Here is a 144,179-nt window from a genome sequence, read left to right as displayed (position 1 = left end):
TCAAACAGCATGTAACTGACAACAAGATGTAATGTCCAGTAGGTCCAAAATGCTTAAATACATCTGAAGACGAAGCTCCAAGTGACTATCAAGCATGGGCAAACCAAGTAGCATCCATATCTCACCAAAGCATAAATGCAAGAGGCCTAAATGTCAAGTAGTAACAATAGGCATAAACTGGTCCAAAGCATGCCAACAAAAGCCAAATGCAAGTGAATGACAACAAAGGCGGAGCCTAATCCAAGCTCAAAAGCATTCTGGAACCAAGAAGAAGCATTTGACAATCTCCAAATACATCTGTATGATCATTCAGATCTCCAGTAAGCACCATGTATCCAAGAACTAGTGCATACACCAAGTAAATGAGCTTCAACCCACTGTATTACAGCAGCATATTTACTATCAAATGAATCTCAATCAGTGCCCAAATCAGCTCCAAATCAGTCCCAAACCATAGACATAGCATCCCATAACATCAGGGCATCACCGGGCATCAATAGGCATCAAATGGGCAATGCCAAGAAGCATCAAACAGTAAATGTCAAGTGCTGCCCTGTTTTGACAATCATGGGACTATGTATACAGCAATGGTTGAAGGTGGAAGCACTCGAATTGATCACGGGGAACCAAGAACTAATGCCAGGGAGTCCAAAGATGATCGGGAAGGTTGCCAACAGTGCAAGGAAGCCGGGAAGGAGCAGGAAATGCCAAGAAGAGATCAGCCCAACCCCCTAAAAATGCACTGCATTTTGCGTTGGTTGCTCCTGGGGGCTAGGGGGTCTTCAGTAGTGCTCTGGAGCACTTGGTAATGTTGAGGGGGCTCTGATGCAGCCTTGCAAGGTGCCAATGGAAGGCCGTAAGCTCGAGGAGGAGACAGGAGATCAAAACATACCTGCAAATGAAGGTGCCATGGCTGCCATTGACGCTTGTGTTGAAGCTCTTCAAATTCGGGCTAAAGAGAATGTCGGGGAAGCTTCAATGCCTTTGCTCTGATACCAGTTGAAAGGGAAGTGGAACCCAGGAGGAAGAAGCTTGGCGGTGAGAGCTATGGCGGATGGAGAGCAAGAGCAAAGAGAGAGAGTGAAACTCAAAGTGGGAACTCCAACAACCACAATGTGTGGCCAGGCCTTCCTTTATTCAAACTGTCACTAAAAGAATAAAGAATAAGTGACTGTGACGGGCGCCCGCCACCTGCAGTGTGCAGTGGCAGGTACTGTCAATGTAGTAATACATGGGCGGCTAGGCAGAGGCACCTTTACCCCCAACATTGCTGTTATAGAAATTAAAGAAATTTAGCTCGCTACTGGATGTACTATAGAAATTCAGCTTGTTGTTGTAGGTTAGGAAGAATGCGAGCTATTGTTGCAAGCACAAGAAAAAGGCAAGTTGTTGCTGCAATAATTTTGGTTGTTGCTCTGCAAGAACTTAGAGTCTTGATGTAGGAATTGTTGAAACTTAGGTCCTTGCAAATCATTCTGAATCTTTCTTGATACAGAAAACTATAATGTACTCTTACTACAAGCATCCACCTCATACATAATCAACACTTTCATGCCCAAAAACCAATCAACGTACATAACATCAATCATTCCTATTGTAATATAAATTGCATAGATATCCACTATAGGCACTTGCATATTTCTAGATGCTTCAACTTCAATGATAGATTGATTAGAGTCCTCAAACCTTTAGAAATATAAGTCTGAATTGAAACATCAAGAACCTGATCATTCAATGCATAGAGATCCTCAAGAATAACATCTTGACTTGAAGCATGAAAACAGGCCAAGTGTGTACGCAAATAAGAAATTTCCAGAATAAACTCCTCAAGAGCATTAATGACTTCAAAACAATGAGAAACTTGGAAATCCATTGCATTTTTCACTTGAGAAACCTCTCGCTATAGTAATGTTTTCTCTTCTTGAAGCTGTTTGATAACATACAAATCCTCAATTGATGCAACATTTGCTATATTTCTCTCCTTTTCAAGCTCAATAGAATGCAATGAATTATCTCAGTTGGAAATTGAATCATAGAGTGTACTTCATGTAGAACTTCAAAAAAACTATACAAACTGACTTCGTTCTACAATTCTTTATATATATTCAACCACCTCTTGCAACGGAAATGCTGTGTCAATCTTTCAATCATGCTCTCCATGCAGAGAAATTATAGTGCTAATCTTACAATCCCACAATTCCTATAGTGGAACATTGACTTGTTTTGCAGATTCATCAATGCAATGACCTAAAATGTTATTTTGCATGTTGGAAACCTGGGTATCTTGAATAAATACATCCAAAGATGGTGCATTTTGCATTATGAGTAGTGGCACTTCGTCAAATTCTTATAAAGTTTCTTTACTAAAATCCAACTTAGTAAAGCCATAATCCTCAAACTTATATCTATAATGATATCATCTTCTTGAAGACATAATTGATCTACTTGACCACCAATTTGAGTATCTTCATTGTCGATAATTTCTTGCTTGTTTTCTTCTTGATTAAAGCTAATTGGAGATTGATTATGACAATTTGCAAAATACCAAAATATGAAAATATCTTGAGATTATTGACGCAAAGTGTATGATGATCCATTCTCTCATTAGCAAGCTGCTTTGTTGGGTTTGGGATACTCGAGGATTCTTGGCTTCTTTGGCTCTTATCCTCCCTTGCTCCCTTTACCTCAATCTTTGACAAGTCCATAGGTAAAGAGCACCAATCATCATCATCACTTGAACTTGATTTGAAATTTGAATTTGAAACATCTTCATATCTTTCCTTGGGTTTTTCAACTACTATAAGGAGATTTAATCTCCCAACTTGCTTAACACTTGAACAAGACCCAACTTTCTTACCTTCATGATCATCATGCCATTCATAAGCATCAATAAGAATATCCTTAAAAGGATTCAACTTCTCCCATGCTTTATCCATCTTTGAACTTGAGCCCTTATTTGCTATGCTGATGACAATCTCTTGTTGATACCATCAAACTCATTACATAAATCAAACATGTAGAAATACTTCCAAGATTTTCCTTCTTCGCAGGACCCATGAACATAAGAACAATTCTTTGATGTGTAGAGTCAAAACAAAGATTGCACCTCTTTTTCTTATTATTTGATTCACCTATTGCAATTAATTAAATAAAAAATTTAAACTTCACATTTGAAAATAAAACATAAATTCTCTCTCATTAATCTTGCATAGGCTTATTATAGTAGGCAAAAGATAGTGCTTCCTCTTTCTCACTAGATTTAGTTGGATTTTGTTATAGAAAGAGTATTCCTATAATAGTTCTTACATTTTGAAATATCTTTGTGAGCAATCTAGCTCTATCTTCATCCAGGTTTGAAAACCTTCATGTTTTTCCTCCTACATTCTTCTGAAACTCTTGCTACAGTTGCTTTGCTACAGTTTCTACAATTCCCAAGACTTGCTAAATTGGATAAACTAATAGAGTAATTGTTAGTCATACAAGCAAAAATGTAAAATTAACCTTGTGAACTGTATCATCCCACTTCAGGTAATATATCACTACTTTAAGCAATTTTACTGCTTTAGATTTTGACAAAAAGATTCAAATTTCTAGCATTAAACAAAGGTGTTTTTGGTTAAACTTTGAAATTAGAGATGTAGGGTAAAAATGATGGTGTTTCTGGTTAAACTTTGAAAATAGAGATGTAGGGTAAAAATGATAGAATTGCATTATATCGTTATATGAAATGTATCACTCTTTCATACAAAAAATGCAGCATGAAATGAGGTCATTTTTGCTAGTGTTTTAAAACCAGAGATATAGAGAAACAATGGTAGGGTATGCACATAGAAACCCTTTGAGTTGCATGTTCAAACCAGAGGTTCAAGATGACAATGGCAGAATTACCAAAGTGTTGCATCCCCTAATCTATGCGGAATGCATAATAGGGATTGTAGTGCCTCATACAGGAATACAGTACAGTGTGTAGGAAATATAGAAAACACATAATGATGTATCAGGCAACTCATAGGAAACTCAAAGATAATAACATGGAAACATGAGAATACATCATATAACACTTATAACAGTAAATAAGAGACATGAATAAGAGAATATGTTGAAAATAGATAAATAGAGAAAACCATAGAGCCAATTGTCAGATCTCATGTAATATTAGGGAAATCCACGTCATAATCATCCAAAATAGCAAAACATGAGAGACACCAATAATACCTCTTTAGGCTACGCTTGAAAATTGCCTACATAACTACACTTTGTGAGGCATTTTAAATCTACTTCATATACAAAATAGTAAAGACTAAGGTAATAGATCATGCTAAGGGTAAAGATAATGTGTCAAGTCAATGACTAACAGTTAGGTCTTCTTTGGGTGGACATAGAGAAAGACCATGTCTCCTTCTTTGAAGATTTGCTCCAAGATTTGTGTAGTCCTTTTGGTGATCCTTAGCAGCTTGAATATCTTATCTAATGGCCTTAACTTGTTCATCCATCTCTTCTAGTGTCTACTTGGAGGCTTCTACCTTTAGTGTTGGATCAAATATATTAAGTGGTGTGAGACAATCTTGCCCATACAAGGCCTAGAATGGAGTCATTTGAATGCTTTGGTGGTAAGAGGTGTTGTAAGAAAATTCCACCAAGGGTAGATATTGCATCCACCACTTAGGTTCTTTGCAACAATATACCTTAGGATGTCTTCTATGACTTGATTGAGTCAATGTTTAGCCATTGGTTTATGGGTGATATGCTATACTAAAGCATAATTGTATCCCAATAGCTTCAAATAAACTCTTCTAGAAGCACAGAGGGAATCTCGATAACCAATGATCCTTTTTGTAAAGCCATGAAGCTTAAAGTTCTCTTTGACAAACAACCTTGCATAATGCAATCATTGATCCTTTATGGCCTTTCATGCATTGATAGATGCTAGAAGGAAAAAAAGTTGTGCCTACAACATATAGGAGAGAAATGCCTCCTATAGAAAGTGGGAAAAGCATGATCATGCTTTTCATAACAACATCTAGAAAGACTTCAAAAAGAAAGTTCCAAGTTTCTTTGCACAAAATGCTTCAACAATGACGACCTTCCATGTCAGTTAGTAAAACAAGGCAATATGCTGTCAATAGGGACAGCCATATCTTCAATGTTTGGAGATCGTATATGCTTCTAGGGATGCTCGTATACCTATGTTTTGTTGTTGGATATTTGGAGGATCATATGTCATTGGTTTGAGATACTATTGGAGTGATTTGAGCACTCTTTTAGCTCAGTTTTCTCATAGATATCAATGCTATCATAATAGGGGTGAATGTTATTTGTCTAGAAAATGTCATGCTATGGGCTTATGTGATGCTCCTGGGATGCTCATTTGATGTTGGATACTTGGGGAATGTTTGGCCAATGTATTGGAATACTTTTGGATTGATTTGAGCTCATATTTTGGTAGCGGTTTTGGGGCTGTTTGCAAGTATTACAATAGCCTGTTTGGTCTGTATAGTGCCTCTTTTTCCTACAGTATGGCTAGTCATTCAAATGACAGTGGCATCTTCAACATTAAAAAGTTGGATGGCAACAATTATGGCTATTGGAAGTCCCAAATTTGGCAGGATTTTGTGCATAAATCTCAAATTATGTTGATCAAATGCAAGAGCATTAAGCTTGAAGGTCAAGATCAGGATGTATGGACTAACTTAGATGAGCTTTGCAGGTCCATGATTATCTTGTCCCTTAACAAGCATGTTTATTATAATGTTGTCATAGATGGGCAGTTTGCATGGGATCTTTGGGAGAAAATTTGTAATTGTTATGATAAGCAGAGCCTTGCTTCTTAGATGTATTGGCCAAAGCAGCTTATGGACCTTTGTATGAAGGAAGGTACCAATGTTTCTCAGCATTTAATTGAGTTTCATGCTATCATTGGCTAGTTATCATCATAGGGTATTGACTTTAGGGACAATCTTCCACCTTTGTTCTTGTTGGTCACACTGCTTGAGTCTTGGCACACATTCCATATTACTATGTGTCCAAATGTGCTTGAGAATGGGCTAAATTTATCTGATATAGAGGGTGCACTCCTTGGACAGAGGAGATAAATAGAAATAATTAGGATGCTCCTCATACTTCTTATGCTTTGATTATTCGGGGTCACCATGATGGCAAGAGCGAGAATGACTGCCATGGTAGAGACTCACCGAAGTCTCATTTTAAGTCCCATGGGATAGTCTCACAGTAAGTCCTGTGGACGTAAGTTCGATTTGACATGCTATTATCGTGGGAAAGCTAGACATATCAAGCCACACTGCCATAAAATGTGCGATGACAAGCACAAGGAAAAGGGCAAAGGGAAAGCACATGACAAGTTTGATGATCACAACATTGTCCCTGCTAAGTCCAATGTTAAGATCGAAGAGATCAATGTAGTGCAACAACCTGACTTTGATGATAATTACATACTTGTAGCTTTTTCTTTAGATGAGTCATAGTTGACTAATGCCTCTCTTGGTTTTACTTAGTGTTGGTCGATGGATTCAAGGGCATTCTTTCATGTGACCCCTCATAGAGAGTGGTTCCACTCCTATCACAGTATGACTGGATCTATCTGTTTGGGGAATGACTTGGCATTGTAGATAGTGGGTATTGGTGATATCCAATTGTAGTTTGGTTTAGGCAATATGTTTACTTTGCATAATGTTCAATATGCACCAGCTCTCATGAAGAGTCTTATCTCTATTAGCACATTGAATGATGCGGGTTACTTTGTTTCCTTTGGGGATTCTTCTTGGAAGATCACTCATGGGAATCTTGTTCTGGCATGTGGTGCCAAGTTTGGTACTTCATATCCCTTGGTTGTATATGGATCCATAGATCATGTTTTGTCTATGGGCTGCAATTCCATGTGTATCTCTTTGGTATCATCGCCTTGGACATATGTCCTTAAAGGGAATGAAAATGCTTACTCATTTGTACTATCTTTTGCCCCCCCTTGACTATAAGTGTTTTGAGTCATGAGATCATTGTTTGTATGGTAGGTAGACACATTAGTATGCATAAGAAGTCTAGCACTCTGCACATGGGTGAGTCTTTGGGTGATGTTCATTTTGATGTTTGTGGACCTATGCCCTAATAGTCGTTATGAGGCACGAAGTACTTTGTCACATTCATTGATGATTACTCAAATAAGGTTTGGGCATATCCCATAAAGCTGAAATTTGATGTTTTGGCTACCTTTCAGGGTTGGCTTGCATTGGCTGAGAACCAATCTAGGTATAGGTTGAAATGCCTATGGTCAGATGATGGGGGTGACGATATCTCTCTAAATCCTTTGAGTAGTTTTGTGGTGAGAGGGATATTAAGCATCAGTTGACTACCCCATACACCCCACCCTAGAATGGTGTGGCTGAGTGCATGAATATGATAATATAGGAAAGGGTCCGTAGTATGCTTAGACAAGTAGGCTTGCAATAGCAGTTTTGGGCTAAGACAATGACTACTACCATACACTTGATCAATCAATCTCCTTGCAATACTATTAACTTTCAGGTTGCAGATGAGGTGTGGTCTGAAAAACCTCCCTCGTATACTCATTTGTGTATCTTTGATTGTGAGGCTGTATGTCATGCATCCAGGGACTAGCACACAAAGTTGGATCCTAAGTCCGTGAAATGCATATTTCTTGGTTATGGGGATGCAAGTGAGATGGGCTATCGCTTATGGGATCCACATGCTCAAAAAGTCATATGTAGCCATGATGTAGTTTTCCATGAGAAAAAGATGTATAAGCAGCCTGAGTGGATAGTCGAGATATGTAGAATTATATTTTAGGGGGAGCCTCTTGCTCTCGTACAGCTAGCTAGACAACTTGCAGCAGCAATTGATGCTCTAGTGTCTCATGACTATCATGTTAGATAGAATGTGCAAGCTCCTCAGCCTACCTTGAGATGCTCTGCTAGAGCTAGATGCTTTCTTGAGTAGTTTGAGCCCACCGTTGATTATGTGATGGTGATAGATGCAGGTGAGTCTCTCACTTATAATGAGGCCATTCAATTAGAGTTAGACTCTTTACAGAAAAATCATACATGGGATTTGGTTCCTTTGCCTAATGAAAAGCATGCATTACCATGCAAGTGCATGTACAAGTTGAAGAGTACCCTTGGATGCCCCAAGTTTGGCTATAAGGCTAGATTGATTGGTAAGGGTTTTAAATAAGAGCATGGTGTTGACTATAGTCAAGATGACTACCCTATGCCTGGTACTAGCATTGGTTGCTCAGTTAGATCTGGACCTTTATCAAATGGATGTTAAGGCGACTTTCTTACATGGGGACTTGCATGAGGAGATTTATGTGCAGCAGCCTAAGGGTTTTGAGGAGAAAGGCAAGGAACACTTAGTGTGTAAATTGAGAAAGAACCTTTATAACATTAAGCAAGCACCTAGGGATGGTACCACAAGTTTGATACTTTTATGCATTCATAGGGCTATACACATAGTGATATGGATTCATGTTTATACAAAAGAAGGCTTGTGATGGAAACCTTTTAATTTTGGCACTCTGTAAGATGATACATTCATTGTTGGGAGAGCTCCTGACAAGCTGGATGCTTTGAAAAGTCAGCTCAAGAAGAGCTTTGAGATGAAAGACATGGGACATGCCTCACATATTCTTGGGATGCACATTACACATGACCGCTCTCAAGGGATCCTTTACTTGTCACATAAGGAGTATATCCAAAAGGTCCTTGAGAAGTTTCATATGCAAGATGTTAAGCATATTGGCTATCCTTTGCCTTCTCATGTGAAGGTGAGCCACATCGATTGTCCGCAGTTTGATGAGAAAAAGGCTGAGATGATCAAGATCCCTTATGTATCTATAGTGGACAGTTTGATATATGCCATGATTGCTACTCCTCTTGACATAGCTTTTGCATTGGGAATTGTGGCACGCAAATGACTACACCTACATGTGGCATTGGGATGTCGTCAAGGGTATTATGAGGTACTTGAAGGGCACAATAGATATGTGCATATGTTATGGTGGCCAAGATATAGGAGTCATGGGATACACTTACTCTGATTATGTAGAACATGGAGATAGTAGGAAATCCACCTCTGGCTATGTGTTTACCTTTGCTAGGGGTGTTGTTTCTTGGATGTCCAGGGTGCAAAAATGCATGGCCCTCTCTACAAAGGCCAAGTATGTTGCAATCCCATTGAGTCTTGCAAGGCAACTCTCTAGCTAGTTCGCGTCTCATGGCAGACCTTGGTATGACTGATGTGGTTTCTATACTACATTTTGATTCTATGAGTGCTATCTAGTTAGCCAAGAATCTAGTCTTCCATGTGAATACAATGTACATTGAGGTGTAGTACCATTTTATCAGAAAGGTCATTGAGGACAAGTTTGTTGATTTAGTCAAGATTTCAACTAACCAAAATCTTACAGATCTACTTGCGAAAAGTCTCTCAGCAAAGCGTTTTTCCTTCCTTAGGAAGTTGATGGGCGTTGGATGAGATAACCTCTATTCCTCATTCTATTATACTCTATGTACACATTGTCATTTTTTTCCTTGTTTCACCTTCACTCAAGGCACATTCGCCTTTAAGTGGGAGGTTTTTGGGGTAAAGGCACCTATGCCTAGCCACCCATGTATTGCTACACTGCTAGTACCCGCACCTGCACACTATAGGTGGTGGGGGACCCATCACTATCACTTCATTCTTTATTCTTTTAGTGACATTTGAATAAAGGGAAGGCTGGTCACACATTGTGATTGTTGGAGTTCCCACATCTTGAGTCTCTCTCTCTCTCTCTCTCTCTCTCTCTCTCTCTCTCTCTCTCTCTCTCTCGCTCCATCCGCCATAGCTCACACCTCTCTTGCTTCCACTTTCTCGTGCTTTCACTTGGGCTTCTCCCTTTACTTTTAACTAATTGCCTTAGGGGCAGACATTTGTTACAACCTTTTTGCAATTGGAGTAGCTCTTGGTACTAGCTTGAATTCATGGTCAACTTCTTTTTGAGGTGGAATTTTAGCCAACTCTTTTAGGAAAATGCGTCTGTACTACATCCAAGAAGACTCGTTTGTTGATTCCTTATCTTGATTAGTTTTATTGAGTTTAATTAAGTATATATGTAATTCTTTTCTTGGCCTTGGATTTGTGAATCTTTGACTAATTGGAATTTTGACTTACCAGCTTCATCTTGAGTAGTCACTTGATTTCGTTCTAGGTTTTGGAATGAGACTTATCCTCTTTCATAGTGGATGTGAGCATCATTGGGAATTAGCTAGTCTATTTCTAATATGCACTCATAGACACCCAAGTTCATGACATAGAACTCTATGCTAGTGGGCTCACTGCCTAGATCAAACTTCACATTCTTAGAAAGTTGTGATGATATAACTTCCTTTCCAATTGCTAATTCTACCAAAAGTTTGAATGATAGTGCAATTTCTATGCTAAGTTTTTATGTATACCTTAGAAAAATAAAGGGATGAGTGCTTCCACAATTTATTAATAAAATGAAGGGTTTATCTTGATGGTTTATGGTTTTTGAGCTGTAATGACAAGCGATGCTAACCAGTCCATGTTAGTTAAGTTGAAACTAATAGGGGAAGTGCACCTTTGGTAGAAGCAGTGGTATTGAGATACTAGAATCTTGGAGATTGCTCCTACTTGTTGGGAGCTAATAAAGGAAGCTATGCATGGACGGTATCTTTCACTATCCTATCTTCCCTAAAGATGAACGAGTTCTTCAAATTGCACTAGATAGGGTTGAGCCTAGTCCCTTAAGAAGTACCCCCCGCCAATGGATATTGACTTAAAAAATGGCCAAGTTTGGTTGAGGGTTAAATCCTCCTTTGGATACTCAATTGGACTCTATGCAACCCATAGATCTTTAGGATGCTTTAATAAGAGCTAAACCACTTAGTCTCCAAGTAAACTCAAGGAATGGAAGATATTGGAGTCAAGGAATACCCAATAAAGGATCTTTTGCCTTCATAAAAAGCGCACAAGGGCAACAACAAATTATGCAAGAAAGAAGGACAAGGTTAATACAGCGAATGGTACCTTTGCTATATCAAATCGAAGAAATAATAAAATGTATTTCCATTGCAATGAGCCAAACCACTATAAAAGACAATGTCCCAAGGTAAGCCAACCTTCTCAACAATAGAGCTATAATAGGAAGAGAAAGAGGAAAAGCTTCTACAATGACCCTCTTAAGTGAAGAGGAAGAAGATTCCACAATGGAAGTTGAAAATATTTCTCCCAACAAGAAAGTATTAAATCACCTACCCTTGGTGATTCAAACATGTAGCTTGGATATGGAATGTTCTTGAGTAGATGGTATACATAGATTTCTTATGGATTTGCAGATCACAAGTGCTATTAAGCTTGATGTAGTGCAAGAATATTGCAATAACAACTAAAGGAAGAGATGGACAATAATGATGCATTGCTTTTGGACTTGAAGAAAATGAAGGAGGTTCATGCTAGTGAGATTGATGTTCTCAAAAAGCAACTTGATTAATATGGTTTTATGCTATAGTGTTAATCCTCAAATGAACAAGAAACTCTAAATCAGAAGACAGGGCCAAGGCAAAATTAGAATGGAGAATGAAGGCACGCCAAGAAAAATCAGGAAACATAAGAAGTGTGAAAAAGTCCTAAATCAAGGAGAGACACACAAGAAAAAGTGCAAGTCAATACTTTTGTAAAAGAGCACAAGGCACACCATGATTTATTTTTAGAGCGCCGGCGGGCTCTGGCTTGTGCAAATTGTAAATGTAGATGGGTGGTAGGAAGGAAGCTAGGAAGATAGGAGAATAATGGAAAAAAGGGCCTAGGCTATGGCTAGCCATGTACAAAGGGGATGACTGCCCAAAGGGGATTTAGGGCTTTGTATATAAAGTTCAAAAGATGAATGAGAGATCATTCTTTTGGTGTGTGGCAACAAGAGACTCACCTTCTTCTCTTCTTCTCTCCTCTTTGCTTGCTTGTGTGTGCTTGAGGGAGGGAGTGTGAGAGTGTGAGGGAGTGAGTGTGTGAGGGTGAGGGAAAAAGGAGGTGAAGCTCTCCATCATATCCTCTCTTCTTCTTCTCTCATCTTCTCCTCTTTTCTCTTGTCTTGCATGCAGCTATGGAGGACAGAGTTTGGAGGTGGAGGCTTGAGGATGCTTGAGCTTGCATCAAGAATCGTGGAGCTATCGGAGTGCTTGAGAGAGGAAGCAACTCAATTGGGCATCAAGGTAAGCTCACTACACTTGTAGAGAAGGATAGCACGTCGATTATGTGAGAGGTAGCCATTAGTGCTCGCTTGAAATGCTTGAACAATAAGCGGTCCATGGGTCTTGGTAGTTGAGCTTGTGCTCAACACCTCTACATATAGCAATGCATAGTGTCTTCTAGATTGTTTAAGGAGTGGACAACTAAAACACAATGGGAATTTTAGGGTGAAATTGAAATAGTTGCACAAGATAATGCCTACTTGAGAGCGGAAAGAGTTCTCCTTGTTGATGCTAGACTTCAACCACTCTTGCAAGTTGAAAAAAAAATGCTTCATGATATAGATAAGTTTTGGATGGTTCTATCTTTATACAAGATCATGAAGTCTACAAAACAACATTTATACATGATCAATGGTAGACTATTGCTAACAGAATGTCTCAATTATTGCATGTCCATATGGTCTAATCCCATTGGGATTTGTTTTTGAAGCTCTGGAATCATTGGTCGAGGATAAGAATAAGTTGAAGGAGAGGATGGATCTTTTGAAAAAAGAATATGATAAGGTGCTTATAATGCTTTCTACTTTGTAGTATGCAAAAGGAGTTAATCATAATGATGAAATGCATATTTTAGATATCTCAAAGCTGGATATTGATGAGATTCAATTCGATATTAATTAGTAGGTGAAGATTAGAAGGTTGACTCTAGGATAAATTCATGACATGGATATGCATTTGGTGTCTTTGACTACTAGTGATATATAGCATGAGGAGCAAACTTAAACACATTCTTTTTCAGATTCTCATATATTTCATGAGTAATCTAGCTCATGAATGGGTCTTTCTTTCATTAGCTTTTACTCTCATTGTGATATATCTTTGTCCTTTTGTTTTATGATAGTCTTTAGAGTGGGCTATGAATGCCCTTGAGGGGCTCTATTCATGATTTCTCTTTGTGGCTCATGTTGCAATGGAATTCTTCATATGAGGTAACCATTACTCTTTAGATTGATCTATTTTTGGGTAAGGCATTTAGCTTAGACTAAGAGTTTGGGTTTTGGCTATGGTTAGCCAACCATCAGGCTGTGCTAGGTGTTAGCCTAGGCTTTGGACATGAGCTTTGGATATAATTACTAGTTGTATATACTACCCTTAGCTTTTAAGAGATGTGGAGTGTTTGTTCATGATGGGAAAGGTGGAAGAGTTAAGGGCATGCCTACACTATGCTTCAAGGGTTGAAGACAATATAAGGATAAGGAGAGTTGGCGAATGTTTTGGATTTGTCCCTCAAGTGTGGTTCACTAAGCTAGGATTGATAAGTAGATTTAAAGCTTTTGCAGACCAGCACCATTACTATGGAAGGTAGCCATGTTTAACTACAAAGGAGGTATCTAAATTGGTTTCCTCAAGATTCTTTTGGAGGGTATGGAGCATAGGGTGCCAAATGTGTAAATAACTCCTTGCAATGTGCACACAACAAGTAGAGGAGATGGTCATATTATTAGGTGGAGAGAGAAATTAAGCAATGAAAATAATGAGTGCATTGATCATGCTCATCTATTGCAAGGGAAAATTGTCCACGAGACTATAGTCATCCTTGGTGAGTCCCACATTTTTTGGGTTTCAATAGTTTAATCAAAGAAGACAGGGATTGCCTTCACAATGAAATTACACGAGTTTAAAGCTGCTCATGCCTAGATTCTCTCTATGAGAATCAAACAAGGAGCACTGCATGCCTTGTTTTCATATATATTTTATGCTCATTAGGGTTCTTATATTGGAGCCCTTAATTGATAAATTTATGCATCAAACAACTTTGACAAAGTTAGAGATCACCCAAGCACTATCAGGGTGTCATAATGTTCTTTTTGTGGATAGTGTTTAGGCAATGGTTTATATTTAAAAGTGAAACTAGGTTTGGTGGCTATCATGTGATGTGCCCCACGTTCTGGTTCGGTTGGACTTGTTGATGGATTTTTAAGGGGAATCCTTCACTATATTGTTTTCTATCCTCCTATTTGTGGCCTAAATATTTCTTGGTTATCATAGGCTAATATTTTTGGTTTTATAAGGTACAGAATGCATTCCTCTTAATGAAAATGTAGTATGGAAATAGTTAATATTGCTACAAACCTCAATTGTACATGGTGTTTCAATATAAGTTATGGCTTGGTGGGACAAGATAGTGTCTTCATAATTTTGATGATGACATTTCATTCTAAATGTGGTCGATTCATTGCTTAGTTTTAGGTTGGTGTGTTTGCTCTTGGTAGTAAATGTGCTATTGTTTTAAAAAGTATATTATAAGAACAGTCTATCTTGCATCAAATAATGCACATGATCAATCCATTCCTACCCAGTTTATTATGATGCTCATTCTAGGTTTGCTTGGTCTAAAGTAATCCTGAGTAGCATAACTTGTCTATGAGATTCTTCCTTAATATCGTGCTACTCTTTTAACGAATATAGAAGAAGATGAAATGCTAAGGTGATGAAGAATATTGATTAGACATTGATTGTCACATAGTAAGCAACATAGAAAATCTCCCTAGCACAAATCATGGTTAATTAAGATATGATCAATATCAAAATTGAAATTAGGCATGTTTTTAACATAGTACTACATTGCCTTTATCTATCTAAAAATTGACATGATTGCTCCAATGTTGTATAGGGATTTAATGATTGTATCAAAGAATAGTAATACTAAGCTACTTAAAAAAAATCACGGTCAATAGTTGCTTCTTGAGTCGTGGTAGTAGGCAGTCAAATGCACTAATTATAGGGTGTCCATGCTAGTTGATACTCCCTAAAAATATACTAAATTTGTCGGTTAAAATAGGCCCATAATCACACTATTTGTACTCCCAAAAAAAATGTAGAGCTGTTATCTTAAAGAAAATGTAGCTAGCCTCAAAAGAAGTTATAGAGTTGCTGCATTATAGAATGTTTAAGCCACATGAAATGGTCCTTTATTTGTAGCTCCTAATGCCTTGAGAAGAAAGTTTGATATAGCAATGCTCCATAATCAAGACATGGCTTCCAAATAATCTTTATAGGCATGGAAAATGTTGTGCTATTTAGACTTCACCAAATCCTCAACAAAATGCCCAAACAATGATACTCTATCTCTTATGCTTATTATCATCAATCCTCCTATGCAAGTTAATGCTAGTAAGAGATAAAGATTTGAGAGGAAAATGGATTTGAAAATTGTTATCTTCCCAAAAACTTGAAAAAAGACTTGAAGAAGATGAAGAAAAGCCTATTTTCCATAAAATTAACCGAGATTTTAGTTAATCCCTAATCTTGTAGGCTCCATTTCCATAAAATTAACCGAGATTTTAGTTAATCCCTAATCTTGTAGGCTCCATTTTAACAAAATCACCTTCAAAATGCCTTTAAGATAGCGATGACTCATCAAACATATCCATCTTCCACCATTTTTATAATGTTCTTCTTTAAATGGCACCAACTTTATCCATGGTTAGCTATGTAAGCTTACTAGTTAGAGATATGTCACTGTAACCAATATTATACCTATTGTACCCTTTCCTAATTGGAAATTGGATTGAAAATGGAACTAAACATGGACCAAAGACCATGCTTTGATATCAACTAAAATCAAGCAAACTTCTAATTGAAAAGAAACTATCACTTCAAGCAAAATTGGCAAGATACCATAGGAAACCAGAGCCAATCGTAACATATATTACAATAATGCACATGGCACAATGAATGCTCATGGCATAAGAGAAGCCATAGTTGAAATCAAAGAAAGGTACAAAGAACAAGATGATGGAACTTGAAGAGGCCTACCCTTTTCATGAAACTCACCAAATGTATGGTGGTCGTGAATATGCAACTCCATGAATCGTGGGACAAAGAATCCTCAAGATGTTTGTAATTGGAGAAGCTTACAGTATGTGTTGAAAATGATCAAAGATGTGCACCAAGCCTATGGTTCTACTAAATCCTAATTCCCTAAGTTTAGTATATTTGATATGCCACCCTAAAATAACTTCTTTACATTTAATAATCAAGAGAGAGGCTTTTTGAAGAAGTGAACAAGTGGGATTGGTAAGCACATAATGCTACAATAGGTTTTAAAGTTAGATAAAGATGAAGCCTCATGATTCCCTTTGTGAGTGAAATAGAGACTCAAGCTTGCTTGGAAACATATGTGCACTTTCAAGCTTAATGTCCTACTTTGGAGGGTGGATGTCAAGAAGCTACCTACTAAAGATGTGGGACACATGTTTAGATCTTTCTTTGAGTGGATAAATACATCTAGCATATGCTATGGAGGCATAGGGAGGTGAACTTTGAAGGGTGTAGGGAGGTAAATACACTTTGGAGTAGACTCATCAAGATAAGGAAGAAGCTTAGATTGCACTACATTGGTAGTTGGATGGGACCTTCTAAGGGAACTTATTGTAAGGACATTTTGGCTTTCCACAACTTCAATCCTCTTTGACAGGAGAAGGAAGAAGTGGTTTGGGCTAGCCTAACTATGATGATAGTAGGAAAGTCATAGTTGTTATAAAAGTAGATTCAAATAAAAAAATAGGAATGTTATGGTGGCCTCTAAGTTTCTAAAAAATCTTTTATAAATTATAGTTGCCATGATGTAAACAATCTACACTTTTGATAGTACAATCTAACACATTTTTTAAAGAGAAATAGGTCTACTAATTGATGCAAACTTAAAGTGTAAAGATGGGAGATAGGCATCTTTTGGCCATGTATAATGGAATGGCCTTATGTGAGAAACACACATCCTATGGTGATTTTAGCATTTATGTTTGTTGTAGATTGTTAGAAAAAGTGGCAACATTCTTTTAACTTTATTGAAACTTTGTATTATAAGATATACTAGTAATTGATAAGTACTTTGTGAATAGTTAAGTGTGACCCCTTAACTTTCTTTCAATCCATCACAAAACCACCATATCAAATTGAGAAAGTGAAACCTAGTACATTGTGATAGTTCTTATTGTGTGCTTTTAAAATGCTTATAATAACAAGGTTAATTTACTTTATATCATGACTTTGATTTAAAGATGGTCGAAGTTTTCTTAATCTCACATGAGAGTGTCAAGTAGCCTTAAGAAGCATTTACAAAAAATGCTTAATTCAATTATAATGCAATTGAGCTATGCTAAATTAAGGTTCTTTGGGAAACAATTAAAAATATAGTAGCAATAAAGAGATTGCATCAAAGAAGAATAGCAATAAGAAAATAAGCATAATTCAATACAAATATTTCATTAAAAAAGAGCAACAACTAGGATACTAGGAAAACTATATATAACCACTTTATTTTTCATGGATATAAAACCTTCCATGTTTCCCTTATTTCTAAATCAAGTATTTATTTTGATATAAGAAGTTGCATATAAGGTGCTCTTTGTGAGTGCTTATTGCTTGAGTTGCAACTCAAGCTCTAGATTTGTAATAATACAAAGTTACTACATAAGAGTCACTAGTATGGCATTGTACATCATAGAATCAAGTGACTTAAGGAGAATAGTTGGCCTTTTTTTGAGAATGTAACAATCTATCATATTTTTAGAAAATTAACATTGCATCAAGATATTTAAAGATCTTAAAACTAGATTTTATGAGGCTTACCCTTATATAAGTAAAGGCACAAAGATTACATAAAGTTGCATGAAACACTTTAAGGGTATGGTTCATTCGATCAAAGTGAGGTGGATACCCATAAAGAGCACTTCTATGTCCCAATGGATTAACACCTAATAAAATAAGGGAGGCATCACTTTTCTAAGATCTTCAATGCAATGAAAGTGTCTTCAAGTTTTCTTAATATGTATCGGAACATATGCATAAGGCATGCATTTTAGATGTGTTTAGTTATTATTTTTATTCATGTAATGAGACATTGGCATACTATGTATACTATATTGAAGATAAACTTCAATATCTTGGTACTTTTCTTACTCTATATGATTTTTTGTCATTATAAATTGTAATTTAGCTAATGTGAGAAAGTTGTTCACATATAAAAGGTAAATTATTGTAAGGGGCCCTTGGGGAAGTTACTATATGCATATCCTCTATATCACGTTGTCGCAGCACGTAGGGTTGAAGGTCACCACAGGGGTTTGGCAAGAGAAGAATGTATGGGGGTTCAAGAGCTTAGACTCCAGAGATGGTAGAGATAAGAGAAGGGTTGAAGGTTTCAAGCTAAGTTCTTGAAGATAAGTGACAGCAGTGTGAAGGTGGATTCAAGGAGAGGAGTAGACGGAAGAGAAGGGGTTCGAAGAGATTGAAGATGTAGAAGAATACTTCAAAAAAGAATTAGAAAATATTGAAGAATACTAACAGAGATGAAGCCTGTCAGTTTCTTTCATCATTATGAGAAAATATAACTCTAATAGACAAAAACGTGTACAAAATAATACCTTCCTCTATGCTACTCAGATCGCCAATCTGATCATTCCAATGACTTCGAAAGGGGGGTTGAATAACAGGACACCTGCCCAGAATCCTGCCAGATCACTCCTTCTTCATGCTTTCTTTTACATAAAATCCTCTCAAATTAGCTGAAAGCTACATGCTTTCTTTTACATGTCATCCTAATCTAGAAGTTGTCTATAGTTTTGCAGATTTTTTTACAAGAGATAATATCTAGAATATTAAAAATGAACTAAAATCTAATATTTTTGAGCCATGGACACTAACACTAATGTCTAAAATGGCATTGGCTCTCTAAATCTAAAAGAAAGCCACACTCTAGATTTTTTTTACACGTTGTGCGCGTAGCGTCACGACAATGTGCGTTCAAAGACTATTTATAAATATCCTCATCTATGAATTGTTCTTGAGTAAAACATGACCCTTTTCTATTCAATATGTAAATAATCCCTTTATATTACACCCTTCTGTATGTAAAAAATGTATAAAAATGGTATTTAAAAAATACTTTATTTTGAACCCACATGACGCATACACATATTCATGAGTAACTTACTCGAGAAGTGTGACAAATCAGAGTTGCAGCATTGGAATGTGTGCACAAGAGGAAGGAGAGAGCTCAAAGTACAGGAACAACATCTTGTTTACTAAGTTGCTTACAAGTACAACTTGGGTACACTCTCCTTCATTTGATAGTGACCCATAGGATGTTTATATAGCCTCTGCCAAGCTAGGGTTAGGGTTTCCCTTGCCCTAAGGCTATTCACACCCATCTGCCCTTATGTACCCTTGCTTACAGTGGGTTCCTATGCCTATCTTCTAACACCCCCCCTCAATGCCAGGGTGGCATTGGATTACAAGGCATGTAAGATTTCCCCCCCCCTTTAAACCGTTGAGATGCCTTTATAAATCAGGCTACAAGAGTGTTTTTAGGTAGATGGTTTAAAGACTTAAAAAACTCGATCTTCAGATGAATTGGAGGCATAATTGGCCGCTAGTTCTTTGGGTACATGAGGAGTGTTGGGGCATTTACTAGTGATATGCCCTGTCTTCTTGCATTTGTTACATTTCATTTTCTCGGGATACTTCTTCCAATAGTTGTTTATAAGATGTCATTTTTTCTTACAAAAAGAACATCTAGTGAGAGCTATATGTACCAATACTTGAGCACAGAAAGTTGAAGATGCATGACTGTTGCTGCTTTCTTTATGGTTCCTCTTTTCTTCATCCAAACAAGATTGGATGGTACTTGCCAATGTAGGATCTAAAATGTTGGTAAGAGTGGTTACAAGAGCAGGAAACACCTCTTTTACAGCTTTTAGGAGAATAGCTATAGCATCTTCTTCATGTATTGGAGCTTGTACTGAGGCAAGCTGTGCCATAAGTCCCTTCATGTGAGAGATGAATTTTCCCAAGTTTTCTCCTGATCGATATTCCAAGCTAAAGAATTCAATTTTAAGGAAGATTTTAGTATTTTTACCAGTGGCTCCATAGAGCTTTTCAAGCTCATCCCATTTTTCTTTAGTAGTATTTAGTTGATCAACATGATGAATCAATGACTCATCTAAGTGTAACATAATGATTGCCTGGGCATGTTGGTTATCCTCTATATCAACTAGATTTATAGAGTTAATAGCTCTAGTGCCTTGAATGAGAGGCCAATACCCTCTCTCCATCATTTTATACTTGATAAGTACCTGCCATGGGTGGAAATCTTTGCCATCAAATTTTCAAATTTGAGGACGGACATCAGCATATGTTGTGGCCATTGGGAAGGTCTTACCACTTGTTAGAACAAGGGCAGTGTCTAGTCCCTTACAAGTTTGCCACTAAATACGGAAGCAATTCAAAGTTGTAATGAGGAGAAGGGCTGAAAATTGTACATATGTAATATTTCAAAATATGACTTTGGTGGTCCTTTCTTAGGGGCAATCTTCTTCCGAGGTTTAATGGTCTTTTTAGGCTTCAATGAGGACTTCGGGCTCCTCTTTGTGGTATGATTTAGTGGATGACCCTTGTGTAGGACAAGGACGGTCTATGATTTCAATGCTTGTTGCTGATGACTCTGAGGAGAGTACAATGTCACTCATCCCTCTAATTTCATTGACTAATATACTGAAGAAGAAATCACTCAAGATATGCAATACACTTCTCATGTATGATGGTCTATGTGTTTATAGTTGTACACATAGCCTTACAACTTGATGCAGGGTACTTAGTTGTTTTATTTTCCTGATGAAAAACATTATATAAGTATTAGCAGCAATGATGATTAGGCAATGTGCCTTAGTGCTTACAAGCACTCATCTGTAGCTCATGTTGCTAGAGATGATAAATGTTGATCTTGATGATGACCCTTCGAGTAGAGAAACCACTAAAATGGAGTTCCCAGGTTCATAACTCACTCTGGAAGAGTTAACTCAGTGATTAAAATCATTGTTGATGACCAAACGTTGAAAATTTTTGAAAATGGATGAAGCTTGAAGCTCCTAGCTATGGCTGCCAGAGACCCACAGTTAGGGTTTTGATCATCGCAGGTTGTAGGAGATGAATCAGGACAAATCCTCTTAGGTGAGTATAGTCCTCTATAGGGGATACAATAGCCCTAAGGTAGCCGCCATGATTGTGCCCTATACCAGACGTGCTTCAACTCGAACCAGGTCACTTGTGAAAATTGCGCCAGATTTACAATTTATGCAATGTCGTCCACCACGTCAACTAATCCCAGCCTTTGTTGTGGCAACCTGAGTCGCTTGAGCTAAGGAGAAAATTTTCAGAAGAAATCAAAGGCTAAAATTTCTTCTATTGCCCACACCAGCTCCTCCAAGGTTAGGGGGTTTGGCTGGCTATGGAACTTGAAGGTAAAAAATGAGAGAGATGGAGATTTTATTGTGCACTTAGTGAGGCTGAGGGTATAGAAAGCTGAAGAGATCAGAGAAGGCTCTGATACCATGTGACAAATTAGAGTTGCAGCATTGGAACGTGTGCACAAGAGGAAGGAGAGAGCTCAAAGTACAAGAACAACATCTTGTTTACTAAGTTGCTTACAAGTACAACTTGGGTACACTCTCCCTCATTTGATAGTGACCCATAGGCTATTTATATAGCCTCTACCAAGCTAGGGTTAGGGTTTTCCTTGTCCCTAAGGCTATTCACACCCATCTACCCTTATGCACCCTTGCTTACAGTGGGTTCCTATGCCTATCTTCTAACAAGAAGGGGTCCCCCTCTTTAACTATAGAAGAGGCCATAATAGTTGACCAAAACCCCTAATATCCATGCAAATCACTATCTAGTCTTCTCTTGGAAAATAGTGGGAAAATATAGATTTAGTTGAGCATAGGAGTTTTTGATTCTACTTTTAAGGGGAAGTAAAGTTTGGTCCCCCTAATAGTAGTTTAATATCCACCTAAGAAGGGTTTGGGATGCTGTGAAGGGTATCATGAGATATATGAATAGGATACAAAAGTTGTGGGTTACACAAAATCTGATTATGCAGGACATGGAGATAGTAGGAAGTCCACTTCTGGTTATGTATTCACCTATGCTGGAGGTGCTATCTCTTGGATGTCCGGGGTTCAAAAGTGTATGGCTCTCTCTACCACTGAGGCTGAGTATGTTGTAGTCTCATTGAGGCTTGCAAGGAGGCCATATGGTTGGGCCGTTTAGTTCATGACCTTGGGATTGATTCTATACCTATGCTGCATTCAGATTCTATGAGTGCTATTCAACTAGCCAAGAATTCGGTCTTCCATGTGAATACAAAACACATTGAGGTGAGGTATCACTTCATACATGGGGTCGTGGAAGACAAGTCTGTTGACCTTGTCAAGATCTCTACTAACAAAAATCTTGCCGATTTGCTCATGAAAAGCCTCACTACTAAGCACTTTGCCTTCCTCAGGAGATTGATGGGAGTTGGATGAGATGACGTTTTTTCTCATCTTATTGTACATGTGTACATTGTACCGTCTTTTCTTCTTCTTTTTCACTCCTCACTAGGGTAGATTCACCTTTAAGTGGGAGGTTATTGGGGGTAAAGGCGCCTCTGCCTAGCCGCCCGTGTATTACAACATTGACAATACCCACCACTGCACACTGCAGATGGCGAGTGCCCATCACCGTCACTTTATTCTTTATTCTTTTAGAGATAGTTTGAATAAAGGAAGGCTCGGTCACATATTGTGACTGTTGGAGTTCCCATTTGGTCTCTGTCTCTTTCTTGCTCTTGCTCTCTTGCCATAGCTCTTCCAAGCAAGCTTCGATCCTTCTCACCTTTCACTCTCATGAAATTTTGTTGTTGTTTGTTCTTGTTCTCCTATCATTCTTTCACATAGCTCTAGCCTTAGCCCACTTGGTCAAGTAATCGATAGTGCAATAGTGATATACATAGCCTATGAATTCTAAGCTATAGGACTTATAGGGTTAATGAAGTCTATTCTCCACTTTTCAAAAGGTGGTTGTACTATTACAAGCATAAGTTCCATTTGGTCTTTTCTTATTAGTACTTTTGTACCTTGGCATTCATCGTAGTGTTTTGCAAAATTTTGAACATTGTGAAAGAGGGTGGTCCACCACAATTGAGACTATAAGATCTTACAAATAGTAGAGCCTCCCTTGAAATGACCTCTTATGACTCCGATGTTTGCTTTAGCTAAAACTTCATGCATCTCATGCTTGTAGATGCACCATCTTAGCAAACCATCTTGGCCTAACTTGTACAACTATCCCAAAAATAAGTTGATAGGGTTGCACTTTCATTATGAGATGATAAAGTTGGGCTATTTCTATTGGGTGATCATTGAGTATTCTTTTTCTAATATTGTGACAACATTATCAACCTAATATGGGGTAAGGTTTTCTTTAAAAAGATCCTTCTCTCTAGAAATTATAAATAAGTGTTCATTTGGGAGATCTTTTGTAATGTCCTTCTCTGCAAGCTCTCCATTAGATACTCGAGACAAATGATCAACCATGTAGTGTTGTCTCCCTTTCCTTAAAATTAATGAGAAATCAAACTTGAGCAGACGTAGTAACCATTGTGCCATGCATCTTGTAGCACGTGACTTATTTACAAGCTATAATAAAGCCTTCTGATCCACAAAGAAAGTGAATGGTGTTGATAATACATAATGACAAAATTTCTTCATGGAAAACACCATAGCCAATCCTTCCCTCTCGGTGGTAGAGTAAAAATTTCTTGGAGTATTGGTGAGTTGTTAGCTATAGCAAAGCTTATTTGGGTAATTCAAAATGTGCTCTCTATTCTAGAACTACCCCCGTACTTTGAAGCATCAATGTGCATGTGAAAAGTCACACTTCAATCTGGGGCTTGTAAAATTGGTGTTGATGTTAGAGCCTTTTTAGCAACTTTGTAGGCACATTGGCATTCCTTGATTCACTAAAAAATAATCAACAATTTGTACAAAGGTAAAGTGATTAGTGTACAATTTAACACAAATCTTCAATGGCCAATAAAACATTGAACTTCCTTTTAGTTTATTGCAGGTGGTATATTGTCAATAACTTCAACCTTTGAGAATTACCTTGCAATGCTATTCTTAGAAACGATGTGTCCTAGGATATGACCATGCTTGAGCCAAACCTAGGACTTTAAGGGGTTCAAGGAAAGACCATATTACTTGCAATGTTCAAACACAACTCGAAGCTTTTTCGGATGTTGAATCCAATTGGTGTGCATGTAGGGATCATTTACAAACACTTCCCACTATTTATAAAGCATCTCCTTGAAGATGCTAGACATGACCCATTGGAAAGTCATAGGAGTATTGGTTAGACCAAAGGCATTAATATGTATGCAGATGCTCCATGTTTGATAGTGAATACTATCTTTGCCTATTGTTCAAATAAACATAAACTTGGTTATATCTCAAAAATACATCAAGGAAATTGTAAGCCTCCTTTTATACAACCCTTTCCAATATGTGCTCCATATAAGGTAGTAGATAATGACCTCTCTTTATTGTTGCATTGACATTTTTATAATTCATATAACTTTAAATGTTATTACATAGTAGGTATGGTCTAGAAAACCTCCCTCATATACTCATTTGTGTATCTTTGGTTGTGAGGCTTTCTACCATGTTCCCAAGGACAAGTGTAATAAGTTGGATCCTAAGTCAATGAGATGCATCTTTCTTGGTTATGGGCATGCAAGTGAGATGGGCTATCCCCTATGGGATCCACCGGCTTAGAAGGTCATCCATAGCCATTATGTTAATTTCCATGAGAAGAAAATGCATAAGTAATATGAGTAGGTAATTGAGGTACTATTTCAAGAGAAGCCTCCTACTCATGTACAGCCAACTAGAAAGCTTGTAGTCGCTAATGCTCTAGTGACCCATGACCATGATGCTAGATAGGATATATAGGCCCCACATCGTGTTTTACGATGATCTATTAGAGATAGGCATTATCCTAATCTATTTGTGCCGTCCATGGATTATGTTATGGTGATAGATTCTAATGAGCCTCTTACCTTTGATGCATAGAGGTGATAGTCACTCTTGGGAGAGGGCTATGTAGTGAGAGTATGACTCATTATAGAAAAATCATATGTGGGATTTGGTTTCTTTGCCTAGTGAAAATCGTGCTTTGCTATGCAAGTGGGTGTACAAGTTGAAGAGTACCCTTGAATACCTTAAGCCAACATATAAGGCCAAATTAGTTGGAATGGGTTATAAGCAATAGCATGGTATTAGCTTCAATGAAGTCTTCTCTCATGTAGTCAAGATGAATATCCTATGATTGGTTTTGGCCTTATTTGCATATTTAGATCTGGATCTTTATTAGATGGATATAAAGATGGCTTTCTTACATGGGAACTTACATGATAAGCTTTATATGCAGTAGCCTAAGGACTTCGAAAAAAAGATAGGGAATACCTAGTGTGAAAGTTGAGAAAGTATTAAGCCTATTGGTTGTCCTTTGCCTTCTCACATGTGAAAGTTAGTCAGGTTGATTGTTCACAGTTTGATGAGCACAAGGCTGAGATGGCTAAGATCCCTTATGCATCCATAGTGGGTAGTTTGATATATGCCATGATAGCCACTCATTCTTGACATAGCATTTGTAGTGGGAGTTGTGGCATGCTATATGGCTACATTTGGTAAGTTGCATAAAATATTGTGAATGGTATCATGAGATACTTAAAGGCATTGTAGATATGTGCACATGTTATGGTGGCCAAGATATAGGAGCTGTGGGGTACATTGACTCTGATTATGCAGGATATGCAGATAGTAGGAAGTCCACCTCTAGCTATGTGTTTACCTTTGCTGGAGGCGTTGTTTCTTGAATGTTCATAGTGCAAAAATGCACGGCTCTTTCTAGTATAGAGGTAGAGTATGTTGTAGTAACTGAGGCTTGCAAAGAGGCATGTTGGTTAGGCCCAAACCTTGATATTATTGATGCGGTCTCTATATTGTCTTATACACATGCTATTGAATTGGACAAGAATAAGGTCTTTCATACAAAGGTAAAGTACATTGAGATGCATTACCACTTTATTAGAGGTCATTGAGGACAAGTCCATTGCTCGTCAACTCAATTCACCAAAATCTTGTAGATTTGCTCACTAAAAGTCTCTCAGTTGAGTGTTTTTCTCTCCTTGAGAAGAAGATGGGCATTGGATAAGATGACATCTATTCCTCATCCTATTGTACTCTCCTTACTAGTGGCACATTCACCTTTAAGTAGGAGGTTAATGGGGTTAAAGACACACGTGCCTATGTTACCTGTGTATTCAATACAATTCATAGCTATAGTATCTACACACCTATATACTACTACTGCAGGTGGCATACTAGCACAGCTATGCATTGCAAGTGGCGAGCGTCCATCATTGTCACTTCATTCTTTATTCTTTCAATGAATAATGAATAAGGGAAGGTCGGTCACACATTCTGAATTTGGAGTTCCCGCATCTTGAGTCTCTCTCTCTTTTGCTCTCTTGCTGCTTCATCCAACATAGCTTGCACCTCCCTTGACTTTTCTTGCTCATGCTCCCACTCGGGCTTTTCCCTTTAACACACACACACACACACACACACACACACACACACACACACACACACACACACACACACACACACACACACACACACACACACACACACACACACACACACACACACACACACACAAGCTATGTTGAAGCAAGCAAGAAGATAGAGAAGAAGAGTCCCTCGATAGTTTGCAAACATAAGAATGCTGGGTAGGTAGCTTCAACCCTTCTCCACTCTAAAGTTCAATCTTCTCTATTTTACATGCCTTTGGCTCTTTAGTGTAAAGAGCCAAACTTTCTTGTGGTTCAACTTATTCTATAGGCATTTTCTATATGAATTGAGTTAAAAAATGCATGCATATGACTTTGGGAGGTATTATGATTTGCACAAAAGGTGAGCCTAGCTCTCATTTATAATAAGTATTCTCTACCTACTACAAGAATTGGGCATCGACACTAACTTGCAGTGGACTAGTTTCAAGTGTGGTGAGTAAATAGAGATATAATTTAAAGAGATGTCATGGATTTAGACATCTTTAAATATTAGTATGTCATTGTCCTATCCCCTATCTTGGTCTCTTCTTGCTATGTTCAATTGTTGACTATCACTTATTATTTCTAGCATTACTATTTATGGCAATTGCTATCTATGGTACTTCCAATAACTTCTAATACCCTTCACAAAACTTCATGTTTTTTACTCTTGCAACAACTACTACATTCAAGTCTCAAACTCATTGTTAAAGGTAGTAAATCTAGTGTATACCATAGATGTAGAATGCTAGGATGTTAGTGATGTTGTCCAATAGAGAGCAACTATTAGCATTTTGTAATTCATGGTGGTGATTTGAAGAGTATATTTGACCTTTTTGGAGATCTCGTTTACTGTTCCAATTGTTAACAAGGTAGATTGTATTGGTATAGTTAAGTAGTAGTCCTTCCTAGTTGACTAGACCTTAAAGGGTTAGGAAGAATGTATTGCAAGGTATAGAAGGTGAAAATCTCAAAGCAAATTAGAGATGATGGCTCCAAATTCTACAAAAACCTTGTACTTGCAATTAGAACCTCAAATGTGTTCACTTATGAAGGAAAGTGTAAGTGACTCAGGGTGATAGGCCTAAGGCAGGTTGAGACTTTCTATGTATGTCCTAATCTTGATGTGCCTTGGGCATATGTGGGGAAAGTTGAAAAGAGGAAATAAATAGTAGAGACAGAATTGGTTGACCATGACCATTAGGTATAAAACATGAAAAAACTTGAACAATTAAAATTGAAATTTAACATTGAATCCAAGTAAAAACAATTGTATTGATGTGTTCAACTCAAAATATTAGTCATGGTACAATTCTATAGCTCTTTAATTTGATATTGAAGACACCCTATGCTAAAGTAACAAGGAATAGGAAAGAATATATTTTTCATGTGCAATAAGATAATGTGAGGAAAATAATTTTAAATATAAGTTTTGGGAAAAAATAAAAGGGTAAAAAAGAAGTTAATTTTTTTGAGAGAAGGGATGCCTAATGAAGGAAAACTCAATAAGGCTACTTCTTTGGAATAAAAAAAGAGAGGAAAAGGAAAGGCATGCCTTGCACCTTACCTTTAAACCTTTCCCTTTAGGCAAGAAATCCACATTCATCTATTCCACGATATACATACTGCTCCTCTACTCACTTTCTCTACCCTTGTTTTGACCTACAAATCCTAAAAGGTGATTTGAGTGACTAACCAACTTTTGAACAACTTCAAAAAATTTGTATATTGCTTGCTCTGCCCCAAGCAACAATAGATTAATAGCTGGAGACTGTTCATGTGTGTATGAGCAAGTGTCTTGAAAACTAGTTTTCATGGTCTTGAAACAACATTGAGAGGCTATTCTTGAAACTATCATCAATGAATTCATCACCAAAGATGAGGGACAACTCAAGAAAGCATCAAATCCCCTGCAATCTAAGATAGTGGTGGTCGTGTGTGCCAACCCATAATCATGGTAGTTCTACTCCATGACCTCAGGTTGTCCAAATGGGGATAACCAAGCTTGAATAATTTATAAAAAATAATTTCTATTAAGCATCAATTAAAATACTTGATTCTCTCTCTTTAAATCATGCGACTAGCCACATGCACATTCACAAGAATATAATAGAAACCTTGAGATTATTTGAAAGCACATTAAATTAGTATTTTGGCTCTAAAAATCATACTAATTGAAAACAAATTTTATTAAAATATTAGAAGCCTAACAATCAATTTTCATGTTTTTGTCTTTCTAGGAAGGAAACATGGAAGAAAATCATGGGTAGATTAATGCACAACACGATTGTAAATTATTAAAGTAATGATTTTTTGCTTGTGGTATGACTATTTTTGGTTATGTATATGTGATGATTATCTTATCAAGAATCCATGCTTATGATAGATGGATGAAAAAGAGGATAAATTATACAGAGTATTAGGATCCTTAGACCAAGACATCTTGATCACCTTCTTAGATGCCATAAAGAGTCACCTTGTGGGGTGAGGGTCTTATGCTCTTGTGAGAGTGATAGGTGTTTTGTTTTGTTTAATCACCTAAGTGCCCCTAATAGGGCAAAGGAATGAGTGGTAAGTGTCCTCGTGATATAGGATGGCTTTGGAGGCTCATGGAAGCTTAGAGAAGAAAGGAAAAATAAGAAGGAAAGCAGGGGGTTTGGCTAGCAAACTCACACCCCCGATATATAATTTTTTTTTTCAAAAAATATCACCCCCACATCAAATCTCCCTCATCCTCACATCAAATCCCCCCAAACCCTTTTTGTCAATTTTTGGGTCTCTCGCATGGACACACAAAGCATCAATTAGTCTTCTTCTAGTCTTCATTTGTGCTTTCCTTGAGTTCTCATCCAACACATAATGCTTTTCTCCCCATTGAAGAGGTCTATTATAGGTGTTGAAAAACAACCCATAATTTGCATAGTCAATTATGAAGGTGCTTGGTGGCTTTCACATCAGAAAACTATACTCTCACTTGTCCAAGACTTAGTAAATGAATCAAAATTTAAGACGAGTTTCTTCCACTTATGAAAAAGAAGAGGATAACATGGGAACTATACAATAGCATAGAAGAGGAGGAAGAGAAAGATGATGAAGACATAGCAGAAGATTTTAATCGCACTGAAGAGTAAGATAAGTGGCATATACTAGGGGATGTGTAGGTTTAGGGGGGTGGATATCATGTGATTTTGTGTCCAATAGTTGAAAATGTGTGAGATTTTTGTGGTAGTGACTCTCTCTTGCATGTGTGCCTATAAAATTGCTCTATGAATGTCTATGCTGAATATGTGTCCAATAGTTGAAAATGTGTGAGATTTTTGTGGTAGTGACTCTCTCTTGCATGTGTGCCTATAAAATTGCTCTACGAATGTCTATGCTGAATTTACATTATCTATGATCAATTGTCATGAAGTTGGAAATGGATTTTATGCATCGGTATGATGCAAAGTGAGAAGAACTAGTTCCTAGCCAAGTAAGTGACCTACTTATGTGTATCTTCAACTCTGTCTTATCCAACTCAATAAAAGAATATGTTGCACTATCATGTGCATGTCTCACAATGTAAAGAGCCAAACCATCTCTTAGAGACCCTCCTAATGGTGACATGTTGTTTATCTAAACTATTGTCATACACAAGTACCCAATATCCTCCTTCAACATCTCTAGGTCGAAGTTTATGTCTCTTGCCGAACTTGTCTTATTCCTTAACTTTGGCTTCTTTTAGTATTTATATTGTAGGCTCTATATCTTCTAGCCTCCTCTCCAACAAAAATTGACAAATTCTTAGAGCTGGTAACATATTCCATGTAGTAGTTACTTTCCATGTTGGCATGATTTGCTTCTACACATACATCAATTGTATTGGCATGCACCCTATTATAGCACTATGAGTAGTGTGATCAACCCATAAATCAAATGAAAGGAATCAAGACTACTCTCAAATCTTTCCCCTACATGCCTTTACTAATGCCTTAGTAATCATCGAATGTCCCCTTTCACTCTTTCTATTCCCTTTTGCATTATATGCTGATATGTTACGAGCTTGATTCCGAACCTAGAGAAGAAATCTATATTACCATCGGTGTACTCTTTTGTTAGCCATGATAACATATCAGATCCTCTAGTAAGAACCTACATATGGTACTAGTAGTGTTAGCCCTCAAAGCTCAACCTTCAACTTGATTTGTAAGGTCCTTCTATGCAAGCACAATATATCTCATCTCAATCCCACATGCAAGGTCATTGGATCTACAAGATCTACAATCCATTTGTAATGCACATAGAGACGTTCAAGGAAAAAATGCTTCAAAAAAGGGACTTGTAAGAAAATGATTAAGTTGCTAATTAGTTGAGATTTTGGAAGAATGAAATTGCAAATTTGGTTGCTTAGATGTGATTCATCTAGTCTCCCTTTGCAAGATTGTGTATATTTGCCTTTAAGTGGGAAGTTGTTGGGGGTAAAGGCATATGGGGGAGACTATATAAAGCATGTAAGTTTTCACTGAGTGGACATACATTGCCATGACAATGAAGGTGCATAGAAGTTGTTGACCCCGCCTCTCTCTCTAATTTTTAAAATACTACAATTTAGCCAACATAGGGTTATTACTTTTAATTTGGAAATCCTTAAAGAAATTAAATAAACCAAAAAATTAGATTAATTTATTTAAATTATAAATATATATTAATTGTTGATTAATGTTAAAAATCAAGTAAACATGCAAGTTGATAGTAAATGAGTATACTAAAATATCAAAATTTAAAATTTAAAAGATAAAAAATAGTTTGAGCTTATGTAATTAATATTGACTTATAGATAATCATATAAAAGTTTTAAAAATTTTAGACAGTTAAAATAAGTCACAACTAAATTAGATTAGAGATTAAATTCAAATATTTCTTGAGGTATTGGCAAAAATATCAAAAAATTGGAAATTTTAGTTTTAATTTCATAAATCTATTTAAAAATTTGAGACATTATCCTTGGGATCATAACAATCCTAAGAGGATTTTCTACTTAACTAGTCATTCAAATAGCTAATAAATACTACTTGATTCAAACTACGATAGTCAATACAAAGTCTTAGAAACCCATCTTTCCTCTTCTTGAAGAGTACAAGAGCACCCGAAGTCAAGTTGTTAGGTCAAATGAATCCTTGCTATAATATTTGCTTTATTTTCTCTTTTAATTCAACACTTTTGGAATGGACATCTTGTAGGGTTCTTTTGCAATAGCTTCGGCTCCCAAGGTTAATTTAATTTTTTGGTCTACTTCATGGCTTAAGGGTACTAGGTCTTTCAAAAAAACATCAATATATTCATTAAGCAATGAAGGTTCTTCTAGGTCCATGGGTGGTTCCACTTTATTCAACTTGATTAGATATATTGATAATCCTTTTCTTAGTCTCTTAATTAAATGGCTAGCCTTAGCTAATTGTAATCTAGGCTTTCCTACTTTTCCATGGACTTGGACTTAAGTTCCTTCAAGGTTATTAGAAGTAATCTTCCCTTTCTTGAAATAGATACTTGCTTGATTAGGAACTAGTCAATTCATCTCTATGAGCAAGTATATGTTCATAGGGACATAACCCAAAAGTTTTTGTTTGTGTGTTGACTTCCCAAACAAAGTTTCATGTTTTTGACCACTTGTGTGTTGACTATCAATTTCTTAGTGGGTTTAGGTTCCAATTGTAATTTCTCTACACCTCTAGGAAAGATGAAGGAATAAGTGGCACCACAATCAATGAGGATTTGAAAGGGTTTACCTTGGTGATCTCTATGGAAACTTGTAGGATGGAATATTATCATCGAGCCTCATGATTGTTTATAATTACATGGATAGTGCCTTTTTCCACTTCTTATATAGTAGGGTATTTTTCTTCTCCAATTCTTATATGCTAGGAAGCAAATATAACCACCCTCACAATGTTTTGCTCCTCATCCTTGACCATAGCTATTGAAGTTGCCCCTTCTTGGTGGGTTATGTGGAGGATTGGCATGAGCATTGTTTGCCTTGCTAGGGTATTGGCTCAAAAATGAAATGGTTGATTGCATCAAAACACCAAGGTTGGGCTCTTTTGTTAGTATTGGCATTAAGAGTATTAGGGTTGTTTTTATAGTTGGGTGGGCAGTTCTAGGCATTTTTGGCAAGATTAAGACATCACAAATTTCAATGGCCCATTTTTAGGTTGAGTCAAACTCTCTTAAGGTAGGGAAACCCTCAATTTGCAAGGTGTAAGGTTATCTAAAAGTTTCATTTGGGGAGCAAGTCTACCAAAGACTAAGCCCACAATAGGCCATCCTTAAGATTAGAGGGTTTCATGGCTTTTGGTTGCCCATTTAGTGGTGGGTTCAAGCCTTGGAAAAATCTACCTACTTGCTATGTCATTATCATCTTTGGGGCGAGAGGGTAACAAAGTGGACATAATAACCTTCCACTACCGACCTTTGCTACTTCAACTTGAAGAACTCTCTCTCTCTCTCTCTCTCTCTCTCTCTCTCTCTCTCTCTCTCTCTCTCTCTCTCTCTCTCTCTCTCTCTCTCTCTCTCTCTCTCTCTCTCTCTCTCTCTCTCTCTCTCTACTTGTAATTCTAGGATGGATCAATAAGAGGGGGGTCATTTCTATAGAGTGGGGATTTATATTTTATATTTATATTTATATTTCTTTTGTTAATTGATTGAGAATCTTATAAAATCATGTACATTAAGAAAGGGTGTGAACACACGTGGGGGAAAGGGGGGGGGGTTTGTAGCCTAAGGTGGTAAGGGTTAATTTGCAAGTGATGGAGGATGGGGGTGGGGATTGTGATGGAGGGGGGGGCTTATTTTCAATGGAGGGGAAGTGACTGCAAGATGCCACATATGGGGATCGTTCTTTAGCCTAGGTGATGGGAGGAAGTTGGCAAGAGATACCAAGGGGGATGGAAGGTTGGAGATGATGCCATGATGGCAGGCCAACCAGGGTCATAAGGAGGAAGGGGTGTTTTGATTATGATGGAGCACGTGGGAAGATGGTGCACGAGATGGAGAAGTGAGAGTGAGGTGGCATAGTGGCTCGTATGCCCACCACCTCCCCCTCAAAGCTTCCCCTCCCTATCAGTAACTTTAATACTTTGTGTGTGTGTGTGTGTGTGTGCGTGTGTTCCATCTATAGAAAATTTTAGTTGTTCACATGTCGATCGGGTGTTTGGCAAGTGCATTATATTCATAGAAAGATAGAAGTTGCTTAAAGTTCACACTGTTATAGCAACAAATTGTAGAACAATATAATGAAAGCTAATGACTCGGTTGGTTTTCATATATACTAGATCATTACTTAGGACACATTTTTTGGGAAGTTCCCCACCATGTGACATACTCATAATATAAACTAAGAAGAGTAAAATAATTCTAAAACTACTTTAAAAACAACTAGAAAGAGGACTCATTGACCACCTCCCTTTTCGTGCCTTTTATAATGTACTTTCATTTTAGAGCATAAAAAACAATATCATTATTAAAAATTGAAACAAACTTCTCATGTTAAGTGATGCTTCATAGTTTAAAGGGAACCAAAATGTTTTGTAAGGTTGACATTGAGTTCGAGTAGCACATCTAGGATGTGATTGTTATACCTTCCAAACTTAATAGTGCCCAAACCATGAAAATTTCAAGAAGGTACCTAATGTTCTTGAAGTTCAAGCATTACCATAATGTTTTCTAAAACAATAATTTTGCCATCAACAAGTTTGAAGAACTTAAGAATATCACCTTAAAGAGTTAGAAGCTTCTAAATATAAGTTGAAAACTAGGATGCATTGTCTAAATTGATGACATTAGAGTGGGATAGTCTCTCATGATTGTCAAAACCACATTATACACATAAATTTGAATGCTTTCATAATCATTTTAGTTTTTTACTAAAAAAATGTAATATTTAAGTCACTTTTTGGTGAGTTTTCAAGATTAGAATACAAATTGATCAATTAAAATCTCCCATCTGCATAAAGTAAAATTTTGAGAAAATGGACAATTCTTATAAGGAGAGTATTGATCAAAAGTTATTAATTGGTTACATTTTTAAATTGTGTGTGCTAGATCAAGCAATGAGCTTTTTAAAAGAAGGAAATTTAAATTAGAATTACTGGAATAAATAAGCACTATTGTGTTCCAAGTCTAGTGAACTCACAAATCTAAAAACTTTTAAATTATAATGTTTACTTGTACAGAGTTTATGTGTTCTTGGAAATCAGAATTTTAGAAAATCTTCTTAGAGAATAAAGTAATCCAAGTTAAAATTCCCTTCTTATATGGAATCACTTGATTGCAAAAAGTGAAATATTTGAGAAAACAAGTCACTTTAATCTCATTTCTAGCAAGCATCCCCTATGACCTATACATGGACAATTAGCAATATAGATTGGAGTATATTAAAGCATATGGTTAGACTAATAAAAACTTTGTTGCTCAAGGTTGGTTGTTGCACTCCTACCAACCTTATTGCAAGCTTTATATAAACCATGGTTGTATACAAAATCTCATTGGCCGCATAGATGGAGATCTTAATGGCATACCTTTGTCCTAACTAATTTTGGAATAGTAGTGCACATCTAAACTTCTTTGTTTTACTTGAGAGGTTTCACGTACGTCATGCCTTTATATTTAATTTTATTATCTCATATTATAGCATTTACAAGCCACTTTTTGACACTTGTAGCACCTATTTCCAAACCCATATCTATACTTTGACCCTCACATCATATTGCTTTCCTAAATCAATTTGAATAAGAACCATTCAATTCATGGTACTCCTAAAAATAATGAGAGATAGATCTCTTTTTATATAGTTAATGAGTTTGTCAGGTTTTGGACTTCATATACAACTTTCATGAAAGATCTTAAGCCACAACTTTTCAATAAACGCCTAAAGAATAGAAACATGGATGCTATCATCCTTTTTAAAGGCTTGTAGGTGGACTAGAAAGATAAAGACAAGGTAAGGATGGGTGTTGGCTCCAAGAAAAGAGAAATAAAGGGTGAAAAAGTGTTGGTGCTAGTAAAAAACTTAAGAGAGGTCTTGATTAACATGGCCATTAGCTAGGCCTGTGAAGTTTACATATCTTTATTATAACTATGAATTTTGACAAAACATCTAATTATTGGTTCTTTTTCCTCTAGTAGAATTTTGATTGAATTATTAACATTTTGCAAGAAGTTACATAGTCACATCTATTCAAGTGTTTCTTCTTTGTTAATTTGACTTTTGCTTCAATTACTAACCCCCTCTAAGAAGTGACATAGAGCCTAGACTAGGTTGTCATGGATTACCTTGTTTATATATCTAAGTTCTCAACTATTGTTCTTGGGTGATACTTTTCCCTTAAAGTGCACCTCGTATATAGCTCCTTGAGACTTACTATATTCTCCTTGCATGTAAGCCTTATTATGCTCATATGTTGTTTTCTCCAACTTGTCGAAATTAGTCTCTTACATTTAGTGCTTGCACTACTTTTTTATCATGGGCCTACTAGGTGTCTAGGTTTCTTGCCTCGTCATAATGCAACCCTTAAAAAGTAAACCTTTGCCAAAATGTAAGCGAGATGCATAAATAGGTTTATCATATCATAGTACATGTAAATAAGAAATCCATTGTGAGATTTCTGGTGCATTAAAATATTGATGAGTAAAGACATTGAGTATGCAAGATTTGGCCTCTTGTACATATTAACTATATGGTTTTACCACATTGTTATTCTATTCCTATTTTGATATATTGGTATATTTTTCCTACCATGAGATTCTTCTTCTTTGGGAATTTATTGATCTTTGTCTTTAATTACTTTCTATCATGGAGTATGGCTTCTATTGTTGCTAGGGTGATAGTCCTCAAAGGGGTAAGGGCACAAGGCATTACAGTTTGTATTAACGAATTCCAACATGGACAAAGATTTATCAAAGCTAAGTTTTTCCCTTAGATCTATTGATAAAGTATCGACGTTAAATTTTTTTAATGATAATATACCTTGGAGAGATGAGTTAGCATTCAGAGTTGGAACCATCCCTACCATGCAAAAAGTATTTTCCATGTGTTTAGTTCTATTGAGAAATATTGGAAAAGATGTGCCATGAGTTTGGGGGACTTAAATTGGTTTGAATATAAGGTTTACAAAGGTAGTCCTATTGAAATAGATATTGTAGAGGATAATTCTTGAGCTAAATAGAGATATTGGATTGCTTGTGTGAGATACCCCTTGTAAAAAACTTTAAGGATCCTCTTTCTCATAAATCTTATGGTTCCACAAACAACATTGTCTAGCCTCGCGCTTCCTAATATGGGACAATGAACACTCACCCTAATAGCAATCTAACACTCATCTAAGAAATGTCACTTCATAACTAATCAAAGATGAAAGTGGCTAACACTTCAATTAGTTCACAAAGAGTAAGTTAGTTTTTTAAAGTTTCATGGCCTCATGGACTAGTACTTTAACATACTCCATTCTCCTTTAAAAGTGTTAGCTTGGTGTTACCGTGTTTCCGACCGTGGTTCGTATTTCCGACTGTGGTTCCACAGCACAAAGGAGCGAAAAATGGAAAGAAGAGAAAATAGCAAAAAGGCACAGGATAAAAGCAGAAAAAGATAAAAACAGAAAAAGGGGCCTTGACCGGCAACCAATCCTTGAAAAATTCAAATGTTCGGACACGACCTGCAAGAAGCTTCGGTGTCGGGCCAAGGCAATGAAAGAGGAAAAATGCGCACCATTAAAATGCGGAAGTGCCCTCGAATCTGTGTAAAAGAGTGCTAGGCTCGCTCCTGTACAAAGTGTAGGCATTAGTTGGAATATGATAAATTAGAATGGTGGGAAATGGGAAAAAGGGCCTAGGCTATGACCGGCCATGTAAAAGAGGAATGACCGCCCAAAAAGGATTTGGGGCTTTGTATATAAAGTTGAAAAGAGAATGAGAAGCTCATTCTTTGGTGTGTGGCAAAAAGAGTCTTCTTCTTCCTCTCTTCTTCTCTCCTTCTTGTTTGTGTGTGCTCTTGAGAGAGGGAGTGTGAGAGTGTGAGGGAGTGAGTGTGTGTGAGAGTGAGGGATCAAGAGGGTGAAGCTCTTCACCATCTCCTCTCCTCTTCTTCTCTTCTCTTCTCTTCTCTTCACTTGCACGCGCGGCTATGGAGGATGGAGCTTGGAGATGGAGGAGGCTTGAGGATGCTTGAGCTAGCACCAAGAATTGTGGAGCTACCGGAGTGTAAGAGAGAGGAGGGTACTCGATCGGGCATCAAGGTAAACTCATAACACTCGTAGGATCGACGGCGCGTCGGCTAGGTGAGAGATAGCCATTAGAGCTCACTTGGAACGCTTGAAACAATAAGCGGTCTGTGGGTCTTGGCGGTTAAGTGAAAGCTCCCACATTTTGGTTCCGTTGTCGGGACCAACAGATTCAAGCTTGAGCACTTGCGCGCCTCATATCGAGCGTCGAAGTAGGGTATTCATCCCCGAAATGGAGCTTGAGATAGGTAGGAAGTTGGGTGTTTTCGATCTTCAGAACAGGTAAGTATTTCGGGATATTCTGGTTGTTTGATGATTGGAAAATGGAGAAATTAGTTCAGTGTTTTGCTTTCGATTTATGTTGTGTTTAGAGTAGGTTAACAGTAGGAAATCACACCTGAGAGGCAGAGGGTTGTTGCTATGAAACAGAGAGAAAATCGGGGAAAACTGGGAAAAAATGAAGGAAATGCGCATGTAAATGTGTAGGAATCGCTAGAAGAGTGATCTGTAGTGTTCAGGGAATGACCAGCAGGGTATAAGTTCTGGAACGGCAAGGGAATCCTCATTTGCAACCAGCTGAGAGAGAGAGAGAGAGAGAGAGAGAGAGAGAGAGAGAGAGAGAGAGAGAGAGAGAGAGAGAGAGAGAGAGAGAGAGAGAGAGAGAGAGAGAGAGAGAGAGAGAGAGAGAGCTTGGGCGACCCTTCGATAAATTAGGGCACGGAGTGACATTGCATTTGGCGATCCCCAGGTACATAGATCTCTCCCTCACCACTTCAACCTTAGTACTGATGAATTTTGTGGTCTATAGTAATAGATATCTGGAGATCTTGGACGAATCCGTGCTCGTAAGTTCGTCGGGCCGGCGGAATCGAACGCCCGACTCAGTGTCCGATTCCCAGAATCGGACACTCGGACAATCGTTCGATCGGACCACCCCGTCCGACTCGGACGCTCGGACTTGGACCCACCCTGTCCGATCGGATGAATTAGGACACGTCAGCAATTGGACCACCGGTCCGGTCCGAGTCCCAGAATCGGACTCGCCCATAATCGGACCACCAGAATCGGACACTCGGACCAGCCCGTCCGATTTTAGAAATCGGACCGTCCTGTCCGATTGGACCATTCGGAAGAATCGGACCACCCAAAATCAGACCAGTCCAGAATCGGACCACCCTTGTCCGATTCATTAAACACTTGCCCGTTCGATTTTGAAAATCGGACACTCGAACTCTGAGACTACTACTCAACTCTGACACACCTGGTCCGATTCCCAGAATTGGACCATTGGTAAATCAGAACATTGGTAAATCGGATGTCCGATTCCTAGAGTCGAACAAAAAAAAAGAGGGGAAAAACATCAAAACTTGACCCCCACGAGCGACTGGAAGTGCAACCCGCTCCAGGACGACTTAGCGAACGCCTTGTAGGCAGTTTCCGATGTAGGAGTCAAGACCAAGGGACAATACTGGAGCATTCCCCAGCGACCTACCCCCTAGTGAACAATGAGAAGCAACACAGACCCTAGAACCCACTAGAGCGGCCAGGACTTGAGTAACAAAGCCTATCAGGCCCGAAACGAGCGAGTGTGGGTAAGACAACGGGAAATTGCTTGCAGCACTCACGTTGAATTTCTGCACTTGAAGTATACTTAGGAAAGCTGAAAGCCTGATTGGGCACAAGTGCACGAGGAATAACACACTCACTGAGTGACCATTAATTGAGAATTGTATTCAGTAATCAAAGGAACTCACTCAGATAAATCGCTCAACCCACCAATAGGAGAGGATCCAAGACGTAGACAAACACGCGAAGCGCAGGGTAGAACCAAGCAAGGAATGCCAACGACAAGGATCTGTCACGACTAGTCAACCTAATCGACAACGCAGCGAGGCGCAAGAATTCGACCATGACGGAAGAAAGCTCAGACCATCAGTCTACCGAGGAGCTCGATGTGAGTGTATTCCCAGACGCTATACAACAGATGGTGAGCAGTTACAATGCACACGCCTAGTACGAGCACCGTGGCAGGACGGCAGATGCAATCATTGCAAACCTAGTGGAGGGAGAAGGCTAGCCCGTAAGGCATTGCAAGGCATAACTGATTATAATAGGGATCAACAGGCTAGGAGCCAAAGGCAAAGCATGGAGCTGCATGAGGTGTAGTGAGTGCTGAACTTGACTGGCCGGAACCGAATAGACCATGAGAGGGCACTAGAAGGAGACCTGACGCTGAGCGAGCTTCTCATGAAACGGGTGCTCGATAACACCGCAGTAGAGCAGAGTGCCACTGCACTAGCGATGTCTCTGCTTGCAGGATTAGGGGCAAACCAGGGCTCAAAGAGCCAAGCCAAAATATCGATTGTTGCCAAGCAACTCGACAAGTACCAATGCATGACGATCCGTACAGCTTCGTTGAGCAGTTTGAGCAAGTCTGTGAAGCCAACAGCCTCAACGACCAGACTCAACGTTCATAAGCATTCGGACTTTGCTTAAGAGATAAGGGTAGGATGTGGTATACAAGCATCGATATCGTGGAACGAGCCAACTTTAATAATCTCAAGGATCTCTTCGTCAAGAGGTTCGCCGAACCCGGATACTCCGACAACATGCTAGTATGCTTGATGAATGTCAAATAGAAGAAGAAGGAGGACATCCGCGACTACATGACCCACATGAGAAGTCTCTTTAAGAGAATCCCTTTAGGCGAGCGACCGACTGACAGAGCAGTGCAAATGTATTCATCAGCGGAATTAGAGATGAGGAGTTATATAAGGCATTGGCAGGCAATTCAAGCTTGCAGCGGGACGTGGTGGCTAGAGTTTTTGAGGAAGCCATCAGAGTCGATGACCAGCTGAAAGAGCGAAGCTCTAGGAGCTCAACTCTGGAAGAGACTAACCTGCGAAGCTTAGAACGAACGTCAACCTCTAGTGAGCGATCAAACCCATCATCCCAAGATAAGGGGAAGACCACTGAGACAGACCAATGCTTGGCTGAGGTCAAGATGGAATTAGCCAAAATACAAGACATGTTGAGACGACCAATGCGCCCGCACATCCAGTGCATGTACTGTGGCGGAAACCACTTGTTAGCAGAGTGTCAAAACCCTAGGTCAAGACCTTGCGCTAACTGCGGTAGGTTCGGCCACGATGTCGCACATTGCAGACTGCCATGAAGACTTCCATACTCGCAACCCTACGGCTAGCCTTATCTAGCTAATAGGCCACAGCCATTCTTCGGAAGGGGAGCCCCATTAGCTCTACCTGCACCTAGCGATATGAAACCAGCTGTCCCTAGAATGGACATAAATCCTACTGGCATTCCTAGATCGCCTGGTCCTTATGTGACCCACCCATTGAGTGACAGGATCCGGTCACTTGTTGGACTTGCAGACACCCCGGTCATGTCTCATCACGCTGCCCTGAAAGAGAGCAGCAAAACAGGGACAAAGCTGACCAAAGGTGCGTAGAGTGCGGAATCACCCATCTTTTCATAGACTACCCAAAGCGGAAGTCGTCCTTCGGCTCAACTAATTTGCCATCCGTCCCATTGGGGCTGTTTGGGGTTGAAAACCCCGATGGGGAGGCCACACCTATTCCCTTGCGAGTTATGACCCGAGCTCAAATGAAGTAGGCCGACATCTCTCTGCCAGGACCTAGCAATCTTGACGCAACCTCAGTAGGAAAGAAAAGCCGTAGGCGAAAAAAGAAGAGATCGGAAGCTAAGGTTGCATTAAAGACTGATAGTGCTACGACCTTACCTAATGGGAAGAGAGTCTCAGACGTAGAGGCAGAGACTTCAGCCCCTAAAACAGCCAAAAAGGGAAGTGCTAAGATAGGGGAATATCCGCATCCAAAGCGGCAATTAGAGGCCATAGAAAAGGTGAAGGAATGGGCGAGGGAGGCTCAACAGCATCTCAAAGATGTTGAACCCATCATGGAGGACGAGATCGATGATCTCTCCAGCATGAGCACGCCAATGTCGCCACCTCAACCTAAGTCGGCCGAAGCCACTGCGCCACAAGCAGTGCCGCTGAGACCAAGTCTAGATGCAATAGAACCACAGAACAGCCGCGGCCATTGGCCAGGACAGTCTAGGCTAAGAGAAGGACGAGTGTCTGATGACCTCTTGACCACATTAGTGACCATGCCTGTAACACTTAACCTGGGGGACCTGGTTAAGCAGCACCCTGCCCTATGGCAAGACCTTAAGCAGTGGGTCGAGGGATTGCAAGAGCAGGCCACGGCAGACCCTCAAGACCAAGACGGGAAACACAATTTCCAAGTTTGACGCTACACTCTGTCCCTAAATCCTTGCACATCAACGCCTTTTGGGAGGGATCTGAGATGCACGCAGTCCTGCCGGTCCTAGCCCTGGGTAACACAACAAGGAAGGGAATTGTAGACACGGGAGCTGGGGTTAGTGTGCTTAGCCACGCAGTGCTGCAGACTTGGGGAAACCCGCTTGTCGAAGCTGCTCGGTTTAATGTCACGCTAGCAAACGGTATGAGAGTGAAGCCATTCGGGGTCTTGAAGAATTGGCCAGTAAAGATCGCAGGTGTCCAGTTCTCTGTCGACTTTATAGTCATGAAGGGAGTGAACTATGATATCCTATTAGGCCGACCCTGGATGCACAATGCTAGAGTCATCGAAGATTGGGGTAACAACCTGATCTTCCTTGGCAATAGAACTGATGCCGTAAGAATAGAGATGGACACTTGGAAGACCTCACTAGTCGACCTAGACACCATCTCTGCTATGCTCAAAGGGAACACTCAGGTCAGGGAACCCTATGGGTCCTTGACTAAGTATATCCCATGCCCAGAGGATAAGTGGGATTGGATGCACATTCTCGATACAATTGACCTGCCATTCTCAGACCTTGAGGCATATGAGCAGGCCATCAAAACAATTGGCAAGACAAACGAAGCACTCTCTACACCAGTCTACATGATGGCAGCAAGCCTCCATGGAAGGCCTAAGCCTGTTACCTTCCAAGTACCATCCAACAAAAGAGAACTCTAGGGGGTACTAGAATACCTAGCAGACCAGCTAGCGGGTAACCCGGCTGCCAACTTCAAACCGCTCCAAGATCTCTTAGAGGATCCTAAGTGGCAATGGACCAGAGTGCACAAGCTGAACCTCATGTATAACTAGGCCCTGGTTCTAGACCAACGACACGGGGCATTCCAAGCCCTAGGAGATGATGGGCAATTGAATGACAAGGATTCCTGCGATGAATACGAAGACTGCCAATCCTTCAGTGATGAGAGCGAGGGTGAAGTGGATACCATAGAGTACGACACTGATGGACGAGAAATTGAGCAGATACGAGCAGACGCCAAGCCACAGAAAAGGCAGGCCCTTAGATTGGAGCAAGGAGTCATGTGCATGGAATGTGATCGTGCGTGGTTAGAATATATGGGGGCCATAGACCTTGAGCAAGCAGGCCTAGGCCAATCAGGAACGGCATCAATACTTAGAACCGAATCGCCATCCGAATTGTTGCCACCAGGGGAGACCACCTCTTCTAGCGAAGATGGAGGGTTTGACTCTGAATCAGAAGTTACTTTGGATAGCGACCCAGAGATCCCTAGGCCACCCATGACCAGACGCACCAAGGGGGACTTACCCGTCCACCTGAGATGTAGGCGGTCACAGCAGGATAGGGCAAAGCACCCCAAAGATACACGATCTGAAGGGCAGCGAAAGCTGCAGGACCTCCCTAAGCGATTCACTAAATTCAAAAAAGGGGATAGGGTAGTGGTTCTGCGAGGTGCCAAGCGTCAAGGGCAGACAAGCGAACCGATCGAAGGACCAGCCAAGGTCTAGGAGGTAAACCTAGCCCTGGAAGGGGAGATACCCCGACCAGTGTTCATTGCCGAAGACTTGACTGGTAAAGAAGAGTTGAGTCTTGTCGCTCTCTTGCGGAAGTACATAGACGTATTTGCCTGGTCCTTAGAAGAGCTACGAGGGGTAGATCCGAGCGTTGTGACTCACAACATACCCATGACGTCGGACGCAACACCGGTCAAGCAATGACCGTACCCCATGAATCCAAAACACGCCCATGCTGTCAAAGAGGAAATTGACAAGCTAATGAGAGCTGGATTCATTTACGAAATTGAGCACACAGACTGGGTATCGCCCATAGTCATTGTGATGAAGAAGAACGGCGAAATCCGAGTGTGCGTCAATTACAACAAGGTGAACGCTGCTACAAAGAGAGACAACTATCCCTTGCCGTATACCGAACACATGCTTGAGAGGGTGGCAAGCAAGGAAGCCTACAGTTTCCTGGATGGATTCTCAGGGTACAACCAGGTGCAAGTACATCCGACAGACAGGCACAAGACCGCCTTTGCCACTGAGTGGGGTGTCTTTGCTTACATAGTCATGCCCTTCGGGTTGGCCAATGCCCCTGCCACTTTCCAACGCCTCATGTGCACCATCTTTAAAGACATGCTTCGCAAGGAGTTAGAGGTCTTTGTCGACGATCTGTGTGTCCATTCGACCTGGATTGACCACTTAAACAAACTTCCGGCAGTCTTTGAACGGTGCCGCTTATATCACCTCTCCCTGAACCCCTTGAAGTGCTAGTTCTGGGTGAAACACTGATGCATCTTAGGGCACGTAGTGTCACAGAACAGCATTGCCATTGACTTTTCTAAAGTCAGAGTCATTATGGATTTACCACCACCCGATAACTACAAGGGAGTTCAGTGCTTCTTAGGACACACAGGATATTACCGACGCTTTGTACTAAATTACGCACTAATTGCTAGACCATTGTACAAGCTGCTAATTGTCTTCAAGTGGACCGAGGCATGCCAGCGGGCATACGAAGAATTGAAAAAGGCTCTAACAATGGCACCGATTTTACAAGCCCCAGATTGGACCATTACCTTCCACGTACACATCGATGCTTCTAAGTTTGCCGTGGGGGCAGTGTTGTGCCAACTTGGTGAGCATAACCTAGATTACCCAATGAGTTTTGCTAGCAGGAAACTCATTGAGACGGAGATGAATTATTCAACAACGGAAAGGGAGGGATTAACCATGGTGTTTGCGGTGAAGAAGTTCCGGCATTACCTATTAGCAACCCCTTTCACCTTCTTCGTGGACCATCAAGCCCTACTCTACTTAGTGAACAAACCTTGTGCTAGAGGACGTATAGCTCGATGGCTCCTCCTACTCCTAGAGTTCGATTTCTCTGTGATGGTACGAAAGGGAAAACAGCATTACATGGCTGATCATATGTCCCGTATATCCACAAAAGAAGCCGTTGGACATGGCATCATTGACGAGTTACCTGACACCCATTTATTCCACCTGTCCAGCAAAGGGGACTTATTTAGGGCTGATCTGGCACCATACTGGGCAGACAACATAGTCCAAGTGCTCGAGCACGGGCTACCGGAGCGACCAATAGAAAAGGCACGGCTTAGGCGCTTGATCCTGAAGATCCAGCCCTACCAGCTGATTGTGGGCCAACTCTATAGGCTGAGGCAAGACGGATTGTTGTGTAGGTGTGTATGTGAGCATGAGATGCATGATGTGCTCTCAGAGGCGCACAGTGACATTGTAGGAGGACACTTTAGCGGAGACACGACGGCATGGAAGGTGTTGCAATCCCAGCTATGGTGGCCCACACTTTTCCGCGACGCTAAGCAATTCGTCAAGCAATGTGATGAGTGCCAACGGACAAAAATCCCGATTCGTAAGGATCAAATGGAGTTAACCCCTGTATTGCTCACCAACCCTTCGAAAAATGGGGAATTGACTTCATAGGACCCATTAGCCCCGCGGCGCAATACTCACAAGCCAAGTACATTGTGGTGGCCACTGATTACCTCACAAAATGGGCAGAGGTGAGAGTCACACAAAAAAACGATGCTAGGACGACTGCCAAGTTCTTATGGGAGCAAGTGATATCGCGCTTCGGTTTCCCCATCGAACTGGTGAGCGACCAAGGCTCAGACTTCATCAATGAAGTGATAGCACATTTCCTATTCGCCTTTCTTATCATCCATCGCAAATCCTCACCATACTACCCTCAGGCTAATGGCCAGGCGGAATCAACTAACAAAATTCTCATCAACGTCCTGACTAAAGTAGTCTCGGCCTCACGAAGCGACTAGGACAACAAGTTGATGGCAGCCTTGTGGGCCTACTGCACAGCTTATAAAACGGCCGTCGGTCAAACCCCCTTTAGGCTGACCTATGGGACAGAAGCAATTCTCCCATTAGAATTATTCATCCCTAGCCTGAGAATAGCACTCCAAGAACGATGGGAAGGGAAGGAAGCATGGACGCAACGCTTGGTCGATTTGGAACGCCTATCAGAAACCCGTATTCTAGCCACCCACGCACTTATCTGCGAGAAAGCCCGACGCAAGAGCTGGTTTGACAAACATGTCAAGCAATGCGAGTTTGAGTAGGGTGACTTAGTGCTCCTCTACTCAGTTAAAGGACATAAGCAGAAGATGAAATTCAGAGGTCTCGGCCCCTTCAAGGTTTGAGCAATCAGGCGAACTGGTAATGTCGAGCTTGAGACACTGGACGGTGAAGGAATAGGCTTCTTCAATGGTAGCCGTGTCAAGAAGTACTACCCTCCCACTCATCCTTTGCACGAGCCACCAATGTTAGAACTGCCTATCCAAATACGAGTAGCCACAATTACTGAAATCTACGAGAATGAGGAGGAAGCTGTACAACCCGCCTACCTCCGTGTCACGGTCACTGCCAAGCAAACGTGTTTCTTCAGCGCCTTGATTGATGAGGGAGCAGATTTCAATGTCTTAATGCACAAGCATTGGATCCAACTTGGCAAACCACTACTTCAACCCACAACTGCCAAATTGAGCCCATACGGGGCTCAATCTTACACACTTCTCGGCAAGTGCAGAGTTGCCGTTTCTATCGAGTCTGAAACTGTGCCAATGCTGTTTTACGTATTGCCGAGTGCCACGGACGCAGGCATGGAGTCACTGCTTGGGAAAACCTTCAAAAAGCAGACTCGCTACAATGTTGATTATGAGTCACAGCTCATCGACCTAGCAATCAGCAACATGCGTATTGTCACAGCTTTCAGCAAGGGCCATGTAACACCATCACCGTCCGCAGGACCACCGATAGAAACATCCGTAGGCAAGACTAAGGGGGGGTAATGCGCGTCTGCCGCTACCAAATTCCCATAAACCACAGACCGCAGCAACCAAAGCAAGGGCCCAACAGCCTCACTTCCAATGGGTGCCTAAACAGCCTCGAGAATCGCCTAAGACTAGACGCGCCTGTCTGCATAAGACCTACCCTAAGTCTAGGAAACCAAGACACAATCATCGGAAGCGCCGCGTAATTAAGCAAATATGGGTCTCTAAAACCCTCCTGCTTGCGCAAGGCTACTATGAGGGGAATGCCTCACTGTGGATCCCTAAGGCCCCTACGATCAAAGGCACCAGTCATACGCTGCCCTCAAATTTGATCGGCCCATGTCCCCTGACACCTCAAGACCATAGGCCGCCTTGCTCTCCAGAGCCCCAACCATCCGACTCCCCGACGCTTCGGCCCAAGAGAGTTGCACAAACCTATCGACTCAAGCAACGGCCACCACCACAGGTGGCATCATCCAACCAAGTCAACCCGACTCTCGGCAGTCTAGTTGACTGCAGCAGCCTAGCTACCGTGACCGACCTTAACCCACCCCTCTTGCCAACAGCCAGGTTGCCGACTCAAAGGGACTCCCAACCGCAACTTTGTGTAGAGAAAACCTCTAGTTCTAGCAAACCTCAACCGCTCGTCGGCCTTACGCCCTCCTATGAACGGAAGTCATTTCTAATGCTGGCCGTTCGCCTTGCAGAGGACACCGGAGATGATATGGTAAACTGCATCGAACAGCTCGATGCCACATTTGTATCACTGGCCCTTAGCTATGACCGCTTGGAGTTGGGTCTATTAGCAGAACCCTTTGCAACACAAGTGTGCAATATGCCTTGCTCTTGGGAGACTTTTGAATTTGCCTTTGCACAAGCTTCTCGCTCTGCCGCTGAGTTGCTCTCTAGCGAGGTCTCCAAAGAACAAGCCATTAAGCAACGCCTCATCACATCATATGACCCATGGACAACGTCTGCTATCATCGACCAAGAGATCGTGCGGTTATCCGACCTTGCTGATACTGGATCACCCTTCTTAAGGCAGTGGTACGCTCTTAGGTTGCAATGGGAGGTTGACGGATGTCGCATAATGACCAACGCCGAACAACACCGAGCCATCAAAACGACCGAGTATGATCCCACCTATGTCGCGCCTACCTCGTATAGAGTGTTGACCACTCTTCGGGGTCGACCCATGGATGAGCATATCACAGGGCATCCCTATCTTGACCGCCTCTTAACAGAGGAAGAGCTCCACATCACAAGCCGGGTCCACTCCGGTGATTTCCTCACAGATGTCCTCATGTACATCACACATGTTGGAATTCGACCTTTTGATCTGGACTGCGCTGCTCAACTGGAATATAACCCCAACTTCTACGCTTGGCTCCTACACAAATAGAAATGAAAGCCTTGACCTCGCAACCTCCAATCCTTGGACGGATTCTTCTTTCCCAAGGGGGGGAAAGGGTAGTAAGGTGGAATGTAGTGGAAGATGGAATGTGGGGCAATGAAAAAAATAAACTAAATGTAAACCAAGTGTGAAATGCTTAAATTTGAAATGCGAAAGTAAAAGGTGGTGGTAAAAGTTTGAAAGGCAAAGTTAGGGCTATGTTCAATAAAATATGCTATGCTTTTGTTCTTTCAGCAAATTAGTTGCCAAAAGTACTAAAAATGGAAATGGCTAACGTGCAGGTGGCGACCATGGCAAGCCAAGACAAAGCGGGAAAGCTTCCTTTCTCGGAGGAGAAACAAGTAAAGTACAGCCTCACGGTGGAAACAAGAGCTTTCAACCAGTTAAAGTTTCGCCACGTCTTTAACCTTGAAGATGTAGCCATCGAAGAGCCGGCAGTACGCCAAATCATAGAGCAGTGCCACCTACAGAAGCACCTGGACACGGTGGGCCGGAGGGAAGATTACACCCTGTGCGCTGATTTCTTGCGTACCTTCAACAGAAACAGGGGCATCGTCACGGTGCGTGACAATAAAGCTACCAGACAGGTGCAGATTGAGCTGACCCCCGAATTAGTGGAAAGGGCACTAGGGCTGCCGAATAAGGTGGAAAGGAAGCCGAAAAGAGACATCTACGCCATGTTGGGGATGGATAAAGTGAAGGTTCACACCAATGATGAAATTAGCCTAGCGGACATCCCCAACCAAGAAATTCAGCTGTAGGCAAAGATGGTGCATGCCTTGTTCTCAGGCCAGAGGTACAACAGCATAATGACCCAAATCAATGTACCTCTGCTTGATAGCATCGCGGCGCAATCGCTGGATGAGGTGAACCTTAATGGGTTCATGAGAAAGACAATTGAGGCCTCGGCGAAGGCCCTGGCGACAGGGGGAAGAGCTGTGGGAGGGGAGCCCCCATCGTCCCGATCGACCCGCAAGGCATCATCCTCCAAGGCCTCCACCATCGGGTTTGGAGGTGTCCTTACTACAATCATCCAAGAAGCGCTAGGGCAGGGACAAGAAGGAGAAGACAAAGAGGGAGGCGACGAGGAAAGTGGTGAGTCATCGTCACAGTCTCCGCCTCACGTAGAAGAGCAGTAGAGGTCATCCGATGAAATGGAGACGGACGCAGACGAAGAGGGAGGATCCCAGGCTACACCACAACGGCATGCGGAACAATGAACCAAAGCCTTGCATGGAAAAAGAGAAGAGGAGCGAAAGAAGAAAGAGAAGAAAGATCTGGAAAGGGCTCGAAGGGAGTCGGTCAAGGATGAGGAGGAAAGAAAAAAGAAGGCTGAGGAGGAGCTGAGAAGGAAGGAAGAGGAAGAATTAGAGCTGGCAACCCGTCGCTCCATCGAGGAGCAGCATATAAGAGACCAGGAAGGCGCAGAGGGTCCGCACCAAGCAGAGGCACCCGGTTCCAGTACCAGCGTGCTAGAAATCGCACCCCTGCCCCCTACAGAAGGAAGAGGAAAGGACCCGATGATGCCAACTCCCCCCCTCCTCATACCATCCATGCCAGCCACTCCTATCATGATGACACCCCTTGCCACTGCCACCCCAGGGTCCACCCCAAAAGTCGACGAGAGTAATGTGGTCACTTGGCTACAATTTTTGGTGGAATGGGAGTTGGCAAGGGAAGTGGCCGTGACCACCCCAGCATCAGGAGCCAAAAGGGCAGCCACGGTTGAACTAGAGCCAAGGCCGGAACTGAAAAGGCAAAAAATAGAAGATGTCGCCACCACTATGACCATGCCCCACCCCCCACCTCCAGCAGGCCAATACGACGAATATGTTAAGGAGCTGCTCTCGCAGTTACAAAGGGCCAGGGAAGAAAGGAGGATAGCCATGGAGGAGCTGACAGCAGAACGAGAATCACAAGCTGCCCTCCAGCTGGAGAGAACAAAGCAGATAACAGAATATAAAAGGGAAATCGCTGTGCTCAGGGAGGAAGCCAGCACTAAGGAGGCATAAGAATTAAAAGCCCTGAAGGAATGTGACGCTGCTTGGGAAGGAAGGAGAAGAAACTTGATAGAGCATCTCAACGGGGAGAGGGAAACAAATGCCCACCTTTGGCGCAAAAATGATCAGCTATTTGCAGTCAACCTGGAAGCATAAAGCCAGCTTGACAAGATCAGACAGGAGGCTACAGAGTTGGACCAGTTAAGGGCAGAACAGGTGCGAAGGATGCAGGTGAAGCTGGACCAGCTCAATGCGCAGATCGCAGATGAATGCCAGGAGCAGTCCCGCCTGCACCATGAGCTTGAGGCCCAGCAGCAACAACTCATGGCAATGACCCTCCATTAGGGGGAGAGCCTGGAAGATATGGAAAAAAGAGCAAAAGAATGGGCCGATCACAATGAGCAGAGAATATGTGACTTAGCACGCCGGCTAGCCAAGGCCGAAGGAGACAGGGTGTTGGCTGAGAATCGAGGAGAGGCGGCCCAACTCTCCATGATAGCTCAGCAGCATACCTCCCTCAATATGTTACTCCACTCCACCAGACCGGAAGGAGATGAGGCCAATGATCAGCTGCAAAGGAAACTAACCATTGCATGCAGAGCGCTCATAGCAGGCCTGCACGTGCCGCTGTAGCTAGGAGGCCGGCTGTAGAGCCTAGAGGAGTAGAGAAGATATCTTGCATAGGTAGGCCTGACGGCGCAAGAAATTGATGACCTCGGTTTCACAGAGGCAAAAGCACAAGAAGACGAGCAAGCAGAAGGGGGTGAACTGGAGCTCGATCTGGGACCTCAAGAGGAGGAATACGTCCCACCACCCCCTCAGCCACAAGAAGCGGAAGTGCAGCCCCCTGATACATCTGCTCAGAGAAGAGAGGCCCAAATCAACCGCAGGAAAGAGATGGTGGAGAAGGCAAGGAGAAAGCTGAATATTAGACCCGTTCCAAGACAGCCTGCCCCTCTCCTACCGCGCACCCAAGATCCCCCTGCTGAATTCCGTGCCGAATTAATTATTTGGGAACAGCAGGAGTATAACCGTGACCCCTTCGACTTGTGCTTTGAGTTTCCCACTACCTTGAATAGGGTACTGCCCATTCAACTTGTAGAGGATGTCATTGCTATGGGGGCAAGGCTCAAAGCCAAGTGGTTAGTAGAGCGTGAGGCTCACCCAACTACTTGGGGAGCCGAGGACCGCGAATTTTGGCAAGAGAAAGTCCTCCAAGTGCCTAGATCAATGGAAGGCTATAATTGCCAACCCGCCTGGACAAGACACATTTTTGACGTCAACCTTGACGCGTGGATGGCATTTTGCAACACCCTCCTTCGGAGAGAAACGACCCTACTTTTATGCCGTATCCTCGAAGGGTAGGGGTAGACTTCAATCCGTCCATCCACGGTAGGTTCAATTTCCCCATTATCTATAATACCAATAGCACCTCCCATAGGGATGCCCTTCTCTTCACCCTCCCCGATTTGTATAGCTCTATAGATAGATTTCTTAGCGAGTTCACCTCTTGTCCCTACCCCGCATTCATTACCACTTGTAATTATCTTAGGCTAATTAGGATCCTAGTCCACCAAGAGCCTGCACCCCAAGAACGCCACCTCCCACCCCTCTATTTTGACCCCAACGCCATAGACAACAACACCATAACTCGCCTCATGATGCGTGCTTCTCTTTTGCCATCTTTCTGTGTTGCACTACTCGAAGATATGAGCGATAGCAAATTCACCCAGTGCAACCACCCCTTCCTTTCTACCACCACCCTCAAAACCCGCCTCCTCATCAAAGGCTACTTGTTGAGTCAAAAGTTCCTTAACAAGGTCCCCCGCCCTCCGCCATCCCCTACCCGCCATTCAGATGATGAGGAGTAAACTCCTGTCATGCCCTTGTATCACTTGCCTCCATGTATACGCCTCCTTAGGCTATTATATTTTAGGCAAAAAAAAAAGATAAAAGAAAAGAAAAGAAAAGAAGAAGAAGAAGAAGACGCACCACAATCACCGCACCTAGGATCCTCCCTAGCCCCCCCCCCCCCCCCCCCCCCCAACTTCACACTTAGGGCACATAAAGGGCAGGACTTTCAGACTTGTCACCCTAAGACCTGCACTGCACCTCCAACAAAGCACAAACTGGGTCCTCAAGTGTGGGACGTTACCAAGGGCTTGCCCAAGGTCAAGACCCATCTCCCAGTTCCACTGCCACGCGCACCACACACTACACAGTGAGATAGACACACCCCTTAGGGACAGCACAACTTTTCTTGCAGGTTATGTTCGCACTTCAAGACATGGCTACCCGCAGAAGAGGATCACCCACAGCTTCCCTTAATGATCAACACTTCTTTTCCTGTACTAGCATTCGGCCATCTGCCTGCTGATGGCCACCCTGATTGAATCAAGTCAAGGCAGAGCTGCCATTGGCATAGATCTTGGAACCTCATCGTCCAATGATCCATGCCCAATGCCCCAAGATCTATGGATCGCTTATTGATTCCACCAGCCTGAAGACCTTCAACTCAAAATTGAAGACCTTCAAATCAAAGACAAGGATCTTCAATCGAAGCCACGGGTTTTTAAGCCAAATAGCATTCGAGGGGTTTCTCTAGAATAAATCCCTCCAATACCATCATCCTAAGGGATTGCTTATTGCTTCAAGCTTTTCTCATACTCAAAAGACGACCGGCTACATAACCAGCGCCACAACCATGTGACAGACGCCGAGTATCTCCATCAAGCCTAAAGCACGCCGGCATCTCTCCTGGTCATCATCCCTAACCACCCCCTACGTGTTCCGCCTAACAGCCGACCTAACTTGCCACTATGTCCCACCGCAGTGCCATGGGACTGGCACTTGGCTAGGAAGGGGGTAATGTTACCGTGTTTCCAACCCTGGTTCATGTTTCCAACCGTGGTTCTGCAGCACAAAGGAGCGAAAAATGGACAGAAGAGAAAATAGCAAAAAGGCGCAGGATAAAAGCAGAAAAAGATAAAAATAGAAAAAGGCGCCTTGACCGGCAACCAATCCTTGAAAAATTCAAATGTTCGGACATGACCCGCAAGAAGCTTCAGTGTCGGGCCAAGGCAATGAAAGAGGAAAAAGGCGTACCATTATAATGCGGAAGCGCCCTCGAATCTGTGTAAAAGAGTGTCAGGCTCGCTCCTGTGCAAAGTGTAGGCATTAGTTGGAATAAGATAAATTAGAATGGTGGGAAATGGGAAAAAGGGCCTAGGCTATGACTGGCCATGTAAAAGAGGAATGACCGCCCAAAAAGGATTTAAGGCTTTGTATATAAAGTTGAAAAGAGAATGAGAAGCTCATTCTTTGGTGTGTGGTAAAAAGAGTCTTCTTCTTCCTCTCTTCTTCTCTCCTTCTTGTCTGTGTGTGCTCTTGAGAGAGGGAGTGTGAGAGTGTGAGGGAGTGAGTGTGTGTGAGAGTGAGGGATCAAGAGGGTGAAGCTCTTCACCATTTCCTCTCCTCTTCTTCTCTTCTCTTCTCTTCTCTTCACTTGCGCGCGCGGCTATGGAGGATGGAGCTTGGAGATGGAGGAGGCTTGAGGATGCTTGAGCTAGCATCAAGAATCGTGGAGCTACTGGAGTGCAAGAGAGAGGAGGGTACTCGATCGGACATCAAGGTAAACTCACAACACTCGTAGGATCGACGGCACCTCGGCTAGGTGAGAGATAGCCATTAGAGCTCGCTTGGAACGCTTGAAACAATAAGCGGTCCGTGGGTCTTGGCGGTTGATGGAAAGCTCCCACACTTGGATTCTATCCAAGCAACCTAAGGTGGTCATGATCATTCAACTCTAGTCTTGATAATAATTGTAGAAAGCCACCAAGATAATTGGGACCACTCATCCATAAGGTCATTGGGACCTCCACCCTCTCACTTTCCATCCACTCACATGAAATTACTTAGCTATCTAATTACCACCCCACTATGTTAAAAATACATGTTTCTTCATTGCATCCCTAGCACCAGTTCATTCTAACAATTCCCTTAAGTAGACAAAGATGCATAAATAGTCCTTTCTACACACACTACATAAAATTTTATTCATATAAAAATCTTTAAAAAGTTTACCAATCACCATGGCCACACAAAACCTTCTAATAAGCTATGTAGCTAGTCTCCCAGTCCATTACTAGGTGCATCTTAAGATGGCCAGTAACCCTCCTTAAACCTAAGCACACTCAACCCTTTTCTTCTCTGAGGAGGGAGATCAAAAACTAGGGTTGGGTTTACTACCATGTATCTCATGCCAAGGATGCTAGGCAGTCTCACAAAAAGGTGGCTTACTCACCTTGACTGATAGTCCACATCATGGCCATCCTACTCCAATTCTAGGGAGAGACCTCACAATACAATTACCATACTAATGGCTCTCCTTAACAAGAGCACAAAAGAGGGGTCAATATCTAGACTAGTGCACCTTTCTAATATATGAAACCATCCTTTTCCAAACATTAGTTACTTGACTGATATACAAAACAATAAAACTTTGGCAATGATAAGATGATTTTGATGTGTAGGAATATTTTTGCTAAATGAAGCCATGCACCTATTGTTTCTTGCATGAAGAGTGGTGGCTATGGTAATGATGGTATTTAAGTGGCAGTTCAAGGATGTGAGGTCACCATTTGATAAATTTAGCAATGTTAAAGGTTAGGCTCCAAAGGGTAATTGTTAACCTCACCACAAGAAGCAAGTGAAAAAAGTGGAAAAGCGCAAGTTGGTTCCTAAAAGAGGTGGCCCAGGAGGAAATCAGACACAATAGAAGAGGTAGGATGGAGAATGACTAAAAGCACAAGGGAGGCCTCAAAAATCAAGTCAAAGGAAAAAGTGCATTTTTTAATGCAAGGCACCCCTAAAACTGTTGTAAAAGAGCGCCAGGCTCCCTCCTCTACAAATTGTAAAAGGTAGATGGGCATAACTAAGAGAGAAGGCAAATAGAAGACACATAGAAGGAAATGGAAAAAGGACCTTGCCACAATGGCCCGGTCATGTAAAAAAGGGATGACCATCCAAAAGGGATTTAGGGTTATGTATAAAAGCCAAAAAGTGAATGGAAAGATCATTCTTTGGTGTGTGGCAGAAGTAGACTCATCTTCTTCTCTCCTTGTCTCCTCTTTGCTTGCTTGTGAGTGCTTGAGGGAGGGAGTGTAAGTGAGTGAGGGAGTGTGTGTGTGAGGGTGAGGAATCTTGGACTTGAAGCTCTCCATCATCTCCTCTTCTTCTTCTCTTCTCTCATCTCGCACGTGGCTATGGAGGATGGAGCTCGGAGGAGGAGGCTTGAGGATGCTTGAGCTTGCATCACGAGTTGTGGAGCTATGGGAGTTCTTGAGGGAGGAGGCAACTCATTTGGGCATCAAGGTAAGCTCAGTACATGTCGGTAGGGTCGAATGCGTGTCGGTTAGGTGAGATATAGCCATAGGTCCTCGCTTAAAATGCTTGACGGAATAAGCGGTCCATGGATCTTGGTGGTTGAGCGTGAGATCCCTCTACAGTAGTGTACCAAGTTGGTGCTTGTCTTAAGTGTCCATGTCTTATGTCCATCTTATAGTGCCTCCTCCTAGCACTTGTCTTGCTTGAGAAATTGTAGGGTTGGTATGCATTGGTGTTGTGACAAGTGTTGAGGGGTAGTTCTATGCTAGGGGTTAAAGGGTCTCTCTTTCACAATTTTTTGGAGAGGAGGGATGGGCTTTTTCTAAAAATCAAAAGAACTAAGGTAAATTGAAAAGTTAAGCTTTAAAGCTTATGGTATTTGAGAGAGAGGAAAAGACAAAGTGTTTGCCTTCCAAAACAACTCAAAAATGCCTAAAACATGTAAAAAATACACTTTTTTGTATTCATACATGGCATGCATGGGAAAAATCTTACACATGACACAAAATTTAAAAAATGCATAGCTTTTGATCTAGAACTCAAAATTCAAAATCATTTGAAGCCTCAGAATTATAACAAGGGACTCTATGATTCTATCACTTCATATCAATATTTGAGTGAGTGTTGTACTTTTTTAAAGATTTAAAGTGAGTTTTGAATTATAAACACTCAAGTTGAAAAAGATAAGGTACTAGCTGAAAGCCCTGAGCAGAGACCGCCCAAGTGGGCTTCGAAGCCCACCAACATGCCTTCCTCAATACACTGCTTAATGTCACCCAAACAGAGGAAAGGGAGACCATTGAAACCATCAAGAAGAAGCTGTAGATTGCATGTAGGGCCTTGAGAGCAGGCTTGCAGATACCACCGCAACCTGCGGGAGTCAAGTTGAGCCTTGAAGAGCAATGAAGATATCTACTGTTGATAGGCTTGACCCCATAGGAAATAGATGTAGTAGGGTTCACGGAAGGGGTACAACATGAAACCCAGCAAGGAAATGAGTCAGGCCCAAGCTTTGAGATGGGGCCCCATGAAGAAGAGCTAGCCCCACAACCTCCTTCCCCACCACAGTCGGAAGACCATCAACAAGCAGACACATCCGAAGAAAGATGGGCCACACTTAAGGAAAAGAAAAAAAAATGGTGGAGGAAGCAAGGAGAAGATTGAATGCTAGACCTGTACGAGTGCCACCCATGCCTATTCCACTGAGCCGAGATAATTTCCCAGTGAGCTTCCATGCTGATTTGATAATCTGGAAACAACGAGAAACTTTCAAAAACCCCTTCAATTTGAACTTCCAATTCCCCACCAATTTGTGTATCTATCGATCAAGGTGGTGGAAGAAGTGATCAACATTGGAAGCATGCTCAAGGAGAGATGGTTGGCTGAGATAGAATAGAAACCCCCTTTGGGGCACAGAGGATGCAGAATTTTGGCAAAACAAGGTTTTGGAGGTCTCGAGATCAGTGCCTGGCTATGAATGCTAGCCTACATGGAGAAGACGTATCTGTGACCTTAATATGGACACTTGGGTGGCTTTTTGCAACACCCTCCCATTCGAATGCAACAACCTGACATTCATGCCATACCCCCGAAGAATGGGAGTGGATTTTGACCCCAATGTCCATGGCCGGTACAACTTCCCTGTAATCTGCAATGCAAATTGTACTAAGCCTGAAGACACCCTTATCTTCACCCCAAAAAATTTGTATGACTCCATAGTCCATTTTGTGGATGACTTCTCCTTGTGCCTCGACACTGCATTCATTGTTACATGTAATTATCTTAGAATACTTAGGAAAAATCCCACTCCACAAGAACACAACCTCCCACCCCTCTATTTTGATCCCAATGCCATAGACAGCTGCGACATGGCAGCTCCGACTGATAATGCACGCTACTCTTCTCCCTGCATTTTGTTTATCCCTTCTAGAAGATATAGATGATAGCCTCTTTACACGTTGCAATCATCCATTTCTCTCTATTACCACTCTGCAAGTCCGCCTGAACTTCAAAGGGTACTTGCAGAGTTGGCAAATCTTGAATAAATCTCTTAGGCCCCCTTCTCCACCCCACTCGCACGACGAAGCTTAGCTCTCATCCTGCCTTTGTAATCAAAAAGAAAAAGAAAAAGTAAAGGTTTAAACAAAAGGAGAGAAAAGAAAAGAAAGAAATGAGAGAAATAAAGAAAGAAAGAAAGAAGAAAACAAAGATAAAAAGAGAAGAAATCACAATGAACAGCAGTTCACCTCACATAGGCCATAGTCACTGCACCTAGGGGTTCTCAAGTCAGGTGCATCCAATGGCTTCGGTTAGTCGGCTCTACCCCTAACCCCCTAGCCTCATTTTGATTCCCCACTTCACGCTTAGGGCACATCAAGGGTAGGACATACCTAGGGAGGTAACACTCTAGACCTGTCACCCTAAGCTACACGCACCACACCTCCCTTATGCACAAATTGGGTCCTCAGGTGTGGGACAACACCAGGCTTGTAGACCCAGCTCCCAATTCCACTAGCACGAGCATAATGTACCACATAGTAAGGTAGACACTCCCGCTAGGTAGCGTACTTCTTCTCTTTTCAGGTAACGATGAATGCGGCAAACCACCAACATTGGAGGCCTCGGCATACCCTCGGCCTCCAACAACACAATCATTGACAAGCCTCTCAACCAGCAACAATCCACATAAGGCCCCATCATCCATGCAATACATTCTTGACCCCCACCATCTGAACTGGTTTATCAACTTCCCCCCAAAAACCAATCCCCACAAGACCCCATCATCATCGACTTGCACGACCGCCCTTTTCAATCACCGAATCTTCATCAACTCAGAACTACCAGTGTCACAAAACTTGCAATTGTTTAGGAGGGGGGTAATGTTCCATGAGATATCACCATGTAGCCTAGACAACACAGAGGAAAACCAAGGAAGACACCATCAAAAAGTGAATGAAGAAGCTCATTCTACTCACGCGGAAACAGTGGAAGAGAAGGCACACTCTGAAGAAACAATGGAGAGCACCGAATATTCTAGTAAGGTGCTCAGAAAGAATGTGGAAAAGCAACAAATATTCTAGCAAGGCTCTCTCAAGGATGAGGGAGAACTTTTGAGGGCTCTCGCAAGGAAAGTGTGAGGTGCAATGTAATTCATTTTATAAGAGTGCCAGGTTTCCTCCTATGCAAGTACTAAAGTCTAAATGGACATAAGCAAAAGGATCAACAAACTTGAAGGGAGTCCGCAAAAGCCTCACCTAGAAGGGTGAGGAGAAGGATCCATCCAACACCATACTCAGTTTCAAGGATGGATACATCCATCTAGGATCCGCCCACTCGCTATTTCCCAAGAACAATCCGTCCAACATGATATTCAATTTCAAAGAATACATCTACTCAAGGTTAGCATTGAAGAGGGACCTGCCCCAACTACATCTTCAATTTCAAGGGCCGATCCATCCAACACCATCCCCCCCATGGGCTTGTATACAAACTCAAAAAAGCCATATGGCTACACTTATCCCACCTTCCAACTACTACACATCAGTGCCATGGGACTAGCACTCAACTAGGAGGGGGGTAATGTTAACCTCAGCACAAGAAGAAAGCAAAAAAAGTGGAAAAGCGCAAGTCAGGACCTAAAAGAGGTGGCCTAGGAGGAAATCGGACATAACAGAAGAGGCAGGATGCAAAATGACTAAAAGAGCAGGGACAGCCTAAAAAATCAAGTTAAAGGCAAAAATGCATTTTTTAATGCAAGGTGCCCCTAAAACTGTTGTAAAAGAGTGCCAGGCTCCCTCTACAAATTGTAAAAGGTAGATGGGCATAACTAAAAGAGAAGGCAAATAGAAGACACATAGAAGGAAATGAAAAAAAGACATTGCCACAATGGACGGTCATGTAAAAAAGGGATGACTACCCAAAAGGGATTTAAGGTTATGTATAAAAGCCAAAAAGTGAATGGAAAGCTCATTCTTTGGTGTGTGGCAAAAGTAGACTCATCTTTTTCTCTCCTTCTCTCCTCTTTTCCTACTTGTGAGTGCTCGAGGGAGGGAGTGAGTGTGTGAGGGTGAGGAATCTTGGAGGTGAAGCTCTCCATCATCTCCTCTCTTCTTCTTCTCTTCTCTCATCTCGGTTGTGGCTATGGAGGATGGAGCTTGGAGAAGGAGGCTTGAGGATGCTTGAGCTTGCATCACGAATCGTGGAGTTACCAGAGTGCTTGAGGGAGGAGGCAACTCATTTGGGCATCAAGCTCATTACACCTCGGTAGAATCGAAGGCACGTCGGCTTGGTGAGAGATAGCCATAGGTGCTCTCTTGAAACACTTGAAGGAATAAGCGATTCATGGGTCTTGGCAGTAGAGTGTGAGCTCCCTCTACAGTAGTGTACTAAGGTGGTGCTTGTCTTAAGTGTCCATGTCTTATGTCAATCTTCTAGTGCCTCCTCCTAGCAATTATCTTGCTTGAGCAAATGTAGGGTTCGTATGCATTGAGTGTTGTGACGAGTGTTGTGTCTTACATAATTTTTTGGAGAGGAGGGATGTGTTTTTCCTAAAAATCAAAAGAACTAAGGTAAAATGAAAAGTTAAGCTTCAAAGCCTATGGTATTTGAGAGAGAGGAAAAGACAAAGTGTTTGTCTTCCAAAACAACCCAAAAATGCCTAAAAGATGCAAAAATTACACTTTTTTGTATTCACACATGGAATGCATGGGAAAAATCTTACACATAAAACAAAATTTTAAAAAGGCATTACTTTTGATCTAGAACTCAAAATTCAAAACCATTTGAAGCCTCGGAATTATAACAAGGGACTATGATTCTATCACCTCATATCAAGATTTGAGTGAGTTTTGTATTTTTTAAAAAGATCAAAATTCGATATCCTTGCCATAAGAATTTTGTAAAGGAATAAGCTTTGTGAAAATCCCTTTGGCTTATCAATATAAAGCAATTTTAATGTGAAACAAGCCTTGAAACATAATGTATCCTTTGAAGATCATGTCAATGTGAGGATTATTGGTGATTTCCCTCTTGCTCCTATACGTGCACACCTCCTACTCCTCCTCGACTTGGTTGGTTGTCTACCCAACATGATTGATGTCTCTAATAGAAGCTCACCACAACAAGATCTATGTCTATTTGTGAACTTGTTTGACACCCCAAGTGATAGTCTGCTCTCATAAGGGTATTGATATACATTTTTTTAAAAAGCACAACCTTATGTTTTTCCTTCAGTATGCTTTGTAAAAGTGGTTTGTATGCTTATTGCAAGATATGGATCAAATGTTGCATTTTTTTGCTTCATGAAGTGATGCCTATAGATTTGTCCAAAGATCACCATCAAAGGTTGGAATCACAGAGAGCATACACTTTTAGGTTACCATGGGAGTGCTTTATAGGAGCGGCATTAACAACATGTTAAGGAGATGTGTACCTATTGAAGAATAGCTTGCTATTTTACATGAAGCACATGCAGGCCTGACAAGAGGTCATTTTTCTTGTGAGGTTACCGGCAAGAATTTTTATTGGGCTTATTTTAGATCCTCACGCATGGTGCATTTCTTGGGGGTTGCTAATAAGTGGCAGTTTCCAAACCTGGGCTATAAGGGACCTAGTTTGTTTTTTTGAGTTTCTACCTAGGATCCACCTTGAAGTGGTGGGTTTTAAATTGGAGCTAATTAAAGCCTTTTTCATCAACATGACAGTTAATCTAAAGAATCTCCATAACCCAGAAGATAATCTATCAGTCTTGAATGGTTTAGAAGGATCTTTGGCTCTAACTATTTCATCCTTTGCCTCGTAAGTGATACCATCCTTGAGTTTGGGCCACTATGTGAAAGTACCCATGGCGTTGCCTATGAGATTAATAGCCCATGGGAGTTAGAGAAAAGAGAAAGTAAGAGTAATGTCAAGACAACATAGTCATCTATGACCAATAATGATGATAATTTCATGGAAGAAAAGATTGTGATGACAATGGTCAATGTGCACATAGCAATACATGCTTATGACCCAAGGATACATTTGATGCTAGTGCTTGACATAGCTAGGTACCATAGTGAATTTACAAAGATCCATAAAGCATTGGATGATGTTTGTGTGTGTGAAAAACCATTGTTAGCAAGGAAGGTTCTAGTGGGACCTATCCTTGGTTCTAGTAAAGTGATGGCAAATGAGATTATACTTGCTAAAGCATCACTAATAAGTGATAGGGTAGATCCCCTGTTGCATAATATTGGACTCCCTAAATCATTTTGTGAGTTGGCAAAAAGGGAAGTCAACAGAAGAAGTAACTTTCCCACACCATTAGAGGTGGAAATGAAAGAGAGAAAAATGTTTAAGACATTAGAACTAGGTCAAGATGAGTATGAAGATCTAGACAACCTTGTCTTGATCCCAAAGAAGAGGACTAAATGCCCTCCTCCTTATAGGGATCCCCTAGTGTTTTATGGGCTACCAGATGAGGATCTGATGCTACATTTGAAAGAATACAGCTAACTTGTCATGCAAGTGGGTTTGATGATATACATCAAATGCTTGTGTTTTCAAGTACCTTGAAGAGAGAGGCTAGGAAATGGTATTGAAGCCTCCCAAAAGGGTCAAATAGAACCTTTGAGGAACTATGTGACAAATTTCTAGATGGGTATGACAAGACGGTTCCCATGACTCGGGTCTTGGGATAGCTTGCACAAATTTGACAAGAGTTTTATATCTCTATCAAAGAGTATACAAGAGCCTTTGATGACATTTTGAAGCTTTGGCCAATGAAAGTCAGTCAATTGCCAAACGATGTGTCTTGTGACCTTTTTGTCAGTGGCTTGGAAATAAACACATAGTTTCAAGTTAGGATGAGAAACCCTAAGTCACTGAAGGAGGCAAAGATTCAAGCAAATGATGAGAACTATATTTAGAGGTGCTGGGAGAACTATTGGAGTTTGTCCCACGCCCTTGAAATTTATAAGGATTGGCAGCATTTGTTGAATTGTAACAATGCGGGAGGTGCAAATGAGAGGCATACTAGGGAGAATCCTAGCATTAATTATGAAGATCTCAAGATCTAGGAACCCTTGCATCCTAGTGCAACCAATTCTATGTTCCAAAGTTATGAGCTGAATGGAAATTGTTTTAGACTTGATGGGGGAAGCAGAGTGGTTAAGCAACCCCTGAATGGTCCAAATTTAAAGAATGATTATGTCAATGAGATGACTCTCTAAAACATAGCTGATGCATGCTATCGTGTGGAGGATATCTCAATTATTGGAAGCTCAAGTGATAGGAAACCTAGGGATAGTAAAGATCTACCTAGGGCTAGATCTGGTAAAAGGAGCCGATCTAGAGGTGGTAATAGGCAGCAAGTGAGCCAACATAGATCAATCATGTAAGAATATAAAAATAGGAGTGGTGGCATCCAATCAAGCCATGCAAAGATTAAAATTTGCAAGTCAAGGCATGAACCTCCAAGATTAGGTTAGGTATGTCTAGGGAGGTTTGGACAGTTGTGGGTAGTTGTTCGGCTCCTAGAAAGACATTGTTGGGCATACAAAGATCTGTCTTAGAGGTAGCTCTAGTGATCCTATCCTCCTAGCCTGCTAGGAAGCTAGCTCTAGGAATTCTTGTTAGTTGTGAATAAGCAACTAGGGAAGATTGATGAATAAAAGAAGAAAATGATAAACATGTCTGAAATACATACAATAGGGAGATGTTTAAAAGGGGGTCCTAATCCTTGAAATTAAAGTATAAAGAGAAAAATCTAGAAAAGCATATGTTAATCACCTTGCAAAAGCTTGGTAGGTTCCTAAGGACAAGTTAGACTCAGGGCTCGATGCCTTGCCTTCTTAGGGGTAGCATCTAGGCAAAAGAAAATAAGGATAGTTGGAGTGAAAATAAAAGTGAGTGGGAAAAAAGGATTTATTGTTGCCTCGCAAGAGCTTGGTAGGTTCTTAGGTATTGAGAAGATTGGACCTAAGGCCGATGCCATGTTCTCCTTAGGTCACAATATACACAACTCCCTCCTTTTTAAACATCAAAGTACCAAGTAATGAAGACTAAAAAATGAGAAAAATAAAAATATATAGATTTAAGTGGACCAAGCTATAGGAGTAATCACAGAGGAAAAGTTCGTGGTCCCATTTTCCTAGTTAGATAGACGTGCCCGCCCGAGCTGCTCCCTTTGGAGGGTACGTTCTTAGTAGCCCATTAAGAGATGTCCTAGAAAATGCTATCCGGGATTTTGATGAAAACCCTCGGAGTTTGCTAACTAGGCTCGCTTGAGTCTACCCCCACATTGGAAGTTTCGGTCATTCCCACGAGGACGACCTAAGTCTTTTTGGTCAAATCAACTACTAACGGTTGATTAGTGTCAATGGTTTGAGTTTCCATCCCTTATAAAAATTACTAATTGAAACATGCTTGTATTATACTAGGTTCAAAGAGAACGGGAGACGAAGGGAAGTGTGGCACTCTGATCCCTTCTACCCATGGTTCTAAAGTGATGCAAGTTAGGCTTTTCGATCTCTAATGGTCCATTAAATATGTGCTTTTTATTCCTTCTTAGGAAAGCTCTCAGCTTACCAAGACCACCCAACCATAGGTCTAAATCCGTCAAGGGTCCATCCTCCCGCTTCCCTTGAAAGAGTATTTTTAATTACTTAATTGCCTACCACCTTAGGTCCAACATATAAAAATAGCTTCTTTGAATTATCTTCTGATACAAATTCATTGTATACCTTTAATTCACAATACAAAAATAGAGTAAAGCAATCCCTTCTCAATAGTTCCTTTAAGAAAAATAAAATTTTACAATGTTTTTTGTTTTAACTAGAATGATGTCAACCTAAAGGTATTATTCTCTCCAATTTCAGTTCCTAAACTAGTATTGGAACTTCCAGGATATTATCTGGAATTCAAAGGGTAGTTGGCAATTCATAAGAGCCTAAGAAGTTTATGACCAGAGCCCCATGGTATCCTCACCTCCTCCTGCCGACTAGGGTTCCCTACAACAAGACCTTTCACATCGTGAGGTCTATACTCACTAATGTGAAACAAAAAGAAAATCCATGGGAGTATGTTTTATTCATGCTGGTCTTGGGGAGGTCTAGTGCCATCAAGAACACCACATCAATTGACGTTTTGTGCTCACCAAAATACTTCCTCAGTTGACGAACTGTACTCTGTCATCCATCTCTTGGCCTGATTATTTTAGCAAAGATTAGTACCTAACTTAGAGTCACAAAAATCTTAATTTGAATGCATTAAACATAAAATTTTAACAAATTTATTTTGAAGACAAATATTTTCTTTCCAAAAATAATAACATCAAGGCAAAACTTAGCATAAGTGGCAATACCTTCAAATAGTCTTCTCGAATTTCCCCTTCCTCCGGATCTAGTTTGGACTAAACAAGAATTCTATTCTTGAGAATAACTCCCTTGGAGTTTCGTGGGTCCTTGCCCACAATTTTGAAAAATTGTGGTTAGTTTTATTATGAAAATTATTCTTTTGACAATTTCATCTCATGATCTTTTATATATTTGAGAATCAGCATACGTGATTATCCATCAAAGGTTTCATTAGATCAATACAAATCAAAAATATTAAGTCCTTTAGTGACACAGTACCTTTCTTGTATTGACTTTGCTTCATCTTGTACTAACCCAAGTTACCCCTTGAAATTTGCAATTAAAATTTCCTTTAAAAGATTATATGCAGGAAATGAATAAAATCCTATTTTACAAATGCAAATTTTGTTGCCAGTTCATGGGATGATGGCCTACTAGCTGCCTTTATTATAAAGGTATAGTACTTGGGGATCCATGACGAGTGCTTGGTTGATGGTATTCACATCTTTGTTTGTAATCCTAGTGCTCGTCATTTTGTTTGTAGTGATTGTGTCTGCAGCATTATTGGCAGCTCCTACCTCCGTGACCTTCATAACTCTCTTCTTTGGGGCCATGGTCTTTAATCGCGAGATCGTAGAGGGGATTTTTGGCAGGAGAGATTGGGGTTGTCGAAATTGGATTGATGAAAATTTGATTGATGGGAGATGGCGATCACTAAGAATTTAGAAAAATCGAGAAGAGTCTTGATTCCATAGGGAAGTAGGGTAGAAGGGATGGAGGATTTGATTCTAAGAGCTCGTGGAGTATCCTCCTTGTCTTCGTGACGAGAATTCTCATCCTCGCACTTCTCTTGCCCCACTCCCTCTTGCTCTATACTTCTAATAAGAAGGCCCTCTTCTCTCTTGTTCAAGTTGCCCTCCAACGGCTCCTCATGCCTCGTATTTATAGCTAAATTGAAGAAGAAGGGTTGTAGCCAAGAAGATGAGCTCTTTATGGAGGATATCTTAACAAATCAAAAATTTGGAAGCTTTCAAGATGCAATCTGATGCTGGCGATTTGATCTTTGAGGTTGCCAATGATGCCATGACTAATTCACATGGCTCTCAAATGATCTTGCTTCAATCTAAGCCTCTTGTCGAGAACTGAGAAGGGGAGGAGATTTTTGGAGTTATCTGCTGTAATACAGGAGGAAAATTCAATCTTTTTCTTCAACAATCAAGGACTCCAAAGATTGGGAGCATGAGACACCATTTTTTTAAATTAAAAAAGGGGGGGCATGTTCCTCATCATTTTACTCTTCTTCCTCTTTCTATTCATAGGCTTTTAAGCTTTAATACTTAAAGCTTTAAAAATTGCCTTGCTTTGCTAAGTTTTAAATGAGTTTGATCAATTTAGACTTATGGCCCGTGACTCACGTTCACGTGGTGACTTCTGTGAAGGATGACTATAGTCCCTATTAACTCGAGAAAGTGTCGTGTTATGAACCTCGAACTATTTTGCTCGAGACTTCCTCTATTTAATGGCTTATAATTTTTCAAGTCTAATTTGCGAGAAGTCAGAAAGATTTAAAATAAAGTCGGAATATCACATCCTCTCCTGCTTTTAGAGGAATGGAGATGTCCTCATCTTGAATGAAACTGGGGTTACATAGTGAATTTTTGTCAATCCAAGTGGCATCCTCTTCAGGGTAGTCTTTCCACTAGAAAAGATACTCTCTAAGGGTTTTTCTTCTTAAAGTCTTCTCCCACATGTCAATTATCTTTTCTAGTTGAAGTTCGAGGACTCCTTGACTTGGCATCACAATTTATTGGTCGTTAAGTACATGGTCTGGGTTAGGAACATAAGCTTTCAATAGACTGACATGAAATACATTATGTACTTTCAAGTTATTAGGGAGTTGCAACTTGTAGGCATTTGGTTCTAAACATTTTAGCACCTTATATGGCCTACAATACTTGGGACTTAGCTTCTTGAATTCCACCAAGGATAAGGAACTTTTCTTTGGATGAACTCGTATGAAAACCATGTCACCTTCTTTGAAAATGCATTCCTGCCTTCGTTGATCGACATATGCCTTCTGTCAATCCTTGGCAGCTTGAATATCTTGCTTAATAGTCTTCACTTTGATGATCCATTTCTTCCATCATTTTCCTAGATGCTTCTACCCGTAGGGTAGGATCGAAAATATTTAATGGTGTAAGACAATCTTGCCCATATAGTGCATGAAAAGGAGTCATTTGAATACTTTGATGGTATGATGCATTGTAGGCGAATTCAAATAAGGGTAGGCATTGGATCCACTATTTGGGCTCCCTATTACAATAGGCTCTCAATATGTCTTCAATAACTTGGTTGACCCGCTCTGTTTGACCATCGGTTTGGGGATGGTAAGCAGTACTGAAGCAGAGCTCGATTCCCAGAGCTTTGAACAAACTCTTCCAAAAGTTTGATGTGAAGAGAGAATCGCGGTTGCTGATGATTCTCTGGGGTAATCTATGTAACCTAAAAATTTCCTTAATGAAAAGCCTAGTGATATCGAAAGCCTTGTTATTGGTTTTTACAGGAATAAGGTATGTAACTTTTGTTAGCATATCAATGACTACCATTATGGAGTTATATCCTCCTTGTACCAGGGGTAATCCAATTATGAAGTCCATGCTGATATACTCCCATTTCATTTTAGGGATGTCACGTGGCTAGAGCTTTCCTGGCAACTTGATACATTTGGCCTTCATTCATTGGCAGTTTAGGCATTCGGTGGCATATTTGAGTACATCACCCTTCAAAAGCTCCTCACGTTCTGTGGAAAAAAGATTCGAGTCTTTCCCAATAGAAGCTTCTTCTGACTGTATTAAGAGTCTTAGCATCACCAGGATGACCTAAAAATGGAGAATCATGAGCTTCCCAGAGTATTTTCTTTTTGAGTTCTTGACTTGCAGGAATACATAGTCTTATCCTATAATATGGAAAAATACTTAGTCTTGAGTTTTAGATTTGAATTCTTGATGGAAATTTCTCTTAACAATCTCTACTAGCTTGGATCCTTCACTGCCTCTTCTTTAACCATTTCTATGAGAGGGTTACTTATGACCAAAGCCCCTTGGTATGAGCCTAAGGAGTTTATGACCAAAGCCCCTTGGTATCCTCACCTCCTCTAGTCGACTAGAGTTTCCTACGACAAGACCTTTCACGTCATGTCTATACTTACTAACACGAAAAAAAAAACCCATTGGAGTAGGTTTTATTCACGCTAGTCTTGGGGAGGTCTAGCGCCATCAAGAATATTGCCTCAGTTGGTGTTCTATGCTCACCAGAATATTGCCTTAGTTGGTGATTTGTACTTGATCATCCATCTCTTAGCTAATGATTTTAGGAAAGATTAGTACCTAACTTACATCATGAACATCTTAATTCGAATGCATTAAACATAACCTTTTAACAAATTTATTTTCGAGACAAATATTTTCTTCAAAAAACAATAATATCAAGGTAAAACTTAGCATAAGTGGTAATACCTTCCAATAGTCTTATTGGATTTCCCCTTCCTCGGGATCTAGTTTGGACTAAACAAGAATTCTATTCTTGAGAATAACTCCCTTGCAAAGTTAGCATTTTGAGAATTGTAATTGTGACCATACTTTGTGCCACACCCAAGTAATTCACTATATGTATACCACCCTCTATATCACATGCATTCAAGGCCTATTCATAAATATCCTTATTTGTGAAATTTTCCATAATAAAACATAGCCCTTTTCTATTCAATTTGTAAGTAGCCCCTTTATATGGGATCCTTCTATATGCAAAAAATGTGTAAAAATGGTATTTTAAAAATCTGTTATGTTGAGCCCACGTGATACATACATATATTTATGACTGACCTCCTCGAGGTGCCACACTAAAACAATGTATTTTGAGTCAAAAAAATGTCAAAACACCTTAGAGCAAGTGGAGAATAGTTGTAGCACATTCACATGACAAAAAATTGTCCATATTTCATGGATCAAGTTTAAGGGGCATATGGCTAAGATGCCAAAAGGCATATTTTAGGCTGAAGAAAATGAGTATCTTGCATCATGACATGATGTGCTTGTTCATGATGATATTCTCCTCTCTTATCTTCACCATTGTCACTTCTGAGTGTATGTTTAGGGTCTACTCTTCATATTCTTCATGCTCTTTATGATGATACTACCCTTGCATGATGATTTGAAGGAATAAGAAACTTAAAATATCATTCTTTCTCTCTCCTCCCCCTCTACATACATAATGTTAGTTTCTACATAAAAGGGAGGGTGAGAAATTGGAATAGATGGAGATATGGAGAATAAAAAGCAATGTATGAAGTGCTATGCTAAAGCATAATGAATCCTTTCCATGTACGTTAGTAGTCATTCATAGTGTTAGCGACCTCTAGGAGTCATGATCCATAATGTGTGTTACATCATTTGTGGTTTTTTCATGTGAGTGCTTATCTTTTGTGCACATTTATTTATATGATGATTTGTTGTGTTTTTATGGAATGAATATAGTTGATTTCTCTCTTTTCATGGCCATTTAATCATTTCTCATAAATATGGTTTTCTCATGAGAAAAATAGCTAAAAGTAATGAAATAATATAAAATTACAAGAAAAAACAATAAAATGCTAATAAATCATAAACAACTAAGAGCACATCTTTGATAATAAAACATACTATATATTATTCATAAAACATCATAAATGTAAAAGACTCTCCATTTGTAACATAAACAAGATTAATAGCACGAGGGTAGCCTCCTCAGTGTTGTCTGTTGTACCTAAAGTTAGGTTTGAACATAATGTATCGATCTTTGTACATGTAATATTTCTGTAAAATTAAAAGTTAATTAGTCAATCATAAGTTAGTAAGGTTAGTTATGAGCTAGTTAGTTGTGTTAGCCTATACATTAGTAAGTTAGTTAAGAGTTAGTTAAGTTAGTAAGTTAGTTACTAACTAAGTTAAAAACTAACAACTAACTAAAAACTAACAATTAAAAACTAGCCTTAATAAAACTAACTAAACATTAATTATTAACTATTGGACTGCCGAAAAGCACGCCATGACCGGCTCATCCCCATCGTCGTAATCATCATCATCTTCCCTGTCATCATCATCCACATCATCATCCTCTTTGTCATCGATATCCTCATCATCAACGTCATCATCATATTCATTTTAAAAAAGAAAAACCTTCTTTATCACAAAATAGGCAAGAGGCTTAGATCGGCTTCGTAGCAAAAGGTCTGTCTATAGGGATAGTCTCGAAAAATAGGAAATGTGGGTGCTAGGGGGGGCTCTGGCCGTAAATTCCACATTACTCCTAGAATCTGATGAGCCCCTTCGTGACCCAGGATGGGATCCTGGAACCTTGATACTAGTTACAAGGGTGGAATCTTGGTGGGTAGAATGCCCTCATGGAATTCTGTATATCTTTCGTAGAGATGGAAGATGGAATTTGTAATAAACTTCCAATATAATAAATGATTTTTTTAATTCAAGGATTATTTAAATTGTATTCGTATCCATGAAAATAAATTATATGAAAGAACCTGTGATTTAACGGACTAATTAAGGAAGTTGGTTGCATATGTTCCAATAAATGTGTTGTAGGTAATTAAAAAACTAAAGATGATTCCGTCATAAAAGGAAAGTAGGTGGGTGTAACCCCAGATGGGTGCGGCCAATGGTAGGGTGGTCCTGGTTAGCTAGAAGCTTTTCTAAATCGGTGATAAAAATAGGAAGACAATAAATTGACCAACTAGTCATTAGATAGAACTGACTTGCATTGTTTTAGGGGGGTAGAATGGGATTTTGCCTTATGGGTAGGAGGGTTGATGTACTATACTCCCCTTCGTCTCCCATTCTCTTTGAACTAAGTGCAATGGCAAGTCTGCTTCAGTTTGAGTAATCTTGTAGGAAATGGAAACTTGAAATTACTAATGGTATTTGGCTGTTAGGAGACCCGTTTGATTTTAAGAACCTGGAAATTCAAGTTGATCCTAGTGGGTTTGGCCAAAAACTCTTCCATTGTGATGTAGAATCAATACGGCCTAAGTGACAAACCTTGTGATACTCCAAGGGAGCGCCAAGCGGCATTATTTTGTAATGGACTACTAAAAGGTGCACCTTTGGATTGAGATTGGCAAGACACCTGATAGTACAACATTGAAACACTAGATATACTTATTCTTTGGTATACTTAGGTTGTATGCGTGATATATTTTTTCTTAAGGTATTACGATATAAGAGAAATAGATATCTTAAGTGTATGCAATATTAAAGCAATACATGGAGATGCATGCATGGAAAGTATAAAGGCTATCTTTGCACGTGCATGCTAATTTCTAAACACTTTATTTGAGCATTTGGCATATGCTATGCATTATATGTTACATCTTGCATGCACCAACATATTGCAATTGTTCTTCCTTAATTGAGCATATGTAAGTAGGTCTAGGCTGTAGCTAGGTTTATAGGTATCAAAAGTGACTTAAGGAAGAGTGGAATAAGTGATGTATAATGAAAAAATGATAGGATCTAATAGGAACCAACCCTAACTAGTTTGAGAATGCCCATAATAGAGGCCACGACACTCACTCGAAGGTGCTTACATCTATGTTATGAGGGGTGTCTACACCCTATATATTTGGGAAGGTTCTTCCTTGGAGTTCAAATGAGGTAGTTAGGGACTATAAACCAAGCACAATGTTAGCCCCACTCTTTGCAAGGTGACCCTTCTTAGGTTGGTATTAAACTACTATTAGGGGGACCAAACTTTACTTCCCCTTAAAAGTAGAATAAAAAACTCCTATGCTCAACTAAATCTATATTTTCCCACTATTTTCCAAGAGAAGACTAGATAGTGATTTGCATGGATATTAGGGGTTTTGGTCAACTATTATGGCCTCTTCTATAGTTAAAGAAGGGGACCCCTTCTTGTTAGAAGATAGGCATAGGAACCCACTGTAAGCAAGAATGCATAAGGGCAGATGGGTGTGAATAGCCTTAGGGACAAGGGAAACCCTAACCCTAGCTTGGGCAGAGGCTATATAAACAGCCTATGGGTCACTATCAAATGAGGGAGAGTGTACCCAAGTTGTACTTGTAAGCAACTTAGTAAACAAGATGTTGTTCTTGTACTTTGAGCTCTATCCTTCCTCTTGTGCACACATTCCAATGCTGCAACTCTAATTTGTCACATGGTATTAGAGCCTTCTCTTATCTCTTCAGCTTACTATACCCTCAACCTCACTAAGTGCACAATAAAATCTCCATCTCTCTCATTTTTGACCTTCAAGCTCCATAGCTAGCCAGACCCCCTAACCTTGGAGGAGCTGGTGTGGGCAGTAGAAGCAATTTTAGCCTCTAATTTCTTTTTGATATTTTCTCCTTAGCTTAGGATGACTCAGCCTGGCATAACAAAGGCTGAGATTAGTCGACGTGGTGGACGACATTGCATACATAACAGATTTGGCACAGTTTTTGCAGGCGACCTGGTTTAAGCTAAAGCACGTCTGGTATAGGGCAAAATCATGGCAGCTACCTTATGGCTATTGTAGCCCCTATAGAGGACTATACTCACCTAAGAGGGTTTGTCCTGATTCATCCATCTCCTACACCTTGCAATGATCAAAACCCTAACTGTGGGTCTCTGGTAGCCATAGCCAGGAGCTTCAAGCTTCATCCATTTTCAAAAATTTTCAATGTTTGGTCATCAACAGTGATTTTAATCACTGAGTTAACTCTTCCAGAGTGAGTTATGAACCTGGGAACTCCATTTTAGTGGTTTCTCTTCTCAAAGGGTCATCATGAAGATCAACATTTATCATCTATAGCAACATGAGCTACAGATGAGTGCTTGTAAGCACTAAGGCACATTGCCTAATCATCATTACTACTAATACTTATATAATCTGAATGTTTTTCATCAGGAAAATAAAACAACTAAGTACCCTATATCAAGTTGTAAGGCTATGTGTACAACTATAAACACATAGACCATCATACACTAGAAGTGTATTGCATATCTTGAGTGATTTCTTCTTCATTATATTGGTCAATGAAATTAGAGGGATGAGTGTCATTGTACTCTCCTCAGAATCATCAGCAACAAGCATTGAAATCATAGACCGTCCTTGTCCTACACAAGGGTCATCCACTAAATCATACCACAAAGAGGAGCCCGAAGTCCAATCTAGGTTCAACTCATTGAAGCCTAAAAAGACAATTAAACCTCAGAAGAAGATTGCCCCTAAGAAATGACCACCAAAGTCATATTTTGAAATATTACATATGTACGATTTTCAGCCCTTCTCCTCATTACAACTTTGAATTGCTTCCGCATTTAGTGGCAAACTTGTAAGGGACTAGACACTGCCCTTGTTCTAATAAGTGGTAAGACCTTCCCAATGGCCACAACATATGCTGATGTCCATCCTCAAATTTGAAAATTTGATGGCAAAAATTTCCACCCATGGCATGTACTCATCAAGTATAAAATGATGAAGAGTATTGGCCTCTCATTCAAGGCACTAGAGCTATTAACTCTGCAAATCTAGTTGATATAGAGGATGACCAACGTGCCCATGCAATCATTATGTTACACTTAGATGAGTCATTGATTCATCATGTTGATTAACTAAATACTACTAAAGAAAAATGGGATGAGCTTGAAAATCTCTATGGAGCCACTGGTAAAAATACTAAAATCTTCCTTAAAATTGAATTCTTTAGCTCGGAATATTGATCAGGAGAAGACTTAGGAAAATTCATCTCTCACATGAAGGGACTTATGGCACAGCTTGCCTCAGTACAAGCTCCAATACATGAAGAAGATGATATAGCTATTCTCCTAAAAGCTGTAAAACGGGTGTTTCCTACTCTTGTAACCACTCTTACTAACATTCTAGATCCTACATTGGCAAGTGCCATCCAATCCTGTTTGGATGAAGAAAAGAGAAACCACAAAGAAAGCCGCAACAGTTAGGCATCTTCAACTTTCCGTGATCAAGTATTGGTACATACATCTCTCACTAGATGCTCTTTCTGTAAGAAAAAATGACATCTTGTAAACAACTGTTGGAAGAAGTATCCCGAGAAAATGAAATGTAACAAATGCAAGAAGACAGGGCATATAACTAGTAAATGCCCCAACACTCCTCATGTACCCAAAGAAATGGTGGCCAATTATGCCTCCAATTCATCTGAAGATCGACTTTTTTGAGTCTTTAAACCATCTACCTAAAAACACTCTTGTAGCCTGATTTATAAAGGCACCTCGGCTATTTAAAGGGGGGGAATTTTACATGCCTTGTAATCCAATGCCACCTGGCATTGAGGGGGGGTGTTAGAAGATAGGCATAGGAACCCACTGTAAGCAAGGGTACATAAGGGCAAATGGATGTGAATAGCCTTAGGGCAAGGGAAACCCTAACCCTAGCTTGGCAGAGGCTATATAAACAGCCCTATGGGTCACTATCAAATGAAGGAGAGTGTACCCAAGTTGTACTTGTAAGCAAGTTAGTAAACAAGATGTTGTTCTTGTACTTTGAGCTCTCTCCTTCCTCTTGTGCACACATTCCAATGCTGCAACTCTGATTTGTCACACTTATTGAGTAAATTACTCATGAATATGTGTGTGCATCATGTGGATCAAAATAAAGTATTTTTTAAATACCATTTTTATACATTTTTTACATACAGAAGGGTGTAAAAAGGGGTCATTTACATATTGAATAGAAAACAGTCATGTTTTATTCAATAAAAATTCATAGATGAGGATATTTATAAATAGGCCTTGAATGCATGTTGTCGTGCCACTACGCGCACATCATGTAAAAAAAATCTAGAGTGTGGCTTCCTTTTAGATTTAGAAAGCCAATGCCATTTTAGACATTAGTGTTAGTGTCCATGGTTCAAAAATATTAGATTTTAGTCAATTTTTAATATTCTAGATATTATCTCTTGTAAAAAAATCTACAAAACTATAGATAACTTCTAGATTAGGATGACATGTAAAAGAAAGCATGTAGCTTTCAGCTTATTTGAGAGGATTTTATGTAAAAAGAGAGTTTAGTGAAATCATGCAACGCACGATCGCTGTTTTCAAGTAGTGAACAACACTTCGAAAGTGGGAGATGAAGAAGGAGTGATCTGGCATAATTCTGGCTAGGTGTCCTAGTATTTAACCCCCCTTTCGGAGCCATTGGAATGATTAGATTGGCGATTTGAGCAGCATAGAGGAAGGTATTATTTTGTACACGTTTTTGTCTATTAGAGTTATATTTTCTCATAATGCTGAAAGAAACTGACAGGCTTCATCTCTGTTAGTATTCTTCAATATTTTCTAATTCTTTTTTGAAGTATTCTTCTACATCTTCAATCTCTTCGAACCCCTTCTCTTTCGTCTATTCCTCTACTTGAATCTACCTTCACCCTGCTATCACTTATCTTCAAGAACTTGGCTTGAAACCTTCAACCCTTCTCTTATCTCTACCATCTCTGGAGTCTAAGCTCTTGAACCCCCATACATTCTTCTCTTGCCAAACCCCTGTGGTGACCTTCAACCCTACGCGCTGTGACAACGTGATATAGAGGATATGCATATAGTAACTTCCCCGAGGGCCCCTTACAATAATTTACCTTCTATATGTGAACAACTTTCTCACATTAGCTAAATTGTAGTTTATAATGATAAAAAATCATATAGAGTAAGAAAAGTACCAAGATATTGAAGTTTATTGTCAATATAGTATACATAGTATGCCAATGTCTCATTACATGAATAAAAATAATAACTAAACACATCTAAAATGCATGCCTTATGCATATGTTCCAATATATATTAAGAAAACTTGAAGACACTTACAGTGCGTTGAAGATATTAGAAAAGTGATGCCTTCCTTATTTTATTAGGTGTTAATCCTTTGGAACATAGAAGTGCTCTTTATGGGTATCCACCTCACTTTGATCGAATCAACCATACCCTTAAAGTGTTTCATGCAACTTTGTGTAATCTTTGTGCCTTTACTTATATAAGGGTAAGCCTCAATAAAATCTATTTTTAAGATCTTTAAATATCTTGATGCAATGTTAATTTTCTAAAAATATGATAGATTGTTACATTGTCAAAAAAAGGCCAACTATTCTCCTTAAGTCACTTGATTCTATGATGTACAATGCCATACTAGTGACTCTTATGTAGTAACTTTGTATTATTACAAATCTAGAGCTTGAGTTGCAACTCAAGCATAAGCACTCACAAAGAGCACCTTATATGCAACTTCTTATATCAAAACAAATACTTGATTTAGAAACAAGGGAAACATGGAAGGTTTTATATCCATGAAAAATAAAGTGGTTATATATAGTTTTCCTAGTATCCTAGTTGTTGCTCTTTTTTAATGAAATATTTGTATTGAATTATGCTTATTTTCTTATTGCTACTCTTCTTTGATGCAATCTCTTTATTGCTACTATATTTTTAATTGTTTCCCAAAGAACCTTAATTTAGCATAGCTCAATTGCATTATAATTGAGTTAAGCATTTTTGGTAAGTGCTTCTTGAGGCTACTTGACACTCTCATGTGAGATTAAGAAAACTTCCACCATCTTTAAATCAAAGTCATGATATTAAGTAAATTAACCTTGTTATTATAAGCATTTTAAAAGCACACAATAAGAACTATCACAATGTACTAGGTTTCACTTTCTCAATTTGATATGGTGGTTTTGTGATAGATTGAAAGAAAGTTAAGGGGTCACACTTAACTATTCACAAAGTACTTATCGGTTACTAGTATATCTTATAATACAAAGTTTCAATAAAGTTAGGAGAATGTTGCCACTTTTTCTAACAATCTACAACAAACATAAATGCTAAAATCACCATAGGATGTGTGTTTCTCACATAAGGCCATTCCATTATACATGACCAAAAGATGCCTATCTCCCATCTTTACACTTTAAGTTTGCATCAATTAGTAGGCCTACTTCTCTTTAAAAAATGTGATAGATTGCACTATCAAAAGTGTAGATTGTTTACATCATGGCAAATATAATCTATAAAAGATTTTTTAGAAACTTAGAGGCCACCATAACATTCCTATTTTTTAATTTGAATCTACTTTTATAACAACTATGACACTTCTACTATCATCATAGTTAGGCTAGCCCAAACCACTTCTTCCTTCTCCTATGAAAGAGGATTGAAGTTGTGGAAAGCCAAAATGTCCTTACAATAAGTTCCCTTAGAAGGTCCCATCCAACTACCAATGTAGTGCAATCTAAGCTTCTTCCTTATCTTGATGAGTCTACTCCAAAGTGTATTTACCTCCCTACACCCTTCAAAGTTCACCTCCCTATGCCTCCATAGCATATGCTAGGTGTATTTCTCCAATCAAAGAAAGATCTAAACATGTGTCCCACATCTTTAGTAGGTATTTCTTGACATCCACCCTCCAAAGTAGGACATTAAGCTTGAAAGTGCACATATGTTTCCAAGCAAGCTTGAGTCTCTATTTCCACACACAAAGGGAATCATGAGGCTCCATCTTTATCTAACTTTAAAACCTATTGTAGCATTATGTGCTTACCAATCCCACTTGTTCACTTCTTCAAAAAGCATCTCTCTTCATTATTAAATGTAAAGAAGTTATTTTAGGGTGGCATATCAAATATACTAAACCTAGGGAATTAGGATTCAGTAGAACCATAGGCTTGGTGCACATCTTTGATCATTTTCAACACATACTGTAAGCTTCTCCAATTGCAAACATCTTGAGGATTCTTTGTCCCATGATTCATGGAGTTGCATATTCACGACCACCATACATTTGGTGAGTTTCACGAAAAGGGTAGGCCTCTTCAAGTTCCATCATCCTGTTCTTTGTACCTTTCTTTGATTTCGATTATGGCTTCTCTTATGCCATGAGCATTCGTTGTGCCATGTGCATTATTGTAATATATGTTAGGATTGGCTCTGGTTTCCTATGGTATCTTGCCAATTTTGCTTGAAGTGATAGTTTCTTTTCAATTAGAATTTTGCTTGATTTTAGTGGATATCAGAGCATGGTCTTTGGTCCATGTTTAGTTCCATTTTCAATCCAATTTCCAATTAAGAAAGGGTACAATAGGTATAATATTGGTTACAATGACATATCTCTAACTAGTAAGCTTACATAGCTAACCATGGATAAAGTTGGTGCCATTTAAAGAAGAACATTATAAAAATGGTGGAAGATGGATATGTTTGATAGGTCATCGCTATCTTAAAGGCATTTTGAAGGTGATTTTGTTAAAATGGAGCCTACAGGATTAGGGATTAACTAAAATTGCAGTAAATTTTTGGAAAATAGGCGTTTCTTCATCATCTTCAAGTCTTTTTTCAAGTTTTTAGGAAGACAACAATTTTCAAATCCATTTTCCTCTCAAATCTTTATCTCCTACTAGCATTAACTTGCATAGGAGGATTGGTGATAATAAGCGTAAGAGATAGAGTATCATTGTTTGGGCATTTTGTTGAGGATTTGGTGAAGTCTAAATAACACAACATTTTCCATGCCTATAAAGATTATTTGGAAGCCATATCTTGATTATGGAGCATTGCTATATCAAACTTTCTTCTCAAGGCATTAGGAGCTACAAATAAAGGACCATTTCATGTGGCTTAAACATTCTATAATGCAACAACTCTATAACTTCCTTTGAGTCTAGCTACCTTTTCTTTAAGATAATAGCTCTACATTTTTTTTGGGAGTACAAATAGTGTGATTATGGGGCTATTTTAACCGAAAAATTTAGTATATTTTTAGGGAGTATCAACTAGCATGGACACCCTATAATTAGTGCATTTGACATGGAAGTCTCATAGTCATCATTTTAGTTGAGAAGGTAGCCTACTACCATGACTCAAGAAGCAACTATTGACCATGATTTTTTTAATGTAGCTTAGTATTACTATTCTTTGATACAATCATTAAGCCCCTATACAACATTGGAGCAATCATGTCAATTTTTAGATAGATAAAGGTAGTGTAGTACTATGCTAAAACATGCCTAATTTCAGTTTTGATCTTGATCAGTTCTTAATTAACCATGATTTGTGCTAGGGAGATTTGCTATGTTTCTTACTATGTGACAATCAAAGTCTAATCAATATTCTTCATCACCTTAGCATTTCATCTTCTTCTATATTCGTTAAAAGAGTAGCATGATAGTAAGGAAGAATCTCATAGACAAGTTATGCTACTCCGGATTACTTTAAACCAAGCAAACCTAGAATGGGCATCATAATAAACTGGGTAGGAATGGATTGATCATGTGCATTATTTGATGCAAGGTAGACTGTTCTTATAATATACTTTTTAAAACAATGGCACATTTACTCTTCTATATGCCAAGAGCAAACACATCAACCTAAAACTAAGCAATGAATCGGCCACATTTAGAATGAAATGTCATCATCAAAATTATGAAGACACTATCTTGTCCCACCAAGCCATAAATTATATTGAAACACCATGTACAATTGAGGTTTGTAGCAATATTAACTATTTCCATATTACATTTTCATTAAGAGGAATGCATTCTTTACCTTATTAAACCAAAAATATTAGCCTATGATAACCAAGAAATATTTAGGCCACAAATAGGAGGATAGAAAACAATATAGTGAAGGATTCCCCTTTAAAATCCATCAACAAGTCCAACTGAACCAGAACATGGGGCACATCACATGATAGCCACCAAACCTAGTTTCACTTTTAAATATAAACCATTGCCTAAACACTATCCACAAAAAGAACATTATGACACCCTGATAGTGCTTGGGTGATCTCTAACTTTGTCAAAGTTTTTTGATGCATAAATTTATCAATTAAGGGCTCCAATATAAGAACCCTAATGAGCATAAAATATATATGAACACAAGGCATGCAGTGCTCCTTGTTTGATTCTCATAGAGAAAATCTAGGCATGAGCAGCTTTGAACTCGTGTAATTTCATTGAGAAGGCAATCCTTGTCTTCTTTGATTAAACTATTGAAACCCAAAAAATGTGGGACTCACCAAGGATGACTATAGTCTCGTGGACAATTTTCCCTTGCAATAGATGAGCATGATCAATGCACTCATTATTTTCATTGCTTAATTTCTCTCTCCACCTAATAATATGACCATCTCCTCTACTTGTGTGCACATTGCAAAGATTTATTTACACATTTGGCACCCTATGCTCCATACCCTCCAAAAGAATCTTGAGGAAACCAATTTAGATACCTCCTTTGTAGTTAAACATGGCTACCTTCCATAGTAATGGTGCTGGTCTACTAAATCTTTAAATCTACTTATCAATCCTAGCTAAGTGAACCACACTTGAGGGACAAATCCAAAACATTCGCCAACTCTCCTTATCCTTATATTGTCTTCAGCCCTTGAAGCATAGTGTAGGCATGCCCTTAACTCTTCCACCTTTCCCATCATGAACAAACACTCCACATCTCTTAAAAGGCTAACTAGTAATTATATCCAAAGCTCATGTCTAAAGCCTAGGCTAACACCTAGCATAGCCTGATGGTTGGCTAACCATAGCCAAAACCCAAACTCTTAGTCTAAGCTAAATGCCTTACCCAAAAATAGATCAATCTAAAGAGTAATGGTTATCTCATATTAAGCATTCCATTGCAACATGATCCACAAAGAGAAATCATGAATAGAGCCCCTCAAAGGCATTCATAGCCCACTCTAAAGACCATCATAAAACAAAAGGACAAAGGTATATCAAAATGAGAGTAAAAGCTAATGAAAGAAAGACCCATTCATGAGCTAGATTACTCATGAAATACATGATAATCTGAAAAAGAATGTGTTTAAGTTTGCTCCTCATGCTATATATCACTAGTAGTCAAAGACACCAAATGCATATCCATGTCATGAATTTATCCTAGAGTCAACCTTCTAATCTTCACCTACTCATTAATATCGAATTGAATCTCATCAATATCCAACTTTGAGATATCTAAAATATGCACTTCATCATTATGATTGACCCCTTTTGCATACTACAAAGTAGAAAGCATTATAAGCACCTTATCATATTCTTTTTTTCAAAAGATCCATCCTCTTCTTCAACTTATTCTTGTCCTCGACCAATGATTCCAGAGCTTCAAAAACAAATCCCAATGGGATTAGACCATATGGACATGCAATAATTGAGACATTTTGTTAGCAATAGTCTATCATTGATCATGTACAAATGTTGTTAATGTAGACTTCACGATAGTAATATCATCTTGTATAAAGATAGAACCATCCAAAACTTATCTATATCATGAAGCTTTTTTTTTTCAGCTTGCAAGAGTGGTTGAAGTCTAGCATCAACAAGGAGAACTCTTTTCTCTCTCAAGTAGGCATTATCTTGCGTAACTATTTCAATTTCACCCTAAAATTCCCCTTATGTGTTAGTTGTCCACTCCTTAAACAATCTAGAAGACACTGTGCATTGCTATATGTAGAGGTGTTGAGCACAAGCTCAACTGCCAAGACGAGCACAAGCTCAACTGCCAAGACCCATGGACCGCTTATTGTTCAAGCGTTTCAAGTGAGCACTAATGGCTACCTTTCACATAACCAACGTGCTATCCTTCTCTACGAGTGTAGTGAGCTTACCTTGATACCCGATTGAGTTGCTTCCTCTCTCAAGCACTCCGATAGCTCCACGATTCTTGATGCAAGCTCAAGCATCCTCAAGCCTCCACCTCCAAACTCTATCCTCCATAGCTGCATGCAAGATAAGAGAAGAGAGGAGAAGAGGAGAGAAGAAGAAGAGAGGATATGATAGAGAGCTTCACATCCTTTTTCCCTCACCCTCACAAACTCACTTCCTCACACTCTCACACTCCCTCCCTCAAGCACACACAAGCAAGAAAAGAGGAGAGAAGAAGAGAAGAAGGTGAATCTCTTGTTGCCACACACCAAAAGAATGATCTCTCATTCATCTTTTGAAATTTATATACAAATCCCTAACTCCCCTTTGGACAGTCATCCCCTTTGTACATGTCCACCCATAGCTAGGCCCTTTTTTCCATTGCTCTCCTATCTTCCTTGCTTCCTTCCTACCATCCATCTACATTTACAATTTGCACAAGTGAGAGCCCGCCGGCGCTCTAAAACTAAATCATGGTGTGCCTTGCGCTTTTTTACAAAAGTATCGACTTGCACTTTTTCTTGTGTGTCTCTCCTTGATTTAGGACTTTTTCACACTTCTTATGTTTCCTGATTTTTCTTGGCGTGCCTTCATTCTCCATTCTGCTTTTGCCTTGGCCATGTCTTCTGATTTATACTTTCTTGTTCATTTGAGGATTAACACTATAGCATAAAACCATATTAATCAAGTTACTTTTTGAGAACATCAATCTCACTAGCATGAACCTCCTTCATTTTCTTCAAGTCCAAAAGCAATGTAACATTATTATCCATCTCTTCCTTTAGTTGTTATTGCAATATTCTTGCACTACATCAAGCTTAATAGCACTTGAGATCTACAAATCCATAAGAAATTTATGTATACCATCTACTCAAGAACATTCCATATCCAAGCTACATGTTTGAATCACCAAGGATAAGTGATTTAATCCTTTCTTATTGGGAGAAATATTTTCAACTTCCATTGTGGAATCTTCTTCCTCTTCACTTAAGAGGGTCATTATAGAAGCTTTTCCTCTTCCTTTTCCTATTATAGCTCTATTGTTGAGAAGGTTGGCTTAACTTGGGACATTGTCTTTTATAGTGGTTTGGCTCATTGCAATGGAAATACCTTTTATTATTTCTTCGATTTGATATAGCAAAGGTACCGGTGGCTGTATTAACCTTGTCCTTCTTTCTTGCATAATTTGTTGTTGCCCTTGTGCACTTTTCATGAAGGAAAAATATCCTTTATTGGGTATTCCTTGACTCCAATATCTTCCATTCCTTGACTTTACTTGGAGACTAAGTGGTTTAGCTCTTATTAAAGCATTGTGAAGATCTATGGGCTGCATAGCATCCAATTGAGTATCCAAAGGAGGATTTAACCCTCAACCAAACTTGGCCATTTGTTAAGTCAATATCCATTGCTGGGGGGTACTTCTTAAGGGACTAGGCTCAACCCTAACTAGTGAGAACTCGTTCATCTTTATGCAAGATAGGATAGTGAAAGATACTGTCCATGCATAGCTTTCTTTATTAGTTCCCAACAAGTAGGAGCAATCTCCAAGGTTCTAGTATCTCAATACCACTGCTTCTACCAAAGGTGCACTTCCCCTATTAGTTTCAACTTAACTAACATGGAATGGTTAGCATTGCTTGTCATTACAACTCAAAAAGCATAAATCATCAAGATAAACCCTTCATTTTATTAATAAATTGTGGAAGCACTCATCCCTTTATTTTTCTAAAGTATACATAAAAACTTAGCATAGAGGTTGCACTATCATTCAAACTTTTGGTAGAATTAGCAACTGGAAAGGAAGTTATATCATCACAACTTTCTGAGAATGTGAAGTTTGATCTAGGCAGTAAGCCCACTAGCATAGAGTTCTATGTCATGAACTTGGGTGTCTATGAGTGCTTATTAGAAATAGACTAGCTAATTCCCAATGATGCTTACATCCATTATGAAAGAGACTAAGTCTCATTCCAAAGCCTAGAAGGAAATCAAGTGACTTCAAGATGAAGCTGGTAAGTCAAAATTCCAATTAGTCAAAGATTCACAAATCCAAATCTAAGAAAAGAATTACATATATACTTAATTAAACTCAATAAAACTAATCAAGATAAGGAATCAACAGACGAGTCTTCTTGGATGTAGTACAGATGCATTTTCCTAGAAGAGTTGGCTAAAATTCCACCTAAAAAAGAAGTTGACCATGAATTCTAGCTAGTACCAAGAGCTACTCCAATTGCAAAAAGGTTGTAACAAATGTCGACCCCTAAGGCAATTAGTTAAAAGTAAAGGGATAAGCCCAAGTGGAAGCACGAGCAAGTGGAAGTAAGAAAGGTGTGAGCTATGGCGGATGGAGCAGAGAGAGAGAGAGAGAGAGAGAGAGAGAGAGAGAGAGAGAGAGAGACTCGAGATGTGGGAACTCCAACAGTCACAATGTGTGACGAGCCTTCCCTTTATTCAAATGTCACTAAAAGAATAAAGAATGAAGTGATAGTGATGGGTCCCCCACCACCTATAGTGTGTAGGTGCGGGTACTAGCAGTGTAGCAATACATGGGTGGCTAGGCATAGGTGCCTTTACCCCAAAAACCTCCCATTTAAAGGCAAATGTGCCTCGAGTGAAGGTGAAACAAGGAAAAAAATGACAAAGTATACATAGAGTACAACAGGATGAGGAATAGAGATCATCTCATCCAACGCCCATCAACTTCCTAAGGAAGGAAAAACGCTCTGTTGAGAGACTTTTTGCGAGTAGATCTACAAGTTTTTGGTTAGTTGAAATCTTAACAAAATCAACAAACTTGTCTTCAATGACCTTTCTGATAAAATGGTACTACACCTCAATGTGCTTTGTATTCGCATGGAAGACTAGATTCTTGGCTAACTAGATAGCACTCATAGAATCAGAATGTAGTATAGAAACCACATCAGTCATACCAAGGTCTGCCATGAGACGAACTAGCTAGAGAGTTGCCTTGCAAGACTTAGTGGGATTGCAACATACTCGGCCTTTGTAGAGAGGGCCATGCATTTCTGCACCTTGGACATCCAAGAAACAACACCCCTAGCAAAGGTAAACATATAGCCAGAGGTGGATTTCCTATTGTTTGCATGTTCTACATAATCAGAGTAAGTGTACCCCATGACTCCTATATCTTGGCCACCATAACATATGCACATATCTATTGTGCCCTTCAGGTACCTCATGATACCCTTGATGACATCCCAATGCCACATGTAGGTGTAGTCATTTGCGTGCCACAATTCCCAATGCAAAAGCTATGTCAAGAGGAGTAGCTATCATGGCATATATCAAACTGTCCACTACAGATACATAATGGATCTTGGTCATCTCAGCCTTTTTTTCATTAGACTGCGGACAATCGATGTGGCTCACCTTCACACAAGAAGGCAAAGGATAGCCAATATGCTTAACATCTTGCATATGAAACTGCTCAAGGACCTTTTGGATATACTCCTTATGTGACAAGTAAAGGAGCCCCTGAGAGTGGTCATGTGTAATGTGCATCCCAAGAATATGTGAGGCATGTCCCATGTCTTTCATCTCAAAGCTCTTCTTGAACTGACTTTTCAGAGCATCCAGCTTGGCAGGAGCTCTTCCAACAATGAATGTATCATCTTACAAAGTACCAAAATTAAAAGGCTACCATCACAAGCCTTCTTTTGTATAAACATGAATCCATATCACTACGCGTATAGCCCTGTGAATGCATAAAAGTATCAAACTTGTGGTACCATTCCCTAGGTGCTAGCTTAATGTTATAAAGGTTATTTCTCAATTTACACACTAAGTGTTCCTTGCCTTTCTCCTCAAAACCCTTAGGCTACTACATATAAATCTCCTCATGTAAGTCCCCATGTAAGAAAGTTGACTTAACATCCATTTGATAAAGGTCTAGATCTAACTGAGTAACCAATGCTAGTACCAGGCATAGGGTAGTCATCTTGACTATAGGAGAAAAGACTTCCTCGAAGTCAACACCATGCTCTTATTTAAAACCCTTACCAACCAATCTGGCCTTATAGCCAGACTTGGGGCGTCCAAGGGTACTCTTCAACTTGTACATGCACTTGCATGGCAATGCATGCTTTTCACTAGGCAAAGGAACCAAATCCCATGTATGATTTTTCTGTAAAGAGTCTAACTCTGACTAAATGGCCCTCTCCTAAGAGTGACTATCACCATGGTGCATGGCCTCATTATAAGTGAGAGACTCACCTGCATCTATCACCATCACATAATCAACGGAGGGCTCAAACTACTCAAGGGAGCATCTAGCTCTAGCAGAGTATCTCAAGGCAGGCTGAGGAGATTGCACATTCTATGTAACATGATAGTCATGAGCCACTAGAGCATCAATTGCTGCTGCAAGTTGTCTAGTTGGCTGTACGAGAGCAAGAGGCTCCCCCTAAAATATAATTCTATATATCTCGACTATTCGCTCAGGCTGCTTATATATCTTTTTCTCATGGAAAACTACATCATGGCTACATATGACTTTTTGAGCCTGTGGATTCCATAAGCGATAGCCCATCTCACATGCATCCCCATAACCAAGAAAGATGCATTTCACGGACTTAGGATCCAACTTTGTGTGCTAGTCCTTGGGCGCATGGCATAAAGCCTCACAATCAAAGATACACAAATGAGTATACGAGGGAGGTTTTTTAGACCACACCTCATCTGCAACCTGAAAGTTAATAGTACTGCAAGGAGATTGATTGATCAAGTGTATGGTAGTAGTCATTGTCTTAGCCCAAAACTGCTATTGCAAGCCTACTTGTCTAAGCATACTACGGACCCTTTCCTATATTGTCATATTCATGCACTCAGCCACTCCATTCTAGGGTGGGGTGTATGGGGTGGTCAACTGATGCTTAATATCCCTCTCACCACAAAACTACTCAAAGGCTTTAGAGAGATACCATCATCCCCATCATCTGACCATAGGCATTTCAACCTATACCCAAATTGGTTCTCAACCAATGCAAGCCAACCTTGAAAGGTAGCCAAGACATCAAATTTCAGCTTTATGGGATATGCCCAAACCTTATGTGAGTAATCATCAATGAATGTGACAAAGTACTTTGCACCTCATAATGACTATTAGGGCATAGGTCCACAAACGTCAGAATGAACAACAGCCAAAGGCTCACACATGCACAGAGTGCTAGACTTCTTATGCATACTAATGTGTCAATCTATCTACCATACAAACAATGATCGCATGACTCAAAACACTTATAGTCAAGGGGGGGTGAAAGAAAGTACAAATGAGTAAGCATTTTCATTCCCTTTAACGACATATGTCCAAGGTGATGATACCAAAGAGATACACGTGGAATTGCAACCCATAGACAAAACATAATCTATGGATCCATATACAACCAAGGGATATGAAGTACCGGACTTGGCACCACATGCTAGAATAAGATTCCCATGAGTGATCTTCCAAGAAGAATCCCCAAAGGAAACAAAGTAACCCGCATCATTCAATGTACTAGTAGAGACAAGACTCTTCATGGGAGATGGTACATATCAAACATTATGCAAAGTAAACATATTTCCTAAACCAAACTGCAATCGGATATCACCAATACCAACTATCTGCAATGCCAAGTCATTCCCTAAATGGATAGATCCAGTCATACTGTGATAGGAGTGGAACCACTCTCTATGAGAGGTCACATGAAAGAATGCCCTTGAATCCATCGACCAACACTAAGTAAAACCAAGCGAGGCATTAGTCAGCTATGACTCATCTAAAGAAAAAGCTACAAGTATGTAATTATCATCAAAGTCAGGTTGTTGCACTACATTGATCTCTTCGATCTTAACATTGGACTTAGCAAGGACGATGTTGTGATCATCAAACTTGTCATGTGCTTTCCCTTTTCCCTTTTCCTTGTGCTTGTCATCGCGCATTTTATGGGAGTGTGGCTTGATATGTCTGGCTTTCCCACGAAAATAGCATGTCAAATCGAACTTACGTCCACGGGAATTACTGTGATACTGTCCCATGGAACTTAAAATGAGACTTCAGTGAGTCTCTACCATGGTAGTCATTCTCGCTCTTGCCATCATGGTGACCCCGAATAATCAAAATAAGAAGTACGAGGAGCATCCAAATTATTTCTATTTATCTCCTCTGTCCAAGGAGTGCACCCTCTATATCATATAATTTTAGCCCATTCTCAGGCGTATTTGCACACATAGTAATATGGAATGTGTGCCAAGACTAAAGCAATGTGACCAACAAGAGCAAAGGTGGAAGATTGTCCTTAAAGTCAATACCCTACAATGATAACTAGCCAATGATAGCACGAAGCTCACTTAAATGCTGAGAAACATCGGTACCTTCCTTTATACAAAGGTCCATAAGCTGCTTTAGCCAATACATTAAGAAGCAAGGCTCTGCTTATCATAATGATTACAAATTTTCTCCCAAAGATCCTATGCAAACTGCCTATCTATGAAAACATTATAATAAACATGCTTGTTGAGGGACAAGATAATCGTGGACCTACAAAGCTCCTCTAAGTCAGCCCATACATCTTGATCTTGACCTTCAAGCTTAATGCTCTTGCATTTGATCGGCGTAATTTGAGTTTTCTGCATAGAATCTTGCCAAATTTGGGACTTCCAATAGCCATAATTGTTGCCATCCAACTTTTTAATGTTGAAGATGCCACTTTCATTTGAATGACCAGCCATACTGTAGGAAAAAGAGGCACTATACAGACCAAACAGGCTACTATAATACTTGCAAACAGCCCCAAAACCACTACCAAAATATGAGCTCAAATCAGACCAAAAGCATTCCAATACATTGGCCAAACATTCCCCAAGTGTCCAACATCAAATGAGCATCCCAGGAGCATCACATAAGCCCAGAGCATGACATTTTCTAAACAAATAACATTCAGCCCTATTATGACATCATTGATATCTATGAGAAAATTGAGTTAAAAGAGTGCTCAAATCACTCCAGTAGTATCTCAAACCAATTACAAACGATCCTCCAAGTATCTCAAATTGAGCTAAAAGAGTGCTCAAACCAATAGTATCTCAAACTGAGCTAAAAGAGTGCTCAAATCACTCCAATAGTATCTCAAACCAATTACAAATGATCCTCCAAGTATCCAACAACAAAACATAGGTATACATGCATCCCTGGAAGCATATACGAGCTCCAAACATTGAAGATATGGCTATCCCTATTGATAGCATAGTGCCTTGTTTTACTAACTGACATGGAAGGCCATCATTGTTGAAGCATTTTGTGCAAAGAAACTTGAAACTTGCTTTTTGAAGTCTTTCTAGATGTTGTTATGAAAAGCATGATCATGCTTTCCCCAATTTCTATAGGAGGCCTTTCTCTCCTATATGTTGTAGGCATAACTTTTTTTCCATCTAGCATCTATCAATGCATGAAATGCCATAAAGGATCAATGATTGCATTATGCAAGGTTGTTTGTCAAAGAAAACTTTAAGCTTCATGGCTTTCCAAAAAGGATCATTGGTTATCGAGATTACCTCTGTGCTTCTTGATTCTAGAAGAGTTTATTTGAAGCTATTGGGATACAATTATACTTTAGTATAGCATATCGCCCATAAACCAATGGCTAAACAGAGTGACTCAATCAAGTCATAGAAGACATCCTAAGGTATATTGTTGCAAAAAACCTAAGTGGTGGATGCAATATCTACCCTTGGTGTGGAATTTTCTTACAACACCTCTTACCACCAAAACATTCAAATGACTCCATTCTAGGCCTTGTATGGGCAAGATTGTCTCACACCACTTAATTTATTCAATCCAACACTAAAGGTAGAAGCCTCCAAGTAGATGCTAGAAGAGATGGATGAACAAGTTAAGGCCATAAGATAAGATATTCAAGTTGCTAAAGATCACCAAAAGGACTACACAAGTCTTGGAGCAAATCTTCGAAGAAGGAGACATGGTCTTTCTCTATGTCGACCCAAAGAAGACCTCACTATTAGTCATTGACTTGACACATTATCTTTACCCTTAGCATGATCTATTACCTTAGTCTTTACTATTTTGTATATGAAGTAGACTTAAAATACCTCACAAAGTGTAGTTATGTAGGCAATTTTCAAGCGTAGCCTAAAGAGGTATTATTGGTGTCTCTCATGTTTTGCTATTTGGATGATTATGATGTGGATTTTTCTAATATTACATGAGGTCTGACAATTGGCTCTATGGTTTTCTCTATTGATCTATTTTCAACATATTCTTTGATTCATGTCTCTTATTTGCTGTTATAAGTGTTGTATGATGTATTCTCATGTTTCCATGTTATTATCTTTGAGTTTCCTATGAGTTGCTTGATACATCATTATGTGTTTTCTATGTTGCCTACAACAATGTATTGTATTCCTGTATGAGGCACTACAATCCCTATTATGCATTCTGCATAGATTAGGGGATGCAACACTTTGGTAATTTTGCCATTGTCATCTTGAACCTCTGGTTTGAAGCTCTATGAAAAATGACTTTGTTTCATGGGAGAAAAACAAATTTCTTGTATGCAACTCAAAGGGTTTCTATGTGCATACCCTACCATTGTTTCTCTATATCTCTGGTTTTAAAACACTAGCAAAAATGACCCCATTTCATGGTGCATTTTTTGTATGAAAGAGTGATACATTTCATATAACAAGATAATGTAGTTCTATCATTTTTACCCTACATCTCTAATTTCAAAGTTTAACCAGAAACACCTTTGTTTAATGCTAGAAATTTGAATCTTTTTGTCAAAATCTAAAGCAGTAAAATTGCCTAAAGTAGTGATATATTACCTGAAGTGGGATGATGCAGTTCACAAGGTTAATTTTACATTTTTGCTTGTATGACTAACAATTAATCTATTAGTTTATCAAGTTTAGCAAGTCTTGGGAATTGTAGAAACTATAGCAAAGCAACTATAGCAAGAGTTTCAGAAGAATGTAGGAGAAAAAGCATGAAGCTTTTCAATCTTGGATGAAGATAGAGCTAGATTGCTCACAAAGATATTTCAAAATGTAAGAAATATTATAGGAATACTCTCTCTATAACAAAATCCAACTAAATCTAGTGAGAAAGAGGAAGCACTATCTTTTGCCTACTATAATAAGCCTATGCAAGATTAATGAGAGAGCATTCATGTTTTATTTTCAAATGTGAAGTTTAAATTTTTGATTTAATTAATTGCAATAGGTGAATCAAATAATAAGAAAAAGAGGTGCAATCTTTGTTTTGAGTCTACACATACTTCAAATGATTGTTCTTATGTTCATGGGTCCTACGAAGAAGGAAAATCTTGGAAGTATTTCTACATGTTTGATTTATGTAATGACTTTGATGGTATCAACAAGAGATTGTCATTAGCATAGCAAATAAGGGTTAAAGTTCAAAGATGGATAAAGCATGGGAGAAGTAAGGATATTCTTCATGATGCTTATGAATGGCATGATGATCATGAAGGTAAGAAAGTTGGGTCTTGTTCAAGTGTTAAGCAAGTTGGGAGATTAAATCTCCTTATTGTAGTTGAAAAACCCAAGGAAAGATATGAAGATGTTTGAAATTCAAATTTCAAATAAAGTTCAAGTGATGATGATGATTGATGCTCTTTACCTATGGTCTTGTCAAAGATTGAGGTAAAGGGAGTGAGGGAGGATAAGAGCCAAAGAAGCCAAGAATCCTCAAGTATCCCAAACCCAACAAAGCAGCTTGCCAATGAGAGAATGGATCATCACACACTTTGCATCAATAATCTCAATATATTTTCATATTTTGGTATTTTGCAAATTGTCATAATCAATCTCCAATTAACTTTAATCAAGAAGAAAACAAGCAAGAAATTATTGACAATGAAGATACTCAAATTGGTGTAGATCAATTATGTCTTCAAGAAGATGATATCATTATAGATATAAGTTTGAGGATTATGGCTTTCACAATGAGGATATTGGATGATTTTCTTGGTTCTCTTATTGATATTAAGGAAGATAATTCAACTACTAAGTTGGATTTTAGTAAAGAAACTTTATAAGAACTTGACGAAATGCCACTACTCATAATACAAAATGCACCATCTTTGGATGTATTTATTCAGGATACCCAGGTTTCCAACATGCAAGATAATATTTTAGGTCATTGCATTGCTGAATCTGAAGAACAAGTCAATGTTCCACTATAGGAATTATGGGATTGTAAGATTAGCACTATAATTTCTCTGCATGGAGAGCGTGATTGAAAGATTGGCACAACATTTCCTTTGCAAGAGTTGGTTGAATATATATAAAGAATTGTAGAATGAAGTCAGTTTGTATAGTTTTTTTGAAGTTCTACATGAAGTACACTCTATGATTCAATCTCCAACTGAGATGATTCATTGCATTCTATTGAGCTTGGAAAGGAGAGAAATATAGCAAATGTTGCATCAATTGAGGATTTGTATGTTATCAACCGGCTTCAAGAAGAGAAAACATTACTACAACGAGAGGTTTCTCAAGTGAAAAATACAATGGATTTCCAAGTTTCTCATTGTCTTGAAGTCATTAATGCTCTTGAGGAATTTATTCTGGAAATTTCTTATTTGCATACACACTTGGAATGTTTTCATGCTTCAAGTCAAGATGTTATTCTTGAGGATCTCTATGCATTGAATGATCAGGTTCTTGATGTTTCAATTCAGACTAATATTTCTAACGGTTATGAGGACTCTAATCAGTCTATCATTGAAGTTGAAGCATCTAGAAATATGCAAGTACCTATAGTGGATATCTATGCAATTTAACTTACAGTAGGAATGATTGATGTTATGTATGTTGATTGGTTTTTGGGCATGAAAGTGTTGATTATGTATGAGGAGGATGCTTATAGTAAGAGTACATTATAGTTTTCTGTATCAAGAAAGATTCATAATGATTTGCAAGGACCTAAGTTTCAACAATTCCTACATTAGGACTCTAAGTTCTTGCAGAGCAACAACCAAAATTATTGCAGCAACAACTTGCATTTTTCCTATGCTTGCAACAATAGCTCGCATTCTTCCTAACCTACAACAACAAGCTGACTTTCTATTGTACATACAGTAGCAAGCTAAATTTCTTAAATTTCTATAACAGCAATGTTAGGGGTAAAGGCGCCTCTGCCTAGCCGCCCATGTATTACTACACTGACAGTACCCGCCACTGTGCACTGCAGGTGACGGGCGCCCGTCACAATCACTTATTCTTTATTCTTTTAGTGACAATTTGAATAAAAGAAGGCCCGGCCACACATTGTGGTTGTTGGAGTTCCCACTTTGAGTTTCACTCTCTCTCTTGGTCTTGCTCTCCATCCGCCATAGCTCTCACTGCCAAGCTTCTTCCTCCTAGGTTCCACTTCCCTTTCAACTTGTATCAGAGCAAAGACATTGAAGCTTCCCCGGCATTCTCTTTAGCCCGAATTTGAAGAGCTTCAACCCGAGCTTCAATGGCAACCATGGCACCTTCATTTGCAGGTATGTTTTGATCTCCCGTCTCCTCCCCGAGCTTACGACCTTCCATTGGCACCTTGCAAGGCTGCATCGGAGCCCCCTCAACATTGCCAAGTGCTCCCGAGCACTGTTGAAGACCCCCCAGCCCCCAAGAGCAACCAATGCAAAATGCGACGCACTTTTAGGGGGCTGGGATGATCTCTTCTTGGCATTTCCTGCTCCTTTCCGGCTTCTGTGCACTGTTGGCAACCTTCCCGATCATCTTTGGACTCCTTGGCATTAGTTCTTGGTTCCCAGTGATCGATTCGACAGTGAGGCCAAAATGATGAATGGATTGCCTCTTACCCATCCAACCTCAAATTCTCACTAAGAGAACTAAAGAGGGGAACCACCTAGCCAAAGGGAGGATGGGCTAGGACATCCCTTTTCTCAAAGAGAATCAAAAGAACCAAGACACAATTTCATAAGAGAGAATATATGTACTAAACACCACATTATAATATGAGAGAGAGAGAGAGGAGAGGAGAGGGAGACAAGAGGAGAAGAGGCAGAGAAAGCTTGTCATTATGTATTCATGGAATGAGAAGATGAGAAGAGAGGGAGATAAGAGGAGAAGAGGTAGAGGAAGCTTGTCATTATGCTACATAATTAAAGAACTCACTCATAGCTTACCTCAAAGAGATGGACTAGCATGAGGGTATTCTAGAGTGCTTTCATGTGCTTGCCATTGTCATTTCCTCTATATCCCTCTATGTCATTCTCTACATCTCCATGGGCTCCTTATATAGCCTCCATGAGGGATTAGATTAAGCTAATATTCTTAATTAACATAATCCTAAATGATGTATGGCATCTTTGAAAATATGGAGAATAGTGGATGGGACAAGTCCCCACCTTGGTCATCATGCAAGAAGCTAAGGGTGGTGGTAGAAAAAATAGAGAAAGGGAGCTAAATTACAAGAGGTGGGTGCCCAAAGCATATTATTATAATATATTTATAAGAAGGATAGAATGGAAAGTTGGTGTGGTGAAAGAGAGAAGAAAATTGCATGTAGCTAGTAGTCTGCACCTTCATAACTTCAAATCGGTGAAGAATCTGAAAAAAGTTTCTTCTGCAACTTTGTAGACTAGGTCAAAACCATTGGGTAGCGTGGGAATTTTCTTGAAATTTGCTTTACCTTGGGAGTTATTGAGATTGTAAAAAATGGATTCCAGAAGCTGCTTTGACATTAGTCCCCCATATATATATAAATACATATAAGCATGTGACAGAAGGGATCCATGCTTGTAAGATTTTGTTTAAGATCCAAATGACACCATGATGTGGATATTGACTTGTATACTAGGGTGAGTGTCCTCTAATGATGGTGTATATTACAAATCTTAGTGATGCAGGTGGAACCCACGTGTAGTTGGAGGCTAGTCCTTTGAAAAATCAATGCAGTCACTCAACTCCTAGGTGTAATCCATTTTCATCTTCACTAAGATAACCATCCCTTTTACCCTTTACATTGACATCCCTCCTAAGAACTTGTTCCCTCCATTTGCTAGAGTTATCATAATCGAGAAGCAATGTAGCATACCTAGTGCTTGAAGAGTAAACCCAAAGTGATATGGTAAGGCTCTTGATAGGGGTTTTGGCCAAATTTTGTGGTAGAAATCCGGTTTGTAAAAAACCCGAATCATTAGCCCTCCCCTTAGGCTAGAGGCATTCGTGCCTCTAGCTTGCTAATGATGGTCCAATATAGCAAGGAGGACTGCACCCCCTCATTGGTGGCTCTTCATTGAATGACTGCTCCAAAGTGTTTATATTTCTTTGAAAATAAGGCTTAAGTCGCCATCCATTTACCCTTGTCTTGTGAACTCTCCCATCCATGTCACCTAGCTTATAACTGTCATTTGGATATCTTCTTATGACCATGAATGGCCCTTCCCACTTGAACACAAGTTTAGCATCCTTTCTGTTGTCAAAGCGGTTATCATAGTGTAGCACAAGTGATCCTTCCCTTATGTGTTTGCTAGCTAGCTTCTTATTAAATGTCTTTATCCTCTCTTCAGCCTGCATGGAATAGTGTTGGACTGCTGCTTCTCTGTCTAGCTCTAGCCTCTCTAGATCCAAGATCCTTTCCTATAACTCCTTCTCTTGATTCTTCTCTCGACCGGCTACTAAAACACGTAAGTTGGCCAGTTCCACCTCTATAGGAAGCAAAGCCTCTTGGCCATAGACGAGGTGAAATGGAGTATAGCCAAGTGAGGTTCTGAATGAAGTCCTATAGGCCCAAAGAGCTGCACTCAATTTTTTATCCCAGTGTTTGGGATGCATGTGTACCTGCTTGGTAATTATCTTACAAATCAGCCCATTCACTTTTTCAACCAAACCATTACACTGTGGGTAGTAGGGAGTAGAATGCGTGCGCTTGATTTTTAGCCTTTCCATTAGCTCCCCTACTAGATTCGCCCTAAAACTAGGACCCCGATTAGAGATAATTTCCAAATGTGTGCCAAACCTGCAACAAATGTTTTCAAACACAAATTTTCCCACTTCTTGGGCTGTGATCCTACTAGTTGCTGAAGCCTTTGCCCACCTTGTTATGTAGTCCACACCCATTATGATGTATTCCTTGCCAGGCTGAGTTTGTGGGAGTGGCCCTATTGCATCAATCCCCCATTTCTCAAATGGGCCATATGTAGTTATGGGATTTTGTTCCTCATGCACTAGCTTCCTTGGTCCGGCCTTTTGGCAATCATCACAAGTGCAGTACCAATATTGCACATCTCGATGTAGACTAGGCCACGCAAAACCGGCATGGAGAATCTTCCTGCTGGTTATTTCTTGAGCAAAATGTCTGCCACAAACCCCCTCATGGCAGCCCTTAATCACATCCATAATCTCCTTTGCTGTTGGCACCCTTCTAAGCACTGCATCATTTCCTTTGCAATACAACACATCATTTATCAAGTGGTATTTAGTGGCCTTAGTAGCCAGCCACCTTTTCTCACTCTTACTCATATGTGTAGGTGCCTCACCATGCTCAAGAAAATAAAGCACATCTTGTAGTTAAAACATACCCTGAAACAAGGGAAGCTTTACTGCAATGATGCCCACCATTACCTCTTTCAATTTTTCAGCTGCTAGAGCATCTGCGTCGCTATTTGTGCCCCTTGGCATAAAATAGATTTGGGCTTTCTGTAGCTTTCTCATGAGAGTTTTAGCTTCTCTCATTTTCATTGCTAAGTTATCATTTTTACAAGCCCAGATTCCTTTCATTTTCTTAACAATTAGCATAGAATCCCCAAAAATATTAAGTCGAGTGACACCATGTGAGAGACACCACCTCAAACGTAAAAGCAAGGCTTGATATTGTGCCTCATTGTTAGAATGGACATCCTCCAAGCTGATACCTTCTCCATAAAGTTTGTCACCTTCGGGACTGAACACCACTATTCCTGTTGCCGCTCTATCTTTAATACGCTTGTAGGCCCCATCGAAGTAGAGGGCATGGGCATTCTCCACCCGTGGTAGCTCCTCAAGAGGAGGCATCTCCTCTTTTACCGTTCCCTTCTCTTTTTCCTTCTTTTGATGGCATCTCTAGGTCAACAAATCAGTTAGACAGGCTCGGTAGAATCCTCCACCTTGAAGATGTAATCAAACTCTTGGAGTTGTATCACCCACTTAGCGATTCTGGTTGAAACATCCATGTGTTGTAATGCATATGGAAAATGCTCTTCTATCGTGATCAGTGTGAATGGCCTAGGGAGAAGATAAGGATGAAACTTTCTTACAGCAAACATTAGAGACAAAACCATTACCTCCACCATCTTGTACCCTCGTTCTGATGCCGTTATTAACCCCAACACGAAGAAAGCAAAAGGAAATAAAAAAGATGCAGGGCAAAGGTGGAAAAAAGGTAGCTTGCCAAAAGTGCAAGGGCAACCTTAAAAGTCCAAGGCAAATGCAAAAGGGGAAAGGTGCATTTTAAAATAAAAAGGCGCACCTTGAAATCTTGTAAAAGAGTGCCAGGCGGTGGAAAATCCGGAAAGCTAAAAAAGAAGACAAAGACAAAGGCCAAGGCAAAGAGAAATGGAAGACAAAGACGCACAATGAAAAGCGCAAGTCAAAACTATTGTAAAATAGCGCAAGCACATCATGGTTTAATTCAAGGAGCGCCGGGCTCTCACCAATGCAATTTGTAATTGTAGACGGGCGGTGGAAATGAAGCTAGGAAGATAGAAGGATAATGGAAAAAAGAGCCGACCATGTAAAAAAGAGGAAAAGGGGATGACCACCCAAAAGGGATTTAGGGTTTTGTATATAAAGTTGAAAAGTGAATGAGAAGCTCATTCTTGTGTGTGGCCAAAAGTAGCTCTCCTCTTCTTCTTCTTCTTCTTGTTCTTGCTTGCTTGAGCTTGTGCTTGAGAGAGGGAGTGTGAGAGTGTGAGGGAGTGAGTGTGTGAGGATGAGGGACCGTGAGGTGGAGAAGCTCTCCATCTTCTCCTCTCTTATTCTCTTCTCTTGCTCGCGGTGATGGAGCTTGGAGCGTGGAGCTTGAGGATGGAGCTTGCTTGAAGGTTGCACTTGGATCGTGGATCTACCGGAGTGCGCGGGAGAGGAGGTAACTCGAACGGCATGGAGGTAAGCTCACTACACCCGTAGACGTGGATGGTGCATCGGCTATGTGAGAGGTAGCCATTAGTGCTCAGCTTGGAACGCTTGAAACAATAAGCGGTCCGTGGGTCTTGGCGGTTGAGCGTGAGCTTCATGTGAGAGGTAGCCATTAGTGCTCAGCTTGGAACGCTTGAAACAATAAGCGATCCATGGGTCTTGGCGGTTGAGCGTGAGCTTTTGAGGTCCGTGGGTCTTGGCGGTTGAGCGTGAGCTACAAAAGCTCACGCTCAACCGCCAAGATCCATGGATCACTTATTGTTTCAAGCGTTCCAAGCTGAGGACTAATGGATACCTCTCACATAGCCGACGTGCTTTGAAGCTCACGCTCAACCGCCAAGACCCACGGACCGCTTATTGTTTCAAGCGTTCCAAGCTGAGCACTAATGGCTACCTCTTACATAGCCGATGCGCCATCCACGTCTATGGGTGTAGTGAGCTTACCTCCATGCCGTTCGAGTTACCTCCTCTCCCCGCACTTCGGTAGCTCTACGATCCAAGTGCAAGCTTCAAGCAAGCTCCATCCTCAAGCTCCACGCTCCAAGCTCCATCACTGTGAGCAAGAGAAGAGAAGAAGAGAGGAGAAGATGGAGAGCTTCTCCATCCTACGGTCCCTCACCCTCACACACTCACTCCCTCACACTCTCACACTCCCTCTCTCAAGCACAAGCTCAAGCAAGCAAGAAGAAGAAGAAGAAGAAGAAGAGGAGAGCTACTTTTGGCCACACACAAAAATGAGCTTCTCATTCACTTTTCAACTTTATATACAAAACCCTAAATCCCTTTTGGGCGGTCATCTCCTTTTCCTCTTTTTTACATGGCCGGCCATAGCCTAGGCCCTTTTTTACATGGCCAGCCGTAGCTTGGGCCCTTTTTCCCATTGTCCTTCTATCTTCCTAGCTTCCTTTTCACCACCCATCTACATTTACAAATTGTAGGGTGAGAGCCTGCCCAGCACTCCTTGAATTAAACCATGATGCGCTTGCGCTATTTTACAATAGTTTTGACTTGCGCTTTTCCTTGTGCGCCTTTGTCTTCCGTTTCTCTTTGCCTTGGCCTTTGTCTTTGTCTTTTGTTTTAGCTTTTCGGATTTCCCACTGCATGGCACTCTTTTACAAGATTTCAGGGTGCGCCTTTTTATTTTAAAATGCACATTTCTCATTTTGCATTTGCCTTGGACTTTTAAGGTTGCCCTTGCACTTTTGGCAGGCTACCTTTTTTCCGCCTTTGCCTTGCATCTTTTTTATTTCCTTTTGCTTTCTTTGTGTTGGGGTTAATATTACCCCCCTCCTAGACGAGTGCCAGTCCCATGGCACTCTACGTCGAAGGTGGGATGCAGAGCTTGCACCGAACACGTGGGTGGAAGGGTTGTTGTGGGTTGCCTTGGAGGAGCTCTTATGGTGGTGTGGAGGAAGGGCGTTGGTGGTACTGTGATGTTCCGATTGGTTGGTGATAGGATTGTTGTAGGTGGCGATAGGGCTACTCTTTGTTGGGAATGGCCACCCATGGCTGGCACGGGGTTTGGTGTACGTGGGATGCACATGGTGGATCCGGCTCGTAATGATTTGCTGGTGGTTTGCATGATGAAGTAAAGGACAAGAGTTCAGAGTTGAGTGTTGATGTAGAGCTAACGGTGCTTTTGTTGGAGTCTTTAATACCTGCAATTGGAAAACCTCTTAGGTGGTCTCTCCCTAAGGGGTATTGCTAGTTTTCGTAGCGTGCACAAAACATATTTGGATTACTTTGGGAGACAGGTCAAACTCTAAGCAAGCCTGGAGTATTGTCCCGCACTTGAGGACCCAAACTGTGTATAGACTTTGGTGCAGATATCATGTGAGTGCGCGTGCATACTTAGATATTACGTAGTTAGAAGGCCGTGGGCTAGGTTCTCGTAACAATGTGTGGATGAAGCAAAGTTGTCCCTGTTGAGAAGTTCCCGTGAAGGTGTATGAGACATCCTTTGCCTTGTGACTGCACGACGTAGCATAATTGACTATAGGGACACCGCACTTTCGGTAGCTGGAAGCTATTGGACTTGCTTTGTGGAGGACGATGTACTTGTCATGGCCAATCATGCAGTGCTTACCACCATCGATCGCAATGGTATTAAAGCAAAATGCCAGAGGGGACTGTGCACGTGGGCAAGGTGACAGGTCTAACCATAGGTGAGACAAGCTCACCTCGGTATGTCCTACCCTTGATGTGCCCTGAACTATTGTGGGTGAGGCAAGGGGGTTAGGGGGCTAGGGACGGAGCCAGCCAACCAAGGTCACTGGATGCACCTCGCTTAAGGACCCCTAGGTGTGGTGCTGTGATCGTGGGTGCTTCTTATTTCTCCATTTTTTTTTTTGCCAAAGTACAACCACTACAATATGCTGAGGCTATGAGCCTTTTTGGCTGGGAAATGTCAAGCCTGGAAGGCTCTAGAAATGGATATGACAACGATGATTGTGCCCGAGCCTCGTTGTTGGGGAAGCCGTTGTTGCGATATTGGTGTGATTGCGGGGATACCCGTCGTGAGCTCACTGTAGCGCTAGGCCCAAGAAGAGAGTGTAGCCCATGACTATGCTTTGGTGCGAGCGATGTGGGTACTCGCAAGGGTGATTTTTCGTGTTCCGCATTGTGGCTGTGTTGCTGTTCGTATGCGGTTTGTGGTCTTGCGGTGGCCTGGCCGTTGGACACGTTTGCGCAACGACCTGTGTCATCCTGCATCCACTTGTCACTTCGTGGGAGTATATGATCGCTTGCGTTAAGTACATCGAACAAATGCAATCATGTTAAGACATAATTTTTCAAAATTCTATGATGTCTATTGGGATGCCTATTTCATTGCTTGTTAAGATCGCATACATTAATGAAAGGTAACGAAAATGTGTACAAGTGGGGATCTTGCCCCTTCACTCATCAAAACAAAAAGTTATGGCATGCTGACTTGTCGAGCTACTTGCACATCATTGGGGTTTAGTTGATAGGTATGAGGCGGGGCGAGTCTGGTTGGCTAGGCAACTAGGGCAGTGCTAGCGTGGGTTTCCCGTGAGGCTAGGCAGGGAACATGTCGGCCGGGATATGAATGGTGTAGTCCCGGGCCGCTACCGTTTCCAGAATGTCTTTGAACAATTCATTAAATTCTTCCCTATCCTGGGCCGCCTTGTCACTTTGTGAGCACCTGGTGCCCGGGCATGCGTTGGGGGTCTGTGCAACTGGCGTTGCCACATGCTGCGTGTTCCTTTGAGTCTCGACTTTCTTGGCCCGGTGGCCTTCGTCCTAGACGGTGTCGCTTAGGGCCTCACTTCTTTGCGTACCTTTCGAGGGTGGGCACGTAGTGCACCGGTGGAGGGGCATGTGCTGCATGTTCTTGGCGTGTGCGAAGAGCGTCCTTGTATGCCAACTGACCGTGGTTCTCCATGTTTTTCTTCTGGAAACCTGCAAAATGCAATCCAAGAGTTAGGCTTTGATACGGGATAAGAGCATTCGTATGGCGGAATTGTAGTGTGGGTTATCTAATGCATATGACTTAAAAGAGGCGGAGTGGGACGCGCTATGCTCGTTGTAGTGGGAGAACTCGGACTTGTGACTCCGAATTTCTTTTCTGCTCTTGTTGCAGTGTCCACTAAGGCATTAAAACCAGCTTCGACAACTATACTTGCTACTACATTCTGCAATTCTTTCCGCATACCATGCATGTAATATCTAGCCAACATTTCATATGTAGGCCTTTCTGCATTTGTAAGCCTCTTCAAATACTGATTGAATTTCTAAGTGTAATCCTCCACAAACATTTTCCTCTGCTTAATCCCTTTGATTTTTATAAGCACATCATTCGAAGTTTTCTCCTTTCGGAATCTATTCAGAAATGCATCCCTTAATGCTGCATAATCTACAAAATGCCCTATATTGAAATTGCTCACCCAGTACTATCATATTGTAATTATTGGCCTTGGCATTCTTGTAAGTGTACTTGGATGCATGATCAGCCATGTATATTTCACCACATTTGTAAGAAGCTAGGAAGAAGAGTTGTTTAATGTAGAATTATTAATAATACCTTGTTACATTGACATAGGTATAAAAGGGAGAGACATGTAATTTTTCACATCTTTTTGGAACATTTATGCATTATTGTCTCTTACCTCACTTTCTTGTTCACAGCTTCTATGGCTTCTCTTCTTTTTTTGTCATTCTCTCTCCTTTTCTATTCCTTCTCTCACCTCATCACTCTCTTTCTCTCTCTTTTATACTTCATCTTCTTTCTCTTTTATAGTCTTCTCTCTCCTCTTTTTCTCTCTCCAATCTTCTCCTTGACAAGTGGTATCAAAGCATTGGTCTTTGATCTATTTTTCTCCTCTTTTTCTTAATATTCAGTCCTAATTTTCATCATAAAAACCAATTGCAAACAAGTACTAAAGGTATAAGACATGGACAGTGACCAAGAAAGACTTGTAAGGCATCTATACTTGGAGGAAGAAAAATTTGGGGATCATTGAAGATGGAAGGGACATATTTGGCGGTGGATGGACAAAATAGCAAGTCGTCATCAAATTTTCATGCAATTTTTGGAGGCATTTGGTAAAATAAAGACTAACCAGACTAAGAATAGACTTAAACCTCAGTTACTTTTTAGAGTAGAGCCTTCTTCTGGCCCTCGTGATGATGTTGACTGAGCCTCCCACCATTAGCAGGTCTTGGCTCATGCCGAATTACATTGGCTGGTGGTTCTGCGTCTGGAAGGCTCCTCCTCGGAAGGATAGGCCGGGGAGGGGATCGTGGACACAGAGAGAGAGAGACTGCACCCTGCTTATGTCCTTTGGACAGAGCTACCGTGGTGGTAATGCGGAGCACCTGCTCTTTGCCCGGAGGCAGGCATGATCTGGTGAACGTGGAACCGGCCTAGCATAGCTTGGCAACCCCGATTTGTCTGTCTGCGCTTGACTTGTTATGGCTTGTGTGTGTTGATAATGTCTATACAAGGTGATATGAAAATCATTCTATATATATATGTGTACACACATTTGTCCGAACCCTTGTCGCTTCACTAGGATAGAAACCAATGGTAGAACTCTGGATTGTACTGAAGCGTGGCACACGCATCTAGCACACATGGTAGCTTACTCAATACTGATAAATATTTCGCCACATCGAGTAGCATGGAACCTTGTCTGAGCCTATTGGCGACATGTAACTCCTCCTCAGTAAGAACTTTATCAAACAGAGGGTTTTCTTGGATTGGTTAGGCCAAGTCCTTGCCTCGAATGGCAGTTAGCACTCAAAGGGAAGTTGGTGCCACATAGGTTGGGTTTCTTTGGGATCACCATTTGGCCAATCGCTCCTCAGAGAGTGTCATGATCTGAGCCCCTAGTTTGGCCATTGCAACGCGGTTTTCACACCAACGCTGCTCAAATCGACTCTGGCCTGCTGACAGTCGCTTTAGTTGCTCTATGTCTACGAGATTCGGTTATTAGAGCACTTCATTGAACGTGACGGTTAAGCGCAGTTCGTCAGCTTCCTCGCCCGAGATGAGTTGCAAGCGTTCGTGTAGGAGCCTGCTGTAGTGCTCATCAAGGTGTTCCTTCTCTTCCCAAGATAAAGGGAAGGGCAAGTAATCTCCAAGCTGCTCCTTGGGGATTGTGCCCATGTTCGCAAGGACATAAACCTTTGCGAACACCTTGGCTTAGCATCCAACTCAGTTAAGTATTCTACGATACTTTTATGTTCAACGAGGGCTTGCTCGGTTGCTATCTCATGCAAGGTTCTAGGAGTTTGCCTAGGCTTTTGCATAGCTAGGGGTTTAGGCCTATATGAGCAAGATTGGTCAACGCTAGGATTGCTCATGCTCTTGGGGTTTCCATGTTTCTCTTGAGACTTCGTTATTGCGTCATGGTTCTCCTTGGGTGTGACTAGTGTGAATTCGTCACCTCGCCGTGACAGTGTTATATCCACTCTTGATTTGTCAATGCAAGTTCTATTGTCAGTGGATAGAGTGCTGCAAGCAGCCATTGATGGTAACGATTGCTTTGATTTGTCAGAGCACCCGGATGTGTGTGAGGTTTCACCGCTATTAGGAGAGACATCAGTGGGCTCATTGGTGGATGGACTTGATGCTTTATTCATCAGCTCTCCAATACTCTTCGTCCCAATGTTCTTGGAGTCCACAACCACCTACAACTATTGTTTTTTTGGCTGTTTTCTCCTTGTTTTCTTGGTCAGTGCAAGTGCACCTAACGTCTCAGGACCCTGGGCTACATCGCCTGTTGATGTGCTTGGTTGGGCCTCAGCATTTCCCTTCTCTAGTGGGTCCTCACGGGACCTAGTCGTGGCCTACAGAGTAGCTTTGCCAGGTTGCATGGGTACAACTGTCTCCCTTTTGGGAGAGTCTAGCTCTTCCGCCCATTCCCTTGTGCTTAACCCCTCCAGCCTAGGTTTTAGGCGCTTTGGAAGTGCTGGAGGTGTTAAGGAGGTAGGTCATGGCACCTCCTTCACATGTAAACTACTAAGGACACATTCCACAAGGGGCATTGTCACGGCCAAAGGCTATGACGGCAGTGATCCCTGATTTGAAGCACTAGCAGCTAGTTCGATGGACTTGCTACTATTGGTGGATTGCGGTATCCGGTCCTTAAGGCGATCAGAGGTGGCTGCGTCTTTTATTGCCCTTTGAGCATTCGTCTGTGTAGATCGAGCATGAGTTGATCTGGTCACATTGGGTTGCACAGGCATATCCTTGGGCCGAGAGACACGGCTAGTATCATGTCCCCCCTCCTAGATATTTGGAAGCCTTGATGGAGATAGAGAATGAGAGTGAGCAGCCGCCATTGACGACCGCTGTTGTGCTTCCTGTGTCCGTTTGGAAAAAGAGGATGTAGGAGATTTGGGACTCCTACGTGGGCTTGGCACTGCCTGGAGAATTTGCTCGTGATTGTTAGACGATTCTGTCATTAGCTTTGTTGAGCAATCAGCTTCATCTTGAGCAATGTTGTGCCTGTGGTGCTCATTATCCTCTAGGGAAGTCAAAGGCTCCCTGGGCACTAGTGGACCTTGTGCACGCTCGACAGTTACCTCAGGTATCTGCTTGTTAATTACGCTAGGCTGGGGATCCACTTTTTGATAGGCCATGTTTGGTTTCTTGATTTCAATAGTGAGGGCCTCAAACACTTCAATATTTTTGGTTCGAGACTTGGATTTTTGTTTAGGTTTCCTCCTATGCCTCTCTGCTTTGGACATAATTTGGGCTTCTGACAGAGGTGGTTTAGCAGGGGGTTTTGGTACCCAAATCCATTGATTGCCTGCATAATACCCTTGAGCATGAAGCAACACCTTGGATATCCATCGTGGCGTTGTGCTAGCTCTCCATCGACACCTTCGTCTATAAGGCTTGGGCTTCCTTCTTGGTCTTCTACGATATTTGTATGAAATCCTATCCTTGGCCTTGTCTCCTAACCTTTTTGTTTCAAGTATGGCCTCACTCACTAGTTCTCTCTGTTCATGTATTAACTCTTTCAACAACTCCTTGCTCTCATTACCAGGCTCGCTTGGTATATCAAAATGCTCCTTGCCCTTCCCTCGAGGTTTGCTGAGGTCACCCTTGCTAAAGGTTGTGACTATCCTCACACCTGGTAGTGTCAGGTGTATCCTCTGTTCTACATAGTCAGCCTCACATTTGGTCGTCCTTTTGAAGGGTCTTCCCAGGAGGGTTTCCTTACCATATTTAGCACCATTTGGAGGAACATGAAACATGATAGGCAAGCTTTCAGTTTCAATTGTTGCAAGGGCATTGCATTTCCCTATGAGTGCTTGTGGAGGTCCCCCATAAGGGCTAAGAGCTGCATCAGTCGGTGTCAGCTCTGGTTGGCCTAGTAGGGTCCATGCCTCATAGGTCAAGACATTAAAATCTGCCCCTTCATCAATTAGATCATCGATAGTATGCTCTCTCTTTGTGGTGAGTTTGACTCTAAGATAAGCAAGTGGTATTATGTCTTCATCTTCCAGGCCTTGGCTTGTAAATTTAAGCCTTTTGACAAATGCCCTTGAGTCCACACTTGCATGACCAGACGTGGATTCTCCACCAATATCTTGGGTTGTCTATGCAGTGTTGCTTAAGGTACATCTCTCATCAAGAGTGTCATGTCTAGTCCTCTTGCCATTTGTAGCTTGCTGATGTTGCATTTTGCTTTGACTAGACATGGTTTGAACACAATGTCTTTATGTTCTCGGGGTGTGGCCTTTTTGCCCTTGATGGCTAGATTGGCCCGTTAAGGTTCTAGGGTCTCTGTTTGCCTCTATTCGAGTACGAGCTTCTGGTTGCTCCTTTGCAAGGGAGCCTCCATGCTCGCGTAGGGCCATTACTGCCCAAGGGTCTAAGTTGGAGGACCTGTCACAGCGCGCATTCTCTCTCCAACCTACTTGGGGTGGAAAAGGAGGGGGTAGGGCCCCCTTTGTAGGGGTCCTGGAGGCAGTCCCCTCCTCGACCCGCAGGGTCATTACTGTAGGAACCATGCACAGCTTGGAGGATCGTTCCGCCAAATCTTCAACCACTTACTCGAGGGTTTGGCCCAGTCATGGGTCTACAGTGCGCCTTTCGTTTTATGTAGCCTGTGGGGTCAATTTCGGGGCTTGGCACTCCTTTTCCACTTCGTTGCCTCGTTCGTTTTTGGGTCTAATCAGGCTTTCCCCCTCTGGAAGATTGTGCCTAAATCCCTAGTCTTGTAATTGCCTACCTCTAGCTCCTAAGCGGTTGCGCCCTACGATTTTGCCTATTCCGTGAGCCAGAATAGCGTTCTAGGTGTCCTACGGGCTTCTGACAGTTCGCGCTGCTGCGTTTTAGCCGGGCTAGGTCAAATTTCTAAAAAATTGCACTCGGACCAATTGGTTCGAATTGCAGGGTCTGAGTGGGTCACTCGGACGAGCCGAGGCACTTGGGCCGAGGGTCGAATGTGGGACGTGGCCGAGGGCCAAATTTGAGGCTCAGACGGGCTGTTCGAATGGGCCGAGGTCGGAATGTGCCACATAGCAACAAGTTTTGATTCGGACGGCCGAATGGGTCGACTCGAACGGTTTGCCTCGGACGGGTCCGAGGGCTGAGGTCGACTAGGGTTTGGCCACCTAGGGTTTGGCCGAGTGGGCCGAGTGGTGGTCCGAGGGCCAGCCGAGTGGATCTGGTGTCCAAGGGCCGACTAGGGTTTGGTCGAGTGGGCCAGGTGGTCAGAGGGCGGAGTCTGGGCCTCGGACAAGAGTCGACGTGACTCGGATGCCCTGAACGCCGTGCGTGTTTTCGTCAAAGCTCGCAAAATTCATCGTGCAGGGCGCTGGGAGCCTTCCCCCTTGTTGAGCAACTCCAGATTGGTCCTACTACTGTAGGGGGAGGTGTAGAATTACCTGGGCTAGCCGAAGATCTCCCTGATGCCAAGATTGAAGCGGATTTCCTCGCCAAGCTATCCTCTTCTCTCCTGCTCTCCTGAAACCCTGCAATGCACAATGTGGCCTTTCTTGCCACTTTTGGCCCTTATACCCTCTTCCGGGTATGGTATTGGCACCCCCAATAACTCACTTATCGACAGGCATCACAAGTAAGTTTTTTACCACTTTTGCACGATTCTTTTCCTGTTTCTACCCTATTTTGCAACAATAACCCTAATGCTTATTTTCTTTGTTTTTCTTTGTTTTCTCCTACTCTAATGCATACAACTCACAAAATAAATACCTACTCTACTCCATCTCACTACATAACTCTCAAAAAGTAAAAAACCTACTTCCCAAGGAGATCGAATACCATCTTCAACCCCCTCACTACCTACCTATCTCAAGCACCGGTTCGGGGAAACCCTTACTTGGATGCTCGATTCGAAGTGTGCAAGCGCTCAAGGCTTGAATCCATTAGTCCCGGCAACGGAACCAAAATGTGGGAGCTTACGCTCCACTGCCAAGACCCACGGACTGCTTATTCTTTCAAGCGTTCCAAGCCGAGCACTAATGGCTACCTCTCACATAGCCGACGCGCCATCCACATCTACGGGTGTAGTGAGCTTACCTCCATGCCATTCGAGTTACCTCCTCTCCCGCGCACTCCAGTAGCTCCACGATCCAAGTGCAAGCTTCAAGCAAGCTCCATCCTCAAGCTCCACGCTCCAAGCTCCATCACCGCGAGCAAGAGAAGAGAAGAGAAGAGAAGAGAAGAAGAGAAGAGAAGATGGAGAGCTTCTCCAACCCACGGTCCCTCACTCTCACACACTCACTCCCTCACACTCTCACACTCCCTCTCTCAAGCACAAGCTCAAGCAAGCAAGGACAAGAAGAAGAATAAGAAGAGGAGAGCTACTTTTGGCCACACACAAGAATGAACTTCTCATTCACTTTCCAACTTTATATACAAAACCCTAAATCCCTTTTGGGCGGTCATTCCCTTTTCCTCTTTTTTACATGGCCGACCGTAGCCTAGTCCCTTTTTCCCATTGTCCATCTATCTTCCTAGCTTCCTTTCCACCGCCCGTCTACATTTACAAATTGCACGGGTGAGAGCCCGTCACTCCTTGAATTAAACCATGATGCGCTTGCGATATTTTACAATAGTTTTGACTTGCGCTTTTCCTTGTGCGCCTTTGTCTTCCATTTCTCTTTGCCTTGGCCTTTGTCTTTGTCTTCTATTTTAGCTTTTCGGATTTCTCACCTCCTGGCACTCTTTTACAAGATTTCAGGGTGCGCCTTTTTATTTTAAAATGCACCTTTCCCCTTTTGCATTTGCCTTGGACTTTTAGGGTTGCCCTTGCACTTTTGGAGGGCTACCTTTTTTTCGCCTTTGCCCTGCGTCTTTTTTATTTCCTTTTGCTTTCTTCGTGTTGGGGTTAACAGCTATCATTACTCTGCTAGAAAAGTAAACCAGCCTCATTAGGCCAGTTTTAGCATCCTTTTGTACTAGTACTACCCCTAGAGCATCTTTCCCAAAACTCGAGTTGACAAAAAACTCTTAATCCCAACAAGGCTGTAAAATTATAGGAAGGGTGCTGAGAGCCTTCTTCACCTCGTGAAAGCATCTTTCGCTTTCGTCACTCCACAGAAGCTCCTCCGAGTGGGTTAACTATTGCAGTGGAAATACTAATTGGGAGAGGAGATGAATGAACTGCCCCATATATCGCACCTTCTGAATGAAAGAGGTTAGTTGCTTCACAGAAGATGGTGATGGCACCGCCAATAGGGCCTTAACTTTGTTTGGATCTGCTTCAATGCCCCTCTCACTTACAACATGCCCTAACAAAGTTACACTACTTTCGCCAATGCGACACTTCTCATGGTTTAACTACCCCCCATTTGTGCGAGGCGGTTGAAAGCTTCATCCACCTTCCCTAGATGTAGAGCCTTAGAACTATAAATACAAAAATCATCAATAAAGACCTTGATGGATTTTCCAAAACATGGCTGGAAGACATAATTCATGAATCGCTGAAATGTAGCTGGGGCATTTGTTAATCCAAATGGCATTACTTTGTAAGCAAAATACCCCCAGGGTGTCATGAAGATGGTCTTCTATTGATCCTTCTCAGCTATTCGAATCTAGAAATAACTTGAATACCCATCACAAACAGTGTATCTCTCATGCCCAGCCACCTCGTTGAGTATTTCATCCTGAAAGGGAAGAGGTGTGTTACCACACAAATCCTCCATTTGCCATTCTTCTTGTGTGTTACCAGTACAGGTGAAACCCACTCTGAGTCCCTTATTGGATAGATGAAACCTGCCTTCAAAAGTTGTTGCATCTCAATGAGTAGAGCATTTTGTTGAACTACTCCCAATAGTCGTAGTCGTTGCACCACTGGCCTTGCTCCCTTCTTTTAGATTAATGTGATGTTGTACTGCTGTCACACTTGTGATGTGTTCATAATCAGAAATAAAAAGTGTAGAGTGTTTTATCACCACTTCCATGTAGACTACCTTCTCCTCAACTGATAGATCCTTAGCCAACATTTTTTCTGACCCCTCCTTCTCATCCTTTGGAAGCTGCTGTGAAATTTCACTACTAGAAGGCCTTTTTAATGTAATCCCCATCACTTCTAGAGAGCTTTCTTCCTCCTCATTAGAAGACTCCCCCTCTATCGTAGATGACCAATCCTCGTTGGAACTTCATTCATCAGTGGTGGTCTCTAACACAAGATCCTCATGTCGGCCCTCCTTCATGTTGTAGATAGTGCTCTTCCATTTTTTCTGTAGCCCCTTTTGTGGACTTAGCTCTAAAGCCCCTGTCTCCCAATCTTATCTGGCTTTCATTCCCATTAGCCATGGTCGCCCGAGAATGAGTGGATAGCCTTCCCCCTTCACTGGCATCACATACATGTCAAGCTCCAATTGCACTCCGCACACCTTTACCTTGACTTCCTTTATAACTCGCAAACAATTTACTACTACATTATTAGCCATTTTGGCCCCAAATTTAGTAGTTTCATTTATCTCTTATCCCAAACGATACATCAACTTTTTTGTCATGACACAAATCTCTGCACCTCCATCCACATATGTCTATGATACTCTCTGCCCATTGATTTGGCTTCCACTAGAGGCACAATATCTTTCGTCTTTCTAGCTTGGATTGCATTCACATGTCTATTCTTCATGGGTCTAATGCTTACCATCTTTGACCATTGTCGCCACACTGTTGGAGATAGATGTAGTAATTGTGGCCATGAAACTTTTGGCCCTTGATCCCTCACATCAGCAAGCAAATCATAAGCTCTAATACCTTTACCCAGGGAAAAATCATCTAGCTCAATGTGTCGGCGTGAGCGAGCCCTCCTCTTTTTACTGTTGTGCGTGTCTTTGTAGCCTTTGAAGACTCTGCCTCCTCTTCTATATTTTCAACCTCCTTTGGTGATGTAGGCTCCATACGCTCAATTCTACGGGCTTTCTTCACCGGCATTGTTTCAACCTCTACTACTTTGGCCTTCCCTTTGACATCACTCTCATCCAAACTAATCATCCTAATATCACGATTCTCTAGCGGCTGAACATGCAAGGGCGGTACCTCTGCAAGTGGTCGAGGATGTTGGAGAACTTGAACCGGCGGTGGAGGCCCTAGATTCGGTGTAATAAGCCTCTCCCTAGGTGGTGTCACTTGTTGTCCCCTTCTTCTTGGTTGGAATCCATTTTCTGGCAAGCACCTGGGATGAGGGCAAAAGTACATATCATGGCCAGTCTCCCCACAATTATAGCAAACATACTCTCTTTCTTGTCTCCTTGGACCTTGATTTCCTTCATTTTTGAGGGGAGGGGGTCGTACTCCTTGCACTAAATTCAATGAAAGGCTTTCAAGTTGATTAGTAATATGTTGTAGAATATCTTGCTGTGGCATCTCTGGTTCCGCAGTGCCTCTGCTATTTCTCTAAGCCTTGGCATGGTTGGTAAAACCTGCATGGGCTCAACTCCCCCCTTCAACTGGGCTTGATACTTCAATTTTCTATCTTTCTCCTTGGCATAAGTGACTGATTCTTCATAGGATGTGGGAAACTTTCCTTTGACCTTCTCCCTTAGTAGAGGATGGAGTCCGGCTAGAAAACAATATTTCTTAAGGCAATCAGGTACTCTTTCTCCCTCGGCTAAGGAGGCTGTCCATTTATCCCATAATTTTATAAATATGCCTTCATATGATTGGTACTCCCTTGGTAAGGTTTGGTGAAGATCTAAGAGATGTCTCCAAATATCTTCAGGTGGCTCTGTATCTTGGTACTTGTGCATGAATGCGGTCTTGAGATCCTCCCAATTACCCCTTATAGCCTCCGAGAGAGCTTGATACCACACTCGAGCATCACCTTTTAGAATTAAAGAGAAGGCCCGTACTTTTGTTGCTTCATCGTCCCGACCTGTGACTAGGAAGGCCATTTCTAAGTCATCTAGAAATTCTAGAGCTTTCTCCCGTTTGTGCCCAAAAAAGCTTGGAAAAGCCATGATAGGAAGATGTTGATCTAGCTCAATACAAAATAAAGATGAACACATCTAGGCCCAAGTCATATCTTATTAAGGGTAGAATAAATGGATTCACAGATGCATTAATCTCAGCAAGACGACGAGGGCCCAATAAGCCCCTTATAATATTTTGAAACCTGAGCTTTGTGCTAACTATTATGTGCACATTTTGCCTAGCAAGTGGATGGATATGTTCGTACAAATCCCTATGGTTCATGGGATGCACTTAAAGCAGAATGAATATGTACACATTAAAGGAGATATTATAATCCAAAATAGAGAGTATTATGGGATCAAGGGACAACAAGATCTCTCTCAACCTCTCAGCTCCAAAATAGAATACCAACCTTTGCTGAAAATGTATCTTTCTACTAATGCACACATCCACCTGAATGTTTTGAACAGATTGAAAGTTGTAGAAAGTAGGAGTAGTCATTTATGTATTAACTACAAATTTTCACTACAAACTTTCATGAAGCATGTTGTTAAAGCTCTGGCCTCTTAGATCCCACCATTCGAGAGATGCAAAGCATTTGCTCACCATTGATTAGCGTAGCTTTTCTGTGACCATCATCAGCCTTGTAAAGTTCATAGGCTTCGATAGCTACCTTCTCAATTACTTTGAGTATTCTTACTAGTAGTAGTTGAAGCGCATCACTTTATGTAGCCTCTCGCCAATACCGCACACCATTGATGTGTAACTTCCCCTCCAAAAACTTGTAAAGTTCATAGGCTTCGATAGCTACCTTCTCAATTACTTTGAGTCTTCTTACTAGTAGTAGTTGAAGCGCATCACTATATGTAGCCTCTTGCCAATACCGCACACCATTGATGTGTAACTCCCCCTCCAAAAACTTGTTAATCCCCGAATTTGAAAGTGCCATTTGCCGATAAAGATTCTTCTTCTCTTGAGCTTCTTTTGGAAACCATAGTGGTACTCTTGAGCAATGAATCCCTTGAATAGGATTTGATGAAGATTCCTCCTCAATGATTCCTTGACAAACACTCGTTGAAGAAGATGACAACTCCTTAGATGTTTCTTTCTTCATAGAAGTTGTAGAGCGTAGCTTGAGAACTCATCAGTGGGGGAACAAAAAATGAGGGCTGAAATGATGAATGGGTTGCCTCTTACCCATCCAACCTCCAATTCTCACTAAAAGAGAACTAAAAAGGGGCACCACCTAGCCAAAGGGAGGATGGGCTAGGACATCGCTTTTCTCAAAGAGAATCAAAAGAACCAAGACACAATTTCACAAGAGAGAATATATATACTAGACACCACATTATAATATGAGAGAGAGAGAGGAGAGGAGAGGGAGACAAGAGGAGAAGAGGTAGAGAAAGCTTGCCATTATGCTACATAATAAAAGAACTCACTCATAGCTTACCTCAAAGAGATGGACTAGCATGAGGGTATTCTAGAGTGCTCTCATGTCCTTCTCTATATCCCTCTATGTCATTCTCTACATCTCCATGGGCTCCTTATATAGCCTCCATGAAGGATTAGATTAAGCTAATCTTCTTGATTAACATAATCCTAGATGATGTATGGCATCTTTGAAAATATGGAGAACAGTGGATGGAACAAGTCCCCACCTTGGTCATCATGCAAGAAGCTAAGGGTGGTGGTAGAAAAAATAGAGAAAGGGAGCTAGATTACAAGAGGTGGGTGTCCAAAGCATATTATTATAATATATTTATAAGAAGGATAGAATAGAAAGTTGGTGTGGTGAAAGAGAGAAGAAAATTGCATGTAGCTAGTAGTCTGTGCCTTCGTAACTTCAAATCGGTGAAGAATCTGAAAAAATTTTCTTCTATAACTTTGTAGACCAGGTCGAAATCGATTGGGTAGCATGAGAATTTTCTTGAAATTTGCTTTACCTTGGGAGTTATTGAGATGATAAAAAACGGCTTCCAAAAGCTGCTTTGATTTTAGTCCCCCATATATATATAAATACATATAAGTATGTGACAGAAGGGGTCCATGCTTGTAAGATTTTGTATAAGATCCAAATGACACCATGATGTGGATATTGACTTGTGTACTAGGGTGAGTGTCCTCTAATGATGGTGATAGATTCCAAATCTTAGTTATGCAGGAGGAACCCACATGTAGTTGGAGGCTAGTCCTTTGAAAAATCTATACAGTCACTCAACTCCTAGGTGTAATCCATTTTCATCTTCACTAAGATAGCCATCCCTTTTACCCTTTACATTGACATTCCTCCTAAGAACTTGTTCCTCCCATTTGCTAGAGTTATCATAATTGAGAAGCAATGTAGCATACCTAGTGCTTGAAGAGTAAGCCCAAAGCGATATGGTACGGCTCTTGATAGGGGTTTTGGCCAAATTTTGTGGTAGAAATTCAGTTTGTAAAAAACGTGGATCAACAATTCTTGGTACCTTCTTGCCCCTTGACACTCATTGTTGGATATATCTTGCTACCTGGCAATTGCAGTGACATATGTATCAGTGATTGCTTCACTTTGGGACAGTTTTACATATTACTGTAATTTATTCCAGCAAGCTGAAATCTGTAGATTTTGAGCACCTCTATGAGGGTAATGCTTACTATTTGATGTTATCTTGGTTGTATTTGGTGGACAGGTGGTTCTCTTAGTGATATCCACTCTTTCAACCAGTTTTAGCAGTGGTTTTAGTGCATTTTCTGCTAATTACAACAACCTGTAATTTTGCTTTTTTGCTTTAATTTGGGATAGTATGGCTAGTCATTTGAAAGACACAGCTCTCTTTAACATTGCCAAGTTGGATGGTACCAACTATGGGTATCCCAGATATGGCAGGTTTTGGTACAGAAGTTGCAGATTAAACCCTTGCATTTCAAGGGTGTTAAACTCGAGGATATGGATGATGATGTTTGGATGGAAGTTAATGAGCTATGCAAGTCTACCATTATCTTGTCACTCTTAGAAGAGGTCCATCATAATGTTGTTGAAGATGAGAATCAGAGTGCATGGGATTTATGGGAGAAGATTCAGGAGCTTTATGTGCAGCAGAGTCCTGCGTCACAGATGTATTGGCTGAAGCAATTAATGGACCTTCGCATGAAGGAGGTGACATCTCTATCATCTCATTTCAGTCAGTTTCATGCTATCATGAAGAATCTGTTGTCGCAGGGTATTGAGTTCAAATACAACTTGCACCCATTGTTTCTGCTTGGCACTTTGCCTGAATCATGGGATATCTTCCGTACTGCCATATGCACAAACAAGCTTGATGAGTTGAAAATCAAAGATATTGAGGGTGCTTTATTGACTGAGGAAATCAACAGGAGAAACAATGATGCTTCCCGCTCTTCACATACATTGACCGTTAGAGGTGGCAGACATGGCAGGCATGATAATGATCATAAGGGCAGGGACTCTCAAAAGTCCAGGTCCAAGTCACTTGGTCACAGTAAGTCCCGTGGATGGAAGTCTGATCTTACCTATCATTATTGTGGGAAAGCAAGACATATTAGGCCATAGTGCCATAAGATGCACGATGATAAGCGCAAGGAAAAGGGAAAAGAGAAAGTGCAGGAAAAGTCTTCTAAGCGCAATATTGTACCTGTAAAGTCCAGTGTGAAGATAGAAGAGGTTAATATCATGCAGGCCACTGATTCAGATGATGATTACATACTTACAGCTTCTTCATGTGATGCCTTACTAGCTTCTAAGATACATTCTATGTATGCGTAGTGTTGGCTTTTGGATTCGGGTGCATCATTTCATGTGACACCCTATAGAGATTGGTTTTATACCTATCGTAGCATCTCTGGTTCTGTGCGTCTTGGGAATGACAGGTCTCTTGACATTGTGGGATTGGAGATGTTAGGCTACAGTTTCCTTCTGGCAGTTCTTTTGTTTTGCATGAGGTACGCCATATACCTGCGTTGACTCACAGCCTTATGTCAGCTGGACAGCTTGATGATGCAGGGTATTTTGTGTCTTTTGGAGACTCTGCATGGAAGATTACTCATGGCAGGCTTGTGCTTGCAAGAGGTGCCAAGTCTCGCAGCCTCTATCCCTTACTTGTATCTGGAGCTACCTTGGATCATGTTTTGTATGTGGGTTCTATCCCCCATGTATCCCTCTTGCATGCTCGTTTGGGGTATATGTCCCTTAAAGGAATGAAAATGCTCTGTGCTTTGCAATATCTTTCACCTTTTGACTCTTCACATTTTGATTCTTGTGATCATTGTTTATATGACAGGTAGACTAGAAATACACATAAAAAGTCAGGTAAGAAACACATGGGTGAGCCCTTGGCTCTTGTGCACTCAGATATATGTGGGTCTATGCCCTGTCAGTCACTCGGTGGGGCAAAGTACTTTGTTACTTTCATAGATGATTACTCACGTAAGGTTTGGGCTTATCCCATAAAGAGAAAATCCAATGTCTAAGACACATTTCAGCATTGGCTTGCATTAGTAGAGAACCAATCCTGCGAAAAGGCTAAAATGTCTAAGGTCAGCTAATGGGGGTGAGTATGTATCACGTGCTTTTGAGAATTTTTGTGATGAGCGGGGTATTAAGCATCAGTTGACCGCCCCTTACACCCCACCCCAGAATGGTATGGCTCAAATCATGAATAGGACCATTCAAGAAAGGGTCCGTAGCATACTTAGCCAGGATGTCTTACCGTAGCACTTTTGGGCTAAGTCAGTACTACTACAGTGCATCTCATTAACAGGTCGCCTAGCAGTGGCATTGACTTTCAGGTTGTAGAGGAGGTATGGGTAGGCAAGTCCCCCCTCTTATGATTATTTGCTTATCTTTGGATGTGAGGCATTCTGCCATGTGCCCAAGGACAAACGCAATAAGCTGGATCCTAAAAGTGTCAAATGCATTTTCATTAGCTATGGAGATGTAGGAGAGATGGGTAACTGTCTATGGGATCCGCAAGCACGAAAAGTGATCCGTAGCCATGATGTCATCTTTCATGAGGAAAAAATGCATATGCAGCTTGAGAAAGTGGTTGAGGTACACAGAGTTAGCTTTAAGGAGGAGCCACATGCTCACGTTCAGCAGCTTGCTCCATAGCCACCTAGACAGTGTGCAATATCACCTGATGCTCATGGCCCAGATGTTAGACATACTGATATTAGACAGGATGTCGGTCAGGCAGCAAAGCCTGGGTTGAGGCGTTCTACTAGAGATAGACGACCTCCTGACCATTTTGCGCCCTCTATGGATTATGTACTGGTTACAGATGCAAGAGAGCCTCTCACTTATGATGAGTCTATGTACAGTGATGATTGTCACTCTTGGGAGAGGGCTATGCAGTCTGAGCTTGACTCATTGCATAAGAATCAGACTTGGGATTTGGTTTCCTTGCCTCAGGGTAAGAAGGCTTTGCCATGCAAGTGGGTGTACAAGCTAAAAAGTACCCCTGGACACCCCAAGCCAGCATACAAGGCTCAATTGGTTGCTAAGGGTTTTAAGCAGGCGCATGGTGTTGACTTTGATGAAGTCTTTTCTCCTCTGATTAAGATGACCACCCTACGCTTAGTCTTGGCCTTGGTTGCACATCTTGACCTGGACTTGTACCAGATGGATGTCAAGACAGCTTTTTTACATGGGGACTTGCATGATGAGATTTACATCGAGCAACCTAAGGGCTTTGCAGACCCTAGCAGGGAACTCCTAGTGTGCAAACTAAAGAAGAGTCTATATGGCTTGAAGCAGGCATCTAGGGAATGGTACCATAAGTATGATGCATTCATGTAGTCACAGGGCTATAGCCACAGTGCTATGGATCCGTGCTTGTACACGAAGAAAGCCCGTGATGGTTCTTTACTGATTTTGGTACTCTATGTGGATGACATGCTTTTAGCAGGGACAGCTCATGAGGAGCTAGATGCTCTTAAGGCTTAGCTCAAGAAGAGATTTGAGATGAAAGATCTAGGACAGGCCTGTCATATATACGCATTACGTGCGATAGATCTTAGGGACTACTCTATCTGTCATAGAGGGAGTACATTCATAAAGTCCTTGAGCACTTTCCTATGCAGGATGTTAAGCCTACTGGCTGTCCATTACCTTCTCATGTGAAGGTTTCATAGACTGATTGTCCATAGATAGATGAGCAGAGAGCCAAGATGGCCAAAATTCCCTATGCATCAGCCATGGGCAATCTTATCTATGCCATGATAGCCACCCGTCCAGATATTACTTTTGCAGTTGGGGTTGTGGCACATTATATGGCTACACCTGGCAAGAAACATTGGGATGTTGTGAAGGGTATCATTAGGTACCAGAAGGGCACAACAGATATGTGTCTTTGTATGGTAGCCAGGATACAAGAGTCATGGGGTACACTAAATTTGATTATGTAGGACATGTAGATAGTAGGAAGTCCACTTCTAGCTATGTGTTCACTTATGCTGGAGGGGCTGTCTCTTGGATGTCCACGGCGCAAAAGTGTACGGCCCTTTCTACTACAGAGGCCAAGTATATTGCAGCCACATAGGCTTGCAAGGAGGCTATCTGGTTAGGCAGTTTGATTGCAGACCTTGGTATGACAGATTCTATGCCTACACTGCATTCGGATTCAATGAGTGCCATTCAATTAGCCAAGAATCCGGTCTTCCATGTGAAGACGAAACATATTGAGGTGAGGTATCACTTTATTCACGAGGTCGTTGAGGACAGGTTTGTTGACCTTGTTAAGATTCCGACTGAGCAGAATCCTGCAGACTTGCTCATAAAGAGCCTCACTACATAGCACTTTATCTTCCTTAGGAGATTGATGGGCGTTGGATGAGATGACGTCTTTTTCCTCATCCTGTTGTACATGTGTACATGTTGTACTGTCTTTTTCTTTTTCTCTCACTAGGGCTCGCCTTTACATGGGAGGTTATTGGAGGTAAAGGCGCCCCCACCTAGCCGCCCGTGTATTACTATATTGGCAGTACCCACCACTGCACACTGCAGCTAGTGGGCACCCATCACAATTACTTATTCTTTATTCTTTTAGTGACAGTTTGAACAAAGGAAGGCCCGGCCACACATTGTGGTTGTTGGAGTTCCCACTTTGAGTTTCACTCTCTATGTTGCTCTTGCTCTCCATCTGCCATAGCTCTCACCGCCAAGCTTCTTCCTCCTGGGTTCCACTTCCCTTTCAAGCAGAAGGTACTACAACAAGATAAAAAACAGCAAGAAGTGCTACAACAACTCAAAAGTAGCAAATACGACAACCACATGATGATCATTGGTTCCAAGAATTTGAAAAATAGCAAACACAAGTTTCTTATGTATTGTATTATATATTTCTTTCAAGATGGAATGTCTTATTCAAGGTCCAAATTGTGTGGTACATTGCCATATATTTATTATGATGACAATGCTAGACCATCATCAACATATTTTCAAGTCAATGCCATTATTCTTTGTAGTTGAAGCAATAATCTACTTAATTTATTGTGGTTCTATATATTCATTCTCTATGATATATTATACATGTCATTGTATATTATGAATTCTCAGCCATGGCATACTGCATTGAAACGGTTATACTAGAGAACTAGGGCTCATTATCTACTAGTAGGTTGAAGATACTTTTATTCTAGCTATAATGCAAAGATACATTATTAAACTTGCAATCAATGGATTTAGGCCCAGAATACTAATTCAAGTTGATAATGATGACCTAGAAAAGGATTCATAAGTTTAGTAAGTTGTGGGAATCAATTTTATGCAAGTCATTGCTGTAGTGCCTGAAGTAGGAGTGTGGAATTCTAGGGCTATTACGGCCATTTTCCAATTTTCTGAGATAAATGGTTTTCAAACTTGTCAATATTTCATTACGCATATGTTAGTGATATTTTATTGTTGGCAATAATATTTAGTTGTCTTGAATGGGCAAAATAGATATAATTCTTGTCACAAGAAATTGAAATCTTGATGAAGGAAACTACAACACCGTTGTAGGAAACATGGTTACCACAATAGAAAACAAGGTTGCCACTGCAAGGGTAAGTTCACCGCTACAGGTGACAATTAACTTGATATAGGTAAACATTGACCTAATGTAGGATATTAGTAGTTTGGAGGAAGTAACCATTGATAGGTAGTCCTTTATTTTGGAAAACTTGAAGGGCTTAATACATGAGAATGATGCTCTTAAAGAGAATCTTGATGGATTGCAAGGTGAATATGATAGAATTTTGGTTATGTTTTCTACGTTGCAAATTGTCAAGTAGTATGAAAATGCTAAAAATAAATCCTCAGATTATGATGTTATGAAGGTTGATATCACTGAAGTACTATAGGATATCAATGAGCAGGTTAAGATAAGGGAACTCACATCTGATAGACTTCATGATGTTAATGCTATACCTTCTATATCACATGAGTAGTATGCACAATAACTATTTGTAAGATTCTGAGGATGTTCATGAGTCTCACAGCTCATGAGGTTCTTTGCCTATCATTGTCAAACTTTGTATGTTCCATCATATTTATGCTATGTATGCTTATGTTTTGTGACAGTCTTCTAAGTGGATTATATAATCATAATAGAGGGCTATAAGTATCCTACTAGAGAGGCTCTACTTATCGTTTCTCTTTGTGGCTTACTTCATGGTTCAAGGTTGTGCATAAGGCATTATTTTTCTCATTAGGTATATTAACTCTTAATAAGACATTTGCCATTGTGCCATCCAAGGATTCGATTCATGGCTATTCAAGCCATCCATTTGGGTTGTGCCAGGTGTTAACCATTGGCTTGACACATTATATTTACCCTTAACATGATCTATTACCTTAGTCTTTACTATTTCTTGTATGAAGTAGACTTAAAATGCCTCATGAAGTGTAGTTATGTAGGCAATTTTCAAGCATGGCATAAAGAGGTGTCATTGGTGTTTCTCTCACATTTTTATTGCTTCTAGATGATTATGACCTGATGTATGATGGATTTTCTTGATATTACATTATATATGACAATTGGCACCATGGTTTTCTCTATATTTCTTATTCGTTTTTATCATATTCTCTCTAATTTATGTCCCTTATTTCTTGTTATTAGTGTTGTATGATGTATTCTCATGTTCCTATGTAAGTATCTTTGAATTTTCTATGAGTTGTCTGATACAACATTATGTGTTTTCTATGTTGCCTACAACAGTGTGTTGTATTCTTTTGTAGTCTTATTATGCATTCCACATAGATTAGGGGCTACACCACTCACTATCTTTGGGTGAATTCAAGAAACTAAGCCCAAGATATTGTGGACCTTACAAGACCCTCAACTGCCTAGGACTAATCCATATAAGTTGCAACTTCTTGAACACTTATAGATCCACAATGTTTTTCATGTTAGTTTGTTAAAGACTTATGTACATAACCTTAGTCATATACTAGATTATCAACAAATTGTAATGTCAATTCAAGGAGTCCTTGAGCTCTAGCCTAAGATAATACTTGATGTAAATGAGAGAATCTTTAGAAGTAGGACTTTAAGGATATGTATCATCTAGTAGCAATAATATCATGAAGAGTATGACACTTGGATTGATGTGGAAGCTCAATGCAAATAATATCCCTATTTTCTTTCAAGATGAGTACATCTTGATTCCTTTGAGAAAGAGAGGATGTGATATCCCAAAATGCAACCATGTGTGAAAGGGAGCCAATAACAAAATTCATAACCTTAAGCTTGATAATTAAAAGAAATAGGCTTAAAAACTTTCACATGTCATCTAACCTCACCATCACCATCATCATCTACATCATCATCAATATCTAAAGCTCCATCTCCTGCTTGATCACGTCACAAAAAAGGAGTTCAGGATTGTGAAGAAGTCCTGATTGAGCAAAGCAAGGCCATAGAAAAAAAATGCCACGATGATAGAGAGGGAGAGAAGCTACGAATGAAAGCTATATAAAGCCTTAGTAAAAAAGGATTGAATGACTATAGTAAATTGTGATTGCACACACACACACACACACACACACACACACACACACACACACACACACACACACACACACACACACACACACACACACACACACACACACACACACACACACACACACACACACACACACACACACACACACACACACACACACACACACACACACACACACACACACACACACACACACACACACACACACACACACACACACACACACACACACACACACACACACACACACACACACACACACAGATGGATATACAAAGAGACTATAGAAATTTTGTACCATTGTTTTGTTTAAATAAGATGATGTAATATCTCAAAATGCAACTACATATGAAAGGGGGCCAAGCCCAAAATTCATAACCTTAGTCTTGATATTGAGAGGAAAAAGCTTAAAGCCTTTGAACATAGGACAATCAATATCATCATATCAATTGTCAGCTACATCACCATTATCGACGTCCAAAGCTACTCGATTGCTCATGGAAAATGAGTTGAGGCTCATAAAACAATTTAAATGAGAAAAGCACAAAAAATGAAAGTCAAGATGACAAACCAGAAGTGAAGCTATAGATAAAGGCTATAAAAATCCTTAATCACTAAGGCTTGAAGGGCTCTATGAAATTTTGATTGTATAGATTGTGTGTGTGAGAGTGAGAGAGAGAGTGAGAGAGAAAGTGTGAGAGAGTGAGTGAGAGAGGCAGAGAGAGAAGAGAGAAGAGAGAAGAGAGACAGAGGGATTGGTTGAAGGAGAAGAGGGTCATGCAACAAATTGAAGGAGAAGAGGGTCACGTTCAAGTCTTAGAGGATTAAGGGGGGATTAAACCACTCGTGGATCTCCTCACCCTCTACAAATCATTCTCCTTGTTCCATCCAAATCAATCCTAGTAAATTTCCAAATATCTATACTAATCCCATCTCCATTCCCTATCACTATCTTGCCCAACTATCACCTTTATCCTTTATTTCATCTCCTACTCTCTATGCTAAATTCACCTAGAAATACATTAAAAAAACTTGCAATCTATCATATCTACTCTTTTATTTTACTAAAAAGATCACTTTGGTGGACTTGATAGCTCTAGAAATGGGCCCTATTGATGTTGTTTTAGGATATGATTGGTTGAATCAATTAGGTAATATAACAATTGACTTCTCTCAGTTGTACATGGAGTTGTTGAGTGATGGATAGTTAGTGCACCTAAAGGGGGTCCATCATAAATCAAAATTTCAACTTATCACCACTAAGCAACTCAACAAAGTGTTTAAATAGCAAGCTCAAATATTTTTACCACATCTCAATAAGAAAATCACAAATTAGTCCAAGAATTCGGCAAGGGATGTAGTCCTTAAAGCTCTATTGGAGGACTATAAATACCTATTTCAAGTTTCCAAAACTTCCTCTCCAAAAATAGTAGTGGATCATCCTATTGATCTAGAGCCCAACTCAAATTTTATCGACAAACCTCTTACAAGCTTTCAATGTGTGAAAGAGAAGAAATAGCCAAACAAAACAAAGACTTCTTGGAGATGGGGTTCATAGAGCCTAGTTAATAACCATACACCTCTTCAGTATTATTGGTTTAAGAAGAAGGATGGGACATTTTGCATGTGTATAGACTATAGGAATTTGAATAAGATTACCATCAAGAATATGTGCCCTATCCTATGAGTTGATGATCAATTGGATGAGCTTAAGGGGACTAAGTACTTTATAAAGATAGACTTGAGGTTGGGCTATCATCGAGTCCAAATGAGAGAGGGTGATGAGATGCAGACTAATTTTTGAATTGATAGGGGGCTTTATCACTTCCTTGTCATGCCATTTGAGTTGACAAATACTCTAGGCACCTTTTAGAGTCTTATGAATAAGATATTGAAGCCCTTCCCTTTTTAAGTTCGTGTTAATATTCTTTGATGATATCCTCATCTACAACAAATCATTGGAGAGTCATTTGTTTCACATAGGCTCTTTGCTAAGGTGACCACATGTACATTTATTCAAATTGAAGTGGAGTACTTGGGACACATTGTAAGTGAAGATGGCATTAAGGTCGACCCAAAGAATGTGCTATGTATTAGAAATCAGCCAACATCTATCAATACCACTTTCCTTTCTGGTTTTCTTAGGTTATCTTTGTTTTAATCAAATATTTATTAAGCACCACGTGATCATAGAAATTGGATTACTTTATTCTCTAAGAAGATTTTCTAAAATTCTGATTTCTAAGAACACATAAACTCTGTACAAGCAAACATTATAATTTAAAAGTTTTTGGATTTGTCAGTTCACTAGACTTGGAACACAATAGTGCTTATTTATTCCAGTAATTCTAATTTAAATTTCCTTCTTTTAGAAAGCTTATTGCTTGATCTAGCACACACAATTTAAAAATGTAACCAATTAATAACTTTTGATCGATACTCTCCTTATAAGAATTGTCCATTTTCTCAAAATTTTACTTTATGTAGACGGGAGATTTTAATTGATCAATCTGTGTTCTAATCTTGAAAACTCACCAAAAAGTGACTTAAATATTACATTTTTTGGTTAAAAACTAAAATGATTATGAAAGCATTCAAATTTATGTGTATAATGTGGTTTTGACAATTGTGAGAGACTATCCCACTCTAATGTCATCAATTTAGACAACGCATCCTAGTTTTCAATTTATATTTAGAAGCTTCTAACTCTTTAAGGTGATATTCTTAAGTTCTTCAAATTTTTTGATGGCAAAAAAAATTTGTTTTAGAAAACATTATGGTAATGCTTGAACTTCAAGAACAATATGCACCTTCTTGAAATTTTAATGGTTTGGGCACTATTAAGTTTGGAAGGTATAACAATCACATCCTAGAAGTACTACTCAAACTCAATGTCAACCTTACAAAACAGTTTGGTTCTCTTTAAACTATGAAGCATCACTTAACATGAGAAGTTTGTTTCAATTTTTAATAATGATATTGTTTTTTATGCTCTAAAATGAAAGTACATTATAAAAGGCACGAAAAGGGAGGTGGTCAATGAGTCCTCTTTCTAGTTGTTCTTAAAGTAGTTTTAGAATTATTTTACTCTTCTTAATTTATATTATGAGTATGTCACATGGTGGGGAACTTCCCAAAACATGTGTCCTAAGTAATGATCTAGTTTATATGAAAACCAACCAAGTCATTAACTTTCATTATATTGTTCTACAATTTGTTGCTATAATAGTGTGAACTTTAAGCAACTTCTATCTTTCTATGAATATAATGTACTTGCCAAACACCCGATCGACATGTGAACAACTAAAATTTTCTATAGATGGAACACACACACACACAGAGTATTAAAGTTGCTGATAGGGAGGGAAAGCTTTGAGGGGGAAGTGGTGGGCATACAAGCCACTATGCCACCTCACTCTCACTTCTCCATCTCGTGCACCATCTTCCCACGTGCTCCATCATAATCAAAACACCCCTTCCTCCCTATGACCCTGGTTGGCTTGCCTTCATGGCATCATCTCCAACCTTCCATCCCCCCCTGGTATCTCTTGCCAACTTCCTCCCATCACCTAGGCTAAAGCACAATCCCCATATGTGGCATCTTGCGGTCACTTCCCCTTCATTGAAAATAAGTCCCCCCCCCCCTCCATCATGATCCCCACCCCCATCCTCCATCATTGCAAATTAACCCTTACCACCTTAGGCTACAAACCCCACCCCCATCCTCCATCACTTGCAAATTAACCCTTACCACCTTAGGCTACACCCCCCCCCTTTCCCCCACATATGTTCACACCCTCTCTTAATGTACATGATTTTATAAGATTCTCAGTCAATTAACAAAAGAAATATAAATAAAAATATAAAATATAAAACCCCACTCTATAGAAATGACCCCCTCTTATTGATCCATCCTAGAATTATAAGTAGAAAGGAGAGAGAGAGAGAGAGAGAGAGAGAGAGAGAGAGAGAGAGAGAGAGAGAGAGAGAGAGAGAGAGAGAGAGAGAGAGAGAGAGAGAGAGAGAGAGAGAGAGAGAGAGAGAGAGAGAGAGAGAGAGAGAGAGAGAGAGTTCTTCAAGTTGAAGTAGCAAAGGTCGGTAGTGGAAGGTTATTATGTCCACTTTGTTACCCTCTTGCCCCAAAGATGATAATGACACAGCAAGTAGGTAGATTTTGCCAAGGCTTGAACCCACCACTAAATGGGCAACCAAAAGCCATGAAACCCTCTAATCTTAAGGATGGCCTATTACTGCGGGCTTAGTCTTTGGTAGACTTGCTCCCCAAATGAAACTTTTAGATAACCCTACATCTTGCAAATTGAGGGTTTCCCTACCTTAAGAGAGTTTGAGTCAACCTAAAAATGGGCCATTGAAATTTGTGATGTCTTAATCTTGCCAAAAATGCCTAGAACTGCCCACCCAACTATAAAAACAACCCTAATACTCTTAATGCCAATACTAACAAAAGAGCCCAACCTTGGTGTTTTTTATGCAATCAACCATTTCATTTTTGAGCCAATACCCTAGCAAGGCAAACAATGCTCATGCCAATCCTCCTCATAACCCACCAAGAAGGGGCAACTTCAATAACTATGGTCAAGGATGAGGAGCAAAACATTGTGAGGGTGGTTATGTTTGCTTCCTAGCATATAAGAATTGGAGAAGAAAAATACCCTACTATATAAGAAGAAGTGGAAAAATGCACTATCCATGTAATTATAAGAAAGTTCTTTCGAGACAAGTGGTCAAAAAATGAAACTTTGTTTGGGAAGTCAACACACAAACAAAAACTTCTAGGTTATGTCCCTATGAACATATACTTGCTCATAGAGATGAATTGACTAGTTCCTAATCAAGCAAGTATCTATTTCAAGAAAGGGAAGATTACTTCTAATAACCTTGAAGGAACTTAAGTCCAAGTCCATGGAAAAGTAGGAAAGCTTAGATTACAATTAGCTAAGGCTAGCCATTTAATTAAGAGACTAAGAAAAGGATTATCAATATATCTAATCAAGTTGAATAACGTGGAACCACCCATGAACCTAGAAGAACCTTCATTGCTTAACGAATATATTGATGTTTTTTTGGAAGACCTAGTATCCTTAAGCCATGAAGTAGACCACAAAATTAAATTAACCTTGGGAGCCGAAGCTATTGCAAAAGAACCCTACAAGATGTCCATTCCAAAAGCATTGAATTAAAAGAGAAACTAAAGCAAATATTATAGCAAGGATTCATTTGACCTAATAACTTGACTTCGGGTGCTCTTGTACTCTTCAAGAAGAGGAAAGATGGGTTTCTAAGACTTTGTATTGACTATCGTAGTTTGAATCAAGTAGTATTTATTAGCTATTTGAATGACTAGTTAAGTAGAAAATCCTCTTAGGATTGCTATGATCCCAAGGATAATGTCTCAATTTTTTAAATAAATTTATGAAATTAAAACTAAAATTTCCAATTTGATATTTTTGTAGTGATTTTTGCAAATACCTCAAGAAATATTTGAATTTAATCTCTAATCTAATTTAGTTGTGAGTTATTTTAATTGTCCAAAATTTTTAAAACTTTTATATGATTATCTATAAGTCAATATTAATTACATAAGCTCAAATTATTTTTTATCTTTAAATTTTTAAATTTTGATATTTTAGTATACTCATTTACTATCAACTTGCATGTTTACTTGATTTTTAACATTAATCAACAATTAATTTATATTTATAATTTAAATAAATTAATCTATTTTTTGGTTTATTTAATTTCTTTAAGGATTTCCAAATTAAAAGTAATAACCCTATGTTGGCTAAATTGTAGTATTTTAAAAATTAGAGAGAGAGGTGGGGCCCACAACTTCTATGCACCTTCATTGTCATGGCAATGTACGTCCACTCAGTGAAAACTTACATGTTTTATATAGTCTCCCCCATGTGCCTTTACCCCCAACAACTTCCCACTTAAAGGCAAATATACACAATCTCGCAAAGGGAGACTAGATGAATCACATCTAAGCAACCAAATTTGCAATTTCATTCTTTCAAAATCTCAACTAATTAGCAACTTAATCATTTTCTTACAAGTGCCTTTTTTGAAGCATTTTTGCCTTGAACGTCTCTATGTGCATTACAAATGGATTGTAGATCTTGTAGATCCAATGACCTTGCATGTGGGATTGAGATGAGATATATTGTGCTTGCATAGGACCTTACGAATCAAGTTGAAGGTTGAGCTTTGAGGGCTAACACTACTAGTACCATATGTAGGTTCTTACTAGAGGATCTGATATGTTATCATGGCTAACAAAAGAGGACACCGATGGTGCTATATATTTCTTCTCTAGTTTTGGAATCAAGCTTGTAACATATCGGCATATAATGCAAAAGGGAATAGAAAGAGTGAAAGGGGATATTCGATGATTACTAAGGCATTAGGAAAGGCATGTAGGGGAAAGATTTGAGAGTAGTCTTGGTTCCTTTCATATGCTTTATGGGTTGATCACACTACTCATAGTGCTATAATAGGGTGCATGCCAATACAATTGATGTATGTGTAGAAGCAAATCAGGCCAACATGGAAATTAACTACTACATGGAATATGTTGCCATGGGATGAAGGGTTGAATAGAGAAGAGTTGCTAGCTCTAAGAATTTGTCAATTTTTGTTGGAGAGGAGGCTGAAGATATAGAGCTTACAGTATAAATACTAAAAGAAGCCAAAGTTAAGGAATAAATACATGTTTGGCAAGAGACATAAACTTCGACCTAGAGCTGTTGAAGAAGGATATTGGGTACTTGTGTATGACAATAGTTTAGATAAACGACATGTCACCATTAGGAGGGTCTCTAAGAGATGGTTTGGTTCTTTACATTGTGAGACATGCACATGATAGTGCAACATATTCTCTTATTGATTTGGATAAGACAGAGTTGAAGATACACATAAGTAGGTCACTTACTTGGCTAGGAACTAGTTCTTGTCACTTTGCATTCATACCGATTGCATAAAATCCATTTCCAACTTCATGACAATTGATCATAGATAATGTAAATTCAACTTAGACATTCGTAGAGCAATTTTATAGGCACACATGCAAGAGAGAGTCACTACCAGAAAAATCTCACATATTTTCAACTATTGGACACAAAATCACATGATATCCACCCCCCTAAACCTATGCATCCTCTAGTATATGCCACTTATCTTACTCTTCAGTGCGATTAAAATCTTCTGCTATGTCTTCATCATCTTTGTCTTCCTCCTCTTCTATGCTATTGTATAGTTCCCATGTTATCCTCTTCTTCTTCATAAGTGGAAGAAACTCTTGTCTTAAATATTTTGATTCATTTACTAAGTCTTAGACAAGTGAGAGTATAGTTTTCTGATGTGAAAGCCACCAAGGACCTTCATAATTGACGGTGCAAATTATGGGTTGTTTTTCAACACCTGTAATAGGCCTCTTCAATGGGGAAAAAGCATGATGTGTTGGATGAGAACTCAAGGAAAGCACAAATGCAGACTAGAAGAAGACTTATTGATGCTTTGTGTGTCCATGCAGAGGGACCCAAAAATTGACAAAAAGGGCAAGCGGGGGGATTTGATGTGAGGATGAGGGAGATTTGATGTGGGGGGTGATATTTTTTGAAAAAGAAAATTATATATTGGGGGTGTGAGTTTGCTAGCCAAACCCCCTGCTTTCCTTCTTATTTTTCCTTTCTTCTTTTCAATCCCTTTTCAACCTTAAAACGTTTTCCCCTCACAAAGGCAAGTTCATATGCACATGGAATTTTCAGCTTTTTTGGGTTAATTGTTCAGGGCTTCATGCCATCAAGATAAAATCCATAATAGATTGTGGGTGTATAAATTGATCACTAACAATGCATTTTGTGATTGATACATACATTTATGACTTTAAAAGTGGAGCATGTAAACAAATATTTTCTCGGTAAGATTTTGTAAATCCCATACAAATATCAAGATTCGATATATTACATCAAGCCAACCCAAATCCCATAATGACTCTTGCTCATCAAGTATGTGCTGCACAACTATTGAATATGAATCTTGAGCAATGTAGAAGTATCACAGATACTAGCTTGTCTACTACCCTTAATACCACTTTGATTAGTGATCAAGCACAAAATTTGGGGTTCTTCCTCCAAAACTAACCGATCCTGCTCATCCGTCAATTTTTGTGGTGCTTGCAATGCTATTTGAGAAAAATGGAGATGCCATCTTCAAGAGAGATCTTGTAGTATCTACATCTTCAAGAGAGATCATGTAGTACCAGCCTCTTCAAGTAAGATCATGTAGTGCCTACATTCTCCTTGACCTTCATCTTGCCCCAGTAAACATGCTAAAATAACTTTGGGCATACTTTCAAAAGTTCTCAACACAGAGATACTAATCAAAATAATAAGGAGGTGGAGAAGCTAGGTCCAGCTTTGTGTCTCTAAATCTCAAATGCCGTCTATTCCTCCAATCACAAACAAAGGTCATTCCTGTTATCTAAAAGGATGAAATGGTAGATGCAGTTGATGAAGAAATTGTAGCACCTTCTATAGTTACTAATTCTACAATATGTAGACATGTGAACTTCAAGATCCCCTAGGAATAGTTTCAATGTCTCCTCATTGTAGAAAAGGAAATGCAAATCTAAAATTGCATGTGTGAATGGTGAGGAATGTTGTGTACCAAAAATGGTAGTTTGTCAAGCAAGATATTAGACAAAGAAATATAGCAAGATGAGCAACCATAATGGCTTATTGATCAACTCTCGTGGTTCAAATTTCATCCTCTATGCACATCATGTAGGAACGAGGAGAAAAGCAATAATGTTTTAAACCTTAATAAGAAAGAAAGAAAGAATAATAAAAAGATTGAGGAAGAGAAGGGAAGCAATAGCAGAGGGTCTCCACTCTTCAGCAAAGAGAACCCCCCCCCCCGAAGTAATAGCGGAGGGTGCCTATTCATGCCATTCAAACAGACCCCCCCTAAGCATTATTTCAATTAATTGCTCTTCTCTTATCCACCATTCTTTTTCTCTACTCATGATGTCTCTAAGAAACAAGATCCACATGGCAAGTCCATCCAATGAAGCAAGACCCTTAGACATGGCCAGCCCATCAAATGAAGTAGGTCCTTCCCACATGTTGAGCCCACCTACAATGACCCTTAATGTGGGGACAAACATGGCCAACCATACCAACATGTCAAATGATCCTAACTAGGTATTTCCCTTGATCATCCAACCAATACAAGGGAACCTTTCCTATGGGGCTTTAAAGGTGAATATGCATGAATGTGGAGAAAATAAGAAAAAAGTGACAAAGTACAAAGTGTTCATAGAAGTATAATAGAATGAGAAATAGACGTCATCTCATCCTATGTTTATCATTTCCTAAGGAAGGCATAACATTTCATTGGGAGACTTTTAGTGAGCAAATTTACAAGATTTTCACTAGTGGAGATCTTGAAAATGTCTATCTTCTTATCCTCAATCACATCTCTAATGAAGTGATAACAAACTTCAATGTGATTAGTCTTTGCATGAAAGACTAGATTGTGTGCCAATTGAATGACACTCCTAGAGTCTAAGTGCAATCTAGGAGTCATACTCATACAAAGGTGTGCTACTAGATGGCCTAACCATCGGGACTCCTTGCAAGCCTCGGTGGTGGCAATGTACTCAGTCTTGGTAGTAGACAAGGTAGTGTATTTTTGCATCTTGGACATCCAAGAAATAGCATCCCTAGCAAAGGTGAAGACATAGCCAAAGGTGGACTTCCTACTATCTACATGTCGTGCATAATCAGAGTCTATGTAGCCCATGACTCCAATATCCTAGCCACCATAACAATACACATATTTATAGTGCTCTTAAGGTATCTCATGATACCCTCCATGGCATACCAGTGTTGCCTACCAGGCATCACCATATAAGGAGCCAGAACTCCCACTACAAATACTATGTCAAGTCTAATGGCTATCACGGCACGCATCAAGCTACCCACTATGAATGCATACGAGATCTTGGCCATCTTATCCTTCTCATCATTTGACTAGGGATAATCTATCTAATTGATCTTTACATGAGAAGGCAATGGACAACCAATATGCTTACCACCCTATATATGGAACTGCTCAAGGACTTTATGAATGCACTTCTTTTGTCACAAGTAGAGGAGTCCCTTAGAGTAATTGTGTGTAATGCATATACCAAGCAGATGAGAGGCATACCATATGTCCTTCATCTCAAGGCTTTTCTTGAGTTGACTGTTCAAAGGATCTAGCTCATCATGACTACTCCCAATAATCAGCATATCATCAACGTATAACACCAAATGATAAAGCCTTCTTCGTGTAAAGACATGAATCCATAGCACTATAAGATTAACCTTGTGAATGCATAAATGTATCAGACTTATGATACCATTTCCTAGGTTCCTACGTGCTTAAGTGCATAAAGACTCTTTCTCAATTTTCACATGAGGCATTCTTTTCCTTTTTCTCAAAACCCTTAAGTTGCTATATGTAGTGTCCTCATATAAACACCCTTAAAGAAAATTATTTTCACATCCATCTAGTATAAGACTAGACCCGTCTACACAACCAAGGCCAATATCAAGTGTAGGATAGTCATCTTGACCACATAAGAGAACATGTCATCAAAATCAACTCCATTTTCCTACTTAGAACCCTTAGCAATCAATCTAGCCTTATATGCTCACTAAGACTAAGGAAGATTAATCATAGCCAAGACATGATCAATAGATCAAAATACAAGCAAAGGATGGAGGATACTAGCCTTGGCATCTCAAGCAAAAACAAGACTACTATGAGTAATCTTCCATATAGAATCTCCAAAAGAGATATGGTACCTATCATCATCCAATTTTCCAGTGAAGATAAGGCTTTTAGTCAAAGCTCGGACATGACATATATCATGAATCCCAAATGGAGTACTAGTACCAAACTACAATCTCACATCACCTATGCCAATAATATCTAATGCAGTGTTATCTACCAATCTAACTGAACTTGCAACAATATAGTAGGAATAAAATCTATCATGATGTAGGGTAACATGAAATGAATCCCCCACCTCAAGAAGCCAACACTAAGAGTAAGCAGATGAAGCATTGATCAATTGAGTAACATCAGGTGATGAAGTAGCAAGTGTGTAATCATCTGAGTTATACTCCAAACATTTATCTCCTCTATCTTCACACTAAACTTAGGTACAATGATGTGATCATCAAAAGATTCTAATGTGACACTAATACCCACAATAATGGCATGTTAAAGAGGACTCACAACCACGGGACTTACTACATGATTGCCCACGAGATTGAGACTTGCCTCTATTGGGAGGATAAGAGTCTCTACCATAGTCATTATTTCCATTTTATTGCACCGTGGTCTAATATGATATTACTACCCACAATAATGATATGCCAAAGAGAACTTACAACCACAGGAGTTACTACATGATTGCCCATGAGACTAAGACTTGTTCTTGTTGGACTGTGAGTTTCTACCACAACTATTATTCCTATTTTTACCATTTCTGTCTCTAACTATAAGTTCATGAGAAGGACGAGCTACATCAATATTCTTCCTATTTAATTCTTTTGTAAGTAAAGCACTCTCTACATCACTACATTTAAGGCCATCTTCAAGAGGATTAGCACTCATAGTAGGACAAAATGTATCTCGTAACTTTGGTAGTGTGACATCAAACAAAAACAAAGATTTTATGTTATCCTCAAACTAAATGCCTTATGAGATAAGCTTGCTAAAAGTAGAGTGAAAATCATTCAAATGCATGGACATAGGGATGCCATCCTTCATGCAAAGGTATGCACCACCATCAGTCAAAATAACATTGAAGTATACATGCTTAGCAAAGACTATATAATAGTAGACTTGCATAGCTCATTCCAATCATCTCTATCCCAATTATTTATCTTTCTACCATTAGCTTTCAATGGCCTAACCTACTTATCTTGCACCAATACTTGTCATATTTGTGTCTTCCAATATTGTAAGTTATTAGCATCCAACTTTTCGATGTTAAAAAAACCAATGTCATCGGATGTGTTTGAAGTAGAGCTACCGTTATCTCTACAAGTGGTTGAAAGTACAAGAGTATGGGCTACATAATCAAAGTAAAATAGCCCAAAACTAAGCCATAAGTGAGGGCAAGAATTGGAAAATAAAGAGTATATAGATATCCAGAAACAATAGGCAGTAGAGTACTCAAACAAGGTATCTGCTCTCAAAAAAATTGTTCATAAACAAATTTTAATGTTACTATCCATAAAACTATAATAAATGGCCATACATTTATAGAAAAATGATCCAAGGAGTAAGCTTCCATTAATAAAAAATCTAGATAGCAATCAGGATATATAAAATGCAAGTAATAGTGTAGTAACCAAGTACGAAGAACTGTAAAACCATACAGGGTGTTAGATATATAGATATATATAGCAATGTGTATCAAGCATATATCCACCATTCACAACCCATTGAATGATAGGTACAAGATATCCAAGTTCAAAAGCAAATCATTCCATAGTCATGAATCTCTGCAATGAATAGTGTAGCATAAACCAAAAGAGCATAAAGAGTCTCCCCCACTAAGTCAAAGAACCAAGCTCTATAATATAAATATAAATGGCTCCCACCACTAGAAGCAAACTTGGAATTTCCAATAGCACAACAAATCTCAATACATCAACTACATAACATGAAGGAAGCCCAAACACATCAATGATACATTCAGGAGCATATACATCGAATATGTCTTCAACAACTCGCAACAGGTAAAGAATCACTAAAGCAAATGGCTAACATCCAAACACATCTAACGGAGCTCAAATTCAAGATTCAAAGGTCACCATAAACATATATGGGCATTAATGTCAATCTCAATCATCAACATAAGCATATGGAAGTCCCAAATCGCATGTAGGCATGCAATACATAAAGCTTTGTAACCAGTAAGTGTGCTATCAAAACCAAAACTATTCTATTCTATGTTAAAAGAGAGAACTAAAAACTACATAAAATTAACTTTTTGAGTACTCAAATCTATCTTTTCCATCATGCTCTTTGTTTCTAGCTATGAAACACCTCAATTTGATATCATATACAAAAGTTATGGCCAAAATACAAAAGTGTTGTTAAGCTATCATAGTTGTCAATGACTTCTGCAACATGCTCTATGTCCACTCAAAATGGATAGAATGGCTGCTTCTAGGATAAGCAGAACTCATTAAGCCTTGATAAGATCGAAAACCATCTTGGAACAAGTATTGAAGATAGAGAGAAGCCAATGCACACCAAGATGGAGTAAGAATGAAAGTAAAAGTGGAAGCAAGAAATAAGCAAGAGAGAGCAAGACCGTTTGTGGGACTCCAACAGTCAATATGTGACTTGCCTTCCCTTATTATATTGTCATGTAAAGAATAAAGAATCAAGTGACAGTGATGGGCACTGCCACCTTCTATAGTGTATAGGTACACATGTGGTAAGTACAAGTGAATCTAGGTGGCTAGGCATAGATAACCTTTAGCCCTCAACATTGAACATATAAAAACAACTTCCTTTTATTAATCTATTATGTAGGTTCATTATGCTAGCCTTTATGCACATAATACATACTAACTCAAAGCCTTATATAAAACCATCACTTGCACAAGAGTGGCCAAAAACTATCCTACCTAGGATTGGACCTTCCAACCCCACAAGCTGAGGCCATATGTAATTGCTCTCCTTCCATAGTCATAGGAAAATTATGAGCTCAAAACCCCGCTAAGCTTCCATGAGCCTCCAAAGCCATCCTATATCACGAGGACACTTACCACTCATTCCTTTGCCTTATTAGAGGCACTTAGGTGATTAAACAAAACGAAACACCTATCACTCTCACAAGAGAATAAGACCCTCACCCCACAAGGTGACTCTTTATGGCATCCAAGAAGGTGATCAAGATGTCTTGGTCTAAGGATCCTAATACTCTGTATAATTTATCCTCTTTTTCATCCATCTATCATAAGCATGGATCCTTGGATAAGATAATCATCACATATATATAACCAAAAATAGTCATATCACAAGCAAAAATCATTACTTTAGTGATTTACAATCATGTTGTGCATGAATCTACCCATCTTTTCTTCCATGTTTCCTTTCTAGAAAGACAAAAACATGAAAGTTGATTGTTAGGCTTCTAATATTTTAATAAAATTTATTTTCAATTAGTATGATTTTTAGAGCCAAAATACTAATTTAATGTGCTTTCAAATAATCTCAAGGTTTCTATTATATTCTCTTGAATGTGCATGTGGCTAATCGCATGATTTAAAGAGAGAGAATCAAGTATTTTAATTGATGCTTAATAGAAATTATTTTTTATAAATTATTCAAGCTTGGTTATCCCCATTTGGACAACTTGAGGTCATGGAGTGGAACTACCATGATTATGGGTTGGCACACACGACCACCACTATCTTAGATTGCAGGGGATTTGATGCTTTCTTGAGTTGTCCCTCATCTTTGGTGATGAATTCATTCATGATAGTTTCAAGAATAGCCTCTCAATGTTGTTTCAAGACCATGAAAACTAGTTTTCAAGATACTTGCTCATACACACATGAACAGTCTCCAACTATTAATCTATTGTTGCTTGGGGTAGAGCAGGCAACATACAAATTTTTTGAAGTTGTTCAAAAGTTGGTTAGTCACTCAAATCACCTTTTAGGATTTGTAGGTCAAAACAAGGGTAGAGTAAGTGAGTAGAGGAGCAATATGTATATCGTGGAATAGATGAATATGGATTTCTTGCCCAAAGGGAAAGGTTTAAAGGTAAGGTGCAAGATGTGCCTTTCCTTTTCCTCTCTTTTTTTATTCCAAAGAAGTAGCCTTACTGAGTTTTCCTTCATTAGACATCCCTTCTCTCAAAAAATTGAACTTCTTTTTTACCCTTTTATTTTTTCCCAAAACTTATATTTAAAATTATTTTCCTCACATTATCTTATTGCGCATGAAAAATATATTATTTCCTATTCCTTGTTACTTTAGCATAGGGTGTCTTCAATATCAAATTAAAGAGCTGTAGAATTGTACCATGACCAATTTTTTGAGATGAACACATCAATACAATTGTTTTTACTTGGATTCAATGTTAAATTTAAATTTTAATTGTTCAAGTTCTTTCCCGTTTTATACCTAATGGTCATGGTCAACCAATTCTGTCTCTACTATTTATTTCCTCTTTTCAACTCCCTCTACATATGCCCAAGGCACATCAAGATTAGGACATACATAGAAAGTCTCAACCTGCCTTAGACCTATCACCCTGAGTCAATTACACTTTCCTTCATACGTGAACACATTTGACGTTCTAATTGCAAGTACAAGGTTTTTGTAGAATTTGGAGCCATCATCTCTACTTTGCTTTGAGATTTTCAACTTCTATACCTTGCAATACATTCTTCCTAACCCTTTAAGGTCTAGTCAACTAGGAAGGACTACTACTTAACTATACCAATACAATCTACCTTGTTAACAATCAGAACAATAAACGAGATCTGCCAAAAAGGTCAAATACACTCTTCAAATCACCACCATGAATTACCAAATGCTAATAGTTGCTCTCTATTGGACAACATCACTAACATCCTAGCACTCTACATCTATGGTATACACTAGATTTACTACCTTTAACAACGAGTTTGAGCCCTGAATGTAGCAGTTGTTGCAAGAGTAAAAAACATGAAGTACATTGTGAAGGGTATTAGAAGTTATTGTCCCTCATCTTTGGTGATGAATTCATTCATGATAGTTTCAAGAATAGCCTCTCAATGTTGTTTCAAGACCATGAAAACCAGTTTTCAAGACACTTGCTCATACACACATGAACAGTCTCCAGCTATTAATCTATTGTTGCTTAGGGCAAAGCAGGAACATACAAATTTTTTGAAGTTGTTCAAAAGTTGGTTAGTCACTCAAATCACCTTTTAGGATTTGTAGGTCAAAACAAGGGTAGAGTAAGTGAGTAGAGGAGCAGTATGTATATCGTGGAATAGATGAATGTGGATTTCTTGCCCAAAGGGAAAGGTTTAAAGGTAAGGTGCAAGACATGCCTTTCCTTTTCCTCTCTTTTTTTATTCCAAAGAAGTAGCCTTATTGAGTTTTCCTTCATTAGACATCCCTTCTCTCAAAAAATTGAACTTCTTTTTTACCCTTTTATTTTTTCCCAAAACTTATATTTAAAATTATTTTCCTCACATTATCTTATTGTGCATGAAAAATATATTCTTTCCTATTCCTTGTTACTTTAGCATAGGGTGTCTTCAATATCAAATTAAAGAGCTATAGAATTGTACCATGACTAATTTTTTGAGATGAACACATCAATACAATTGTTTTTACTTGGATTCAATGTTAAATTTAAATTTTAATTGTTCAAGTTTTTTCCGTTTTATACCTAATGGTCATGGTCAACCAATTCTGTCTCTACTATTTATTTCCTCTTTTCAACTTCCCCCACATATGCCCAAGGCACATCAAGATTAGGACATACATAGAAAGTCTCAACCTGCCTTAGGCCTAGCACCCTGAGTCACTTACACTTTCCTTCATAAGTGAACACATTTGAGGTTCTAATTGCAAGTACAAGGTTTTCGTAGAATTTGGAGCCATCATCTCTACTTTGCTTTGATATTTTCACCTTCTATACCTTGCAATACATTCTTCCTAACCCTTTAAGGTCTAGTCAACTAGGAAGGACTACTACTTAACTATACCAATACAATCTACCTTGTTAACAATCAGAACAATAAACGAGATCTACCAAAAAGGTCAAATACACTCTTCAAATCACCACCATGAATTACAAAATTCTAATAGTTGCTCTCTATTTGTCAGAGAGAGAACTAGGGAGAGAGAACGAGGAGAGAGAAAGAATGTAGAGGAGAGAGAAAGACTGCAGGAAGAGAGAGAAATAGAGTGACGAGGAGAGAGAAAGACTAGAATTGGAGAGAGAAAGACAGGAAAGATGTAGAAGCCATGGAAGCTTGGAGCAAGAAGGGAGAGAAAGATTGTAATTGTATTGATATGTCAAAAAGATGTGAAAAATTACAACTTCTCTCCTTATATACCAGTGTCAGTGTGACATGGCATATTATTAGCATTCTAAGTATTCCCAGCTTCTTACAATCCATCCCTTCCCAAAAGTTTTTGTCCCCAAAAACAAAACTAGAAAGAGCTAAAGAAAAGATGGATGGAACAGAGTACTACTCTGTTTTTACAGCTTTACAAATAGGGAATGAGTGAAGAATTATCATTACAAGGGCTGAATTTGAAGTATGGAAAGTGGACCCTGCTATATACATGATTTGAAGAACTTTAGAAGCCATTGGAGCCATAGAATCTTCAACAAATAGTTCCAAAAGAAAGTAGACAGCTTGCTGAAATAACATTCCCTGCTTGACCAAATCTGCCATAACTTTTGATAGAAGTGTCCAAATGAGGTGTACCACATATCAAAACGAAGCTCTTGAAGAGTACTTTAAGCTCATGTAGATAGCTCAATTCTAAAAATGAAGTACGACAAAAACTGTTCTAAAACAGCGTGCTGTCCTGAACCAGTCTGCACCAATACTAGCTCCATAAGCAATAGGCTTCAGCCACCAATGTATCCTTCAAGTATGGATACTCATCCAATATTGAATCAGGTCTCCAAGAAGCTTCTTCAGAGGGTAAACCTCTCCATTTAATCAAATATTCCACAATAGAACGTGATCGAAGCTTCTTTTCACGCTGACCTATAACAGCCTCTGGGATGTACTGAACGATACCATCTTCATCAATAGGTGGCAGCTCATCAACTAAATCCACTGGATCACCATAATAGGGCTTGGGCTGACTAACATGGAAGACGTTATGAATTTTTGTAGAAGAGGGAAGCTCTAGTCTGTATGCCAAATCTCCAATCCGCTTAAGGATCCTATAAGGGCCATAGAATCTGTGGGCAAGCTTATTACTGGATCCATCTTTCAATGTAGAATACTTAGATTTGGGCACCTTCAACAAAACCAGCTCTCCTTCCTGGAACTCTAAAGGCCTCCTCTTCTCATCAGCATAAATCTTCATCTGATCTTGAGCCTTCCTTAGATTCACCTTGCATTGCTGAAGAAGGGTCTGCATTCTATCCAACTCTTCCTTTCCATGAGGGTTGATCTTTTCATTAAAAATGACTGTGGGTAGGGGCACCTTGTAACCATACAAAGCCTCAAAGGGTGAAACTTCTATGCTCGCATGAGTGGAATTATTATAGGCAAACTCAGCCAGGTGTAACCAAGAATCCCATGAGGTTTGGACATCATAGCAAAAATGGCGAAGATAAGTCTCCAACCATTTATTAACTCTCTCTGTCTGTCCATCAGTTTGGGGATGATAAGCCGTAGATGGAGCCAACTTGGTACCCATAGATGTAAATACCGCTTGCCAAAAGTTACTCATAAACTTTGAGTCCCTATCATGGACAATCACCTGCGGTAATCCATGCAATCTGAAAATATGCTCCATAAACTGGTTGGCCACCTGAGAAGCAGTAAACTGAATTTTTGTTGGGATAAAATGAGCTGCTTTGGTGAGTTTGTCAACCACCACATAAATACTATTCCACCCCTTCTTGGTAGTAGGTAAGCCAGTGATAAAGTCCATAGTAATATGAGTCCATTTACCCGTAGGAATAGCCAATGGCTGCAATAAACCCCCTGGCTTATGGGTGTTATCCTTATTTTGCTGACAAGGCATACACTTCATAACGAAGTCCTTGACATCTTTCCACAGTCCTTTCCAATAAAAGCTCTTGCTGATCCTGTCATAAGTCTTGAAAACTCCCAAGTGTCCAGCTAAAGGCGAAGAATGCATCTCCTCCATAATTTTTCGCTTGAAAGAAGAAGTAGAGTGAATAACAATCTTGCCCTTCCACCAAATAAGACCATTTTTAAGCTGGTAGTGCGAGTTTTCTTCCATAAGACCTTACTGTAATTTCTAAAAGATTTGGCTGAATTCCTCATCTAAGAGATATGCCTCTTGTAGCTCTTCAATCCAATCACTATGTAATTCCGTCATGGCTGATACTTTGCAGGCCCACATACGAGAGAGAGAATCAGCCACTATGTTATCTTTGCCCCTTGTATGAGTGATGTCAAAGTCATAATTTTGTAATGTTGCTACCCACTGTCGTTGCTTTGGAGTAAGATTTGACTGAGTAAGGAAATACTTGAGTACGCGATGATCACTATGCACTCTGAATCGGCTTCCATATAAGTAATGGTGCCATTTCTTAATTGCATGCAGAATAGCCAACATTTCCTGATCATAAACATTCATGGCCATCTCCTTATCAGTAAGCTTACGGCTTTCAAATGCAATTACTCCATGCTCCTGAAGCAAAACAGTCCCAATGCCACGGCCACTAACATCACATTGTATAGTAAACTCTTTAGAGAAATCCGAGCATACAAGAATAGGAGCGGAGGTAAGTAATTCCTTTAACTGGTTGAAGCTGCTATCTGCAAGAGAATCCCAAAAGAAAGCTTCTTTCTTCAACCTGTCAGTTAAAGGGGCTGCAATTGCCACATAATGCTCTATAAATCTGCGATAGAATGAAGATAGACCAAGAAATCCTCTAAGAGAGGTAGTAGTAGTAGGCGTTGGCCAATCTTTTATGCATTGCACCTTCTTGGGATCAGCCTGTATTCCTTTTTCACTGACTATATGTCCCAAGTATTCCACTTCAGTCTGCATGAAAGAACACTTCTTCTCCTTAGCAAAAAGCTTATGATGTCTCAACACATCAAAAACCTTCCTCACATGCGACAAATGATCCTGAAAAGTCTTGCTGTAGATCAAAATGTCGTCGAAGAACACCAAGACAAACTGAAAGAGGAAAGGTTGTAGAATCTTATTCATCAGGCTTTGAAAGGTAGCTGGAGCGTTTGTAAGGCCGAATGGCATCACCAAGAAATGGTAGAGCCCACGATCAGTCCTAAAAGCAGTCTTGACCTCATCACCCTCTCTCATGCGAATCTGATGATACCCTGATCTCAAATCAATCTTCGTGAAGAATCGAGCCCCCTTAAGCTCATCAAGCAAATCATCTATCCTGGGTATAGGATACCTGTTCTTCACTGTTATCTTGTTAAGATCCCTGTAGTCAATGCACATTCTGAAAGATCCATCTTTCTTTTTGACTAACAGGACTGGGGATGCATATGGTGAAGAACTTGGTTCAATGAATCCCATTTCAAGAAGCTCTTTGATTTGCTTGGCTACTTCCTCTCGTTCACATTTTGATAGTCTGTAAGGTGGCTTATTGATCGTCTTTGAGTTGGGTTCCAAATCAATGGGGTGATCCACCGCTCTCTTAGGAGGCAATGAAGTAGGTACTTCAAATAGATCTCTGTACTCCTCAAGAAGAGCTGTCAAGGCTGGATGGTTTGCTGAATTATTGGGCTGATCCTGTGTTTCTTTGTTCAAATGCAATACAAATATCTATGAGCGCTTCTTGTACTCTTTCTTGAGTTGTTGAATGGTGATAAGCTGAAAATCAGATTTACTAGGGATTCCCTGTAAACGGATGAGCTGTCCATTGGAGAAAAACTCCATATATAACTGTGAGAAATCCATAGTAATCCTGCCTAAGGTCATCAACCAGTCACAACCAAGTACAATATCTATGGGCCCCATTTCCAAAGTGATCAGGTTTACTTTGACTTCAAAATTTTCAGCCATCTGCAAAGAAACCTGTGGACAAATCTGTGTGCTGATTTCCTCTTCACCATTAGCCACTTGTACTCTAATGGGCTGCTGTAAGTCGGTGGGAACACAATTCAACTTGTACAAAATGGATTTATTGACAAAACTGTGGGTACTGCCACTATCTATCAGGATGAACACTGGCTTTCCACATATGCTTCCCTTCATACGAAGTGTATTAGGGTTCTTAGATCCCGTCCAAGCATCCATAGAGATAGAACAATTAGTGGTAGCAGGCAACTCATTACAAAATCCACCAGGATCAAATGGGATATCACCGCCTGGATCAAAAGGAAAAGAGTCAGATGGATCATAGAAGTACTCCTGTCCACCATCATCCTCGAAATCTTCATTTTCAGCATTGATTGGGACTGCATTAACTTCATCTATGTCATTTTCAAGGTCCTCAAGAACTAGCATACTCTGAATTTTTGGCTTGGCATTTTTGTATACACACTTTGAAGCATGGTCAGGAGTATACTTTTCTCCACACTTGAAGCATAAGCCTTTGTCCTTTCTTTCCTTGTAAAGATCCATGGGAATATTTCTGGAATTTGTATTGGCTGAAGTAGACTTAGGCTTATTGTCACCTTGCTTAAATTCAACCTTTGGACTGTTTGCTGTCCTGAAATTGCCTTGAAGCCTAGAAGCATTAAATGGAGGATAAGTTGGTATCCGTAAGCTCCCACTAGGCATATGGTTGCTGCCATAATTGTTACCAACTTGCCCTTGCTTTAAAACAGTCCTGGGCTGTCCATAACTTGGCTGAAATGAAGACTCTTTCCTATACTTCCTTCCAAAGCGCTCTGCAAGCTCAATAGCCTTGAAAAGTGAAGTAGGATTCTGTGCCATAACATCAGCTGACAAGGATGGTTCTAAACCATACATGAACTTGTGTAACTTGGCCTCATCACTGATGTTTTCCACATACATGGTCAAGTTGAGGAATTGGTTTGTATATTCCCTTACACTTAGGCTCCTTTGTTCCAAGTTATACCATCTTCGTTCTAACTTCTCTTTCTCAAGAGGTGAAACAAAGACTTCAGCCATAAGTGCCTTGAAAGCTTCCCAATTCTCAATAAGTACATTCTCTTTCTTGATATACCTCCACCAAGTGTGAGCAAATCCTTCTAAGTGGAGGGAGGCAAAATGTATCTTCATGTCATCAGTTTTAGGAAATATGTCGAAATAAGACTCCATCTTAGAAGTCCATTCCTCTAATTCTGATGGTGAAGATGACTGGCCATTGAATTTGGATAAAACAATTTTATCCTTGAATTCTCTATCATGGAAAGGTTGTTGTCCCAAAACTGGCGGATCGAATTTCTAAGT

This window comes from Lygodium microphyllum, chromosome 24, assembly GCF_053477565.2.
Source record: "Lygodium microphyllum isolate KBCC chromosome 24, Lygodium_microphyllum_v1.1.10, whole genome shotgun sequence".
Classification (NCBI taxonomy): domain Eukaryota; kingdom Viridiplantae; phylum Streptophyta; class Polypodiopsida; order Schizaeales; family Lygodiaceae; genus Lygodium; species Lygodium microphyllum.
This window is presented reverse-complemented; position numbering follows the sequence as displayed.